Source organism: Antechinus flavipes, chromosome 1 (assembly GCF_016432865.1).
Source record: "Antechinus flavipes isolate AdamAnt ecotype Samford, QLD, Australia chromosome 1, AdamAnt_v2, whole genome shotgun sequence".
In the NCBI taxonomy this organism is placed as follows: domain Eukaryota; kingdom Metazoa; phylum Chordata; class Mammalia; order Dasyuromorphia; family Dasyuridae; genus Antechinus; species Antechinus flavipes.
The window spans coordinates 719,557,158-719,701,336 of NC_067398.1; the positions used below are offsets into that span (position 1 = coordinate 719,557,158).

The following is a 144,179-nucleotide window of genomic DNA, read 5'->3' on the forward strand; positions in this document are numbered from 1 at the left end:
ACATATAATTCCTAAGAATTTTATGATCATTAAGACTGTTAGAAAGACTACATAGACAAAAGACATGGTATTAATGTGCATCGATCAATATGGAGTTATCTAAAAAAATGGATGAGAAAGAGAGATACACTGAGAGAAAAGGAAAAATGGGGGAAAAATACCTTACATAAAAGAGGCACACAAGAATTTTTATAATAGAGATGGAAATTGGGGGGAGTGGGTAACTGTTGAATCTCACTCTCATAGGAATTGGTTCAAAGAAGGAAGAATGAGTAAATCCTCAAAAAAGAATACAAAGGTCTCTTGATGCGGGAAAGATTCCTTTCTAGATTCCCACCCTCTCCTAGTTAATAATGTAAATTGCCCTTTAACTCACAAATCCTGGTCCCTTTGAATTCCAATAGAAGATCTGACCTGTTCCCAGCCCCACCCAGATCTCAGCCAACTTTGGGGCTACACCCAAAAGCCCCTCGAGCTAAGTCTCCTATTATAAAAAGGCCACACTGGGAACCCCTCTTTGCAGAGATTCCAAACATGGCTACCATGTGAGGACCCTCTGTCCACTGGACCCTCTGTCCAGTGCCCTCCTTATCTCTACCTTCCCCTATACTTTAACTTTGCTTATCTAATAATAAACCTCTTTTATCAATCTAGCTCTCCGGGCCAATAAATGCTTTTATTGGGAACTCTACCGCTACTAGACCCCCTTGCACCGAATCTGTACCCCAAACCTGCCATTAGACCTTAACCCTAATTTCATTTAGGTACCCCAAAGCTAGACCTCAACACTCTTATGTTGTTAACATTAATACCAGATTTTAAACTAAAATTTTTAAAAAGTAATCCCCAAAACTAATTGATACAGTCCCCCCCAAAAAATTTGAAAGTTGATTGCAGAATAGATTAATTATGTAATACTTTGAAACATTTGAACATGGAAGCACAGTTGTTGGCAAACTTAAAAAACTAACAAAATCTGCTAAGAAAATTGGAAAGGAGTATGGCAATTAGGTTAAGACCAACTCCTCACTGTTACTATACAGTACACCACAATAAATTTCAAAATCTAGTTAAAAATTAGACTCATGGAAGGCGCTCCATAAATAATTGCCATGGAGGACTTTGAGATCTGAATCCTGTGAACTCCACTCCTTAGAATTCCCCTAGTCTTCACCTTTTCTTCCAGGGCTATCTGCCATATAATGCTTCAGGGCATACAAACATACTGTTTTAGGAATTGTTGATGTCCAAGGACCTTTATGAGGAGGAGCTGGGGGACCTGGACCTTTCTCAGAAGGAGCTGTCAGGGATGTGATGCTAGAGAACTTCAGGAACCTCTTCTACCTTGGTAGGGACAATTTCATCTGTGTCTCAGAATCTGCCAATTAGAAGTCTGTGCTTCCTTCCTTAGTCATGTCCTGGGCTGTGCAGAGTTTTCAACGGTTATTTTTGTGAAGTTGAGACCATATACTTTAACATATTTAACATGTATTGGACTACCTGGCATCTAGGGGAGGGGATGAGGAGGAAGGGAAAAGTTGGGACAGAAGACTTTGCAAGGGTCAATGCTGAAAAATTATCCATGTATATGTTTTGTAAATAAGCTATAATTTAAAAAAAGTTTAAAAACATAAAAAAAAAAAAATAGTGAGGGCAGGGCAGATTTGACAAGAGATAAGAGTGACAGTTCTCAGTCAGTGACCCTTAAGGCATTCTTCAAAGTGGTGGAGCTCTTTGAGAATTTTGGGAAAGTCTCCAACTAAGTCTCCTTTGAGGAGATTTCCCTTTTTCTGAGGAGATATTAGAAACAGGAGTTTGGGGCCAGACATCAGGAATACCAGGGTAGATCAGCTCCCTTAAATATTGTTTGTCTAGGGGATACAATTAGGGTCCATCTAACTTTTGACTACTTAGTCAGTTGGGGGGATGTTGGGAAGGAAGACCCTGTAAGGGGCAGGTCAATTCTCCAAGAGCCTCCCCAGCTGTGGATCACAGCATCTGAAGGAGTTGCAGGGCAGCCTTTGTTGACACAAGTGTTGCAGACTGGGAATGAGATAAATTGGAGGCAGAGAGAAGAGGAGAGAGGCGAGACAATGCAAGGGTATCTCAAAGAGATCAGAGAACAGTCTCCTTGTATCATTATCACTCTGCTCACAAGAAAAGATAACAATTTCAGGTACTGGTTGTCTGGATTTTGGAAACCACAAGAACAGCAAACAGGACCCCAAGTTCTACATCTAAGACTTGACCCCTTTCCCACCAAATACCAGTTCTACAATGAATACACCTTGTGAATAGCAAAAAAATAAAAAAAAAATTTTTTTAAAAGCCCCAAAACATCTATCCAAATCACAACAAATGAGAAATCAAAGAAGGGACACGTAGGAGTATGTCATCACTACAGAACAGAATGAAGGAGCTCTCCCATTGGGAGAGAGATCCTTCAGCTCAGGGTTCTATATATGACCAAGGGGAAACTTTCTGAAGTCTCTAGAGTAGCACTAGGGGATAGGGACATGATGGAAACTGAGAGCTCTTCTCATGCTTTATCAGAGTCTTTCCCCTTGGCCTCTTCTCTCTCAAAGTTGGAAACTGTTTGAAGACTCCCATAGTAGGACTGAGTGAGAATTGGAAGTTCTTGTCTTCCTCATGTGGAATTAGCTTTCATCCTCACCAATAAGGAGAATCCCATATTAGCAGGCTTTGGGATGGGGATTACTTTAGAAACTAATAATTCTGTATTCTTCAGGGTTCCATTGTCCCATCCTCTGGAGTATCTCAGTATGTCTGTTAGGTCACTTATCTTCAAAGAGAGAAGGGACATGGATTCAGTTGGGGTGTCTCTCTAAAGTCAGCACTTTCCCTTTTCCAATGAGCAGAGCTTCCAGCCTCCAAAGCAGATATAATTTATCAACTGGAGCAAGTAGAAGATCCTTGGGTGCCCAAAGGAGAGACCCCAGCAACCAGATGTCCAGCCGAGTGAGGGAAAGCCAGGTAGAGAAAGCTAGAGAAAGCCAGAAGATTATATGATTAATAATAGGAACAGGATGGGCTCGTTTTAACAATTTTAAAAAATAAGTTGTTTTAAGAGTTCACGTCACTATTACTTTTCTGATTTCTCCTGGTCTTTTTATAGCTTTCTCTATTGACTTTCAAATCAAGCTGCTATTTTTATTGCCACTTTTATCTTTCCACCTAAACAAAATCTTCAGACCCTCTAAATATGCTAACACCTTCCTTTCCTTTTTTTTTTTTTTTAATACATCCTTCTTATGGTTTGAAAATTCATACATTTTTATTTACCTTCCATATTTTTCCACAAGCCTTTTTTTCTCTTTACCCAAATCTCCAAAACCCAGACGATGCAACTTTCCTTTACTTGTTCAAATTATACATTCCAACCATATTCCACACTGTATTCATTCTACAGAATATTTCCATTGTATTTGATGAAGGGGGAAAATAATAGTTGATAGTTAGGTGGGCCCTAGAAAGCAGGGAGTGGCCCTATTGGGAGAAGGCCTGAATTTTACAGCTCAAGCAGAAGCAAGCAGGTGAAGCACTGATTATCTTGATCTATTGATCTTAATTGAGCCTTTTGTTTTTTAAGTAATAGCAATATTAAAATATAATTTTTAAATGTTTTCTTTTATATTGGATACTTTGCTTTCTGCTATGAACACATTTGTTGGTTATTTATAATTGATTCCATTCATTTTATTTCACAATTTCTTCTACTTTTTAATATATGAGTTTTCCTATTCTCCACAATTGGTATAAATAAAACATTTTGTTTTGTTTTCATTTCTTAGCTTGTCTTTTACTCTTTTCTATTTATCCTGTGATCTCTTAGAAATTTCCCATTTATATGCACTGTGAGATATATAGATAGAATCCCACTTATTACCACATTGCTATCCAATTTCCATAACAAATGTTACTGAATAAAAATAACTCCTTTGCCCAGTTTTAGGATCTTAGAATTATCTAACCCCGATCTATTCTAGTACTTTCTTTTTCATTCTAGATTATTTATTCTGTCCATAAAGACCTTATTTAATTGTTCAAGGAGGGATTCTATGTCTTGTGGGGATGTACCAGGTCAGCTTATAAAACTTCAGAGATTGCAAGCAGATATCATGGAGGTTTTTAGGAAGTTATGTTATAACAAGTTTTCTCTTCACTGACTCAGAGGGATAATTGAACTCCTAAGACTAAGAAATATTTATGGTATGAGTCTACATGCAAGGTAAGAGATAGTACAATCAAATCTCTGGTGTCCACCTGCATCTCTCAAAGATAACAGATTTCCTTGAGGCAACAAGAGAATGGTGATTAGCAGGAGAATTGAACTAAACTTATAGACCAAAAAATGTGGCATGAGCAATCATACAAAATAAAGCAGTAACAATAGGATCAATTACAGAATAAAATCAATATAAAATTATACAAAACAATTTCATTCTTCTTAAAGAACTAGGATTAAGAGGGATTAGGGAAATCTTCATATAGAAGGTAGATTTTTAGCTGGGACTTGTATATCCCTTAATTCAGGGAGATCAGGAGGTAGACTTGAGGAGGGAGAACATTCTAGACTTGAAACAGTCATCATCCATTGACATTTTGATTATTATTATATTAATCTATAAGCAAATTCCATGATATATTTACTGAATTGCATGAGAAAATTTGGCAGAAGAGAGGCAAACTAACCCCGCCCCCCATTCCCCTATCTCCTAGTCTAATGATTGTATTATAAAGAAAATCAAGTTAATCTTGCACAGTCTATAGTTTGTTTTTTTTTTTTTTTTTTGACTGAGGCAATTGGGGTTAAGTGACCTGCCCAGGGTCACGCAACTAGGAAGTGTTAAGTCTCCGAGATCAGATTTGAACTCAGGTCCTCCTGACTTCAGGGCTGGTGCTCTATCAACTGTACCAACTAGCTACCCCTGGAGAGTCTGGTCTTGAGGAGATCATGTTATCATCATGTCTCTTTTAGTAATGCTCTATATTTCCATTTTTGTCAACTTATACAAGAAAAATCAGGGGAAAAATCATGAGAAAGAAAAAGCAACTTAACAAACCATAAAAGATGAAAATACTATGCTTCAAGTCACATTCAGTCTCCATAGTTCTCTTTCTAGATGTGGATTTCATTTCCCACCCCAAGTCTAGTGGAATGGTTTTAGATCACTTGCATTGCTGTTATTATGCTTTTTTTTAGCCATGATGGTCACTTAGACTCAGAACAGACATTTCAGATACAATGAATGTCTCTAGCAACATGAGAAGAAACACTAAGATGGGACACAGTTGACTTCTCCTGGACTTGAGTTGAGATTTAGTACAAATTTCTTATTTGAAATTGTATGGACTCAGCTTTCTTGCCTACAAAATAAAGACGTCTGTATGGTCTTGTAGTCAAAATAAAGAAGTGTGGTTTGTATAGTCAACATTTTCTCTTCTGGAGGTAACATTCTGATTCTATGGAACTGTTTATCTGAATTAGAATAACTCTTAATTGTTCAAATATTTATTCAGAAAGTGACCTCCTCCTCCTTTCATACTTTGGGCCTAATACTCGCCTTGACAATGATGCAGGAGTTTACATCATTATTTTGGGAGATATTACATTATATAGCAAAAAAGAATCTGGACTTGGGCTCAAAAGACATAGTGTGTCACCTTGCAGTGACATGTGCACACATTAGCAGTCTCACTTCCAGTGAACTATTAAGTTACCTTCAACTTCAATTTCCTTTTTAGAGAATTTAATAACTGATTTGCCTACCTTACCAGCTCTTTGAAGTATGTGTTTGTTGGGCGTGTTCTTTGGAGCATTGTGAAAATCAACCTTTAAATTATAAATGATTCTACAAGTATACTCTTATCTAATCTATATTTTAAAGTTTGACAATGATTTTTCTTGAAATAGAGATAGTATTAAATATTAGAAGGCAAACCAACAGATATTAACATTTTAAAATTTCTTTCAGAAATTCTCCCAGTAGATCAGAAAGCAAGCAGTTGCCTCCAGAATTAGACCTTGCTATGGAAGTATTATCTCATGAAAGATTTACAAGAAATGATTGTTCTATTTCCAAATCAGGGGAAGCCTGGGAATGTGACATCTGTTTAAAGAGGCATCAAAACAAGGAGAAATATTGCAAATGTAATGAATATGGAAAGGCCTTCTATAGAAGCATAAGACTTACTGAACATCAAAAAATTTATACTGGTATGAAACTGTAATGAATGTGGGAAGGTCTTCTATCATAAGCTAGGACTTAATGGACATCAGAAAATTCATACTGGTGAGGAAACTTACGCATGTAAAGAAGATGGGAAGGCCTTTTGCTGGTAGACAAGACGTATTTGAAATCAGATAATTCATACTGGAGCAAGGAATGTGAGAAAATCTTCCCCCAGAGCACTGCTCTTACTCCACATCAGAGAGTTCATAAAGAGAGAAGCTTTATGAATGTAGACAGTGTAAGAAAGTCTTCTGACAGAACATACACCTTACCTGCCATCAGAACATTCACCCTGGAGAGAAGCCTTATGTATATGTACTAAATGTGGAAAATCCTTCAACTGCAATTCATCCCTTACTCCCCATTACAGAATTCATCTTGGTCACAAACCTTATCAATATAAGGAATGTGGGAAGGCCTTTTGCTGGTGGACATGACTTATTCAACATCAGAAAATTCATACTAAAGAGAAATCTTATGGATGTTATATATGTGGGAAGCCCTTCCATCAGAGGACAGGACTTTCTGCTCATCAGAGAATTCATATTGGTGAGAAGCTATATGAATGCAATGAATGTGGAAAGACATTTTGCTGGAGCACAGGGCTCATTCAACATGACAATTCATGGTGGGAAGATATCATATGACTATGGGAATATCTTATGTCAGATGATAGGATTTATTTGATGTGAGAATTTGTACTATTATAAACATATTCATGAAATAGATGTTTCAGATTTTGAGAGTATATCAGAAAGCAAGCAGTTGCCTCCAGAGTTGGACCTTGCTCTGGAAGTATTATCTCATGAAAGATTCACAAGAAATTATTGTTCTATTTCCAAATCAGGGGAAGCCTGGGAATGTGACATCTATCTAAAGAGGCAGCAAAACAAGGAGAAATATTACAAATGTAATGAATATGGAAAGGCCTTCTATAGAAGCCTTTCTTTCCTCAAGAACAAATGATCATCTGAATGTTGGAGGGGATGCGGGAAAACTGGGACACTGATGCATTGTTGGTGGAGTTGTGAACGAATCCAACCATTCTGGAGAGCAATCTGGAATTATGCCCCAAAAGTTATCAAACTCTGCATACCCTTTGATCCAGCAGTGTTTCTTCTAGGCTTATATCCCAAAGAGATACTAAAGAAGGGAAAGAAACCTGTATGTACCAAAATGTTTGTGGCAGCCCTGTTTGTAGTGGCTAGAAACTGGAAATTGAATGGATGCCCATCAATTGGAGAATGGCTGGTAAATTGTGGTATATGAACATTATGGAATATTATTGTTCTGTAAGAAATGACCAGCAGGATGAATACAGAGAGGCTTGGAGAGACTTGCATGAACTGATGCTAAGTGAAATGAGCAGAACCAGGAGATCGTTATATGTTGGAATCCTTACTAACTGCTAAGTAATTAGAGTTGATCTAATCTTACAAGAAGTTGTTTTGGCCAGAACCTGAAACAAGGTACTAAGTAGAACTAATCAAGACAAGGCTTGTGTTCCCACCTTTACTCAAGGGAGTCCACACCTTAAAGCTCTTTGGGCCAGAGAGCACTATGGGAGAAAACCCATAATCCCATTCTCTCAGAAGGTTCACATATAAGGCAAGACAGCCATTCCAGAATACATTTTTTCCTCTTGGCTGGCTGATCGCGCTAGACTCGAGAGAAACGACTCTGCTGCAGAGAACACTTTTGACGGATTTCAGTGGAGCTACGCCAGAAGCCCTCTCTCCGCGGCAAGTGTGGCTGGGCTCCCCAGAAGGAGATAAGAGAGATCTTCCATCTCTGTTGGAGGCATTATACATAATTTACATGAGCACATAGCAATATAACACAGGCTAGTAGTAATGTAACAACATAAATCGACCTGAAAATTTACAAATGTCCATAAGTCCTAGAAATAGTCCATAAGGAATCCATTGTCCATTAGTACATGTGCCAGGAATCTAATAATTCTTGTGAGCACAATCAGCAACAGAACCACCCCATATTTCTTGGGTCTTCTCCTTTGTTTCAAGGGTCTGCTCCATCTTTCTGCGATGGACAAGGTGAATGCGGCTCGTAGGCACCCATATTGATGGATTTATGTGTACCCCCTCAGAAACCCCCTATGTTTTAAAACAAAAGAAAGGGGGAGAAGAAATAAAAACAGATAATGGACCGGCATATACCTCCAAACATTTTGAACACTTTTGTGCACAGTATAAGATTCTACACACTACTGGCATACCCTTCAATCCTCAAGGTCAAGCAATAGTAGAAAGAAGAAACAGAGACATTAAGACACTCCTCCAAAAACAAAAGAAAGGGGGAGCCACGGGTAACCCTAGAGAACTTCTAAATTTAGTTCTCTATACCATTAATTTTTTAATCTTTGATAAAGATGCACTCATGAGGTTTGCAGAAGAATTATACTAGGACTGTGCAAGGATGCTCCTTTAGAGGAACTCATAAGACGCTGTGCCACAGTGGGCACAGGTGCCTTTTATAGCCAGGCTATGATGCAGACTTCCCAAAATCCAAACATGAGAAGACAGAATCCCTCTTGGCAAGGGACTTCCAGAGAGACTCGTAGATGCTTTCAGTGTGGAAAAGTAGGACATCTGAAAGCTCAATGTTGGTATAGAGATAGAATGGGAAGACAAGGTGGGAGAACAAGACCCCAAACCCCATGTCCAAAATGCAACAGAGGCTTCCATTGGGCCTCAGAATGCAGACAGATTCAGGGAAATGGGATGAGGGGCCCAGCCCCAGGGCCCAAGGCAAAAAACACTTGGGGCATGATGGCAGCCAATGGTGCACCCAGAGAGTGCCTAGAAGTCCAGTACCCAGACATGACCAATCAGCCAGAAAGCCATATGATGGGAGAAGGGGATTACACAGTCAACCAGCCAGGAAGCAACCTGATGGCAGAAGGGAATTACAATTGGGGAGAATAGAGCTGTATGCAGCTGGAACAACTGAGATACCCCCTGGAGAGGTTCCTCTCCAGCCTATGGATCCCTTACCTCCAGGCACAGTAGGCTTGACCATTTCACCTCCTTGTATGTACAAAACAGTGTCCATCCACACACTGATGTGGGAAACTGGGGAATGTGTAGATAATATCCCAGTCACTAATACAGGTAGACAATGTGTGACTTATCACCCAGGAGACGTAGTAGCATCAGGGTTACTCATACAGAATCCTAATAAGCAGCCTCGTGATAGTCACCCAGGTTCTGACTCCAGACCACAAAAACCAGAAATATACTGGACAGCAGCAATAATGGCTGACCGACCTATGCTCACGATCTATATAAATGGCCTACCATTGGAAGGATTGGTAGACACAGGTGCGGATCGTACAGTTATTAGAGGTGCCAGTTGGCCCAGTCACTGGCCAAAGATTAAAGCAGATACCTATATGTCTGGAGTAGGAGGATCAATAGCAGCTGAAGTTAGTGCTGCCCCTATGACATGGACTTTTGAAGGCAAAACAGGAGTTTTTACTCCTTTTATAGTTGAAAAAATCCCCATCAATCTGTGGGGAAGAGACGTTTTACAACAATTGGGGTTAAAAATGAGTACTTCGGTTTTTTAAGCAGGGCTGCTGTTGAAGACCTGCCAACACTTTCACCTATTCCTATCCAATGGAAAACTGATACACCAGTGTGGATAGAACAGTGGCCCTTAATTAGCGATAAAATTCAGGCCTTATTAGATATAGTACAGGAGCAGCTTGAACAAGGGCATTTACAACCTTCTCTAAGTCCTTGGAATTCACCAGTGTTCGTTGTAAAAAAGAAATCGGGAAAATGGAGGATGCTCACTGATTTAAGAAAAGTGAACGAACAGATGGAAACTATGGGAACTCTTCAGCCTGGACTTCCATCTCCTACTCAGCTTCCTAGAGAATGGCCTCTTTGGGTTATAGACATCAAGGATTGTTTCTATTCCATTCCTCTGGATAAGGAGGATATGAAGAGATTTGCCTTTTCGGTGCCTAGTGTCAATTTAGCTGAGCCTTATAAAAGATATGAATGGACAGTTTTGCCACAGGGTATGAAGAACAGCCCCACGTTGGGCGCCAAAGTTATACATTTCAACAACGATATTGTATGAGTATGTATTCTGATGGAAGTGGATTTCTTTGACAAAGAGATCTAACTCCGTTTCAATTGATAAATGATGGACAGAAGCAGCTACACCCAAAGAAAGAACACTGGGAAATGAATGTGAACTATCTGCATTTTTGTTTTTCTTCCCGGGTTATTTTTACCTTCTGAATCCAATTCTCCTTGTGCAACAAGAGAACTGTTCGTTTCTTGCAAACATATATTGTATCTAGGATATACTGCAACATATTTAACATATATAGGACTGCTTGCCATCTGAGGGAGGGAGTGGAGGGAGGGAGGGGAAAAATCGGAACAGAAACAAGTGCAAGGGATAATGTTGTAAAAAAATTACCCTGGCATGGATTCTGTCAATAAAAAATTATTAAAAAAAAAAAAGAACAAATCATCATCATCAAAGAATTCATGATGGAAAGAAACTTTTTTGGATATAGAGTCTTATCAAATAATGTACTCAGAAAGATTTCAACATTCAACTGAAAGGAAAGCCAATAGACAAAGAAGTCTGAAATTTCTCATATTGGTTTTTCTTTCTTCTTTAAAATACAAATATAAAATTACTTATTAACCACTGTTTTTTAGTGTGCATAATAAATAATATAGAGTTGTATCACATCCTAGGGCCTACAATACTTTGTTTTTACTTAACTTCTCTGGGATATGTTAAAAAGGCTGGTTCTATATGTTCAAGTGATAAGTTGGGATAAGAAAAAAACATGCTTGTGAGTATCATAGAAGCTAGAAAGCATTGGTGAGTTTGACTACTCATTATCTAGGCCCATAGGTAGGAAAACAGAATGCCTCCAAATGCCTGCCTTTATCCCAAAAATATTAAGGGGATATCAGATAGGGACATTACTGCATGATAGGGAGCAGACCTGTTAGTCACTCCTGCTCTCACTTTCTGAAACAGGAATGTTATTTTTTTCTCTTTGATGAATCATAGCTGAAATAGTTTCTATAAGTTGAGTAAACATTAAAACACACAAATGCTAGTATCATTTTACATGTTTCTAATCTAAGATTTAATTTTTTCTTTCTCTTACTTTTTCCTTTTTTCTTTCTTTTTTTCTTCCTCTCTATCTCATTTCCTTCCTCCTTCTCTCCCTGTTTCCTTCTCTTCCTCCTTCCTTCTCTCCCCTTCTTTCTCTTTTTTTCTCCCTCTCTCCCTGTTTCCTTCTCTTCCTCCTTCCTTCTCTCCTCTTCTTTCTCTTTTTTTCTCCCTCTCTCCTGTCCTCCCCTTTTCCTTTTTTCCTTCTTTTTTTCCCCATGAGAGTGGCTCTTTCCTATAATTGGAAGTGCAGCAATCACTTATGTGTTTGATGTCACTCCTGATTAGTACAGGAGTATTGATTTACCTTGTTTCCAATCGATGCTATTTGTCCTTCGTTAGATAAGCCTCCTGGGCCCCTGTGGTTCACAATATTAGCACTAGAACTCACACAGATGTCTGATTGGCTTAGCCTAGTGCAGCTCAGGACTCTGACATTCAAATGATTCACCCACCACTCTCAGCTTCCCCAACAGCATTGATTCCAGCCAAATGTCCTCATGCTTGGTGGGTTAAATAAACATTTTCAAAGTAGGGCAAAATCGGTAAGATTGGTTTTTTTCAAGCAAATAAGGTTACCCTGTGATATCTTAATGCTAGGAAAACTGAGGCAAGACAGAGATTGGTTTTTAATCTTTTAATGTGGAGAGTTTAGACTAGCCAACTGAATGGAACTCATGTTCAAAATCATCCGGCCCTGAGGAACTGAGGCAGGGAACTTATATAGGGTTTTTAGCTAGAGTTGCAGCCAGGATCCAGAAGCTGAGAAATCTAACATTTTCAACTGTTGTCTGTACTTCAGAGAGGAGTTAACCTGGTATTTACAGCCTTGGATTGTGGATCAGTTCCTGTCAGACAAAGGAATGGAACCATTCTTGGATAGATAGGGACTTTAGCTTAGGTTTTTAGGCAGGAGGTGAGATAATGTAATTCTATCCCTAGTAGTTTTGGACAACGATGAAGTCAGAGTGGTGAGCACCTGGATCTTTGTTTTTCTTTTCTATCCATTGTATCCATTGTGTCACAATGGTATGTGAAGGGGAGTCAGAATCTCAATTCTCCCAGTAGAAATGGCAAGGAAGGGGTGGTGGTGGTGGCCATAACAGTTTTATTCAGGGTATAACAATAACTACAAGCAAAAAGAATAAATTTTCACCCCCCAAATCTGTCTTGTCTATGATGTAATAGAACAGTGTTCCTCTTATCTTTCAGGGGATGGACCTGGATTAGAAAATCCCTGGCTTTGAGAAAACTACCAAGTTCCCATAGGAAACTCCCATCTCCAATTGATCTGGGAATCATTTTTAAACTGGGAAACAACCACCAACTTTATTGATTTGGAAATTAGCCCCTAATCATTTCCCAACCCCAAACCATAGAAGGCTAAATTAAAAACCAAGACTCTGTACTCCAAGTTTTGCTATCTTCCTAATCAGGAAGCAGCCCACTGAGAGAAAGAGTTTCTCAGTGAAATAAACCCATTTCTGCCAAAAACTTCTCTTGGAGAGACTGGGACTATGAACTCTTTCACAAAATCTGCAATACCAGCCGGGGGACCCCTATCGCTGTTAGGGTATCTCACCTCTCAACATTATGGTCCATGTACCTTTGGGAAGAAAACATTTTAAAGTCCTTTTTTGGAGAAATTTTGAGCTGTTTTAATATCTGGCATCTCTATGGAGCTACTTTTTGGGTCTACAGGAAAAATGCCCACTATTACCTCAATGGCAGCAGAGTTGTGCATTCATCACTACCTAGAACACTTTAGCAAGGTTGCAAAAAATTCATATCTGGAAAGTTCAGGACAGCAAAGCTGGGCTAACGTTGGTTTCAAATAAGTGTCAAAATTCTATATGGACACAAATTTTACTTGGGGACAAATAACCACAGGCAAACGTGAATTCAGTATAGCTGAGGTTTTACAGTTATGACTGGAGTAAATTAGAGTTTTTAATATTTTATTAATTGGAGAACATAATTGACTGGACAGGACTCTTGTCTCAAATTATCCAGTCAGACAGAGATTAGATATACTGGGACCAAGGGATCCATGTTGGTCCCAGGGCTGGAGGAGACTGTCATCTCAAAGAATCCAGCATCCAGCGATGAATGGGAGAATCTCAAACCCTTAAATACCTTTTAGAAACAAAGAAGAGGGAAAGGGCGTGAAAACTTCTGTCAGGATAGGGGAGGCGTAAATCCTAAAAACCAGAGACAGGACATCTGAATACACAGAAATAAAGATGTCAGTGAGGTATCTTGGAATATTTTAGAGGGATATTGTAAATTCTTGAGGACAGAAAAGAGTCAGGAGGTCTATTCTCTTGTTTATCTTGCTTGCATTAACAATTTATAACCCCGGAGCAAATGGTCCCCAGTCTTAATGGACCAGAGGGGGAGTTTTACAGCTTACAGGGGGACTGAGACAGAACAGTTAAGGAAACCGAGACAAGGGACACTAGTGCAGGGAAACTGAATCAGGACAGTTAAAGAGAACTGTGGCATAATATATAAACACTTTTCTCTAACATGGAGAAAGTTAATTCCATTGTATCCCTGGCAGAAATATTGTAATGCCAGAGAAACTGAGGCAAGATAGAAATTAGAGAGTTTTAAATATTTTATTTGAAAGGGAGAGATTGTGCTGGGGGCATGTTTCCCCCAGGGCTGATGTCCAAAGCATCCAGCTAATGTGTGCTTCCCATGAAGTATATATACATATGGCGCCAAGCTACCAGGTGGAGTCAAGCTCTGAGAGTGGGAATGAACATCAATCCGGTTCTGACAAGGTGGGGGGAGCCATTGGACATTCTGATAAGTTGGGATCAAGAAGAACAATGACATGATGAGGGGAGGCACAGAACATTCCGATAAGTAGCGAAGGGCTGGGGTCATGATGTCTAAGATAGAAGGTCTTTCTTCGTATCTGGATCATGATTAGGAGGGGAGATGTTGCAAACAGGCAGAACAATTCAGGGAAATTGAAGTAAAACAATTAGGGAAATTGAGGTAGAATAATCAAAGGAAACTGTTGCCCAACAATATTATTTACCAGAAGCCCGGCCACATAGGCAAAGCTAATTTTTTCTCTAAAAGTCAAGGAAACAACTTGAAACTTGATTGGCCCATGGGAAAAAGATTTGAATCATTACTACATTTCTCCTGCCCAAAGGAGTCTGTATGTCCTTGATCGGGGATATGCTGGGTCAGCTCAATCGAGCTCTTGTTTTTTCAGTGTCAATACTTATTGTCTGCAAACAAATCAGAGCTTGATTTGTTTTATTGATCGTCTAGACAGAGGAAGCAATGGAGAAGATGTTAACAATGCAGAGTAAGCCTAAAATTGTATGCAGATTTCCCCCCCAAAGAGCCACATAAGCATTTGTTCAAGTTTAACATGTTAATCATTAACCAATTCACTCTGGTCCCCATCTATTGTATTCTGTCTTCTTTAATTTATCTCTATCAACTGACTCCATCCCTGATCGCTACATTCAGGCTCTTGTAGAAGCTGCTGGATCAAAGGTGTGCACCATCTTATGGCCCTTTGGGCATCGTTCCAAATTGCAAGAGAAGAAGGGAAAAAAGATTGGGAAGGAAAATAACAGGAATTGATGAGAATTGAATATGAGGGGGGAGAGGGAGGCTCAAGGATGAGCCCAGAGTGTGAGCCTAGAAGACTGGGGCTGGGGGCTGGGTAGAGATGTCTGAAAGATGAAGTTGAGGGTTGGGGTAGATCGCTCTGTTATGGACATGCTGAGTCTGAAAAACCTACAGAACATCAGTCATTTGATCACAATTGGAGATCTCCATCTGGGAGTCATCAGCACAGAGATGGCAACTGACTCCATGGAAGCTGATCCAGTGAGAGGGTACTGAGGGAGTAGAAGAGGGGCCCTGGGAGACCCCCACAGTAAACAGGCCCAAGGTGGAGAAGGATCCAGGGTTCTTAGGGGAGCCCAGGGTGAGAACATCCTCTCCTTTAAGGAGCTTCCGTGTGGCTCCTGAAACGGGGGAGGGGGGTGGAACTGTCCCATAACATCAGGAAGGAGGTGGCCAGGGTCCCTGAGCTTCGTCCAAGCCTGAGGCATCCCTTCACACCCCTTGGATGAAAAGACCTATGTTTAACAGCATGCCCCAGGGCACATCATGCCGGGGACTCCCAAAGGATCCAGCCTCCTGGGAGCATCATAAATCCTTATTGACTGGGCTTGTTTGGGGAATAAGCCCAGTCCTGGAGGTCATCCAGAACTCTCTCTCCCAGTGCTCAAGGCTCCTTGAGATCCGAGTTTTTGGAGATCTCTGCCCATAGAGAAGCAGGAACTGCCTTCCGCAATCTCTGGGATTCTGTACCTCCCAGCAAGGACAGTGCCCTCATCATCTCAGCCCAGAACCGCGGCCCAGCAAGACCTTAGGCCAGATAATTGGTGCATCCAGCCCTACCCTATGCCTTCCAGTCCCTACAATCTGCATTGTGGTCATAACAACCAGTTAAGTCTAGATGGTCTGAATCAGGAAGACCTGAGTTAGAATCCAGCTTCAGACACTTAGCAGCTGTGTGATGCTGGGCCAGTCACTTCACTTCTGTCTGCCTCAGTTTTCCCCTCCTGTAAAGTGGGGATAGCAATGTCATTATATCACCAGCCTTCTTGTGAGTGACAAATGAAATAAATGAGAAAACTCCTTGTCAACCAGAGCACTACATAAATGGGAGCTATGGATTCTGCTGGAGGCAGACGGACAAGTGGGACCCTGCCTTCCAGAAAGGTGCAGCATTGGGAAGATTTGATTTTTTAACTTTATAAGTTCATTTTGGAAAATTGCATGTGCTGTGCCCACTGGCTTTTTGGTTCCTACTTGAAATCACAAGTTAACTGGTGCACTTCTGGGTTTGTTTTGCTTATTAAAGATGGCTATCTTTAGAGGATTCTTTTCAGAGCTGCTGTCAAATCCGCATAGAAAGAAACCACATCTGCATGTTAAATAGGCGTGGGGAGAGAGAGCAAGCATTTGTTATTATTTTAAAATTGTTTTCAATAGTATTTTTCCAAAATACACAAAGATAGCTTTTAGCATTTATTTTTGTAAGATTTTGTGTTCCAAATTTTTCTCCCTCCCTTAATTCTCACCTCCCCAAGACAGCAAGCAATCTGATTCAGGTTAAATATGTGCAATTCTTTTAATCATTTTAATCTTTAAATATGTGCACATATTTGTCATATTGTATAACAAAAATCAGACTAAAAGGGGAAAAAACACAAGAAAGAAAAACAAACAAAGTGAAAATACTATGTTATGATTCACATTCAGTCTCCATAGTTTGCTTTCTGGATGCAGATGGCATTTTCCATCCCAAGTCCATTGGAATTGCTTTGAATCACCTCATTGCCGAAAAGAGCCAAATCCATCACAATTGATCATCACACAATCTTGCTGTTGCTGTGAATAATGTCTCTCCGGGCCTTTCTGAAGTCAATCTGTTAGTCATTTCTTACAGAACAATAATATTTCCTATAATTTATATACCATAATTTATTCAGCCATTCTCCAGCTGATGGGCATCCCCTTAGTTTCCAGTTTCTTGCCACAAACATTTTTACACACATAGATACTTTTCCCTCTTTTATGATCTCTGGCCTAGTAGAGACACTGCTGAGTCAAAGGGTATGCACAGTTTGGTAGCCCTTTGGGCACAGTTCCAAATTGCTCTCCAGAAGGATTAGATCAAATCACAACTCCACCAACAATGCATCAGTGTCCCAGTTTTCCCACATCCCCTCCAATATTCATCATTATCTTTTCCTGTCATTTTAGCCAATCTGACAGGTGTGTAGTGGTACCTCAGAGCTGTTTTAATTTCTCTAATCAATAGCTCATTTCATGTGACTTGAATAACTTTAATTTCATCATCTGAAAATTATTTATTCACATCCTTTGGAGGTCTTCAAATTTTAAAGATTTTCTTAAAAATCCAGTGAACCTGTGAAGACTATTTTCCATGAAAAACATTCATTTTCCTTTTAAAGTATCCCAAAGCTAAGTCAATCTTGCCCTGAAGCAAACCATCTTACTTCTCAGTTTGCAGCAGCCTACTGAAATTAATTTCCCCTGTTGGATTGGAAAGATATGGGTGGGAAGTAGACCAACCTTAGACTGTGTAAACCCTTACGACACACACACTTAGACTTCAGAAGCCAGATTTCAGGTATTTGTCAAATACTGCCCAATTTTGAAAGACAACTTTTGTCTCAGATATAAATGTTTGTCAGCAGTTTTAAAAATCTCACCTACTATTTGTGGAATTGAGCTACTCAATTGTGGAATTGAGTCTGTAACTTAGATTCAATTTATTATGGTTGAAGTACTTCTTAAGAGTCACTAGAGGGCTGTGTTCCCTCAATGAAGCCCCCAAACTGATGAGCTTTAGAAACACATTAGCAGGGCCATTTGTAGGAAATGAAGGTAATATTTTCTTAGAAAAGGAATGTCTTGAAAAATTGTTCCATTGAATTTAGTCATGGAAGAGAGGCGATTAGGTCTGAAAGGTTATGGCATAATACGTATCTTGCTGGATTTTGCCAAGCCATGGTCTGAATAAGGATCCAGAAGGCCTGGCTGTCTGCTCTGCGAGGTGTTTGGGGTTCCATTGGCCTTTAGATTTACAGGAAAGGACCCTTGATTCTTCTGAGATTCTTTTACTTGCATCGTGCCTTCCAGTCTCCTATTTGAAACCCATATGGAATACAAAAGCAGAATTAATTCCCAAAGTGTTGTGAGTGACTGGTCCTTCCCTTTTGGATAAGGTTGGAAAAGATGGGATTGGAACAAACTGATCTCTGGATGATTTTTTTTTTTAAAGAAAGAATAAAGGACTTTTAAATTTGCCTTTACTGAACTAGTAGATCATGCTATTTTAGGGGGAAGAGCAGGCTCCCATGAACTTCCTCTTTATGGTTTGCTCCCTTAGCGTGACTAGGATTTGCTCCAGACATGAAGTGGAAATTTAACATTAAGAGGAAGTTATGGCGCCAGTGGCCAAATATTAGTGGAAAGAGAATGATTTCATTTTGTCTCGATTTCGACTAATTGAAGGGATCGTTCAGAAGCGATTCCCGGGGAGGGAGTTCTCTTTTCCTCATTTCTCTCACCACCAACAGCCTTTGCAAAACATACCAGGGAGAAAAATGTTCAGGAAGAAGGCTCCTAACAGGCAGAGATTGGGGAAAGGACACATTAGTAATTGTGGCTTTTCAGTGAGAGATTCAGGGCAAACAGCTAACTGCTGAGGGAGCAGAAATAGCTCGAGTTCTAAAATACCCCAGGACATAGATACTTCTGAAATACCTCGGTGGGCTTGGCTGGTTTCACTGGATGGGGTCAAACTGAAAAATATATATGAAGGAGAAAATGTAACAGCTTGGAAAAGCACCAAGCTTTCCTCTTAATTAGAGTGTGGAGGGTGAAATCATAACTGGTACAAAACTGCTTTTTCTGTTTTCCAAATGAATACCTGCATTGTCTGGGTTTGGCTGTGTGAGTTTCTCCCTATCTAGTAAGTTACGTAAGTCTCCACTCTGTCTTTTACAGACTTTGTTGGGTGGTTGCCTAGAGCGCCAGACCTGGCGACAGGAAGATCCCAGAGTTCTGGTCTGACATTTATCAGCTATGTTATCTTAGGCAGTTCACTTAACCTCAGTTTCCTCAGCTGTAAAATGGGGGTAATAGCAGTACCTACTTCCTAGGATTGTCATGAAAATCAGAGGAGATCATATTTGTAAAATAAGCCTATAAATGCTGAATATGTCTATAATACTGGCAGCTGAAAATATTGTGTGTGGCTGGTTAATGTCTAAACATGATTACATTTTTAAACATCCATTTAGCAAAACTCAGTATTTTACTACGGTATTTATTAAAGATGGAGTTAATACAAAAAAGGGGGGGGGGAAGCAAATACAAAGCTGTCATTGGACCTAAGAATTGGTGAATGGCTGCTCTGCAAATCCTAGTCATGCTAGTCTTGTGTGAGGAATTGCAGGGAAGCCAGAGCCACTCATCAGAGAATGTGGTGATAGAGGGAGTAGGGACAGAATAAGAAGATTCAAAAGATGGGAAACTTCAAGGCTGGAGAGCTACGGATGGGAGAAGACCCTCATCTATGACTTCTGGAGACTGGTCGTGAGTCAGGCTGAATGGTCTGGATCCCAAGAGAACAGGAATGGACCCCTTTGGGGTTAGGACTAATGGAGGAGTGCCTCTGACCACACACAGGTACTTGGGGTAGGTCAGCACCCAGGGAATGCCTTCTGCAGAATCACTTCTGCCCTTCTTTACCTTCTTGAAGCTTTGGCCCCTTAATTACCTTCCTAGTTCTCCTCCTGCCTGTCTGACTGCTCCTTCTCAGTCTCCTTTGCTGGATCTTCCCCCCCATCACGCCCACTTAGCATGGGAAGCTCTGTTTTAGGCTCTCTTTTCTCTAACCAGACTATTTTATTTGGGAAACTCATTGGCTCCCATGGATTCTGCTATAATCTCTGCCAATGATTCTCAGATCCACTCACCCAGCCCTGACCTCTTGACTCAATAGATTCAAATGTCTATTGGACATCTTGACCAGGATATGATGCAGATAGCTTAAACACAAGATGTCCAAAATGGAAATAATTTTTGCTCACTGCCCTATCTCCCAAACTCTTCTCTCTCCCTACCTTTGTTAACCAGCCTAGGAGCCATCTTTAACTCTTCACTTTCTCTCATCCCCTATAATCAATCACTTGTTTAATCCTATTGCCCCGACTTTCCCATACTCTCAAATGGCTGCCCTTCTCTTCCCTGACACTGATAGCAGCCCTCACGCCTCATACCTGCTGTCTGGCATCCCCGACTTGGGTCTTTCCACTCTGATCCATTTTCCCCTCAGTTGCCACAGTGATCTCCGGAAAGCATAGGTGCAATCATATAATAAACTCAGTAAAGTCAGTGAATTCCTATTACCCCAAGATCAAATTCCCTCAAAAGCTCATCCCTTCCTAGTTTTTGATTTTTACTACTGATGCGGGAAAGATTCCTTTCTAGATTCCCACCCTCTCCTAGTTAATAATGTAAATTGCCCTTTAACTCACAAATCCTGGTCCCTTTGAATTCCAATAGAAGATCTGACCTGTTCCCAGCCCCACCTGGATATGAGTCGACTTTGGGGCTACACCTGAAAGCCCCTCGAGCTAAGTCTCCTATTATAAAAAGGCCACGCTAGGAACCCCTCTTGGCAGAGATTCCAAATATGGCTACCATGTGAGGACCCTCTGTCCAGTGCCCTCCTTATCTCTACCTTCGCCTATACTTTAACTTTGCTTATCTAATAATAAACCTCTTTTATCAATCTAGCTCTCTGGGCCAATAAATGCTTTTATTGGGAACTCGTGCTACTACTAGACCCCCTTGCGCCGAATCTGTATCCCAAACCTGCCACTAGACCTTAACCCTAATTTCATTTAGGTATCCCAAAGCTAGATCTCAACACTATCCTCCATATATTTTGCCATCTCTCTGATGGTCCTTGACTGCTCCATCTGCTAACCCTGAGCATTTTCAATGGCTGTCCCACCTTGCCTGGAGTTCTTTCCTCACCTTTACTTCCTGGCTTCCAGGGCTTCCTCCAAGTGTCAGCTAAGTTCCATCTTCTCTAGGGGTCCTTCTTAGTCCCCCTTAACTGGGGGGCCTTCCCTCTGTGGCTTATCTTTACTTTATCTGTTCCTGGTTATTTGCATTCTGTCTCTCTCATTAGATTGTGAACTCCTTAAGAGCAAGGGATGGTTTTTTGTTTTTTGTTTTTTTTGTTTTTGGCCTTTGAATCCTCAGCTTTAAGAATAGTGCTTGGAACATAGTAGGATTAATTAATTAATTATTACCTTAATTAATGATTACCAATTTGCATTGACTCCTATCTGGATGCCCTTCCACCATGGAGGAACCTCCCTGCTGAAGCTCCACTTTTCTGATTAGTGACTCCCTAGGGGCAGCTCTCTTTTCCCACAGGGTGATTTGGATAACAGGTTGAAGTACAAAATGAAAATATGACGGGACCATAAGAAATGACAACTGAGAAAAAGTCGAGGAAGACTTGGACATTAATTTTTTGCTGAGGCAATTGGGATTAAGTGACTTGCCCAGGGTCACACAGACAGATAGTGTTAAGTGTCTGAGGTCAGATTTGAACTCGGGTCCTCCTGACTTTGGAGCTGGTGCTCTAACCACTGCTCCCCCTAGCTGCCCCGTGCTTAGTTATTTATGAGCCATCTCACCATTAAAGTGGATGCTCTTTGAGGATAGAGAGTATTTTTTTCATCCATTCTCTGTGTCCCCAGCCCTTAGCATAGCCCAGAACATGGTAAGCTCACAGCAATCAGTCTTCCTTGTTCTGATTGTTTCCCGTTGTCTCCCATAAATAAGCGAATAAATAAACAAACAAATAAATGAACAAACAAACAAATAAATAAGCACATAGACCACATGTGTGCAGAGGAGACCACAGGACATCTAAAAGGGAAAGGCCCAGCTATGACTGGAGGCAAATGGATTGGGAAGGACAAACCAAGAAGCTGCTAGAATACACGGAAAACTGAATCGAGCGGCTGGCACAGGCCATTGTACATCAGGATTCTAAAACTGTAGTCTCGTGTTAGATTTTCCCAGACTCACATTATACACTCACTCACACACACTCTCCATTACCTTCTTCAGTCTTGTTTAGAGAGGGGTAGTGATGGGGATATTTCAATGGGAGAGGCAGCTCTGAGCCCAGAGATCCAATTCCAAATTGCAAATTTTCCTTTAACACTAAAAACTATAACATTAAAAATAAAAATTCCGTGTTCTCCAATGATGAGATAAAAAGAGACAGAGACAGAGGGAAGAAAAGAGGCAGAGAGAGAGACGAGATAGAAAGAGACACAGAGATAGAGAGAAAGATGGAGACAGAGACACCAAGAGAGACCTGGTATACTTGTACACAAATTCATAAACTTAGTAGTTGTAGTAGTGCTAGGGAGCTGTATTCCCAGAAACCCCACCAGAATATTTCTCAGCTTGGAAATCTTCATTAAAAAGATTATTCCTGACTAAAGCAGTTGGCAGTGACTAATGGTACCCGGCCAGAATTAACAATTTTGAGATATAATATGCTTTGAATCTTTCAGCTAAAAGCTCTTTTTACCTCTTTTCCTTTGGCTAATCAGGCCCAGAAAAAGAATCCCTACGCAGATGACAGGATCACAGAGCAACTGAGGCTGGAAACACATTCTATTCTGCATAAACAGTCTGATTTTGGCAAAATGTTTTAGTAGGCCTTAATGTTCCCTTCCCAGACTTTCATTTCTTTCCATTTAGGCCACAAAGAACCAGGAGATGGCAGTAACGAAAAGCTTTGAGAAACATCAGACAGAGGGAGGGCTGACCCAGAGCCCCCAAAGGGGGCCTTAGTGAGGACAAAAGCTCCTCAGTCCAGCTGCTGTGGGTCCGGGGCCATGGTCAGAGCCCAGATGAGGTACATTTCTGACACATCTGGCTCCGGCTTCTTCAGCGGCTTTTACTCAGATTGGTGGAACCTAAAAAGCTGCCAAAAAGCAGACCAGACCACAGTCACCCAAGCCAAGAGATCTGACTTGTTTAAACAAGGGGAAATAGAGCTAGATTGTTCTTGAACACTGCTTCAATTCCATTCGGCCTGCTTCATATTTTTAATAGATTTAAAGGTGGAATGGCTTAAGGAAGAGAGGGATATACAACATTCAGTGGTTTCTAAATTTACATTTCCCCACTGTGATATCTAATTGGCTCACAGAGAAATTAAGCCACATCCTCTACTTTTATTCACTATCTTCAGAAACTTGTTTGCTTATTTATCGGGGGAGAGGGAGTTGTCGACAGAAAGAGGTTTATTTAGGAGTGTCACTGACTATTGCATTTGTTACGTACAGGACTTGGTAATTCACATTTTTGAAAGTGGCGTTTTGGGCTGATGGCATGTCACTTTGCAGAAATGGACATTTTTAGGAGGAGTTTTAATGCAATGAGGTTGAACTACTGCCTGTAGAAAATCTAGGTGCAAAGTTAATTATCATCATCTTGCAAAGGAGGCTGGAAAAGCTTACTAGACACTTAGAGGAAATACCCTGGAAATCCCTGGAGGAAATACTCCCTCACTGGGAGGACAGAAGGACTGAGTGCCAAAAGAAGGAGAGAAATCCTTTTCTTGGGTTTTTGCTTTTGCTTCAGCATCAAGTTCAAGTCAGCAAACCCTGATTAAGTGTTTCTTTTTAATAAAAATAATAACTGGAAATGACAGAGTGCTTTGAGATTTGCAAAGAGCTTCTCATGTGTTATTTCATTTGTTCTCTTGAATCACAAGATTCAAGTTTCTCATCTCAGTTCTGGGGAGAAAAAAGGGGAAAGGATCTAGTTCTTGCCCTACAGCAGTTAACATTCTACTTATGGGTCATTTTTACAGAACTCCCCTTTGTTTCTCTTACGGAGTATTTCTTATTTCTCTCGGTGGTTTTGTTTTGTCTTTTTCATTTCTATAGAGTTTTAAAGAGGTTTTTTTTCTTGAGTTCTCCTGCTCCAAAGATTCCTTTTAGAGCTTCTGCTGCTTTTACTAGGGGAACTTGGAGGAGATGGCTTCCTCGAGTCCCTGTACTCCACCCAATCTTCTGCCTTGTGCTCAAAAATTATTCTGTACTTATTGACACTTTCCAAATTTCCATTCCAACTACTCCACAGGTATCTTTATATACATATTTATATTCGTACTCCCTTAGAATGGAAGCTCCTCAAGGCCAGGGACTATTGTTTTTTCTATTCTTTGTATCCCTAGGCTCCTAGGACAATATTATTAAGTTCTTCATTATGTTAAGTTCTATGAGAGCAGGGGCCATTTAATTTTTATTTGTACCCTCAGTGCCACAAGCACAAGGTCTGGAGAAAGGGTGGACACTTGATTGGATAAAGAACAAGTGCTACAAGGAGATGCATTCTATATGTGTTATCCATTTATCAGATATGTGTCAGCTGAATGGTTTGGGAGCTTCAGAGTTGGTGAATTTAAGCTCTGTGAAGGAAAAGACTGTGTCTCCTTTGGAATCTCTGGGCCCTCAGTCTCCAACATTGCCTTCCCTGAATAGGTGCCTCATAAATGCTTTCTGAACTTGGATTTCAGTGCCCGAATCCCTCATGGATTAAGCCTCCTCCCTTCAGGAAGCATTTTATTACGTGTAGCACACTGGGTGGTGCTGGAATACAAAGATTTAATAGTGACAGTCTCTGTGCTGGGGAGTTTCTAGTTTAGTAAACTGATCAAGGTGAACTGCCAACACCAGGAATCCAGAGGGATGCTGATGCAGCATTAGTGTAGGAGAGCTGGATTAGGAGAAGGCAGTTCACATCAAGTTCAACAATCCTCAGGAAAAGTACTGGGTACCTAACCCCAGCTGCTCACAGTCACACTTGCAGCTCTTTGGGTGAGTACAGATATGCTTGGTATTTCAGCTAGCAGTGACATTCAAAGATGCAACCTGGAAAGAGTAAACACCTGGAACCAGGTCAAGAGGACTTAAATGAATGTGATGTCTGAGAGCTGTTACAGGTACCAGGTTTTTCTGGGTAATGGCATTCCCCCTCATGATTCAGAATGGTCTCGTTTACTGTTAATGACTTTGGGGCCAAGCCATAGACAATATCACATAAGATTTAGCAGCCAACACTAAAAAGAAATGGAGCCTTGGAATATGATATAGCAGAAAGCAAATATTATAAAATTATGGGAAAAATACTTAACAAAACAATATAATCCTACAGAGAAAAAAATGAATATTTAACGAATGAAGAATTTTCAGGCATTATTGATGAAAAGACCAGAACTGAGTAGAAAATTTGACAATCAGAGAGCTCAACAGAAACATTAAAAGGTAAATATGAAGAAAAAAACACAAGGGATTAAACAGGATTAAACTTTTTTATTCTTATTTGAGGAAATAATCCACTTAACTCCTCAGAACTTTCTCTTAGTATTACAAAAGTTCTTTGAGAAAGTGTAATTAGACAGCAATCCATGGATGATGTCAAAAGAAGAACAAAAGAATGGGAAAGAGGAATGCATTGGGAGAGGAGGGAAGGGAGAGGAAGAACAGGGAAAATTATCTCACATGTATTCAAGGAAAAGTTTATACAGTGCAGGAAGCAATGGAGAAAAGCAGGCAACACAAACTCCACTTTTATCTGAACTGGTTCAAAGAAGGAAAAATACACACACACACAACCAGGTACAGAAATTCATCTTAACCAAGAGGATAGTGGGAAGAAAGGAATTAAAAAGAAAAGAAAGAGGAAGGTATAAGAAGAAAGGTCTATATAAGGGAGGCAGTGTTAAGGAGCAAAACAGATTCATAAAAAGAAGACAGGAAAAAGATAAACATTAAGAGCATAGAAGAATAGAAAGAAGAGAAATACATACGTAGTAATCATCATCATGAATGTGAGTCAGTTGGATTCACCTATAAAATGTAAAAGAATAGCAGAATGGATTAGAAACCAGAATCTAACAATACATTGTTACAAAAAGCACATTTAAAACAGAAAGATACACACAAAGTTAAAATAAGGGGAAAGAGAAGAATCTATTGTGCTGTCAAAAAAAGAAGAAAGAAAAGGCAAAAAATGACAGGGAGAGCAATCATGATTTCAGACAAAACAAAAGCAAAAATAGATTTAATTAATAGAAATAAGTAGGGAAATTACATTTTGCTAAAAAGTATCATAGACAATGATTAAGTATAAATGTTTTTCTTTCTTTCTTTCTTTCTTTCTTCTTCTTCTTCTTCTTCTTTTCTTCTTCTTTTCTTCTTCTTTTCTTCTTCTTCTTCTTCTTCTTCTTCTTTTCTTCTTCTTCTTCTTCTTCTTCTTCCTTCTTCCTTCTTCTTCTTCCTTCTTCTTCTTCTTCTTTTTTTTGCTGTGGCAATTGGAGCTAACTGATTTGCCTAGGGTCACACAGGTAAGACGTATTAAGTGTCTGAGGTCAAATTTGAACTCAGGTCCTCCGGACTTCAGGGCTGGTATTCTATCCACTGCACCACCTAGTTGCCCCAGTATCTAAGTTCTTAAAGAAAAAAATTAAATGAGTTATAGGAGGAAATAGAGAGTAAAACTGTAAGAGTGGGGGAACCTCCATTTACCCCTCTCAGATTTATATAAATCTAACCATAAAATGAACAAGAAAGAAGTTAAAACAGACGAAAAGAATTTTAGAAAAGTTAAAATCGGGGCAGCTAAGCAGCAGTGGATAGAGCACCAGCCCAGAAGTCAGAAGAACCTGAGTTCAAATCTGATCTCTTAACACTTCCTAGTTGTATGACCCTGGACAAAATATTAAAAAGTTTAACCAAAAAGTTAAAATATAATAGATCTCTGAAATATATTAAATAGGAATTGGATACCTCATCATAGGTGTTGTGCATGGCACTCTCATAAAAAATTGACCATATATTAGGGTAAAAACTTCACAAACAAATGCAGAAAAGTAGAAATATTAAATGCATCTTTTTTGACCGCAGTACAATAAAAATTAAATTTAATAAGTGGCCATTGAAAAACTATTGGAAATTAAATTACTTAATCCTTAAGAGTGAGTGAATCAAAGAACAAATCATAAAAATTGACAATCATGAGATAACAAACAAAAATTTTTGGAATTCAGTGAAAACAGTGGGGGGAAGTTTATATCAATAAAAGAAAAAAAGAACAGATGAATGAATTGGACTTGCCATTAAGAAAGGCCTTAGGAAAAAATATTAAAAAAAAAAAAAAAACAGCATTAAACACCAAAGTTGAAATCTTGAAAATCAAAGGAGATTAGCAAAACTAAAAATAAAATAAACCCCACTGAATTAATAAAATGAGTTGTTTTTTAAACTAATAAAATAGATAGGACATTGATTAATTTGATTTTTAAAAAGAATGAAGAAAACCAAATTACCAGTATCAAAAAATGAGAAAGGTGAATTCACAATTAATGAAACCAAAATAAAAGTAGGAGCTACTTTTGCCCAATAATGTTATCAATGAAACTATCTAAATGAAATCAGTGAAAATTTACAATCATATAAATTGCCCAGATAAGCAGAATAGATTATGTTGTTCTTCAGTTGTTCAGTTGGGTCTGACTCTTCCTAAACTCATGGACCAGAACACACCAAGCCTTGTATCCTCCACTATTTCTCAAAGTCTGTCCAAGTTCATGTTTATTATTTCCATGATACTGTCTATCCCTATTTTCTTTTTGCCTTCAATTTTACAAATTTTACAGTCTTACAAGGTCTCTTCCAATGAACACCATCTTCTCACTATGTGGCCAGAGAATTTAAGTTTAGCTTGAGTATTTGACCTTCCAGTGAATAGCCTTAATTGATTTTATATGATCTCCTTGCTTTCCAGAGGACTCTCAAAAAGTTTTCTCTCGCACAATTCAAAAGTGTTGATTTTGTGGCACTCTGCTCTTTGTAAAAAACAAAACAAAAAAAACAAAAAAAACAAAAAAAAACCATGGAAAGATCATTTATTTATGTTTATTTATTAAATCTTTTTATTTACAAAACATATGCATGGGTAATTTTTCAACATTGATCCTTGCAAAACTTTTTGTTTCAAATTTTCCCCTCCCTCTCCTCACTCACCCCTTCCCTTATTTGGCAGGTAGTCCAATAGATGTTAAATATGTTAAAATATGTTAAATTCAATATATGTATACATATTTATACAGTTATCTTGCTGCACAAAAAATAAATCAGATCAAGAAGGAAAAAAACTGAGAAAGAAAACAAAATTCAAGTGAACAACAACAGAGAGAGTGAGAATGCTATGTTGTGATCCACACTCAGTTCCCACGATCTCTCTCTGAGTGTAGATGGCTCTCTTCATCACTAAACAAGTGGCACTGGTTTGAATCATCTCATTGTTGAAGAGAGCCACATCCATCAGAATTGATCATCATGTAGTCTTATTATTGAACTGTATAACGATCTCCTAATTCTGCTCACTTCACTCAGCATCAGTTCCTGTAAGTCTCTCCAGGCCTCTCTGAAATCATCCTGTTGGTTGTTTTTACAGAACAATAATATTCCATAATATTCACATACGATAACTCACTTAGCCATTCCCCAAATGATGGGCAGCCACTCAGTTTCCAGTTTCTTGCCACTACAAAAAGGTCTGCCACAAACATAAAATAGATTATTTAAATAACCTTATCTCAGAAGAAGAAATTGAGCAAGCCAGAAAGGAAGTTCCTAAGAAGAAGAAAAAACAAACCTCCAGGACCAAATGGATTCACAAGCAAATTCTACCAAACATTTAAAGAATAATTCCAATATTACACAAATGGTTTGGTAAAAAATAGGTAAAGAAGGAGTCCTACTAACTTCCTTCTGTGACATAAATATGGTCTTGATATCTAAGCCAGGGAGAGTCAAAACAGAGAAAGATAACTATAGATCAATTTTCCTAATTAATATTGATATAATTAAAAAATATATTAGCAAGAGGATTACAGCAATGTATTGCAAAGATCAAATGTTATGACCAGACTAGATTTATACCAGGAATGCAGGGCTGGTTTACTATTAGGAAAATTATCATAATTGACCATATTAATAACAAGTCATGATTATTTCAATGTTAGCAGAAAAAAAGCTTTTTATAAAATACAATTCCTCCTTCTAATTAAAAATGTTAGAAAATTAAAAGCAAATATGTAATGAGGATGAACTAGAAGCTTTTCCAATAAGAACAAGAGTGACACAAAATGTCCATTATCAGCATTGTAATTCAATATTATACTAGAAATGTTAATTAAATATAGGACAAGAAAAAGATATTTAAAGATAGCATAGAGAAAACACGACTATCACCTTCTGTGGATGGCAGGAGATTGGATATGGGGGATGAATTGAAAATGAAACCTAGGTTAAGAGCCTGAAGGATTGGGAAGATGGTGATACTTTTGACAATAACAGAAAAGTATGAAAGGAGGGAAGAATATATTAAGACTAAACATTCAGTTTGAGATGTCTGAAGTGCAGATGGAAATATGAGACTGGAGGTCAGTAGAGAGGTTAGAGGTAGATAAGGAAATCTGAGAATCATCACCATCAAGATGATGATTCAATCCACGGGTACAAAAGAAATCACTAAGAGATGTAGTATAGGAGAAAAGAGGAGGTCCAGGACAGAATTTCATGGAATACCTCTTCAATACCCAAAAGACTGACATCCTCTCAATTTCCAGTTCTTGATTGGAAAAAAAAAAAGCCGTGATGAGTAATTTTGTACATACAGGACTTCTTCCTCTTTCTTTGATCTCTTTGGAGGTATAATCTCCACGCAGCATTATTACTGGGTCATAGAATAACACAGGTTAGTGATTTTGGGGACACAGTTCCAAATTGCTTTCCAGAATGGTTTATCAACTCACAGCTCTACCAGTGTATCAACAGTTGTTTCCCAACAAACTCTCCAACATTTTCCAATTCTTATCAATTTTGACCATTTGATGGATATGAGGTAGAACCTCAGAACTGCTTTAATTTGCATTTCTCTATTAATGATTTTGAGCATTTAAAAAATATAATTACAGAAAACTTGGATTTCTTCCCATGAGCTCTCCTTGTTCATATAATTTTGACAATATTACAATTGGCAAGTGGCTTGAACTTATACATTTAAATCAGTTATAATAAGACGTTAAGACCAGAGACTTGCCAAAAATGTTTTCCCTCCAAATAAGTTTCTCTTCTTGTCTTAGCCACATTGGATTTGCTTCGCAAAAACTTTGTTTTTATTTAATCAATATTTGTCCTTTTACTTCTCTTATGTACTCTATCTTTTGCTTTGTCATCAGTTCTTCCTCTTTCCATAGCACTGAAAGGTAATTTCTTCTTCATTCCTCTAATTTGCTTTTATGACTTGACTTTTTATATCCAGGCCATCAATCCATTTGGAATTTCTCTTGGAGTACGGTGTGAAGGGCTGGTCTAAATCTAATTCTTGCCAGAGTATTTTTTTTAGTTTTTCCAGCATTTCTTACTTGGAGTTCTTACTCCAATGGTAATTGGATCCCAATGGGATCTTTGGGTTTATCAAACACTAGGATACTAGATCACCATTGATATGTTAAATACCTAATCTGCTTTATTCTATTTTTTAACCAGTACCAAACCCTTTAAATGATTATTATTTTGTAGAATAGCTAGTATTCTGGTACTACAAGGCCCTCTTCCCACTTCTTCATTATTTCTGGTATGATTTTTTATATCTTTTGTTCCTCCAGATGAATTTTGCAATTTTTTTTCTAGTTGTATAATGTAATCATTTGGTAGCTAGAGGCTTGCATCCTGTCACTTCAGCTTCATGACAGAACAACATAAGGTAGTCACAGGCCATTGAACAATGAACAAAAGGAGTTTTACTTAGCTTTAAGATAATCAAGGCTATAACAGGAGTTCTGTCTCCCTTGTCACCATATGGAAAGTCCTTTGGTCAGCAGGGCAAGGTATGATGACTCCTGTGATCTTTGGACATCTACCAAATTCAAAGGGCACAACCCCATGTTGGTCGGATTTTTTATACCTTCTGACCAGGAAGTTATAGTCAGAAGTCAGTAGAAAGCTGCATCAAAAACACAACTTGAGCCTTATCTCTTTTTCAGGACAATCCAGTATTGGTTTTATGACTTTTCAAAGGAAATATAACCTATTCCATGTTACATAGGAGAGAGGGAAACCCTGGCAGATATTGGTCTAATAATTGTAAGAAATAAATTAATTTAGGGAGTATTGCTAATTTTTTTTTTTTTTTTTAACATATTGGCTCAGTATACCCATAAGCAAGTAGCTAAGCAGTGCTGAGCCTAAGTCGGGAGATCTAAATTCGAATCTGGCCTCAGATACTTACTAGTTGTGTGATCCTGTGCAAGTTTCTTAACATTGTTTGCCTCAGTTTCTTCAAATGTAAAATGTGCTGGAGAAGGCAATGGCATGCCCCTCCAAGAAAACCCCAAATGGAGTCATAAGAGTCGGAAGTGACTGAAATAATGACTGAAGAACTACCCTTAAGTAATATTAATATTTCTTCAATTGTTTAGATCTAGCTTATTTTTGTAAGGAGCGTTTTATACTTGTATTCATATACTTTCTATGTGGTTTTAGCAAATATACTCTCAAACATTTTATACATTCCACAACTATTTTAAATGGAATTTTTTTTCTTTTATTTTTCTATCTTTTTTTTGTTGTCAAATATTAATTTATTGCAATAGTCTCCTTTGTAGTTTTTAAATTGTTGGCCATTCCACAGAAACACTATTGATGTCATATGACATCATGAGAATGGCTGCCATCAGTTGTGACACTGCCGGGTGGCTACTGGTGTAGATGAACTCAGGTTCAAGATGACCAAAAGAAGTCGCACCTTCAAAACCATGAGCTAGGAGCCAAAAGCCCACATATATACATATATATACCCATGTGGTTTCATTTATGATTTCTTGAAATAGAACTGGAAAACGAGGCTGTGATAAAGCCCATTCATTGGGATTCAAATGGGACTATGGTTAAAACCGAAATCATACTGGCTCTCAAGGATTAGTCAATAAGTTCCAGTCCAAACCTCACTTGGTCATTGTTTAGGTTTTGATGGCTCAGTATAAATAGCAGGATGTAGGGTTTATTTTTTCATGAGGAGGCTAATTAGGGTATTTTTGGCATCATTTCTTAGCAAGTCTTAAATCAATGAATGGGTGTTGACTCAGACAAACTGAGATCCGGGAAAGACCTTAGCTTAACACTGCCTTTGGGGTCATTTCTGACCTATGTCTTTCCACTAGAATCAAATGACCCTGTGAGAGAGACTGAAGACTGTGTCATTTAAATCTAATTTCACTTTCAAATCAAGACATCACCCTTCTGTTGTCATCAGTTTTCTTTGAGAATGAAAGACAAAGATTGGCTAAGATGACAGGAAAAAATAATGATGAATGTTGGAGGGGATGCGGGAAAACTGGGACACTAATGCATTGTTGGTAGAGTTGTGAACGAATCCAACCATTCTGGAGAGCAATCTGGAATTATGCCCCAAAAATTATCAAATTGTGCATATCCTTTGATCCAGCAGTGTTTCTATTGGGCTTATATCCCAAAGAAATACTAAAGAAGGGAAAGGGACCTGTATGTGCCAAAATGTTTGTAGCAGCCCTATTTGTAGTGGCTAGAAACTGGAAAATAAATGGATGCCCATCAATTGGAGAATGGCTGGGTAAATTGTGGTATATGAATGTTAGGGAATATTATTGTTCTGTAAGAAATGACCAGCAGGATGAATACAGAGAGGACTGGCGAGACTTACATGAACTGATGCTAAGTGAAATGAGCAGAACCAGGAGATCATTATATACTTCGACAATGATAATGTATGAGGACATATTTTGATGGAAGTGGATTTCTTTGATAAAGAGACCTAACTGAGTTTCAATTGATAAATGACGGACAAAAGCAGCTACACCCAAAGAAAGAACACTGGGAAACGAATGTGAACTATCTGCATTTTTGTTTTTCTTCCCGGGTTATTTATACCTTCTGAATCCAATTCTCCCTATGCAACAAGAGAACTGTTCGGTTCTGCAAACATATATTGTATCTAGGATATACTGCAACATATCCAACATATAAAGGACTGCTTGCCATCTAGGGGAGGGGGTGGAGGGAGGGAGGGGAAAAAAAAATCGGAAAAGAAACGAGTGCAAGGGATAATGTTGTCAATATAAAGTAATCATTAAATAAAAATTAAAAAAAAAGAGAATGAAAGACAAACAACAATCAGTAATAAAATAAAAATAAAAATGAAGATTAATTTTGTATGCTGCAATTTTTATAAAGTTACTAATATAATTAACTTTTAAATGGTATTGTAGGATTCTTTGCCTATGCCTATTCTCTCAATTTTTCTTGTTTTCTTGTTGTTGTTGGGGTTTTGTTTTGTTTTGCAATAATTACCATCATTAGCACTATGTGAAATAGTAATGGTGACATTAGATTTTCTTGCTTTATTTATCTTATTGGAAAGGACTCTAATTCATCCTCAACACATATAATGCAGGCTCTTGATTTTAGACATGTATTATTTACGACATTCTAACCTCTGTTGCTTTAGTGAAAATGTGTAATCTTTGTGATGCTATTATAGTTTCTTTAGTAATATTTTATTTCAATTTTTTGCATCAATGTTCATCAAGCATCCTGATTTATAGCTTTCTTTTAACTTGCTTTGCTTTAGGCATCAAGACCATATTTGTATCATTAAGAAGAAATAGTAGGTTTCTTCTTCTTCTTCTTTTTTTTTTTTTTTAACAATTTTCATAATATTTAAATTAATTGCTCTTTGAAGATTTCCTAGCATTCATCTGGTCCTCAAGAGTTTTCTCTTTAAAAGTTTATTTATCGTTTGTTCAATTTTTTTTTCTCCTGAGAGTTTGTTATTTTTGTTTCATATTTTTAAAATATTAAACCATTTCATCTAAATTGTCAGTTTTATTGGCATATGGTTTTTAAGTAATGAATTTATCAAGAGTAACTCTTGATATATATACTGAAATATATTACAGAAAGAACTTCAAACAATATCATCCAGTGGATTACACTAGATACCTGTATTGACTGCTAATATCTCTAGACATTAAGCCATGTAGATTTGCAACTTTTACTAAAGATAAAAGAAAATATTAAAAAGGGGGAAAAAAAGAGCAGGGTCAAATCCAAAAGAAAAGAAAGGAAAGAGGAGCCAGGGCTCTCCTGCTCAAAATCATGTCATCAGAAACCATAAAGCTCTGTGGGGACTCCATGCTTATGTCACAAAGGAATCCTAGAGTGCTGCAGTGGTCATTCTAAATCCTAACATGGAATAATTTCTAGTTTTCACTGCCCATTTTCTCTTGCTTCAGGACAATGTTTACTAAAATGAAAATCTTCCTTCCAAAATCTTCTCGTACTTATTCCCACTCACCTCATACTTTTCCATAGTCTATATCATCCTCTGTCCTCCTAGCCTATTTCATTGCATCCTCTGAAATACTTGGTCTATTTTGAACAGATTCCCCTTTATCGTAGATCTTGTAACTATACATTTTCTATCTCCTAGCACTAATAGAAACCTAGCTCTCCCCAAAAGAAAATGTTATCCTCATTTACCATCTCTAGTATTAACTGCTTCTTTTCTTATATGAAGCATTGGAAAGGAGGAATAGACATTCTCCATAATTCCACTCCCCAAACATCCATTTCCCTCCAACACTTAGCAATTGCTCTTTGAGGATGATTATCACCATGTTTTATCAACTGGTGCAAATCATTGCTTCAGTCTAACAATTTTCTGGTCATTCTTTCTCAAGGAATTAAGGCTTCCTCTCCACCTTAACTATTGCCATTATACTTGGGGTCTCATTACACAAATGTCTTCCTGGACATCTTGGTTCATCAACCTTCCATCATCTTTATTTTTTACTCTCCCTGAGCCATACATAGGCTCCCCAAACTCATTTCTGACCAAAGCCTTCTCTCTTTCAATATCTTCTCATCCTTTCTAAAGCCTCCCATCACTCCAGTTCCTCTTTTCCATAATCATGACCTCTTTCCTATTATCCCTTAGCAAATTCTGATTAATTTCACCCTCATATTGTGCCACAAATGTACCTCTGGAGTCATCCTTCTCTAATCATAGATAATTAACTAATCACAAATTGTCCAATTGCAACTTGGATTTCCATGTCTAAATGTCCATGACCTGCCAAGTACTTACATTCTGTAATCATGGCTATTCTAAACAGTCACACCTCCTCCTCAGCAGAGGTCCTCAATTTTTTGTAGAGAAAACAAAGATCCTCAGTAATCAGCTGCCTTCTATTCCCTTCTATTCTCTTCTATTCTCTTCTTCTTTGCTTCAGTTTTACAGGGAGAAGTAGCCCATGTCCTTGACACTTGTACTCTTCATTCTCTTCCATCTGATCATCTCATGAGCTTGACTTCTCATCTTCAGGCCCTCCTCGTTCATTGGCTCACTGCTCGACATGTGCCTGTGTTCAAGTTTTCACTTAATTCTGCCGACTTCTCAATCTATTGCCCTTTCCCCTCTATACAAACTCCAGGAAAGGGCTGTATATAGTTAATATTTTATTTACTCATTTGCTCACTGGATGGACCAGAAGGCACCAGTTGTAAACTACAATGTTGTCAAGGCAAGTGGGGATGGGGAAATACCCTAAGAGGAGAAGGGAGCATATTTGTAGGTAGTTGGTAAAGACCCAGGAGTAGGAAGACTGAAGGTGCACAGGAGGGGATAAATGCTGGGGTTACATACCAGACAAGGCGGGATGAGATAGGGTTAAAGGGAGAGAATTTAGCCTGAGCAGGGAATAGGGATATCTATTAAAAGGAAAGAATGCATAAGGTTACATTTGTTTTAAAAATTATTTTCAGAAAGCATAAATTTTTTGTTCTTTCCATTTTTTTAGCTCAACAGGAAAAAAAGGGAGGAAAGGAGGAAGGGAAGAAGGAAGAAGGAAGGACAGAGGAAATGATGAAAGGAAGAAAAAAGCAAGAAAGAAAGAAGGGAAAAAGGAATTAGGGAAGAAAAGAGAAGAAAGAAAAAAATAAAGAAGGGAAGTCAGTCCTTGGAACATTCAATGAAACAAATCCTCATACTGGTCATATCCCAAAATATCTCATTTTATAGTGTGAGTCCATCACCTCTCTGGATTCTGAGAAGTTTGGAGAAGTGGTAATAAGATTGCCACAATGTTAAGTCACCTGCTGTATGCAAGGGAATTAGGGGAAGGAGAAGCTTCGTTCTCTCCTCCTACTCTTAGCTATTCCTGCAAGTGTGCAGGGCAGGCAGGAACTATATATAATTCGTGGGACTGTGGGGGCTGCTTCGTCAGCAGTTTGTTTCAGGACAGAGATTAAAATGTTCAAGTCTGCAGTTAAGAATGGCCTCCAACAAAACTACATCACAAAGTAGAGAAGCAAAGACAAGTTTGCAGTGGAGAAAATACTGGACAAAAAACAGTGAGTGATGGAGAAACTGAATTTTTTTTTAATTCAAAAGATTCATGAATGTAAACCGTGTTTGATATTAACAATGCCAGAGAAAATTCGGATTGTCCAGAATTAACAGAAAGATTTCTTAATTCTCAAGAACCTGATAAGAAAAATATGGGACCAAAACAAACTCTTTATATTACAATGAGTCAGTTGACAAGACAAAATAAAAAGACAGCCCACAAACCAGGACAGTGCTTAATCTGCTGGTCCCGAGGAAATCGCTCACAACCTGGGAGAGGTGATGATCCTAAAAGAACAAAGCTTCTGACCAGGTGCTCCCACAGGGAGGCGACTGCTGAGGTCGTCATTTGTGAAGAACGGTTTGACCTGGCTCTAATGTCCGGTGCAGCACAATAATTATGCACCACAATAAAAAAAAATTTAAAAAAAATTATGCACCAGTACTTGTGCAGCAGCAGAGCTAGCTGGACATGGAATTAAGCCGCATCCTCCTCAGTTCAAATGGGGCCTTGGACATTTATTGGTGGTTTGATCCTGGGCAAGTCACTTCACTCTGTTTGTCTTAGTTCCTCGTCTGTAAAATGGGCTGAAGAAAATGGTGAACCATTCATTTCTTTGCCAAGAAAACCCCAAATGGGGTCCCAAAGAGTTATGACTATAATATGTATTTATAGATATCCATACACACACATGGCAACTGGATGGCTCCACAGATCGTGCTGGGAACTCCAACCTGGCCACAGCCACTTATTAGCTGTGTGACCCCGGGCTTAACCTCTGTTTGCCTCAGTCCAGGATAGAAGGAAATGGCAAACTATTCCCAAATCTTTTTTCCCCAAGAAAACCCCATGTCCCAGTGTCAGACACAATTACGTGATTAAACACTCCCCCCCACACACCCCCAACTCAAATTCATTCCCTGAGTAGGTGTGAAAAACCATCCACGTCTGAGTTTGAGAGATTGTTGTAAGTAGTCAATAAATATTTATTACTTATCAATGTGCTGGGCTCTTTGTCAAATTTCTTTTGCATCCAGGGCCCTGATGTTTACTTTGAAAAATATAATCTCTCTGCACTTACTTCATTTGTCACAGAGGAAGGCATCTCTAACTATGGAATATTAATTTCTATTTTACAGATGGACTTTTATAAAACCTTATTTTCCATATTCTAGGGGCAAGTGAATGATACAGCAGATACAGCACTGGGCCTGGAGTCAGAAAGACTTGAATCCAAATCCCACTTTAGACATTTAGTAGGTGTGTAGTCTTGGATAGGTTACCATTTAACTTGTCTTCCTCGGTTTCTTCATTTATAAAATGGGGATAATAATATCACTTACTTTCCAGAGTTGTTATGAAGATCAAATATTTGTAAAGCACTTAGCACAATGAGATGCTTAATAAAGGCTTGTTTCCTTCCTTCTACTATTTTAAATTTTAAAATTACATATTTAATTCATGTCTTTATCGTTACCTGAATTTTGTGTTCGTATAAAATTTTGATACTCGCTTGAAATGGAAAAAAAAAAAGTTGCTTTTTAAAATAAATTTATCTAAAGGTTCCTGTGGGGAGTCTAACTCAGTTCTGGAAAATCTAGGAACCAGTTCTTCCTAAGCCTCAGTAAACCTGTAGTCCTAAAGCTAGCAGACTAACTGCTTTTGGAAAGAAAATGAATTTTTAGGCATGTTAAAACCCTACTGGAGTATTAATAGTAACAACAAACAGAGAATTTCAGAATCTAGCTTGGCTCTATTAAGATGATGATGAGCACCTTCCCTGTGGATCCTAAAGATGGTCCCAAAATCACTCGAGATGTGAAAACAGTTAAAAATTCCTCCAAAAGAGACTAACTCCTACCCTAGATATTTTTCTTCTCCAAAGCTACATTAATTACAATCCCAGATAGATCTGAGGTGGGGGTGAGGGGAATGCTTTGATAGTTTTTGTTTTCAATTTTTTTTTTTTTGGCTGAGGCAACTGGGGTTAAGCGACTTCCCCAGGGTCACACAGCTAGGAAGTGTTATATGTCTGAGGCTGGATCTGAACTCAGGTCCTCTCGACTTCAGGGTTGGTGCTCTATCTACTGCACCACCTAGCTGCCCTTTGTTTTCAATTTCTAAAAATTATCATAAACTTGACAAACATTAAACTAAGATGAATATTTCCTCATACAAAGAATAGAAAAAGAGTATTGCACATGTTGTCATAAATCTCTCTATTGCAGTTTTTAAAAAAGTTCATGATTAAACACAAGGTAGTGACATTTCATGGCTCTATGTCCTCCCCTGAATTTCCTTCTATTTTTAGTGCATTCTTAAGGGTTTCAATTGTGATCTTTACTTTCTTGTCTTTGGGCACTTTCCTATTCCTCAACTTCCCTCCAACATAAGCCGCTCCTTTTAATAAAGAGTCAGGAAAATAGATCCATTCATCGACCAGCTGAAACGTATGTCTCATTCTGCATATCATGACTTATCAGTCTGTGTTCCGGAGTCATCACTGCTTACTTAGCATAGCTCTTTCCCTCTTACAATGCTATAGTCACTATATAAACTCTTCTCTTGATTCTGCTTATTTTACTCTTCATTAGTCCATACAAATCTCTCCTGATTTCTCCAACTCCATCCTTTTTGTCATCCTTGCAAATGCAATTAATATTCCGTTACATTCATATACCAAAATTTGTTTAGCCATTCCACAGATAGGGGCATTTAGTGTTTCCAGTCCTTTTGTTATATCAACAAGAAAGGATGCTACATTTATTTCTGGATATATGGGTCCTTTCGCTCTTTCTGTGATCTTAGTGCTTGCTTAGCAAGGTGCTTTACTGACATGCTCTTTGGGGACATAAATGTCTCTTTCTTGTTAGGTCAAAGGTTATGCAAGCTTAGAAATATGGGTAAATGCTGCTGGAAGTTGCTTGGAGATGTGTTTAAAGGTCTACATAATGCTTTAAAAATAAAGCTACTTTGGCCTTGATTTTCAAAGAGAAAGCTTTTGAGTAACTTGGCTCCACAGGAGTTTTGTAGTTATCAGAAATCTTGCAATACAACTATACATTGATTACTTTGTCACAAATATCAGGGAAAGAAGGTCTAGATTTTATATTTAGATCTTCTTTGAGTTCCCTTTTAGTTTAAATTCAAATTTTCTTCACTGAAGAGTATGGTCCAGTTCAACTCCTGATACGTACAACATCCTAAGAATCTGCATCCGCAAAGCTTCCTTCCAGTATGAATCCTTTGCTGTTGAACAAACTACTGGCTTTTGAGAAAGGCCTTCCCAGAAAGTTTACACACACAAGATGTGTCCTCGACGTCCTTAGCACGAATTCTTAGAAAGCAACAACTAGGTCCTACCTTTTGGCAGAAGGTACTGATACCTTAAATTCCCTATGTTTTCTCTCGAGCATGAATTTTTTGATGTCCAGTAAGTCCTGACCTCCGGTAGAAGGCCTTCCCACACTCCTCACATTCAAAAGGCTTCTCTCCAGTATGAATTCTCTGATGTCGCGTGAGCTTGGTGCTCCAGCGGAAAGCCTTCCCACACTCCTTACATTCATAAGGTCTGTCGTCAGCATGAATTCTATAATGGGAAACGAGGTACGACTTGCAGCTGAAAAATTTGCCACATTTAGAGCATCCAAAAGGTTTTTCGCCAGTGTGGATCCTTTCGTGTCGAGTAAGGTGTGTGATCTGGTGGAAGGCTTTCCTGCATTCCTTGCATTCATAAGGCTTCTCTCCAGTGTGAATCCTCTGATGTCGAAGAAGGTCGGACTTGTGGTGGAAAGCTTTCTCACATTCAGTACACTGATGAGGTCTGTCGCCAGAGTGGATTTTGTAATGGGAAGTGAGGGTTGACTTGCAGGTGAAGGACTTCCCACATATAGTACATATAAAAGTATTTTCTCTACTGTGAATTTCCTCACGGGAAGTCAGGTATACATGTTGTTGGAAGGCCTTCCCATAGGCTTTCTGTTCATGAGGCTTCCCTCCAGGATGAATTTTCTGATGTTCAGCGAGTCCTGATCTCTGATGAAAAGCCTTCTCACATTCCTCACATTCAAAAGGTCCATCACCGACATGAAGTTTATAACGGGAAGTCAGGGCTGACTTGCTGCTGAAGGATCTCCCACATTTAGAACAGGCAAAAGATTTCCCTCGAGTGTGAATTTTCAGATGGCCGGTAAGATGTACATTTTGTCGGAAAGTCTTCCCACATACTTTACACTCATAAGGCTTTTCTCCTGTGTGAATTCTCTGATGTTCAACAAGGCCTGACCTCTGATGGAAGCCCTTCCCACAAATGTTACATTCATAAGGTCTGTCGCCCATATGAACTCGGTAATGGGAAGTAAGGTTTGACTTGCGGCTGAAGAATTTCCCACACTGAGAACACGCATAAGGCTTTTCTCCAGTATGAACTCTTTGATGGTCATTAAGTCCTGATCTATGAAGAAAGGTTTTCCCACACTGCTTACAGTCATAAGTCTCTCTGATGGGAATCTTCTGAGGCTCAGTAAGTCTCATATGCCCATTTTCCTCATTGCTCCACTGCCTCTCTAGCCAGACATCATGTTCCAAGTCTTCTCCCGGTGGGCAGACACAAGGACCACCTGTTAGAAATTTCTCATGAGATACTTCCATAGAAAGGTCCAGTTCTGGAAATGACCTAGTTTTAAAATCTGAAAGAAATTTTAAAAATATGAATATTCCCTGATCCCAATACAGAATATTTAACTCTATCTCCCCATTTTCTCCATTCAGAAAAATCACAATCAAACTTAAAAAATGTGGGACAGATGATATTGTAGTTTTCACTTTGTTTCTTAACATAACCTGGTAACAATAGATATGTCAGTCATTCAGTTTTCAAAGGAGAAAACTCAGGTTCAAAGTAACTTAATGCTTTCCTTAAGGACACATATGGAGAGGGTTCCAAGTGTCCAAATCAGGGCCTGAACCAAGGTCTTTGGACTCCAAGTCCAATTTTGCATTTCTTCATGATGGAACCAAGACAACAGAGTAAACTTGTATCATGCTGTCAAGGACCAGCTAATGTAATCCACAAAAAATCCACTTTCAATATAAAACACAAATAAGCCGAACACCGAAGGCTGTCCTGAATCAGGTCAGCAGCCATATAGAGGCAGAGAGAATAGCTCTAGGAGAAAGAACAGTAATGATCAAGTTCAACCTTCTCATGCTGTAGGTGAGAAAACTGAGCCCAAAAGAGGTTAGATGACTTCCAAGATTGAATATTGGAGGATTCAGCAATTAAATCTTGGCCCTGCCCTTTGTTATTTGTATGATCCTAGGCAAGTCACTTAATTATCCTGGATCTGTTTCCTTATCTGTAAATGAAAGAATAAAACCATAAAGCTCCTTTGTTCTGGAATCCATGACATACATTCCAGAGCACCAAAAAAAGAAACTGATGAGATGGACTGAAAAGCCCCTGGCAGTGATTTCTGGGAAATTATGGAGAACAGAGCAAGGACAAATCTGCTCATTTTTAACCAACACTTCCCCCGCCACCCCCTTCCCCAAAAAAGGATGGAATCTGCATCCTATAAGTTAATGAGCTTGACTGTTTCTTACAAAGTTTCTAGAACTAGTTGTTAAATGAGGGCTTGGGGGAAAAAAGGCAGAGCTAAGTAACAGCAACCCTAGTACTACGAACATAGGGAGCCATGATTGGACTCCATCACATGGGACTCTACCCCACCCTAACCTTCCTTTCCTTTCTGCTATGGTAACTAGGCTCAAAGATCAGGTGAAAGCCTTAGATCAAGTTAACTCAGATTTGGATAAAGTCTCCCAAGACGACTGAGGAAGACAAGATCCCTGGAGAATCCATTTTTAGATATCAGATATTACCAACCAAATCAAAGTTTCTTAAGAAAAATGACATAACAAGTTTCTTAATCAAAATTAATAAAAATGTATATGGAAGAACAAAAGGAAGCAGACAGATGAGAAAAGAAGAAAGGACTTATATGTGAAACTCAAATAACTCCACAAAGCAATTTTTACCAAATTTATCTTGTATTTGATAAGAGATGGGAAGACATCAATGAGCAGAAAAGATCATCTGAATCAGAATGTAAGACACAGGGTTTGACAATCCAAGATCATGCCACGTTGGGCAAGAAAATCATTAGCCAATAAAATCCGTTATAAAATTATATAGTCATGTTACAATCAATTAGATATACCCACAGCTCACATTGTATAATGTGGGAAATAGCCAATAAACAACTGGGTCAATAAACAAATTATGAGAATAGAAAGTACAGGATAAAAATTTTAAACAAAAATTACATATGTTGTATAGTTATTAAGGGAATTCTCATACATTCACTGATTTTTACAGAATTAAAGGTGTTTTTTCCCCATAACCCCATAAGGGGGAAAAAAAATCAAGAACCCAGAAAAGGAAAAGGTACATATTCCAAGAGAAAGAAAAATTTATAATAATTATTTCTGCTAAAAACCAGGCATTCAATATCTATAAGAAAGTGACATAATTTTAAATTCTACCTGCAAAAAGAATTAATGGTCAAAATGGTCAATAGCACCTAAAAAATCTGTCCAAACTCTCTAATAATAAAAAAAGAAAAATATATATTTAAAGTTAGCATAAGTCAGGAAAACCTAAGTTCAAATTTGGCTTCAGACACTTAATACTTCCTAGCTGTGTGACCCTGGGCAAGTCACTTAACCCCAATTGCCACAACAAAAATTAAAATAATAAATAAATTTAGCCGAGACACCACTTCCTAACTATTACTTTATCAATGAGTGTGTTGTCTTTTTTTAAAGAACAACATTTTATTGGTGGAACTTGGAAGAAATGGATATGCTCAACTCCCTCTCCCCTTGCCTTCCCTATTACTGTAGAGGGTGACGCCCCTGTACATCCTGGCTTCCTCTGCATCCCTCATTCCACACCTGTTGCCACCAGCCCGCCCATTTCACTTTGGGGGCTTCTCCCCAGTAAGACCTTCTCGCTTCTCGGACATTGCTCCCACCCTGGCAGACTTTTAAACACTTCGCACGTGGTCTATTAAACTAGCTTGTTTGTCTCCCTTTGGCCTCTCCCTGCTCCAATCCATCCTCCAATCAGCCACGAGATTTTCCTAAAGTTCAGATCTTTCCGTGTCATTCTCCTACTCAACGAACTCTAGGGAATCCCTCTTGCCTCCAGAAGCCTCCCTTTCCAGTCTGCTTACACCTTCCTCCCCAAGCACTCTTTTTGATCCAGGGACATCTGCCTCCTAACTGTTCCATGAACAAGACTCTCCATTTCTCATTCTCTCTGGCCATCCCTCATGCCTAGAATGCTCCCTCTTCCCTGCTCTGACCACTGACCTCCCCGGCTTCCTTTAAGTCCCAACTAAAACCCCACTTTCTATAGGAAAGAATGAGTGAGTGCCAGTTTTTGCACAGTATCAGGGCAACCTTTCAGGCAGCACGACAGAAGTGTGTTTGTCCCTTTCATGCAGTGATCCTTTATATATAAATTATATCATAAAGCTATTACAGAAAAAAACCCAACTTTTACTACAAAAATACTCACAGCAGCTTTGTTTGAAATGGCAAATGGCTGAAAACCACCCAAGCTCTCTGAGGTTTGATTGGTTAAACACGTAACAGCTCATGCAAGATTTATTAGTCACTTCTGTCATTTAAGAGCAAAAGGAATAAGGGAATACCTGTTGGGACAGGAGGAAAGCAGACTCTGAGGGTGTACTCTGTCTACAACTAGGGAAAGCCCGGGCTTCCTCTAGTTACATAACCCTAGGAAATACCCAAAAGAAAGAGCTCCAATGTGGAAGATAAAAGCTGAACCATGAAGAGGGGCCGGCGTCCCAGAGGCAGAGGTGAGGAGGAAGAGCATCTGGGCAAGGGGGGCAGCCAAAGAAAAGGCTTGGAATGGCAGATGGGATACCTGCCACAGGGAACAGGAGAGAGGCTTCAGAGCAGGGCTTCCAATGCCCTGGGATTGGGTATTTTACCCTTGAGCAAAGAGTGAGATATGGCCGGAAGTAGCGGGAGGGGCTCTGCGTGGGGAGATCAGGCCCTCCATCGCAGCCCCTCTCTAGACTCTGCTCCATGTGTCTGGGGGAGCCCTGCACAGAACCCCCTGCCTGACTTTCCCTCACTCACCTGGACAGCTGGCGGTTGGGATCTCTCCCTCAGGCACCCAAGGATCTTCCATTTGCTCCAGCTGGTAAATCACCTCTGGACTGGAGGCTGCAAGTCCTGCTCAAGGAAATGGGGAAAGCGGTGACCTCAGAGACAACCCAACTAGAATCCGCGAACCTCTCTCTGGGGACAGACAGACACCAGAGGGAGCCCAGGAGGCAGGACAAGGCCCTGAAGGATGCAGAACTGCATTCCTAGGAAGGGGAATTTGGGCTGAGAAAAAACATATTCATGTGATCCAGGAGATGGGGAGGTTTGGCAGCTGCTCTGGGACTCGGGGGGAATCTCTGACCTGAGCAAACAATGGAGCCCAGTCTCTGGGAATCCCCTCACTGGGGCATGAAGCTTCTACAATGCCCTTACCAGAGCTGGACATGGAGGCATCCCTCCTTCTGGAGGGAAGGGGAGCAAGGGATAGTTTGAAGAATTGGGAAATACAGGATGAAACAAGCCTATCTACACCATTGGGTGCCAGCATGGCGGGTCCCAGGAGTGAGGGGCCACCAGGACCCTTCTCTGGGGCGGACCCACCGAGGCAGGTTCCATTTTCTGTGCCAGTCGGTATTAGGGCCGGGCCTGTGAGAGGCAGCTGCCCTGCCAGTGCAGTAAGAGGGCAAAAGTACCCACAACCACCCCCACCACGTGGAGCAGAAGAACACCCTGAGAGCTCAGGGAGCCCCTTACCCAGGCACACCAGGTTCCGGTAGTTCTCCAGCATTACGTCCCGGTACAGCTCCTTCTGGGAAGGGCGCAGCTGCCCCCATTCCTCCAGGGTGAAGTCCACGGCCACGTCTCTGAACGTCACGGAAGCCTAAAAGAGCAGAGACCCTTGTAGGGACCACCTGAGAACTGCGTGGCCCTGGCCCTGGGAGGAAAGGGGAAGATCAGAGGGCTGTCGAGTATTCAGAGGGAGCTTACTGTATGACCCAGTGCAAGCCAGATTCTGCTTCTTGTCACCAGGGAGATCAGGGTCACTTTGGAGAGAGCAGTTTTGTTGGAACAGAAGCCAAATTGTAAGCAGTGAAAAAGAGATTGCGAGAGAAAATGGAAAAATCTGTTGTTGACACTTTTTGAGAACTACCTAAAAGGGCAGAAGTTATTTAGAACTATGGGATGAAAGGATCAAGTAAGGAGTTTTTTTCAGGATGAAGGAATAGAGGCACGTTTGTAGGGAGGGAGCCATCAGAGATGCAGAGATTGAAAAGGAGGGAAAGTGGGAATGACAGAGAAAGGGGGCCGTCTGTTGGAGGATGTGATGTAGAGTTTGGTCTTGGTCACGTCATCTTGTGAGACAGGGGTGAAGGAGAAGAAGATGGCAGAGTGCCGGGAGATGAGGAAGAGGAAGGTCACAGTGAATATCCGCAATTTCATCTATAAAATGAAGTTCTCAAGGTTCAAGCTGAATGGGTAGGAGAAGGAAGGAGTCATGGGAGGAATGAGGAGGGAAGAGAAGTTTTGGAAGACCCACTGTAGGGAAGGAAAGGGAAGTTGATAAAGAGGTAGACTAACAGTGATGAGGATCCGGTTTGAGATTGTAGAACACCAATTTGCAGTGACCCATTCGGAAGTTTTCTCCACCTTCACTTAGCAGCAAGTGCATAGATGGGAAGCCAGCGAATGGTGGCAGTGATCCAAGGCTGAGGCTTAGCCTGGCATAATAGCAATAATCTCATCCAAGGTAATGCTAACAATGAGATATGAAAATTTCTGAGTTATAGCCAAAGCAGAAGTTAGGGTAATATCGAGAACTTCGATCAATGTCCTGATGATGAGGGGAGCCTGAAACTGAAGGGGGGACCCCGAAACTCTCTGAAACTCCTTCAAAGAGAAAGTCTCCCAGAATCCTGGCCTCTGTAAAAGACCCCGACCGAGGGAAACAGGACAAACAGCTTCATTCTGTTATCCTGAGACATGAGTGATAACACTCCTTATTCATTAAGCTCTTCATTGAGAAAATTAATCAATTCCAAGATTCCCTATTCTGATTCCAGCTCAAACAGCCCCCGCCCCCATCAAGAGCTTCTAGCCCAGGCTTCTATTATAAAATGAGCCAACTTGGGGCTCAGTCCTTGTGGAGGACCTAATAGGCCATGTCAAGGAACCTCTCTTTTCCTGGCATGGCAGCAACCCTCTGCCTGCTGAAATGATATTCTCTTTCAGCATTACCCTTTCTTCTTCCCCTATTTCCCTAACAAGACTTTATATCTCTCTGTCGGGATTTCTCTGCTAGAAACTTTACTTCTCTGCCAGGACCTTGCCACCAAGAAATTCAGTGTTTCTATTCACTCATAGCAAAGGCTGACTTCCCAATGCCAATAATACATTTCTTTTACCAGCCTAGCTTTTTGGGTTCATAAATTCCTTTACAAAGGACCTCCGTGCTGCCAGAAGGAGTTCCCACAACTCCCTGCCCTGCGTTAAATCCCAGGGGAGCCAAATCTCTTCGTTTGGTTCCCTGAACGCCGAACCTGCCACTAACCTCATCATTTGGTTCCCTGACCCCCAGGAACACTGACTTCTTCATTTGGTTGCCTGACCCCCAGGAACACTGACTTCTTCATTTGGTTGCCTGACCTCTTCACTGACAAACCACAATTTCAGAGAGCTCAGAATGAATCATGGTATCTACTTTCCTAGACAGAAAGGTGATCGACTCAGGGTGTTAATTGAGAAATGTTTTTTGGCCAATGTGGGAATTTGTTTATCTTCAATGTAAGAAACAAAGGCTTACCAAGAAATCCACAGACTCTGTGGTGAAGTCAGGAAAGATTTTATTTTATGTTCTTATAAAAGTGGGAGTTTTAAGCTTAAAGGCATATCCCTTTTTATCCTATCTTGCATTTCCCTCCCGTTTCCCCACTGGCTCAGTATCACAGGGTTTACAGCCTATCTGGAGCATCTAATTTCTCTTTTAGGATCCCCTCCTCTGTTTACATCTCCCATTCCTCACAATTCTGGGGTGCAGGCCTTTATTTTCTTTTACCCCTATTTGAGGGTAATGATGTGTCATAACCCAGGGCCTGCTCAAAACTGCATGTCTGATTGAAGGATGTGGAGCAATAAAAAACTATAGTTCAGTGGTTTTCAAACTTTTGTTTTCAGTATCTTTATCCTATTAAAAACGATTGAGGATCTCGCCAAAGCGTTTTTGTTTATCTGGATTATATTTATAGACATTTACCATACTGGAAATAAAAACTCCTTTTGAATTTGTAGACCCTTTGTTTCAGAGATCCCCAGGATTCAGTCTAGACCATACTTTGAGAATCACTGCTTTAGTTAATGTGTGGAATGGAGAGATAAGGTGAAGAACTTCCAGGAATGTTTAAGTTCTTTTTCTGTTTTTACTATTCATTATTTCTATGTTTCTGTGACCTGCATAAATATGCTGTATATTAGCCAATACTGACTTACCCTGAAATGATGACATTTATCGCTATTCAGTGTTATCAATATTTAGACGATTAGTTGAATGCTGTTAGTTTAGTTATCTGAATTTTGAAGGTCTGTTGGCACCCATGCCTAACTTTCAATTAAGGGGAGAGGGCACCTATTTCTTAATGCTCCCCAACTTTTGATGTAACCCTCTGTGACAGAACCTGTAAAAACTGAATCTCTTTACTAATTCTTTAGCCTTCTCTCCCTCCTCGCGGTGGAATTGCTCATTCTCATGAGAATTTATTAATAAACAACACCTTTTCTGCTTTTTGCTTCGAGAAGTCTCGGATAGTCATTTTTGGATCGGGGTTCTCTCCCTCACAGTTAAGGAACGTGGAACAAAACTCATCTGTTGCTCTTTATCAAGTTCCTTAAAAACTCCCATCAAGACTTTTCAGAAAATCTTTTTCCTTGTCTCCTTCCCGACGCCTTATCTTTTCCTCCCTTTAAATGGACAGCCCAGTAGCTGATTAGCCCGCGGGCTCAGCCCCCGATGTAGTGGATGGGACTCTCCGCACTCTTTCTCGATAGGACTCCTGCCGGCGCAGGCAGAGACTCTCCGGGGCCGGGGACCGTCCTGGCTCCGAGGATCCTGCCCAGCCTCTGTCCCAGCCCGCACACCCCTGGCGGGCTGGGTAATGTCACCGGAAAAGCACAGATCAGCCCATTGCAAGCGCTTAAGAAATGCTTGTTTCCTCACCATCTCTACGCTGATGATCCTACAAACTCTTCACAACATCAGATCAGGGCGAGAAGCAGCCACCGCGTTACCACTAGCACCGCTGAATTGCGCTCCAAGAACCGACGTCCGACATCCAGCTGGGCGCAATGGACACGTGTGGACGCTGCTTCTGCTGGGCATGCGCACATGCCTCGCAAGGCCCCGGCACTACATTTCCCAGAAATCCTAAAAGACAAACGAGGAAAGAGGTCCCTGCGTGACATCTCTTTCCGCTCTCTTCAGGCTCTGGTACCGGAAATGAGTCATTTCCAAACTCGTTCCAATCGCAGCTGCACTGGCTTCCTTCAAGCCTCCGCTCAGCGTGAGCTCTGGGCCGGGGGAGACCCCGCCGGAGAACAGAGCGAGCGAGGTAGGGCCGTGCAGGCGGCGGGGCTGCCGGGAGGGGGCGGGGCCTCGAGCGCCATGTTTCCCCGTCCCTTTATTTCCTCGTTGGGGAAGAGCTGGTGGAGGCACGCGTGCGCACTGATCCTTAGTCGCTCCTAAAGGAGCTTAGCGGGTGGCCTCGCCTTCTCCCGTAGCTGACTCTCTCATTGGACAACTGTTATGCATTGGGCGGGCAGAGTGATTTTGAGCCAATCAGAAACGCCTCCGTTCCTTCTCCCGCGAGTTCCTTGGGTGAGAGGGCCTTGTTTGTGCCTAGAGGATGCTCTGCAGCATCCCGGGCCCATGTTCAGCCTCCTTCCGCAGCCGACGCCGGGGCAGCCTGGTCTCCCCCTAGAGGGGGGCGGAAGGTTTTCTCTTCTTCCCCTCCCCCACCAGCCTGCTGTCTGGGGTCTTTCCTGCCACTGTGGTCCGTCTGTTGGTCCGTCCCTGCCCTCGTCCAGCCCTCCACTCCTATCCCTTCCCTCCCTACTCCCTCGGGCCTCACACGGCTCCAAAATCCGTGATTCTTCCCCAAAAGGACCCTTGCAGGCCTGCAGGTTGGACCAAATAATCCACACGTGTTTGCTAAGCACCTACTCTGCACCAGGTCCTGCTTTGGGCTCTGGGGATTCTCTTAGACAGGAACATGTGCACAGCATAAATGCTAATAGACGCGAACCTGGGACTTGTGGTGCAGGGTTGGCAAAGCGCCCTGCAAAGGCTGTCTCACGTGATCCCCTGAACCACCCGGTCTAGGAGGGGCTGTTATTGCCTCCTTTTTGGAGACGAGAAAGCCGGGCCAGAAGTGACCCCCGGGTCCCCAGCAGGTGAGCGTCTGAGGTAGAGAAGAGGAGTTTTCTGTATCCATACGAAAGGAGAGCATCCATTGCTGGATTGTGGAGGGGCTTGCCCGCGGCTGTACCCCGGTCTCAGCGCCCAAATATTAGCTAACTTCGAGAGAGAGAGGGGGGATTTTGGAATAGATTGTATGACGTGGGAGTCCCTGACTCAGGACACCCAGCATGGCTGCCCTCAGCGGAGACGGTGCTGGTTTCTGTGAGCAAAGCAGAATTGAAGTAGCTCGGAAGAAAGGCGAGATGTGCAGAGTTAGAGAAGCCCCCGGATGTTCATGGGGACTGTGTCCGAGCATCCTGTGGCTGAGCTCTCCCAGCTGGTATTGGTCTGTCGGCCACTGTCCACACTCTCACTGGGTCCTAACAGAGTCATGTCACTTTGATGCTCTTCCGGAACCAGGGACATCCACCAGCTTCTCTTTACTCCCAGTCCGTCATCACTCCCGCTCCCCCCTGCATCTCAGACTCCTCAGTCTGCCTCCTTGGCCCTCCTGTTGCTGCTTTCCCCGTCTCTCTCTTCTTTTTCCAAGTCATTCCCTTTACCCCATTTTCCCTCCATTCTCCCCTTTCCTTTGGATATCTAAAACAGAACTCATCCTCTTTCTCCTCCCCATTTCCCAGGAGATACCGATTCTGTTGAGAGAACTACCATTTTCCTGGGGAAACACGTTCAAGTTCATCTCCATCTTCCTCTTCTTCATCTCCCCAGAGCTGATGAGCTCTGGCCACTTGTACCTTCATGGCACCTTTCACGGCTTCTTTCTTTCTGCTCACTCAGCAACCTAAGAGGGAGATTAGAACATTTCAAAATCCACCTTGAAAATCTTCTGTCACTGCAGGACCTGGCATTGGAGTCTCTCTATGATTACGCTCCCACTGCTTCCCTTCATCCAGGGCACCCAGGTGGTCTGCCAGGCCTTGAGTCAGAAAAACCCGAGTTCAAACCCAGCCTCAGACATTTACTAGCTGTGTGGCCCTAGGCAAGTCACTTTACCCTGTTTACCTCAGTTTCCTCATCTGTAGAGTGAGCCAGAGAAGGAAAGGGTGGACCACTCCAGTACCTCTGCCAAGAAACAAGCCACAAAGAACTGAATAATTGAACCACAATGGTCCCTTCATCTACTCGTTTATTCATGAAATTGGATGACAACTTTCCCTGAACTTGGCATTCCATCTGCTTTCCCTTGGTATCCTGTATATAGTCATTCTTTTCCCTCTAAGTGTCCTTGCATTGTGTGAAACATATGCCCTTCTTTTACTCAAGAAACTTCAGTAGCTTCCCCTTACCGTTAGATCAAATAGGAAGTCTTCATTTAAAGATCTTCCACAACTTGGTCCCTTCCTATGTCTTGTCTTTCCAATTTTCTTGCACTTTATTCCTCTCCACCTACTCTGATCTGGCTATTCCAGCTTTCTTGTGGCTCCTTCCACAGGACCCTCCATTTCTCCTCCTTGGGTCTTTCTAATGCCAATTCCTCATTCTTGAAATGTTTTCCTTCCTCAATTCAGCCTCCTGGCTTCCTTTAAGATTTGCCTCAACTCCTACTTTCTGCAAGAGACTTTTATGGGGATTTCCAATTGTTGATGCATCTTTCTTGCAGTTATTCAGTCTGTAAACATTGAGTGTCTCCTATGTCAGACCTATGCTAAGTTCTAGGAATATAAAAGAAAAAAAAGGCAAAAGACAATCCCTGCCCTTAAACAGCTCACAATGTAATGGGGGAGACATGCAAACAAATATAGGCCAAGCAAGCTGTCCGCAGGCTAAGGAGGAAGTGGTTAACAGTGGGAAGGCACTAGAATTGAGAGAGTTGGCAAAACTGGGTTCATTTTTGTACATAATGAGTTTAAGATGTCTCCTGGACATCCTCTCTAAGCTACACTGCCTGTATTTCTCTGACACATGCTGGATTCTTGCTGTAGATTGTAAACTCCTTCACAGAACTTCAGAACTGGAAGGGGCCTGAGCAACCCATCTCCAAGTAAGCCTCCCCCTCACCCCATCCCTACTAGTGGTCGCCAGTCCCTTCATTTAAGACCTGCGGGCCCTCGGCACCACAGCCCTCTCTGCAGGTAGGAAGTGAGGCGATTTCTTCTGAATCTGGCCCAGGTTTGCTCTTTGGTGCCCTCTTCCCTCCTCCCCACCCTCCTCCCGGTTCCTGTTATTTCTAGCCTCTTAAAGACAGGTCTGGTTTACTTTGGCCCCTCCAGGCTTGGGCACATGCTAAACCTTGGCTAAATCCTGGGACTGTCCCGTGAATTCCATGGCATCCCCACCCTACGGAGGGGCAGGAGCCGTGTTCTGAGAGCCGTTGGCGGGGGAACATCCCCCTCACGATTCCTTTCTCTTCCCCAGCTGGCTCTGCCTTTTGAGGTCTCCGTCTGGCCCCAGCAGTGGAGACCACCTCGGAGAAAGAAATGGTCACCAGCCTCCTGACATCCAGAGACACCACGGTGAGTGAGAGCCTGGTCTTTTCTGAAATGTGGATGCAGTTTCCCGCTTCTTCTAACTGGAAACGTGGCCGTCGGAGAGGTCGAGCGTGGAGGGCTCTGAGATGATCTGGCTCATCCCTTTGAGAGGGGAAAGTGCCAGGGCCAAGGACACTCAGCTGGCGCTTCTGAGCCAGGACCTAGATTCTGGTTCAGTGCAATGGTCCTGGCCCAGTGAGACCAAGATGGCACGAGTGCTTCGCCAGCCCCAAACGGGATGCATGTGAGTCTTACTATTAGACATAAAAGTGGTCTAAAGCTTAGGGCTTGGCAAAGCTCTATTTAGCGCCTTCTCTCCTATCCAACTAGAGCACTGTGTTCAGTCCAGTCAGCCAACAAGCATAAATGAAATGCCTGCTGTATACCAGGCCCTGGAGATACAAATCTAAAACCGTACATGTACAGAGAATTCAGGCTGCTTTCCTGTGTTAGAGGAACTGGCAAAAGGCCTCTGAGAATTAATTCTGAGAACAAATCAAAGGAGAGGTTCATCCCTTTTCATTGGTCTTGCCATGAGAAATATATACCAGAAGCAGTTCTGTGTACCAGGTTCTTTAGCAGACAACTTAAAAGAACTGAAGCCTGCACCTCTATTTACAGCCATAGAATACGGCCACAGAGTACTGGGTGGGAGCTGCACGGGACTGGGGACCAGTTTGCATTTTTGGTTCATGGGTTCCCATGGCCAAAGAAGTCATCGTTGCCAGGCCAGGCTGCAGGAGCTGAGCTGTTCTTTACTGACCTCGATCTGTTCTCAGACTCACTTCTCAGAGGTCTTTGGCAGGACTATCCCAGACTCGTTCTGGCATGGTAAAATCTGAGAGATCTTGGGTCCTGCTGGTGTAGGAACCTAAAGTCACTTTCACACCACAGGGAGACAGAGAAGTGTCTTGGCAAGGTCGAAGTTAGCAGTTGGCAAGAACAAATTAAAGTTAGTTTCATGTGACATGGATTTTTAAAAATTTTAATTGATATCTGTCATTTTTATGTCATCTAAATTTTTCTTTGTGTTCTCCCAGAAAGCCATTCTGTACAACATATAAATTTTGGGGAGAGAAAGAGCAAAAGAAAAAATCAGCAAAATTTATCAATACATAAAAAAACAAAAAAAAAATCCCCTCTGCAAAGATATGGAGTTCAGTGTTTTTAGGTTTTTTCAAATTTCATTCTGTTTTGTTGATGTTTACTTTTCCATTTATTTAAAACAAACAAGTCCCCCACCTCCCACCCCCCAAAAAGCAAAAATCTCCTTGTTGTGATGAATTTACAGGAGAATTTCTTTCAAACTTTTAAAGCACAATTACTAATAACAATATATGTTATTTTTTAAAATTGAGAAAGAGTGCACTCTACCAGACTCCTTTTATGAGGCAAATAGAATAATAATACCTGGACCAAGGAAGGATAATGGAAAGAAAGAGATCTGTAGATTAATATTAATAACAATAATTCTGAAATCATTCTCTATCAAACAGAATATAGCATTTCATACAAGGAATTCATTATAACTAATTTGGATTATAGGCATGTAAGTAAGGTTTAGCATTAGAATAACTCTGATAAACATAATCTTATTAAAAACAAAAAACACCCTAAACCACATCATCTAGATGCTAAAAAAGTTGTTGATAAAGTAGATTCATTTGGTATAGAAAGATTTTTTTAATATCATCCAGAAATGGAAACATCATATAGAAGGGTGATTCACTAGAAATTTTTCAAGTAAATATGTCCATTTTTCCTGCTATTACTTGATACAGTTCTAGAAATGCTACTAATAGATAATAGCTTAAGAGAAAGGAGCAGCTAGGTGGTGCAGTAGATAGAGTACCAGCCCTGCAGTCAGCAGAACCTGAGTTCAAATCTGGCCAAAGACATTTTACAATTTCTAGCTGTGTGACCCCGGGCAAGTCATTTAATCCCAATTGCCTCAGCAAAGAAAAAAAAAAGATAAGAAAAATAAATTACAGGTATAAATATAGCCAAAAAGAATCTAAACCTCATCCTGTCTACTGATTATATAGTTTGCTTAGGAAATCCTAGGTAATCAGCAAAGAAACTGTATCAGAACCTTTAACTATAAAAATGTTTTCCCTGTTTATTGCTTCCCTTCTAATCTTGTCTGCATTAGTTTTGTTTGTACAAAAACTTTTTAACTCAATATAATAAAAATGATCTATTTTGTGATCAGTAATGATCTCTAGTTCTTCTTTGGTCACAAATTCCTTCCACTTCCATAGATTTGAGAGGTAGACTATCCTATGTTCTTCTAATATATTTATAATATCACTCTTTATGTCTAGATCATGAATCCAATCAGCAAAGAAACTAATTGAGAAAATGGCTTCAGCAAAATTGCAGGCTACAAAATAAACACACAAAATCAACAGCATTTCTGCAGAGTGATAGCAAAATATATCAGTAGAAATAAAAGTCTCAAGTTCAGTTGATTAAATTGCAAGCAATACTTCAAAATAATGAAGAAAAAAATAGGTGGAAGAATATTTAGTGCTCATGGCTAGGTCATGTCAGTATAATAAAAGGGACAATTTTGAATTGCCAAAGTGAATTTACAGTTTAATGCTATACCCGTCAAACTACTCATGGGTCACTTTATAGAAAATGATAACATAGCAAAATTTATTTGATAGAACAAAGATCAAAAATGATTGGTTGATAAATATGGATTAAATAAATCTCAAAGGAAAAGAAGATACTGAATAATAATGGTAGGTACAGAGCCTGAACGTGGCAGTGGAGAGCAAGGAGTATCCAAACTTGCACATCTTGACCATGAGTGATAAAAAATTAGTAGAAGGGCAGCCAGTTTTGGCAAGACTGCAAGACTAATGTCACTTCTCCCCTTCTACGGGAAGTGGGAGACTGGCAGTAGACACCCCCTGTGTGATAGTGTGGTGCTATACTTAAATCCAGAAAGCCCTGAATTCAAATCCTGCCTTATGTTCTAAGTTTCCTACCACGACCAGTGAATACTGGAAAGGGGAGCTGAGGAAGCTGTCATATGTTTGTCTTGCTCCCTTCAGACCTCCCCGAGAACCTTATAACAAGGAATAAATAACAACAGCAACAAGTTTAACACAACTAAGCGACCTAGCCGCCGTGTCTCACGTCATATACATCGTCCTCTGCCTCTGCAAAGAAAGGAAGGCGGCGTCCTCTCATTTCTTGGCTCTGGGGCCAACTTTGGTCATTTCAGCTTCAAAGCATCAAGTTTTTTTTTTTTTTTTTCTCGCCCTTTTTGTTTGCATCTTTGTATGTTATACCGATTATGTGTAGTAAATGCCGTGTTATTGGTTCGGTCTGCTTTAGTTTCCCTAAGACTTTCCAGATTCTGTGGTATCTTCATGATCTTTGTGTGATGTTTTATCACATTCATGCACCGCTGTGACTAAACAGTCCCTCCCCAATTGATGGGCATCCCCTTGTTTCCAGTCCTTGGTCACTCCCAAAAGGTCTAGTATGAATATCTTAGTAGAGAGGGCCCTTTCTTTTTATTCCTGATCTATCCCTGAGACGTCCTTTCTTGTTCTCAGGTGTTCGTTAACTTCTTTAATGATCTTTTATTACACAGGAATATAATAATTTTATTTTGCCAACATCAGATTCTTGGCTTATGATTTGTAGAATCAATTCATTTCCTTTTTGGACATTTTGGCAGCGTTCGCACTTGCCTTCCTAATAACTGGCCCGGTGGGCAGCTAGGTGGCTCAGCAGACAGAGCCCTGGGCACAGAGGCAGAAGAGCCAGGTTCAGATCCGGCCTTCGATACTTAACTAGCTGTGTGAATTTGGGTGAGTCATTGAAGCTCTGTTTCCTTTAATCCACTGGGGAACAGAAATGGCAAAACAGTGCCATGCCTTGCCAAGGACCGGACAGCAACAGAAATCCCACGAATTTCTCAGGTATCCTTGTGGTCCTGTGCTATTCGCTTACATTCGCGCAGCGTGAATGTTCGGCCATTTCCCAGTCAGGGGCTGGCCGTGACAAGGATCACCGTGTCTTTGGGGAGATCTTCGGGGCATTTTCTTAGCCTTGGTCTTGGTCTTGCGTCTCCATCCGGGGGTCTCTTTTGTAGCCTTCAGGCTGGCCCGGAGGGGCTGCTCTCATGAATTCTGACACAGGGTTCTTGGTGGGTTTGGTGGCACAAAGCTGGGCTGTCATTGTTTTATTCCCAGAACAGGCTTGGGTTTAGTGACCCGGGCAGGCCCCATCCATCCCTGCCTTGGATTGTGTGGAAGCCCGGAGCCTCACTCCCTGCTCCCCCCAGTCCCCTCCGGGGGTTCATCTAGGGAGGCTCATTGGTGGATTTGGTGTTTCAGAAATCACTGACGTTGAGAGATGTGGCCGTGGACTTCACCCGGGAGGAGTGGGGGAGCCTGCGCCCCTCCCAGAAGGAGCTGTACCGGGACGTGATGCTGGAGAACTACCGGAACCTGGTGTGCCTGGGTAAGGACGGGCCCCGGAACTCGGAGCTGGAGCGGCTCCTGAGTGCTGAGCAGCCGTCACCAGGGGATGAATGATCCTTGGGTGGCCCATCGTCCAGACACTTCTGTGCCTTCTCACTTAAGGGCCTGGGTCTATACCCTCGGGGCTGGCAGTACAACTGCAATAATAACCAGTGGTTCTATAAAATAGCACCATCTTTGGTCCTCACTACAGCCCTGTGAGGGCGGGGCTATCACTAACCATGTTACAATTAAGGAAACTGTGGCAGGAGTTAAATGGCCCACTCAGGGTCTCACAGCCAGAAGGATGTGAGGCAGAACTTGAGTTTGGGTCTCCTGGCCCTTCCCATGGCCTCTGAGGCTCTTCTTGCCTTGCTCTGGGCACGATGGACCAGTTAGACTCCTCTCCACGCCCCAGAGCGGACTTCGGGGGTCCACGGCAGCTCCCTCTGGACTTCTTTGGGATCCCCGCGTTTTCCCAAGAGAGAAGGGATTAAGACTGAACCCTTGCACTCCTGAAAGTGTGTCCGTGGGCAGGTGTGCACGTGTGCCTGCATGTGTGTGTGTTTATGAGAGAAAAGAGAGTTTGCACGCCCATGTGTGTACCTGGAAGTGGAAGGGCCCTTGGGGAGGACGGAGGCACAGAAGCACTGGACAGAGCTCTGTGCTCACAAAAGGGCTGGTCTGAGACTTCCCCCCTCAGGCTGGGACCATGGCCAGGCTTCCGGGTGGGCTCTCACCTCCCCGTGCCCCAGACAGGACTCATGGTCTTTCCCATGATGGTGCCGCCATTCCCCAGCACGGAAGCTGGTCCTGTCCTTTCCTCCAACCTCGCATGTGCACACAGACCCCCAAGCTTGTTTCAAGGCCGCCATTCCCTCCCTCCTCCTCTGCCAGACTGGGCCCCTCTCCCCGTCATCCCTGTTCTTTCCCTTCTCTTCAGTCTCCCCCCTCTACTGGCTCATTCCCTTCTGCCTAAAAAAGCCCTTGTTTGATCCTTCCATCACTTAAATCCAATCCACTCCATTAAGACCTACCGTCCTGAGCCAGTGGTCCTCTGGGAGAAGGGATGACCGCCCACAACCACCACAAACCAGTCTGATCGGGAGACTCCTTGCATGAAACAAAGGTGCCTCTGGAGAAGGAGAACAGAGGAGCTGGAAACAAGGCAGATGGCCTCCCCTCCCTCTTCCTTCCCTCTTTGGAAATGGCAACAGCTGGGCAAACTGAGTGAGGATCAAGATGACCGATGGGCCAGCCCCCACACCCATGGGCGCTGCTGAGCTCGGGGAAGGGCGGTCAGGCCAGAAAGGCCTCTCCTAGACACTGGCATCCCAACTGGCAAGGCTACTGCCAAGTGCCCCTTTAAACCATGTTCTAGAAAAGATATGGATGGGCTGCCTGCCGGCTGGGCAGTACCCATGGTTCTCACCCTGCCGAGGTCTCCCCCTTCCAAGGGAAAGAGGCCCACAGCTGGGTGGGCAAGTGGAGCTGGCCTCCCAGACAGGGGGGCTGAGCTTGGGGTGTGTGTGTGCGTGTGTGTGTGTGTGTGTGTGTGTGTGTGTATAGTGTGTGTGTGTGTGTGTGTGTGTGTGTGTGTGGTCTGTGTGCACAAGCTCACAAAGCAACCTGATCCCCGTGCAGGTGCCAACCTTCTTTATAAAACAGTATGCCTAGTTTGGTATGTTTATTATCTGTAATCTGTCATTTTTTAAAATAATATTTTATTTTTCCAAGTGCATGCAAAGATGATTTTCATCATTCACCTTTGCAAAATTTTGCATTCCTAATCTTCCTTCCTCTCCTCTTTCCCTCGACAGCAAGCAATCCGATATAGTTCAACATGTACAGTTCTTCTAAACGTATTTCCATATTCACCATGCTGTGTAAGAAAAATCAGATTAAAAGAAAAACACACACAAAAAAACAAGCAAACAAACAACAACAGAAGTGAAAATACTATGTTGTGATCCACATTTCGTTCCCATAGTCTTCTCTGGATGCAGGTGACTCTCTCCATTTTGAGTCTATTGGAATTGACCTGGATCATCACATTGTTGAAAAGAGCCACGGCCATCACAGCTGATCATCATATAATCTTGTTGTTACATATACATTGTTCTCTTGGTTTTACTCACTTCCCTCAGTATCACTTCCTGTCAGTCTCTCCAGGCCTCTCTGAAATCATCCTCCTGGTCATTTCTTATAGAACAATAATATTTTATAACATTCACATACCATAATTTATTCAGCCATTCCCCACTTGATGGGCATCTACTCATTTTCCAGTTCCTTGCCACCACAAAAAGGGCTGCCACAAACATTTTTGTATGTGTGGGAATGTTTTTTAAACATCTAATTGCTTCTGTTCCCTTTTTTTCTTCTCATGATTTGGGTACCATGATTCTCATGGTACTTTATTGCACCAGTAAATATGGTTTATAGAATATACAATGATGGCATTTAAAATATTTAAAAATTTAATAGAAGGAATGTGTGACCAAAGAAAACTGAAGATCATTATTGAACACAAAATAGATCATTTTAATTATATTAAGTTAAAAAGGTTTTGTACAAACAAAGCTACTGCAGACAAGATTAGAAGGGAAGAAATAAACTGGGAAAACATTTTTACGTTCAAAGGTTCTGATAAAGGCCTCATTTCCAAAATATATAGAGAATTGACTCTAATTTATAAGAAATCAAGCCATTTTCCAACTGATAAATGGTCAAAGGATATGAACAGACAATTTTCAGATGGCAAAATTGAAACTATTTCTTGTCACATGAGAAGATGCTCGAAATCACTATTGATCAGAGAGATGCAAATTAAGACCACTCTGAGGTACCACCTCACACCTCTCAGATTGGCTAAGATGACAGGAAAAGGTAGTAACAAATGTTGGAGGGGGTGTGGGAGAATTGAACACTAATACATGGTTGTTGGAGTCGTGAACACATCCAACCATTCTGGAGAGCATTTTGGAACTATGCTCAAAAAGTTATCAAACTGTACATAACCTTTAACCCAGCAATGTTTCTACTGGGCCTGTAATCCAAAGAGTTCTTAAGAAGGGAAAGGGACCCGTATGTGCAAGAAGGTTTGTGGCAGCCTTCTGACGGCAGATCACTAGGATGATTTCAGAGAGGCCTGGAGAGACTGACATGAGCTTAGATGCTAATTTGTTGTAGTTTGCTTGAATTTTATTGTCTTTCTCATTTTTTTCCTTTATGATCTGAGTTTTCTTGTGCAGCACGATCATTGTATAAATACATATGCTGATATTGGATTTAACATATTTTTACCATGTTTAACTTATATTGGATTACCTGCCACCCAGGGAGGGAGTTGAGGTAAGGGGGGAGGGGGGAATTGGAAGGCAAAGTTTTTCAAAGGTCAATACTGAAAAATTATTCTTGCATATATTTTGAAAATAAAAAACTTCAATAAAAAAAGAATTGTGAAAAAACTAATAAAGACTGAATGTTGACAGAGCTTTCTCACCCCATCCTTTCCCCTTCCCAACGAGCAGGGCTTGCAGTTTCCAAAGAAGACGTGATCTCCCAGTTGGAACGAGGAGAACCCCCTTGGGTGCCTGAGGGAGACGCCCTGAGCGACCCCTGCCCAGGTGAGTGGCTGAGAACCAGGCGGAGAAGTTCTTACACGCAGCCGCCCCACGTGTCCTGGGGGCAGGGCTTTTGGACCCCTTTTATAGGGGGTCGGCCTCCTCAAGGACAGCGGGGCCTTCAGCAGGGAGAGCCGAGGCTGCTTGTCCCCAGAGAGGGAGAGCTGATGCAGGAGCGCTCAGGGACCTCAGAGGCCAGCCCTCCGTGAGCCAGCTGAGGAGCAAAGGGGGCCGCTGAGGGATGGAGGCGGGATCGGAACCCGGGGTCTGTCAGTCATTCAGGGCACACCCTGGACGGCCAGCCTCTGTTAATGACGCCGTAGGTCCCCCGGCTGTCCCGTTGGGACACCCTTCCCTTCTCCTGCTCCCCACGGCCGAGGAAGCAGTGCCCTCAGCAGGGATGGCGGCCCCCCTGCAGCCCGCCCGCTGTGACTCAAGCGTTCTGGGTTCCTCCTCCCCCAGTCGGGCTCCTTAAAGCCTCCTTATAATGAAAGGGCTCCGGGCCTTAGGAGGGCTTCAGGAGTCACGGCCTCTGACCCCTCAGCGGTGATCTCCGCTCCTGGAGTCAGCCAGCCAACACAAGGGTCTGGGCCCATGCTGAGGACCGAGACCCACAGGAAAAAGGGATCCTCTCTCCCTTGTGGAGCCGGCGCGGCGTAGGAGAGAGCGTCCAGGGGCCGGGACTCAGCAGGCTCCAAGTTCGGGTCTGGCCCCAGGCTCTCAGCAGCTACGCTCTTGCACATGCACACTCACAAATACACACATAAACACACACAGCCCTGGGCTGAGACTCCGGAAGCTCAGAGTTCAGGTCTGGCCCCAGGCTCTCACCAGCAGCATGACTGAGCAAGTTGCGTAACCTCACTGTGCCTCAGTTCCCTCCTCTGTGAAATGGGAATAATGATAGTGCCTTCCTCCCGGGGCCATTCTATGGACTGAATGAGATGATATTGGTGAGGTGCTTTGCAAACTTTGAGGTTTCCTCTAAATGCTAATTATTGTAAACAACCATCAAAAAGGCAGTTTGGGAGAGGGCACGAAGTTTGAACTGGGAGTCAAGAGGTAGCGATTGTGGAGGAAGGGGATTCCAGGCTCTGGGGAGCCCGCCATCATCCCTTCTGCCAGAGATGGGGAAGGGGATGTGGTGGGGAGGGGCTTCTGGGCCAAAGAGCCTGGAAGGGCAGGTCCGAGGTGATCGGGAGCCCCTGGAGCTTGTCGAGCAGACAACTATACTTGGTCAGCCTGATGGCGTGGAGTAAGCGGAGGCTTGAGGAAGGAAGCCCAGAAAATAAGGGAAACATTTAAATATGAAAATCCAAGACATGTAGAGAGGAGGCTGATAGTATCAGGCCAGGCCAGACATGGTAAAAGCCTGCTCGGAGGTGCTGCCGCGGTGCTGGGTGCACGTCAGCCATTCTCACTGATTCCTCTTCCTCGGTCCCCCCAGAAGCTCTTTGAGACCTTCTTGGACCCCCTCAACCCCCTCTGCTCTCCTTGTCCCCTTTCTCACTGAAGGCTCCCTTCTTACTTTGCTGAGAAAACTGAGCTCATTCCTCCTGAGCTCTTCTCTTCTCCTCAAAACCCTCCCCACTCTCTCTTCCCCCCCTCCCCCACAGGCCTGGCCCAACCCAGGGGCCTCCTCCAGCTCTCACTGCTCCGGCAGACTGAACCGGCCATTCCCGCTCTGGCTTTGGTCTTCCCTGTGTCTCCTGCCTCCTTCCCTTCAGTCTCCCCTCCCTCCTTGTCCCTTACTCCTCCTGTTATCGCCTCTTGTCTCTCCTCCCTGGCCCAGACAAACCCTGAGGAAGAGCCATTTTCCTCCTCTGCTTCTCCTGCTTCCAATTCACTCCCTCCTTTGCAGTCTGACCTCGTCATTGGCCAAAGCACAGGTTTCCAAACGTCGCTTTGCGGGGAAGATTTCTAAGATGAGAGAAATGAGAGAGTGCAGATTTGAACCCGGGCCTTCCTGACCCCTGGCTCAGCCCTTTACCCTCTGTGCTATTGAGCTGCCTAAGACAGGAGTGAGTTTTCCCCAAGAGTGGCTGCCTAAGGTGAGAGAAATGGTCTTGTTTGTAGACAGCAAAGAATTAGCCAGTAGATGGAGAGATGGTTCTGATTACAACAGGTTATAAAAGTGAGTGAGAGGAAGGGAGGGGGAAAGGAAGGAAGGGAAGAAGTGAGGAAGGAAGGAAGGATTGGAGGGAGGGAGGGAGGGGGAGAGAAAAAAGAAAGGGAGGGAGGAAGGAAGGAAGAAAGGAAGAGAAGAAAGGAGGATGGGAGAAGGAATGAAAAAAAAGGAAAGGAAGAAAGGCACGGAGGAAGGAAGAGAGGAAAAGAAGGAAAAAAGGAAGGTGGGAAAGAAGGGGATGGAGGAAAAACCATTTATTAAGTAGCAATAATGTGCACCAGGATACAGTATCATCTCACTGCTATCTCCATTTTACGGTTGAGGAAATGTTAAGTGATTTGTCCAGCATCAAACAGCCAAAAGAATCTGAGTGCAGATTTGAACCCGGGCCTTCCTGACCCCTGGCTCAGCCCTTTGCCCTCTGTGCTATTGAGCTGCCTAAGACAGGAGTGAGTTTTCTCCAAGAGTTTGGCTGCGTAAAAGGCACATCGTTACGGTGGCATTGTAAAATAAGTGAGGATTTTTTAAGCACAGGGAGGCCTGGGTGTGTTTATAGGTCCTGGCGACAATGGGAAATGATCCCGTGGATAGGAAATGTTTCTGTTTAAAGGGGTGGGGAGTGTACCCTGTGCGAGTCCTCTGCTGTGAGTCATCGGGGGCTGGGATTGAGGGTTGAAATAGAGAGGGAGGCCTTGAAGAGAAGGGCCTCCTCTTTAGGCACTAAAGTAGGGGAGACCATGGAGTTCCCTGGGAACGGCCTTGCAATGGGGGAGGCTTGAGGAGAAGAAAAAGCTTTGGAGTACCAGCCCTAGAAAGTGGGTCATGGAACCGATTAAGGAAGACCAAGATTGCCTCGAGAAAGTGACAGCTGAGAATGGGGCTGGCCTCAAGAAGCAGCCACTTGGCTTCCCTCAGCACCTGTGGAGGGAGGAGGAGGCAGTTGGCTGGAGCACTCCTGGATTGAGTCTAACCAGGGGGTAGTGCTCACAGGGCAAGGTGAAGGGATGCAGGAAGACTCCCCTGAGTACTCCCTCAGGTTTAAGTGCTGGGGGTGTAACCAAAAGAGTGAGGGGCTCACTTCTCATGGGAGAGAGCCTCTGGGAGTGGCACAGGGGGCAGGTGGAAAGGCCCAGGATCCCCACGTGGCTAGTAACAGCTCTTTAGGCGGTCTCCCAGCCAGTCCTGCTCATCCTGCTCCCGCTTCCTCTTATGTGGCTGGCTGGTCTCTTCTTCCTGGATTCTTTCACTTTGCCTTCTTCTGTGACAAGAGCTTCGGGATTTCTTCATATTCTCTTGACGTATCCTGTGAAACATGTCACAGAGTTCCATGTCACCAAGGAGCCACAGTTTCTGTATTGTACATTTAGATTGCTTCTGGTTTTTCTCAGTGACAGTAACACTGCTGTGAAATTCTTTGTATAGATGACTCTTTTTTGTTGATTTGTATTTGATGTGGCCAAAAAATCCCAGATGGTTTTGTCATTTTCCGTCATCACCAGATTGCTCTCCAAAAGACACCGGGAGCAAGCCTTCTAGCCGGTCTGTCTCCTCACGTCCCTCATAGCTTGATTGCTCTTAATAACTTTTGTCACTTTAAAGGGAGTGGGGAGGCCTTAGAGGTGTTTTAATTGGCATTTCTTTGATGATGACTGAATCTGAGCAGTTTTTCAAATCATTAAAAATGTTTCCTTTTTTGAAAGTTTTTTGCGGTGGGATTTTGAAAATCTTTGTTACAAAGGCAGCTTCCCTAGGGAGAGAGATGAAGAGGGTTATATTCAGAAATGAATTGTCACATCAGTAAAGCTCTTTTTTTTTTTTAATAGCTTTTTATTTCTATGCATGGGTAATTTTGTAGCATTGACAATTGCCAAACCTTTTGTTCCAATTTTTCCCCTCCTTCCTCCCACCCCTTCCCCCCGATGGCAGGTTGACCAATACATGTTAAACATGTTAAAGTAAAAGTCAAATACAATATAAGCATACATGTCCAAACAGTTATTTTGCTGTACAAAAAGAGTCATATTTTGAAATAGTATACTATTAGCCTGTGAAGGAAATAAAAAATGCAGGCGGACAAAAATAGAGGGATTGGGAATTCTATGTAATGGTTCTTAGTCATCTCCTAATGTTCTTTCGCTGGGTGTAGCTGGTTCAGTTCATCACTGCTCCATTGGAACTGATTTGGTTCATCTCATTGCTGGATATGGCCACGTCCATTAGAATTGATCATCCTACAGTATTATTGTTGAAGTATATGATGATCTCCTGGTCCTGCTCATTTCACTCAGCATCAGTTCATGCAAAGCTCTCCAGGCCTTTCTGATCAGTAAAGCTCTTAAAAGAAAAATTTGTTCCTGCTTATTGTGAACTTGGATTTAAAGCTTTTTCTCAAATATTTAACCATTCCATATACATCCTGCCACTAAATATTGCTGGCTGTGTGACAAAGAGCAAGAGGTTCCCCCACTCTGAGCCTGAGACTAGAAGGTAGCCACACATTGGGCATTTCATTTAGAGAGGGATTCCCCATCCCAGTGAAATGTCTGGTCCTGGATTCATTTTGTCTGCCAATACAAATGTGTGCATTCATAGTTTCCTCTAGTCTGTCATTTTTCTTTTTCTTTTATGTGTGTCTGTGAGTGTGAATGTGTGTGTGGTAGTGGTCTGTAATTTGTTTTACATAATTTGTAATCCAGTCTATTTTGTCCCCAATACTTTCTGTAATAAATTTAACAAATTAACATAACATAAACAACCTGTTAGTTTCCATGGTCTCAGCTGATCCTTTTCTATCATGTATTTTTTTTTTTTTAGCATATATAATTTGTAGAATCACCTTTTTATTTTATATCTTCTACTTATGATTGCTTCACTCTATATTACTTCATGTAATCTTCCCTCATTTTTTTTTTTTTTTTGTCCTTAAGTGATAATTGGGAAGCCCTGTGAATTGTACATATATCAGAAGGTGTATGTACATATATGAATGAGAAGAATATGTACATAGCTGACCACAAGGCAGTTACTGGACATTGACCTTATGCCATCCTTTTGTTATTAAAAATAAAAATATTGTCAGTGTGATATGTGTGCCTGCAGTATTGCAGCTGAGGAGACTGAACTCGAGAATTCTGAGCTGGAGGATTAAGCATCAGCATTAAGTCAGGTACCAACATAGTGAGCCTACGGCCTTCCTATCTGCCAGAAAGATGGCGCCCAGTCGCAGCTCCTCAGCTGTGTTTCTGCAAAGTTACCATCATTAAATTTTATTGTTTCTTTAAAAAAAAAAAAAAAAAAAACCTATCTTGGCTAATTTAAAGAGGGGCAAGTGGTATCAGTTGTTGCCATCTGCATTTCTCTGATTATTAAGAAGTTTGAAGAGTTTTTACATGAGCTTTTCTACAATTTGTGATTATTTTTCTGAGAATTAACTTTACATTCTTAGGACATTTATCATTTATCTTTTGGGCAGCTATAAATCCCAAAATTATGCCAGTTTCTTTTAGATGTTTAGTTTCAGTTTTTTAATGAAAAACAGTTAGCAGAAAGATTTTGTTTCCTGATTCCTTTTCCTCTGGGATGCATCACTTGCTCTTTTATTTTATTTAAAAAATTTTTCTTTTCAGTTCCAAATTATTTCCCTTCTCCCAGCCCTTCTTCAACCCACCAAAAAGACAATCTGAAAACTTATTATGCCTGCAAAGTCATACAAAACATATCTCCATTTTAGTCACGTCACAAAGAAAAGCAAGAAAAATAAAGTGAAAAAAATCTGATTCAATCTGCATTCAGAGTTCATGAGTTCTGTCTCTGGAGGTGAATAGACTTTTTTTTAATCATGAATCCTTTGAAATTGTCTTGGGTCACTTCATTGAACAGAGCAACTGAATGTTTCACAGTTGATCATCATTACAGTATTGCCATTACTATGTTCTTTTGGTTTTGCTCATTTCACTTTGTATCATTTAAGTCCAGGTTTTTTTGAAACCAACCTGGTCTTCATTTCTTATAGCACAATAATATTCCTTTGCAATCATAGACCATTTCCCAAAATGTGGTCATGGGATTGCATTAGGTGTTTTTAACTTTTTTTTATTTTTTACAATTACTCTTGTTTGTGATGCCTTCCGTTTTTACATCCAGGCATCTCCTCACCACATTGAACACTTCCCAATACAACAATAGTTATACAGCAAAAATTCTAATATATTGAATCATATATGACAGTGGGCATACATGCTGGCTGTCCCAGAAGCCCCCGACCCTTTTGCCATGAAAGAGGAGTCATGTTTGACCATTTGATTTTTGGAGCCTTCATTGTTTTCTTAGAGTCCATTTTTAGATTAGCAATCTACTTTGTTGTCATCAGAAATATATCATTCTATGTGTTCCTCTCAGTATTTGTTCATAAGGATTTTCCCAGGTTTCCTGAATTCTTCATATTTTTGCTCCCTTGCAATACTCCATTATATCCTGATGTGTCACCAGAAAGAAAAATTCTAAGACATAGTTACTAGGCAACAGATTTTTTTTTTTTGCTTGCAGTGCTTGGGAGACACCCAGAAAGAGAAATCTCCAAGTATAAACACAACTTATTTTTCTTACAGAGTTTCTTTCATACAGAAAAGCAACAAAATCCAAGGAAGTATTCCCTTTTTCTGGTTGTCCACATTAATGAGATAGAGGAATGAGTGGGTATGCAGAAAAACCCATAGTTAAGAAATATCTACATTAATAGGCTAGAAAACAATACATGGACAACTAACGCCTAATTTATCAATAATATAAATGATGCGGACAAGTAAAACAGGATATAGGTAATATGTGGTGCAGACAATTAAAAGCAGGATATAGGTGATATATGACGCAATTAGAACAATTTATCAAAGATATGTAGGATAGGCAATTAACTGTAGACAGAAACATCTGTCCAAACAGGATATAGGATATAGGATATAGGGAGTTTTTCACAAGTAAGCATTATTATGGTTTCTGCTTTCTTAGCAAATGATAGCAGTTGTTTTCTTGAATTTATGTTGGTTTGAAATTAGTTAAACTCTGTTCTAATTCATATACCAATTTTTTCTTCCACTCACCAATGAATGCATCAGTTTTTATTGTGCAACTTTTGCCTCTTATAATTAATTTCTTCTACTTATTGTTCTCCACAATTGCAATATGCTATTTTGTTTGTTATAATTCAGTTCTTTAAAAAATTTTGATCATTGATTGCTTAGGAATTTATTTTAAAGCTTAAAATTTGAATCTACTGCTATTAATCCTGACATTATGATGTAGTTTCCCTCAAAATTTTATTGAATAATTTCTCTAGTCTGAGATATATATAAGATCATACTTGTAAAAGAGTATATTTTATGCATTTCATTTTTATCTAGATTATCTATTCTATTTCATATGTGTACATCTATGTGTCCAATAAAACATATATATATACACATCACATATATTGTTTTATTGTATAGAGTAAGTAAGATCTGGTAAATGTTGGTCTGTTTTTTTCTTTTTTACCCTGTGGTTCTACTTGATATTTTTGTTTTTTCCATATAAATTTTGTTATATCAGAAATGGGTAAACTAATTATTTTATCTATTTTTTATTGTTTTCTGTTATCTTTTTATTTATTATATTATTTTATCTATACTTTTATTTATTTATTTATTATATCTTTTTTATTTGCTTCAGGAAAAAGCAAATTCCAATTTTCATTGGCATATTAAAACTAAAAAATTAATTTGGGTAATTTTTCCATTTTTATTCCACTGACATGTTACAAAAATAGAGATAAACAATATGTGTACTATTCTCCAATTCTAGCAATCTAGATATAGTTACATTTATAAAGTGAAATAAATTCATAGAGGGATGTGTTCCCTGTGTCTTTTCCTAAATGGACACCAAGCACCACTTCAAAAATAGTTTCTGGAACATATATTAACTGATTTGCCTACTACCTGGTAATATCTTTTTATCCGTGCATAAATTGGATATAAGTGAGGCAGGACCACACAAAATCATCCGCCTCATTCTCCCTTCTAAAGCCGCCACCGTCCAGTGGCAGGACAGAATCAGGACAATTGGTGATAACTCGAGATGCAGGGGGTGACCTTGGTGTCTTTGATGTCTAACCAAGCCCTAAGCCTGGTTCACCTACCTTTATGGCCGTTGGAACAAATTGTTGTCATTCACCCATTCCAGCAGGGGAAGTCTTTCCATGCTTGGGGTAGACACTCTCCTATCTCACTGCAGGGTTTGAGAACCTTTGATTGTCCTCAACCTGGCCGCTATACATGCTATAGCTTCTGGGAGCCACAGGTCAGAGTTAATAAGATTGCTTTGAGTATCAGTGTGAATCTCTTGAATAATCTACAAATGAATACATAAACTCAAGATGGGCTTAATATTTGTTCTATATTTTAAAGTTTGACAATCTTTTTTTTTTTGAAGGAGAGGTAGAAAATTTACATTAATTTACAATGCAGGGAAATAGGTATTTACATTTTTTAAAAATTTATTTCAGATTGGGAGACTGTGCTTTATACCAAGAGATCATCTCCCAAACTGGGCATTCCTTTGGGAGAATCAACCCAGGAAAGATTTATAACACCTTGTGTCTTGAAAATGGGAGAAGCCTGGAAATGTGATACCAAATTAAGGAGGAAACAGAGGAGTGAAGAAAAACCGTATGAATGTAATGAATGTGGGAAAGCCTTTCGCCAGAGCATTGAACTTACTCGACATGAGATTATTCATACTGAAGAGAAGCCTTATGAATGTAATGAGTGTGGGAAGACCTTTCATCGGAGTACAGGCCTTACTGAGCATCAGAACATTCATACTGGAGAGAAGCCATATGAATGTAACGAATGCGGGAAGGCATTTCGCCGGAGTACAGAACTTATCCGACATCAGAGAATCCACACAGGAGAGAAACCATATGAATGTAATGAATGTGGGAAGGCCTTTCATCGGAAGACAGGACTTACTGAACATCAGAATATTCATACTGGGGAGAAACCTTATAAATGTAAGGAATGTGGGAAGGCCTTTCGCTGGAGGCCAGGTCTTACTCGTCATCAGACAATTCATTCTGGAGAGAAACCTCATAAATGTAATGAATGTGGGAAGGCTTTCCATAGTAAGTCATCGCTTACTGAACATCAAAAAATCCATACTGGAGAGAAACCTTATGAATGTAATGAATGTGGGAAGGCCTTTCGCTGGTGGACAGGACTTATTCGGCATCAGACAATTCATTATCGAGAAAAGTCTTTTGAATGTAATGATTGTGGGAATGCATTCCAGGAGCCCACAGCTTAATCAACATCAGAAAGTTCATACTGAGGAGAAGCCTTATAAATGTAGTGAATGTGGGACAATCAGCTTTCTCAACATCAGACATTTCACACTGGGGAAAAAACCTTCTGAATGTGATGAATGAGGAAAGGCCTCCTGCTGGAGCTCACAGCTTCCTCAACATTAGATGAATTATGTGGACGAGAAAATATGAATGTAATAAATATGAAAAGGCATTCTGGCAGAAAACAGTCCTAATTTTAAAGCAGAGTTAATCCTGAACAGATAGTTGTAGAATGTAAGGAACATGGACCACAAAGAAACGTTATGAATATAATGAATGTGGAAGTCCTTTTATCCCAGGATAAGATTTACTGTATGTAAGAAAATTCATTTTAGAAACCTTGTTATCTATCCTCAGTTGGCCTTCACTGAAATAAGGAATCCCATTATTTTTCCTTCCCCATAGAAACTCTTCCAAACTTTTTTCTCTTAAGTCTTCTATATATCTCAGCCCTGACACTCAGCTGAGAATCTCATTTCTTATTTTACTGAGAAAGTTGAGGGTATTCAATGTATTCTCTTTATCTCAAACATCTTGACACTTCCTGCTTTTCCTCAGTTTCTTCTCCTTGCCTTTCTCCTTGGCAGTGGCAAGAATGCCTTAAATATGCAATTGATTCAATCCCTCTTGTCTTCAGCAGAATGAAAAGGCAATGATTCCTCCAGTCCATCTTCAATCTATTATAGATTTCTTCTTACTGTTTTCAAAGATGCCTAAGTCTATAAAAAACTTTCCTCATCCAAATTTAGGGGGAAAAACTATATCTACTCTCTCTACTTCCTTTTCTTTCATTCACCCCCAAACCCTTTGTTGTATGATGTCTGACCACCTTATTCAACTGAAACCATTGCCTTCATAGTTACCAGTGATATCTAATGGCTACATCTAATGGTCCTTTCTCCGATTTCATGCTTCTTGATTTGTCTGCTGAATTTGATGCTCTTAACCACCCTGTTCTCCTGCATACATCCCCTTCTCTGGGATTTCATAACACAACTTTTTAAATTTTTCTTGTATGACTACCTTTTGGTATTCTTTGCTGATTCATCATCCATAGCATGCTCTCTAAGTGTGTTCTCTAAGCCTCTCTCTAAGGCTTAAGTCTTCTGGTCTCTCTCTCCATCCTATTGGTAACATAATGGGCCCCCATGAGTTTAATCATCATCTCTGTTCAGATAACCCACAGACCTCCATCTCCTGCCCTGGAGCTCTAAGTTTGAATCACCAAGTGGACATTTCATGAGACATCACAGACTGAACCTGTCTAAAAGACAACTTATTCTCTTTCTCCTTAAGGCTATCCCTCTTAAATCTTTTCTCTGTTTCTGTTATTCTTCTCATCACATATTGTGGCAAGACTGAAACCTAGGTTTTCCTAACTCCCAGTCCAATTACCCCAGTAAACTATGCTGCCTCTCATGAATGTGTTTCTTATAAAGGATTCTGATCAGCCGGGTTCATGTTCTAGCTCTACTACTTGCGACCTATGATCATAGATAGGGTTACAACTGGAAAGGACTCTCTCTGAGCTGAGTTTCCTCATCTCTGAAATGAGGGGATTGGACTAGACCAGTGGTTCTCAAATGTTTGTTCTCAGTATCTTTATAAAGTATCATATATATTGTAGTATAAAGATACTACTAAAAAGGATTGTGAATCTGTGCAAAGAGTTTTTGTTTATGTAGTTATATTTATAGATATTGGCCATATTAGAAATAAAAATTAATGCTGAATTTATAGACCCTCTGAAGGGGTTTCAGAGACCCCCAGGACTCTTTGGTTCACACTTTGACAACCACTGGACTGGATGATCTATAAGCTTCCAGTTTTAAATCTTTTGAACACGTTCAGAATTCTATCTATCCCCAGAAGATTTATTAGTTAGGCCTTTTTTGTGTGCCTTCATATTTCCATATTTTTTCAGCTGTGTAACCTCAGTGTATCTTTAGCTCCTCACTTTTGTTCATCCCACATATCCAGTTGGTTGCCAAATTTTGCCATTTCCACCTCTGCAGTAACTGTCACTCTGATCTCTTCTTTCTTCCCACTGATGACCTCAATTTAGACACCAGCACCTCTTCTTTTATTATAGTGTCTCCATGTTGGTCACCCTGGCTCAAGCGTCTTCCCACTCCAGTCTCTACACTACATTGTTCCCAAAATGATATCCCACAAGTACAGATCTGAACATAGAACTCTTGGGCCTCTAGGATAAAAGATAAAATCCTGTTTAGCTTTTGAAGCCTTCATATTCATTCCCCAAATTACCTTTTTCAGACTCATCAGATAGTGTTCTCCCTCCCACACTTTGCCATCTAGACAAACTGTTCCTCACATATAATACTCCATCTCCTGTCTCTGTGCTTTTGTCCTGGGTAACCTGCATGCTTGGAATGGACTCGTTCCCCAGCTCTGCCTCAGATAATCCCACAAGATTGGCTCAAGTCCCACTGACATGAAATGTTCCCTGATTCCCCTCGTGGCTAGTGCCCTCCTACCTCAAATGGGCTTGTATTTATATCCCATTTATTGTTATTTTTATTCTTCATAAATTATATACTTACTGAATGTCTTACTCAATAGCGTGTGAACTCCTTAAGAGCAGGAATGGTCTCATTTTTTGTCTTTGTAGTTACACTGTCTAGAACAATACCTGGAACATGTTAGATACTCAACTGCTTCATTTTGAAGAAGGCCAGTGACGTCACTAGGGAATCTCTTAACTTGCAAGTGAATTTGATTTAGGTGAAGGAGACTTGCATAGAGTCATCAGCCTCTCCCTCCAGAACCATCGAAGGCCAGACAAAAGTCAAAATGAATGGGATATGGCGGATGGCCTTGGCGTCTTCAATGCCTGACCAATCTCTAAGCGCTCCACAGTCCTTTTTGTGGCTGCTGGAACAAATTGTTCTCATCCGCCCATTCTGCAGAATAAAGTCTTGGAGTACCTATCTCTTTAACTTATTGACGGGTTTGAGGCCTGTTCCTTAGCCTCAACCTGGCGTGGCCTGTCTGCTGAGATGACTTGGCCAGGTGTGGCCACTGTGCGTGCTACAGTTTCTTGGAGCCACAGGTGAGAGTTAAGTGACAAGTGGACACTGCAGGTGGATGAGTAGCCCTGAAAAGGGCTCAGCAAGCCCTCCCATCAGTTGCTGGTTCTTCGTGAATATCCCATTCACCATTTCATGCTTTTTGGCTAACATCAAGTGTTGTATCTATTCTTATCAGTTTAATATGGGATGCACTATCTATCTGAGGACGATGTAAGATACTCAATAAAAGCTTGTTGATTGATAGATTATGGATTTTTGATTGATTGATGAACTCACTTCAGAAGACTCTTTGACGCTCCTCTGCTTTTTGGTAGAGCTGTGTGTCAGAGTATTTCCTGCCTCATACTCAAAGTCTAGTCCCCTCCATTTATGAATGGAGCTGGGGAACATTTCTGTTACCTTAAGTAGAGAAAAATACTCTGGGTTACACACAACCTCGACCAGATTAAACTCAGGCTAAGTCCTCTGTGCAGAGTCTCTGCCCCAGATGGGACCTCACTTTGACAAAAGTCCCTTTGGAGCAGATTCCAAGTGCTGGCCACCACATCATTGGTGTTAGGGACATCTCCAAGGCAAAGGGGAGTATGTATAGCAGCTTAAACAAGTAATCTATATAAACAAGAAAGGCTGCTGGAGCCAGAGTATAAAGGAACAGAAATTCTTGTTTTATCCCACAAGCAAAGGGGAAGCACAGGAACTTCTTAAGCAGAAGAGTAACATGGTCAGAATTGTGCTTTAGGAGCATTGGGCTGCAGTTGTGTGGAAAATAGACTGGAGAGAGGAGAAGCCGGGAGACAAGTTAGGGGGTTATTGCAGCAGCTTTTAAAACCCTGGCTTCAAATAATACTAGAAGTGGTGATCTCTCAGACTAGAGTGTAACTATGGGAATGGAGAGAAGGGAGACTCCGTAAGAAACAAGGGTGACCCTGAATTTGTATGTATGGGAGATGGCAATAATAATGTTATCAATATAAAGAGGAAAGGTTAGAAGAAGGATGGGTTCTGCAGGAAAGCTCTGGAATATACTCTATTTGAGATCAGACAATTTATAAATACTTATTAAAGTGCCTACTGTGTCCCAAGCTAACCCCTGGAGAGATAAAGCCCGGCGAAAGACAGCTCCTGCCTTCAAGAAGCTTGTTTTTAGGGTATCAGACTGTCTTTAAGAGGGGTGGGGGTGACAATTTGAGTAAATCATTCCCATGCCCAGACAGAAGCAGGAAGTTAGGACATGTGACGGGTCTTCAGAATGACAGAGAGGCTGGGTTTGAGAGGCTTGTGGGGGAGAAGTTTTGGAGCAGGACTATGGTGGGTTCCCCCCTCCGAGATGATGCTCGGAAGGTGGGAGCTCATCAGAAAACCGGCCCTGAAAGGAGTCTGCCTCCAAGGTGGGGTTCCACTTCTAGGGTCTGGGGGCTCCGCGGCCATTACTCTTTCTAGCCTACCAAGCTCCTTCACAAGTCAAGGAGAGCCCCGAGAGATGGAATCCCGGGAGGTTGCCTGGAGGAAGTGGCCCTTGAGCCTCCCCAGAAAGAAGAGCAAGACCACGAGAGGAGGAAGGGCTGAGAGTGAATTTCCGGCAGGGGTGAGAGGGGGCTGGGAGAACCAGCTGGAAACGCCAAGCTGGAGGTGGGGATATTGGGGGTGGGGTGGGGGAAGGGGTACCTAAGGGATTCCCACAGTGAAATGGGATGGGTTACACAGGGTTTTTTGACTATTGTAGAGAGGTTCTACGGCACATGCGCACAAGGTGTCTCTGACCCCCGAACTACAACCCCCAGAACCCCTTGCGGGCGACGAAAAACAAGGCCTTTTGTGGTCAAATGACTTCCTGTACCGGAAGTGCTCGCCCCAGCGAAAATCTTTCATTCTGAGGCTGCTGCTCGTGACCTCCATGGCCTGGCGCGCGCTCGGGGCCAGACCACGGGGGACACCGGGGCGGGGACGAGCGAGGTAGGTCTGGCGGCGGGGTCGGGGGCCTCTTGTACTCGGCCTCCCTTCAGCACGCCGAGTTCGAGTTCTGACCCCAGGGATGCCCCCGGGACTGGCCCAGCCTCACCGGGTCACGTGGAAAAGCCCCAGTCACGTGACGTGGACTTTGTGCGCCCCACCTAGGCTCCGGAAGCCCCGATAACTCTGGCGCCCGTTCTTGTAGTGTTAGTGATGCTAATGACAGTTATGATAGGGAACATACAGACATCTTTAATGACGTAATCTAATACTATAATCACGTATTACGTGCCTGTGTTCCAGGCCCTGTGCTCTGCAATAATAATTACAGATGCTGTAATTGCTATTTTTAGTTTATAACAACAGAACATTATTAAGCTCCTGCTGTGTGCCAGGCATTGGCCCCAGAGCTTTACAATCATCATCGTTTTTTATCACAATTATTGCATATAACAACTATAGGTCTTTGTAATATATGGTTGTTAGAAACACACAAGTGACACTGAAAAATAGATACCGGGAAATAACATAACAATAAGAAAGAAGAATCTCAAGGAATAGATAATGTTTCCTCTAGGGGAAGAGGGAGCCCCAAACATAAAAGTGAGAAAAGCTTTGTGCTTGTTAGCTCGGTGCGGCCCCTGCCTCCAGAGAACGGATGGTCCGGCTCCTTCCCTTTCTGAGGGCCCACTGTAGGTTTCTCCCTAAAGGTGTATAAGCATATCCCCCCTCCCTCCTCATATGGCCCGCCCTCCAAAATGGTGGAAAACGCCTTCTTCGGGGCGTGGTGTCCAAGTAGCCTGTCAAGCACTGACCCCAACTGGTTTGGGCTGGTTTGGCGATTGTCTTCAGTTTGTGGTTTTCTCAAAACCACGAGGCCCTTTCTGATTGGCCGAGTCCTTCTGCGCCTTCCTGGCTCCCCATTCCTTGTTGAGACTTCTGAGAGACTGAAACTTAACCTTCCTTAACCTCTCACGGTCTGAAAACCTGTTGGTCAGTGGGTGCCCCCCAAGCTACACCACCTGGGGGTTTGCAGCACTGGAAACTCGGCTTTTCAGTATGTCTCACGGAGGTAAAATGTATCAAGCACCTCCTGTGTCAGGAACTTTGCAGGCATTAATGTCGTTTTCACAATTATGTGAAATGTGATGATTGTTGGACTACATATTACGTGGCGTTGTTATTACATAATAATTTTATAGAAAATATTTATTAAGCACCAGCTATGTTCCAGGCATTGTGCTAAATGCTTTATATTAATAATAATAAGCGTTAATAAGACTAATAATAATACATATTGTGTGTCAGATTCTTTGCTAAACACTTTTCAATATTTAATAATAATATCTAATAGTTACATAATACCTACTCTGTACCAGGCACTAAGTGCTTTGCAAATATTAATTCATTTGGTCCTTATAATGACTGTGGGAAGTAGGTGCTGTTAATTATCCCCATTTTACAGTTAAGCAAACTGAGGCAGAGATAAAGTGACTGGGCCAGGGTCACCCAGCTAGTAAGTGTGATTGAATTTGAACTCAGGTCCTCCTGATTCTGTCTGATGTGCTATCCCCGCACCACCTGGCCATTGGTTTGATCCTGACTTCAGATTCTGGACAAGTCCGTTCATCTCTTCCTGCCTCAGTTTCTTCATGTGTAAAATGGGAGTAATAACTGCCCCTACTTCCCGGGGTTGCACTGAGGCAGAAAGGAGACCTACAGGACGCATTCACCACCCCTCTCCCCTGGGGGGCGTGGTCTCTGAGCTGGGTTCTTGTTTCTGATGCTGAAGCATCCTCCTCCTCCTCCTCCCCATCCCTGTCCCCCACAGCCCATGAGAGTCAGCCAGAGAGGAGGAGCGCCTGCTGCCTTGTGAACCTCCATTCTTAGGGAGGCCGGTCAGTGCCGGCCCCCTGGCCCCCAGCCCCCATGGCTTCTTGGCCCTTTCTTTGCCTGTGTTGCGGCCCTCCTGCCCCCTTGCTGGACTCTAGAGGAGCCCCGACCCAGGCCGTGTTGGATCAGCAGCATCAGCAGAGCTGCCCCTTTGACCGCTGCTGCCCAAGAACCTGCTCTGGCACATTTCTGGGAGGAGCATTTGAGGCCCCCATTCTGCTTCCACCCTCCTTCCGAGACTTCTCAGGACTCCAGCTTGGGCAGCCTGTGACCTTCACTGGGCCCATCTCCTGCTGCCTCGGTGCCCGCACTCCCTGCCCGCCTCCGCCTCTCTGAGTCCTTGCCCCAGAAGTCGCCCCCTCGGAGGCAGCCTTTTGTCCTTGTTTCTCAACCCCATTTGGGGGTTTTCTTGACAGATTTTGGGGGCGATTTACCATTTTCTTTGCCAGCTCATTTTACAGAGGAGAGAACTGAGGCTGACGAGGCCCAGGATCACGCAGCTTGTAAAGGAGCCTCCCTGCCTCCAGGCCCGGTGCCCTGTGCACTGTGGGCCCCGGATGTCTGTCCGGCTTTAACTGAGAACTGCCCTGTACTGACTGATGTGCCCCTGGGCTGAGGTCCAGGACTCGCATATCGATGTCCTCACATCCCCAGGCTCCGGCCTGTACCTTGTCCAGGGTCAGCCTTTGATAGTGGGTGAGGTCAGTGCTGGGGAGGAGTCCGAGGACCTCGTGGACACTCGGCCATGGGAGGTGTCTGGGAGCTGGGGGCAAAGCCAGTCCCTCTCATGGTTCCCGTTTCCTCCCCAGCTCTGCTTGTGGATGCGCCTCCTTCCCTGAGAGGTGGGGACACTGAGGAAGAGAAATGGCCCCTGTCCTTTTGGGGTCCCCCGGGGCCCCCCAGGTGAGTGGAGGCTCCTCATTTCTGAGGCGCTCTCAGACTGGGTGTGTTCTTGGGTAGCCGAAGAAATGGGTTCTGGGGCCCTGAGCTGAGGCAGAGGAGGAGACAGGCTCTGAGAAGGGAGAGCAGCCTGAGGGGGCAGCAGAGCCAGAGTCGGCAGGCAGGACCCGAGGCGGAGGCGCCCAGGTGAGTGCTCCCTCTGCTGGGGGCCAGTGCTCCCTTCTCCCTTTGTCAGGGAGCACCTCCAGGGTTCACTCTGCATACAGTTGCATAAGAAGCAAGATTAACAGCAAGCGCTTCTCTTACACTGAGGTCTGCAGAATCAGTCACAAAAACTGGCGAATCAGGGCCTGGGCTTCAGAGAGAAGTGCCCTGGGACACAGGGGAAGGGGATGTTGGGGCACAGGGGAAGGGGATATTGGGGCACAGGAGGAGGGGCTTTGGGCCCCACTTCCAGTCTGGAAAGGTGGGTCACTATTCCCTGTTAGTCACACACTTCCTGAGTCCTGAAGTCATCAGCTGTCATCAGTGAACATTTATTAGGTGCCTGCTGTGTGCCGAGCACTGGGACGAAACAAGGCAGTCCCTGCCTTCAGGGAGCTCCCCAATAAGTAGACAAGCGAGAGAGAATCAGGGTGAGTTAGAGGAAGACACAAGCACCTCCGGGAGCAAAAAAGTTTCTTGCAGGATAGGGAGGGGGATTGTAGCTGGGACCTGCAAGATGTCAAGGAGAGTGAGAGAGGAATGAGAACAAAGAAAAGGAAGAAATGTCTGGTTAGTGGTGAGGATTGTGGCCTGGTGCCTGGGGTTGGGGCCACGTTCTAATGACGAGCTGTCTGTTGGATGGGGACCGAATCATAACCCAGAGAGGCTCTTGGGCGGGGCTGGAAGGCAGCCCCCCGCTGGGGAGAACTGCTGGGTTGGGGGGGTGGAGAGCTTCTTGGTGAATCAGCTTTACAGTTTGACATGGAAAAGGAAGGTGGGGGCTAAAGGCCTCTTCTGGACACCATCATGATCAGGAATATCGTCCCCCGGCCTTCCTGGGTGCTTTGGAGAAAAGTTCTCAGTTACTAGAAAGCTGCAGGATCCAGGTGAGGAGGTTCACATTCAGAACCGAGTTCACCCTAGCACACAGTAGGTGGTCAGTAAGAGTTTGTCTGGGAGCGCACTGACGGCTGGGCGTTCTGGGACTCTGCGGTCTTCAGGTATGGCTGCTTTTCCTCTCAGGCCATTATAGGTCCTAGAACCCACACACACATTTGTTATTTCAGGAACTGGTGACCTTTAAGGATGTGACTGTGGACTTTACCTTCGAGGAGTGGGGGCACTTGCGCCCCTCCCAAAAGAAACTGTACCGGGATGTGACGCTGGAGAACTACCGGAACCTGATCTGGCTAGGTGAGGACGGTATCTCCAGGACTCACGCCGCCTCCAGGGCCTGGCTTCCTCAGTCAGCACCGTTGGGGGCCTGGCTGAGTCTTCTGTCGTCATTGTTTGGCCCGTGGCAAAGGTCTGCTGCTCTTTTCATGGTCGTACAGATGCCAGTTTCGTCTCTAGAAGCTGGCAGCTTGAATGTGTTGCCCCTCAGGTTGCGTTTCCACTTTCTCAGGTCCCTCTGGTCAGAGGTTCTCCCCGAAAGCGTCCAGTAGAGGAGCTGCCCATGAGGCTCATTTGTTTCTGAGCCCACTGTGGATTTTTGACCTAATTCTCCATGTTTGTCAGGGGTCCTTGGGAACCCTTTTGAGCAGGTCCATTTATTTCCCCACAAGAGAGAAGGGACAAGGGTTGAGTTCTGAACCTGAGATCTTCCATTTCTCTTGGACAGGACTTGAATTTTCCAAACCGCATGTGATCTATCAGTTGGAGCATGGGGAAGCCCCTTGGCAGCTGAAGGGAGACATCCCTGGGATTCCCCATCCAGGTGAGCCAGCAAGGACTCCGCCCAAATGTCATTCTGAGCAGTACTAGAGCAGGTCAGGCCAGAACTGGTGCCAGATCAGGTCAGGCCAGAATCAGTGCCAGAGTGGGTCAGGCCAAAACTAGTGCCAGAGTGGGTCAGGTCGGAATTGGTGCCAGATCGAGTTAGGCCAGAACTGGTGCCAGAGCAAGTGAGGGCAGAACTAGTGCTAGAGGTCGCTAAGTTCTTTTCTTAAATGACATGATTTTTGTAATGTACTTGGCACAGTGCCTGGCACGTAATAGGTGCTTGATAAGTGTCCGTTCCTGTCTCTTCCCTTCCCAGATTCTTTGGCCTGTGCAGAAGATCCAGGCTGCCTGCCGTAGGTTCTTTCTATGGCCACTTCTTTCACTTTCTTGGCCTCCTTCAGCCCCAGAGCATGAAAGGGGGGCACGGGGCCAGACAGGCTCGGGTGACGTTGGTCAGCCTCCCCAAATACTCTGCTGCATTCCCTTGTCATGGGTGACTTGCCCTCATTGCCTATTTGGAGGGGCCTTCTTCCTTAGAGAGTTGAAACTAAGTGATGGGATGAGCCAGGATTAGGAGGGGGTCACTACCATGACCATACCTCCTTAGTGCCCAGGGGAGCTCTTCACATGTGAAGAGTTCATTGTTTGGAAGTACAGCTTCTTGGAGTCTCCCAAACTCACAGGCTAAAAGATCAGTGGGAGTTTTGTATTGGAAAGTTGCTGAAAGTAGGGTGCCCATCTCCTCCAGTCGAGGGTAATTGTAGCTTTTGCCAAAGTTGTTCCTGGCATTTATTGGTCTCCAAGGAGAGCATGTGGGTCATCCTAAGATAATGCCCTTCCTTCCCCTCCTCCCACCCCCCCCCCACACACACACCTCTCAGTGTCACCTGCTGTGTGCTATCTTTGGGCTGGGGCTAACCAATGGTTTCTCATACAGACAGTAGGCACCAGAGGGTCTCCAATATGGGCCTTTGTGAAGAACTTGCTTCAGGCCAGGCCCAGTGGGAGGCAAAGGATCAGCTCTCAAGGAGCATACAGGGTTGCTTCAAAGACAGTCAGGAGGGTAGGTGAGCCAAAAAGTCCGCGAGTGCAGGGTCTTGGCCAGTCAGAGCAAATGAAGAACAGGCGCATTATGGACTTTCAGGATACTTGTTTGGGCTTGGAGAAGGTGGTTGGAGGACATTAACAATTTTGCTCCTTTATAATCAGAATGTAAATATAATTTTATTCCAATTTTCCTAGTATGTGTTTTCTCGTTTCTCTTTTGATTTTTTTTATCATTTGGAAAATTTCCATTTTATATGTATCTAGTTTATCCTCATACATGATGTCTAACTTTTAAATTTAATGTTACTGAATAATTATTTCCTTATGATGTGAAGTTATCAAACATTCTATTTTATAATTTTCATTCTCATGAATTCTTTTAATCTACAAGTTAATTTGGGTGATATTGTCATTCTAGTTGTAATCATTTTAGAATTTTCCAAAATCTAGGCAAACTCTGATGACATTCCCATAAAGGCATAACCATGTTAGAGAGTTTAGTCCAGCTTACCTTGTTCTTGAAGAAGTCAGATTACCACTTTTTTCTGATATATTCCTTTTTATAAAGTGTGATAGTTGAATGATTGGCCAGCCTCACAAGATTCTTCAGGGGGTAGATGAAAAAGCAATTGGTAAAGTAGAAATGGTTATCCAACTAGAAGTACTATTCTTATTTGTATATGTTTTGAGTTATTTTGTTTATGAGCAGAATAGAACATAGGACCAAGTATATTTCCCAGGTACCAAGAATACTTGCTTGTTGTCTTTCTTTCAGATTGGAAAATGGGCATTGAAACAAAGGAATCTCCCACAGAACTGGGCAGTTTTATGGAAGAATCATTCCAGGGTACAAGTGATAAAAGGGAGGGTCCCTGTTTTTCCATATTGGGTCAAAATTGGGAATACAGGGATAAGTGCAAGAGAAAGCGAGACAGAGAGGAGAAATACTATGTACCCAATGATGGTGGAAAGACCTTCCAGAACACCAGCCTTACTGCCTATCAGAGAATAGAGGCTATAGAAAAACCTAACATGCACAATGAAGATGAGAAGAGGTTATATCAGAACAAATCTATTACTCAAAACCAGAAAATTCTTATAGGGAAGAAATCTTATGTATGTAATGAATGTGACAAGGTCTTCTCCCAGAGGTCAGGACTTAGGGAACATCAGAAAATTCATACTGGAGAGAAAACTTGTGAATATATTAAAAGTGGAAAGACTTGTCTAAATAGCAAGCTTACTCAACATCAGAAAGTTCATCCTGGAGAAAAGCCTTATGAATGTATTATATGTGGGAAGGTCTTCCGTTGGAAGTCACATCTTACTCAACATCAGATAATTCATACTGGTGAAAAACCTTATGTTTGTAATGAATGTGGGAAGGCCTACCACAAGAGATCCGTGCTTACTCAACATCAGAGGACTCATACCGGAGAGAAACCTTATGAATGTCATAAATGTGGGAAGACGTTCCGATGGAGTACTCATCTTAGTCGACATCGAAGAATTCACACTGGAGAGAAACCTTATGTGTGTACGGAATGTGGGAAATCCTTCCGCCAGAGGACAGTGCTTACTGAACATCAGAGGACTCATACAGGAGAGAAGCCTTATGAATGTAATGAATGTGGAAAGTCTTTTCGATGGAGAACAGTGCTTGCTGAGCATCAGAAAATTCATACCGGAGAGAAGCCTTATGAATGTAATGAATGCGGGAAGTGCTTCCATTGGAACACAAATTTTACTCGTCATCAGAGAATTCACACTGGAGAGAAACTTACTGAATATGGGAAAGCCTTTCACCAGAAGTCAGCACTTACTGAACAGCAGAAGCCTCCTATTGGAGAAAAATTTTATGAATGTAACGAATGTGGAAAGACCTTTCAATGGAACACAAACCTTACACGACATCAAAGAATTCACACGGGAGAGAAACCTTATGAATGTAGTGATTGTGGAAAGGCCTTTCGATGGAGCACAGTGCTTATTGGACATCAGAGAATTCACACTGGAGAGAAACCTTATGAATGTAACAAATGTGGAAAGACCTTCCAGTGGAACACAAATCTTACTCGACATCAGAGGACTCATACAGGAGCGAAGCCTTATGAATGTAATGAATGTGGAAAGTCTTTTCGATGGAGAACGGTGCTTGCTGAGCATCAGAAAATTCATACCGGAGAGAAGCCTTATGAATGTAATGAATGTGGGAAGTGCTTCCATTGGAACACAAACTTTACTCGTCATCAGAGAATTCACACTGGAGAGAAACTTACTGACCAGCAAAAGCCTCCTACTGAAGAAAAACTTTATGAATGCAACGAATGTGGAAAGACCTTTCAATGGAAAACAAACCTTACTCGACATCAAAGGATCCATACAGGAGAGAAACCTTATGAATGTAGTGATTGTGGAAAGGCCTTTCGATGGAGCACAGTACTTATTGAACATCAGAGAATTCACACTGGAGAGAAACCTTATAAATGCAACAAATGTGGAAAGACCTTCCAGTGGAATACAAACTTTACTCGACATCAGAGGACTCATACATGAAAGAAACCTGATGGTTCTAGGAAGGTCTTTCACCAGAGAACCTAGCTCACTGAACATCAGAGAATTTGTGGTAGAGAGAAACTATGAATGCAATGAGTGTGAGAAGGCTTTCCATCAGAAGGCAGGATTTACTTGACACATGAGAACTCATACTAGGCAGAAACTTTAAGAATGAAATTAATGTGGAAAGGCGTTTCCTAGAAGCAGAGAATGTATTCGATATCAGACAATTCATACTTGAGATAAATCTTTTCATTGTCTTAGGTATAGAATTGCTTCCTGCCAGAAGATTGGAGTGAACAACATACAATTTATACTGGGGGGAATAAAAACAAATCCAAACCTCAATGCGGTGATTGTGGGATAGCTTTCTTCAAGAACAATAAACGTTCTCAATTTCAGAGAATTCATATTAGAAAGAAATCTGAACAATGCAGAGTATTATGAAGAAAATGTACATCGTAAAGGGTTTTAAAATATATACTCTAATTTTTAAATTTTAGTATTTAAATTTAAAAGAATTTTTATAAATCAAGTTAGTTTCAGATTTTCATATAGAATACTCCAAGCCTTTTCATCTTTCCTCAGGTTTCCAAGTAACTTCCTACCTCAGTATTCAAATTTATAGCTGATAACTTAGACTATTCATTGAGAACGTGGTAACATTCTGGCAATAACTGGTTCCCTAAAGTTTACTCCTCCAAAATTTGCAGAATCACCACCAGCACTTTGCTTTTCCTTACAAGGAGCAACAGACATATCCCTATTCATTGCTAAAGTTTAACCTATACCTGTGCCTTTGGTCTCATGTAATATGGCCCACTCTAGAACCCTATTCCATCATTCTAGATCATCAGAGTATTCATTCTCTGATGCATCTTCATTTTATTCCTCTCCATTAACTACTCACTGCATTCAAATATAGTCTTACCACCTCCACTCCAAATGTCTTCCTCTTACTTGCTAATCCCATTCATCTACCATCTTTTTTAAAAATCTGCCTTCATTAGCCCAAACTTGTTGGGGGGAAAAGTGCTTATGTTCATTTCTGGTTTCTTATCATCTACCATCTTCTCAAATGTAATCTGTCCCAACCCAACCACTCTCTTTGGACTTGATAGTCTGTTAAAATCTCTTCCAAACTCAAAATCTGTGATCCTATGAATTACCAAATTCCATTTTCTCCTTCCTTCCTTCTTTCCTTCTTTTCTTCCTTCCTTTCCTTCTTCCTTCCCTCCTTCCTTTCTTCCCTCCTTCCTTCTTTCCCTCCCTCCTTCCCTTCTTCCCACTGGGTAAGATCCTGGATCTCAGCGTCATAGCCACATTCTGTCCCTAACAAAGACAAAGTGTGGATTCTGACTGGAATAACACAAAGGTTTAAAATACACTTGATGTTTGTTCTCTCTAGACAAACTCAGCTCGGGAGTGAGCTGGTTCTTGCCATGGTTGGCCTTTAATGTCTGCAACTCAACGCTGAAGAAGCTGTCTCTAGAGCTGGGTCAACTAGGGATGAGTCTAACAGAAAGCCTGGTTCCCCATCTAGGCGCCTTAGCTAAACTAGAGACAAGCCTGCCTTCTGTTGTCCCATGTGGGGGTCTCTTCTCTTTGTCTCTCAGGTAGTGGCTCTGGGAGGAAGCCATACCCACTCTGGCCTGTGTGACGGCATGACTGTGCCATGGCTAGGCTTACTGACCATCCAGCAGGGTCAGGTGGGCTGCCCTTTGCTCCACGTCTGCCTCTCTTTTCCAGAGAGGGACAACTGGCACTTGTACCCAGGCACCCTCTTTCTTTGGATGCCACCCAGCCTCCTCAGAGCTGACTTTTTCCCTGGATGACTACAAACAGCACTATAACAAGGTGTTGAATCTTGTGAAATGTCATGGAGGCAAACTTTCCAACAGAGAAAAGGACTATAGTTAGAACAGGCATTTAAGTCTGTCATCAGTCTCCTGGCTCTGCCCTTTGACATGTTGGCCCATTTAATTACCCCTACTCTTTCCAGGTCTTTTCTCCCTTTCCTTCCCCACGGGTTACCGAACGAACTTTGGGAGGATCCTACTCACGAAAAGCTCTTGAACGCTGCTGGTTCTTCTTGTCCCTGTTTGGGCGCCTTATGTTGTGCTATAGGAGCCATCTGCTAGGGCTACAGGAGGTCTAACTCAGACCTGTGGAATGGATCTCTTCCTGTGAGAGGATGATGATGATACAAGGAGAATGAAAGGCAGTTGCTGTTCTCTGGTCAGATACTAGCTTACAAGGCCAGTATTTTTGGTTAAATTATTTGGACTCTCCACTTAGGTTTTAATATATAGTTTTCAAATAGGCCTGCAAGAGACATAAGGACAATAATTAGGAGGAAATAGAACATAGAGGCCAGTTGGCCAGTAATAATAAACGGCTGTTCTACAGGTTGTCCCCCGATTCAGATAAGTGTGAGTAGATTGATAGTGAGAATTCAGAATAGAGTTTGAGATACTGGTCGGAATATTATGCTTTGTTGGTTGCCTGTATGGAGTAGTGGGATAATTAGGAGAATTAGGATGGAAGCTAGTAGAGCAAGGACTCCGCCTAATTTGTTGGGAATTTCCCGGAAGAGTATGCAAATAGGAATTACCATTCTGGTTTGATGTGGGGAGGGGTGTTTAGTGGGTTGACTGGCGAGAAGTTGTCTGGGTCTCCGAGCAAGTCTGTTGAGAACAGGGCTAGCAAGAGGAGTACAAGGAGCAGTAAGATTAAGCCTAATGCCTCCTTGATGGTATAATATGGATGGAAGGGGATTTTGTCTGAGTCTGGGTTGATGCCTGAAGGGTTGTTGGAGCCAGTTTCATGAAGTTTTGAAAAGGAGGTGAACAATGGCTAGTGCTATAATTATGAAAGGGAGGATGAAGTGGAATGGGAAGAATTGGGTGAAAGTGACCTTATCTACTGCAAAACCCCCTCAGATTCACTCAGCCAGAGTGGTGCCGATGTAAGGGATGGCTGATAGGAGGTTAGTAATTACAGTAGTGCCTCAGAATGATATTTGGCCTCAGGGGAGTACATACCCCACAAATGTGGTTGCTATTACAGTCAGAAGTGGAATTACCCCAATGTTTCATGTTTCTTTGTAGAGGTAAGATCCGTAGTAGATTCCTCGGCCAACATGTAGGAAGAGACACATGAAAAATACTGAAGCTCCGTTAGCATGGAGGATGTGGATTAATCAGCCATGGTTGACGTTGCGGCAGATTGGGTGACAGAGGAGAAGGCAGGAAGGGTGTCTGAGGTGTAGTGTATTGGGAGGAATAGGCCTGTGAGGATTTGGATAATTATTGCCTAATTATCCAATAGAGAGCCAAAGTTTCATCAGGCAGAAATGTTAGAAGGTGCGGGGAGGTCAATGAATGAGTGGTTAATGATTTTTATAAGCGGGTGGGTTTTACGTAGATTGGTCATTAGTTTTTGTAGTTGAAATACAACAGTGTTTTTTCATGCCATAGGTTATGGTTAGAGTCCATACTAAAACTGCTATGGAAATGATGATAGTTTTTTTATTGTCCTTGTTATTAATTTTTGGGTTTGTTGCTTTTGCTTCTAAGCTTTCTCCTGTGTATGGGGGTTTAAGTCTTGTGATTAGTGGGGGTCTGGGTTGTGCTATTGTTGTGTGTTTAAATAGTACTTTTTTGGGGTTGATTGTATTTTTGATTTATTTGGGGGGAATACTGGTGGTATTTGGTTATACTGTGGCTGTGGCTACTGAGAAGTATCTGGAGAGTTGGGTGGACAATTTGGTGGCTTTTAGTATATTGTTATTAACTATTAATGGAAGTAGCTTGTTTTATGACATCTGGTGAGGTTGAGGTTGTTACAGCTTTTGAGTTGTTTGATTCATTGGGTAATTACTGTGTGGGTCAGGATTGAAATGGGGTGTCTTTGCTGTATGGTTGTGGGGGATGAGCAGTGGCCCCTCTCCTCTTCCCTCTGCCTCCAATTTATTTAATCCCCAGTCTGCAAGCAACACCTGTGTAAGCAAAGGCTGCTCCTCAACTCCTTCAAGTCTCACAGTCCACAGCTGTAGAGACTCTCATAGAATTGACTTTCCCCTTCACTCAGGCATGGTCCTTAACATGGGAGGGAATGGCAGGCACTTCCCTGGCTCACTTCCCTTCACTTTAGAATAGGGACAAGAGCTTCAGAACAGGGGACTTTGGACAGAGTGCCACTTCCTCTCTGGAAGAACCTGTCCCTCCACTCATTTCAGTTTCCTCCTCCATAAAAAAGGGGGTTTGAAGACTCAGGTACTCTTGACTCTGAGGCAGCTGGTGGTGCATGGAGAGATCGCTGGCTCTGCAATTGGGGGGACCTGACTCCAGCCTCAGACACTTATTAACTGTGTGACCTGGGGTAGCTTCACCACTGTTTTTCTGTTTCTTCATCTGTAAAGTGGAAATAATAGGTCAGGGATGTTGTGAGAATCAAGTAAGAGGCAAGCCTTATCAAGGGCTTGCAATTGTTTCGTTCTAATGTTTTGTTCTGATCTTTACACATTTTTACCTTCTTAAGACTTGTGGAATAGAACCAACCCACCCCCAGGACCACTTTTTCTTATTTCATTTCTCCAGTTTGCTTTGAAATCATTAATGTCCCATAGAGACTATTTTTTTTTTCTCCTTCCTATTGGGACCTATTGGAGTTAAGCTTCATTCTCAAAGAGGACCAATGTACCATCACTGTGATAGAGTTGAGTTCCAGTTTGTCTGACTGTGACTTATCAGACCAATCTGAGCGTGGGATACTCTGCCACAGGTCAGCCACATGTAGCCCATGTGAACGTTTGGGGAGGATTCTCTAATTTTGCGCATTTCACATTTCCTTTTGGGGTAATTCAATGCTCATAGAGCAAAGCACCTTCTCTGTTAACGGTATGGCATACCGTGCCATCCTAGGCCAGTGTCTTCCATGTCATACAGTCAATTCCAAAGTTCTTTAGAGAGACCTTGAGCATGTCCTTGTATCCCTTTCTCTGACACCTTATCAGCACTTGACCTGTGTGAGTTCTCCATAAAAATAAAAAAAAAGCTTTTTGGGAAGTATACATTTGGCATTTGAACATTGTGGCCAGCCCAGTGGAGTTGTGCTCTCTGCAGTAGAGTTGGAATATTGGCAGTTCAGTTTAGAAAAGAGCCTCAGGGTTCCTCATCCTGCCAGGGGATTTTCAGAATTTTCCTAAGACAATTCAAATGGAAGCCATTCAGTTTTCTGGCCTGGTGCTAGTAGAGACTGTCCAGGTTTCATAGGCAAACAATATTAAAGTCAGCACAATGGCTCTCTCTCCTGTCCCACACTTTCCTTCAGAGCCTCCCAAACACTGAGCTAGCTCTGGCAATGTGTGTATCAATCTCATTATCAAAGTGGACATCCTTGGAAAGTACACTGCCAAGGTGAGTGAACTTATCCACAGCATTCAAAACAGCACCATTTGTTTTAACCACATAGGGATGGTTGGTGCTGGCTGATGGAGGACCTATGTTTTCATGGTGTTGTTAGGTAAAATTAGCACAAGCATCAGAGAACTGATCCATACTTTGTTGGATCTCAGCTTTAGAGGCTGCACAATCATCTGCAAACAAAAAATCATGCACCAACACACTCTCCACTTTTCTAACCCCTTCCTCCCACCTAGAGGTAAGCATTACTTAAGTAGTTAAAAGGTTGCTCAGACACTCAGGGGATTACCAAATCCCATTGCTGCTTCTGGTGAGAAGACAACCCTATGGCTTGGGCTGCCTGTATATAGGATTGTGACTACAACTCCCAGTGCACCTGCACTTGCTTCTTTGTCACTTGCCCATTGCCACAGGACTTTAAAATAGGTAAAAATTGTAATGGTGATGTGGTTTTGTTTGTTAATTTATTTTTAATACACATGGCTTTGTAATCATATTGGGAAAGAAAAGTCAGAACAAAAGGGAAAAACCATGAGAGAAGAAAAAAAACAAAACTGAATTTTAAAATCAGCCAGAGTCAGGAATTCAGGTTAAGGGAAAATCTTCAATCTTTATTCTCTGTGGAGGGGAAGGAGGATTAGCAATGTGAGCAGCTAAGACAGGAACCCAGACAGTAGTCTCTCTCCACCTCTCTTCCTGCCCCTCTGCCTCCACCCACCAAAATCATCCCTACGTCATTTCCTATACAACACATCAGGACTTGCACAAAGAGTGGGCGGGGCCATTCTTTTTCCAAGCATATATATTAATAGAGTATGGTCCAATTACTATTTAGCCTCATGTGCTTGGGACCTCAGTGCCTCAACTCAAGCTTCAGCCTATTGCACAAAACAAAAAAGTAGTGAGCATAGCATGTGTTGATTTACATTCAGTCCTATAGTTCTTTTTCTGAATGCAGATTGACTTAGATGGTGATTGTGGTGTTTTTCTTCTTTAAAATATAATTGTTCTCTCTGGGTGAGAGCAGGTTTCTCAGGGAGGTTTTCTGGAGGCAGCCTTAGTATCAGTTGAAAGTAATAATCACCCAAAACGCAGCCAGGTGATAAAAGTTCAGATCTTTTATTGTCTCCAATATAGCCCGGTTAACTTAAAGGCCTATCTCTCTGCTTGGTTCTAAGAGCTCTTGCAGCTTTGTCTTTTGCTTCTGCCTCTGCCTCCAGCCAGCACTAAGGTAAAAGTTGTAATGAATCTTTCTTGCCTCTGAGAGAGGGTTTCTGGCTCTCCCAGAGTGCTCTGTGTCTGGCCCAGAGTGCTCCTCTCCAATCTAATTCAGCTGAACTCTCTTGACTGGGCTTATATATGACTCTTCTGAGAGAATGGGATTATGGGTTTTCTCCCAGAGTGCTCTCTAGCCCTAAGAGCTTCAAGGGAGGTGTGAATTCACAAAGTTACAAAGTTTACTTTGTGAATCCCCCATACTTGTGAACTCCAATGAGTACTTAAATACTTCTTGCTTATATGAGCTCTCTAAAGGTGTGAACACAAGCATATATCAATTAGTTCTTCTTAGTACCTTGTTTCAGGTTCTGGACCAAACCATCTCCTTGTAGGATTAGATCAATGATACTGAACCATGCTAAATTATATTGTCTCTATCAGCTCTAATGACTTAACAATTTGTAAAGATTCCAACAGTGATGTCTTTTGATTCCTGTATAAATTGGATTTAAGTGAGGCAAAGTTGCAGAGTCATCACTGTGCAGGATCAAGTCAGAGGGACAGTGATGGCCCACGATGCAGTGGATGATCTTGGTATCTTCAATGGTTAACCAAGCTCTAAGTGTCCCACACCACCTGCTTCACCTGCCTTAGTGGCCACTGGAACAAATTATTGTCATCTGCTGATTCTGATGTGAGTGAACACTATAATCACTCTGAAACGATGTTCCCATTTGATCTTGGAGTCTCAGACCCTCCTAGGAAGGCATATCTCCCCAGCCAAGTTAAGTGGCATCATCTGACTGGGCCATTTCTAGGGCAAGCTGGATCTCTATTCAAATCCAGACCTCCATTTCCCTAATATGACTTTGCCACTAAAGAAGTCAGTCTCTTAGCAAAACTGACTTCCTATCCAACAATAACCTTTTTTTTTTTTGCCACCTAAAACTCTTTGGATTAGTGAATTCTTTCATGAAGAACCTGTTTGACTAAAAGGGGATTTCCACAATTCTCTGAGCAGCCACTAACCTCATCAATTCCACCAAAAGTCTTCACATGCTTGGGGTAGACATCCCCTTTGGTCATCGTGGGTTTGAGACCCCTTGGTTACTCTCAACCTGGTGTAGTCTGTGTGCCAAAAAGGCGTCACAGCTATGCATGCTATAGCTTCTTGGAGCCACAGGTGAGAGTTAGGTGACTCAGGCAGACTTCAAAGGTGGAAAGCAGCCCTGTAAAGGGCCTGGCAGCCCTCATCCCAGAGGTGCTAGTCTTCTCTGAATATATATCTATATCCCTCCTCCATGGGTCTGAAGGAGAAAGTGAAGCTGGTAACTACAGCCCATTCTCACTTAAATCCAGTTCACTTGCATGTCATGGGATTTGTTACCTCCCTGATGTTTCTGTCCTCTTCAAGAATGAAGGACAACTTTAGATTGTCAGCATGACATCTTTGTATACAGTTCCTTTTAGTTACTCAAATAAATTTGCCTTTCTAGGTTTCTCTGGATTCTTGTCTTTGTGTTTGAAAATTACTGTTCAGTATTCTCCAACTGATAAATGATCAAAAGACATGAAGTATGCCCAAAGGGCTATAAAATCATGCATATCCTTTGACCAACAATGCCACTACTAGACATGCATCCCAAAAGAAATTTTTTAAAAAGACCCATGTATAAAAATATTTATAGCTGCTCTTTTCTCAGAGTAAAGAATTGGAAATTGAGGGAATGCCCATCAATTGGGGAATGGCTGAATAAATTGTGGGATGTGATTGTGATGGGATATTATTGTCCTGTGGGAAATGATGTGCAGGATGCTCTCAGAAAAATCTGGAAAGTCCTCCATGAACTCAAGCAAAATGATGTATTGTGTACAAAGTAATAGCAATGCTGTGGGATGATCAGTTGTGAATGCTTTCTCAACAATACTATGATCCAAGACTATCTGCTGAAGGATTGCTATCCATACCCAGAGAAGGAATTGATTGCTCCTGAATACAGAGTGAGGGTTTTTTTTTCCTGAGGCAATTGGGGTTAAATGATTTGCCCAGGATCACACAATTAGGAAATGTTAAGTGTTAAGGTCAAATTTGAACAGGTCATCCTGACTTCAGGGCTGGTGCTTCAGACAGCCATCTAGCTGGCCAAGGGCTTTTTTTTTTTTTTTAACTATATTTTTCTTGTTGGCTTTTTTTTTTTTTGGTGGGGGGGAAGATATATGTTTTCTTTCACAACATGACTTTTATGGAGATGATTTGCATATCTGCCTTCTCAATAGGGGAGAATGGAGAGGAAGGGAGAGAATCTGGAACTCAAGAGTTTAAAAAACAAATGTAAAAATGTGTTTAACTGGTGAAAATAAAAATATTAAATAATAAAGTTTAGGTAGAGTGCTACCAAAAAAATATTGCTCAGCTTTGATCTTTGTATCAGAAATACTTGGAAATCTTTCCATTAAAGGCCCCCACTTATTTTTTCCCCTAGAAGATTATGTTCATTCTTGAAGGCTAAGTTATTCTTGTTTGTAAACATATCTTTTTTTTTTTTTTTTTTCATTTTGTAGCCTAAGATCTCTAGTAGGAGTTGGTACCTTTTCTTTTTCCTAAGTGATCTTGCCTATAATCCCTAAGCATAACGGCTGTTTTCTGGATACCCACAGTGCTTTTACTTTGGTATAAGAGTTCTGGGTTTTGTTTACAATATTCCTGGGACTTTTCCTTTTGGGGTTCCTTTCAGGAAGTGATACATGGCTTCTTCCCAATTTTACTTTTACTTCCTAACTTTACCTTTCCCTCATGTTCTGATGGATCTGGGCAGTTTTTATTTAAGATTTCTTAAAACGATAGTATCATTTAATCATTTTCATTGACCACTCCTTGACTGGTTTTCCAGGTGAATTGTTTTTGATGGGGTTCTAGTGGCAATCAGAGTTATGGAACTCCCCTTTTGGTTGACAAGGTCCTTCATGAAAGAATTCATGAACCCAAAGAGTTTTAGGTGGCAAAAATGGAAGTTTATTGTTGGATAGGAAGCCAACATTGTTAGAAAGTCAAGAAGCAAGTCCTGTTAAGGAAAAGGGGTTAACACTGAAAAGAGAATGTCTCCACAGCAAACAGGGTCCTGGAAGTTACCCCAAAGAGGCAAATATACTCCTTTGGACATTCTGCAAAGAAGTGAGTTTGAAATTGCCCTTTATTTTTTTTATTATTGCTTTTTATTGACAAAACATATGCATGGGTAATTTTTCAACATTGATTCTTGCAAACACTTCTGTTCCAACTTTTCCCCTCTTTCCCTCCACCTCTTCCCCTAGATGGCAGGCAGTCCCACACATGTTAAATATGTCAAAGTATATGTTAAATACAACATATGTATATATATTTATACAGTTATCTTGTTGCACAAGAAAAATCGGATCTAGAAAGAAGGTAAAAATAACCTGGAAAGAAAAACAAAAATGCAAGCAAACAACAACAGAAAGAGTGCAATGCTTTGTTGTGGTCTATACTCATTTCCCAATGTTCTTTCACTGGGTGTAACTGGTTCTATTCATTACTGTACAACTGGAACTGATTTGGTTCATCTCATTGTTGAAGAGGGCCTCGCCCATCAGAAGTGATCATCATACAGTATCATTGTTGAGGTATATAATGATCTCCTGATTCTGCTCATTTCACTCAGCATCAGTTCATGTAAGTCTCTCCAGGCTCTCTCCATTCATCCTGCTGATTGTTTCTTATAGAACAATAATATTCCATAATATTCATATACCACAATTTATTCAGTCATTCTTTAATTAAGGGGCATACATTCAATTTCCAATTTCTAGCCACTACAAAGAGGACTGCCACAAACATCCTTCGCATATCACATGGATTTGCGATTCCAAAAGGAAATCAGTTTCTTTAAGATTTCTTTGTGATGTAAGCCCAATAGTAACCCTGATGGATCAAAGGATATGCACAGTTTGATACTTTTTGAGCACAGTTCCAAATCTCCACAATGATTGGATCTGTTCACAACTCCACCAATAATGCATCAATGTCCCAGTTTCCCCACATTCCCTCCAACATTCATTATCTTTTCCTGTCATTCCAATCAATCTGAGAGTCAGATAGTGATATCTGAGAGTTGTCTTAATGTGCATTTCTCTGATCAATAATGATTTGGAACCCCTTTTCATATGAGTAGAGATTGTTTAATTTCATCATCTGAAAATTGTCTGTTCATATCCTTTGGCCATTTATCAATTGGTGAATGGCTTGATGAAGTTGCCTTTTAAAAGAGAGCCCAAGTCCCCAGGTCTAGATGTTTATCAAAATCAGGCTCAGATCTCCAATTGGAATTTCCTGAAAAGGGTCTGGCGTCCCCATAAGATCAATGGGGTGATTTGCCTTGGAAAGGCCCAGTTGGATGATGCCACTTAACTAGTCTTGGAAGAGATGTTTCCCAAGAGGGCCCGAGACTCCAATCTCCCTTCCTTACAGATAAAAAGGGAACACAGTTTCAGAGGGTTAATTTTACAGATCAAAAGGGAACACAGTTTCAGAGGGTTAATTTTACAGATCAAAAGGGAGCACAGTTTCAGAGTCTTTATTACAGAGTTCACTCACATCATTTTCAGTGATTAATTTACACAATTTTTACAGAGTACACTTGCGTCACCTCAATATCATATAACTTACATTTTCTATTTTTTAAGTCTTTTGATTTTACTCTAATATTTTTTTGTTGCCTCATGAAGCCATTGGTTTCTACTTTGTCACTTTTGGTTTTCAGGGATTCTTTTTCTCAAAGTAAAGTTTACTGCTTTCTCTTCTACATTACTTCTCCTTTTTCTCTTTTGCTTTACTCTTTGTAAATATTCTTGATCTGTGGAATATCCATTTTTCCTATCTTTTTGAGGATCTTTAGATTTTTATACGTATGAAAGTTTCCTTTGTCTCTTCAACTTTAGTTCCTGAATTAGGCTTTATTCAAAGATCAGGTGCTACTTCCTGCTGTGCTCTTGGGTAGAATGGTGGATCCTGCTTCATCTCATCAAGGTACCTTGGATTTTTATACTGACTCTCACTTCCCAGGGTTATGAGCTTGACTACCATCTCCCAGATCTTTCAGATTCAAAATGCTGGATCTTTAAAATGTCTAAGGACAGATGACTTTGGAGACTCTGGGACTTAGATGTCCCAATATGACTACTGCTGCATCCACACTGTCCAATGTGAATCCTGGAAGCTACCAAGGGTTGGTCTCTGGGGCCTGTGTTTTCCTAGGGGAGCCAGTTGTTTCTGGACACAGAACCTTGCATGCTATGTGGGTCCTTTGCTCCCTATAGGCCACTGCAAGGCGTTGCCTCTGGCTTTTCTGGAAGGAGACCTTTTCCTATTGTCTGTGGAATTCTGGGTCAATTGTGCATCTCTAGTTTGCAACGAATCCTGGTAGTATCTCACTGATTGCATGATCATTTTTCAATCTAGTTACAAATGCCAGGGTTTAGCTGGGCAAGGTGTGGAAGAGCTGGGCCATCTCTCTCCCATTCTGACCATCTTGGTCAGATCTACGCAGGATTAGTCTAAACACTGACTCTTAGGATCCTCTGCCCCTTTCCTACAACTCTCTGCTATATATTCTCTGCAGAATTAGAAGGAGCTGCACTTGCCTGAGGGCCAGTTTGCATTGTGATTTGGTCTGGGGGTCTCCAGAGCAAAAATTTCATTCCCCAAATCCTAGATGGCTGCTGCTGAGCTTTCCCTTTCTTAGCTTGATCTATCCTCAGATATCAACTCAGTCTTTTGATGGAACCACATGAAGCTTTTTTAGTTGGATAGAACCTTCCAGAAATGGGGCATCCAAGAGCCCAGAGTCAACTCCATACCACAACGAAGCATCAGAATGGCATCTTGTGAAGGCCCATTTAGTGTATTAAGGCTGCCCCATGCATGTACATGGCGGGGGGGAAGGGGAGAGGGTCTTGGGATGGTTAGGAAGATGAGAAGAGTCACAACTCTAGTGTCTCTTCTCCTCACACCCTTCTCCAAAGGAGATTTTAATTTTTTTCCAGCAAGGGAAACTGAAGGTTGGGATAGATGTTTGGCCATTTTTTCCTGCTCAGAGAGAGAGAGAGTACTGGACTAGAATTACATCTGTCTGCTTCTTTAAATATTATTTGTCTGGGATACTAATACATTGTTGGTGGAGTTGTGAACTGATCCAATCATTCTGGAGAGAAATGGAACTATGCCCAAAGCTTGATCTTTGATCTAGCAATATCTCTACTGGGCTTTTATCCCAAAGAGATCTTAAAACAGGGAAAGGGACCCACATGTGCAAACGTGTTTGTGGCAGCCCTTTTGTAGTGGCAAGAAACTGGAAACTGAAGGGATGTCCATCAGTTGGGAAATGTCTGAACAAGTTGTGATATGGAAGTAATGGAATATTGTTGTTCTATAAAAAATGATGAACAAGCTAGTTTTAGAAAGATCAGGAGAGATTTACATGAACTAATGCTGAGTGAAACAAGAAGAACCAAGAATACATATAATATATACGTAATATATATATTATAGATATAGTAACAGCAAGATAGTGCGATGATCAGCTATGAAAGACTTGATTCTTTTCAATGGTTCAGTGATCCAAGGCAATTTCAATAAACTCTGGATAGGAAATGCCATCTGCATCCAGAGAGAGAACTATGGAGAATGAATGTAAATCAGCTATGTTCCTTTTTTTTCCTTTTTCTTTTGTTTTTTTTTTCTCTCTCTCAAAAGGGGTTTCCCCCTTTTGTTCTGATCTTTCTCTCCCAACATGATTCATAAAGAAATGTGTATTTTAAAAAATTTAATGAACATGTATAATTAGAAAAAAAGAAAACAGTAACAAAAAAGAAAATATTGATCTAGGGCCCAGCTTCTTAAACTATGGGTTGTGACCTCATATGGGATTGTGTAACTGATTGTGGGGGCCACGAATTTATGATTATTACCATAATCATAATAATTATGATTTATTATCAGTAATTGATTTGTATATATATTTTATATGCCTATATACCTGGGTTGCATAAAAATCTCTCTGGCAAAAAGGCTCTGGGAATGAAAAAGTTTAAGAAGCCCTACCTTAGACCAAGATCTAGGGCATATATATAGTTTTCAGATTCAAGCCAAACTTCTGATCACTCTTCCTTAATGGAAAAGGGAGGACCCCAAGTTTTATATCCAAGGCTTTACTGCCTTCCACGAAACATCAGTTCTGTGATGGACACACATAAAAATTTGCAAATATTCAAATCTATTGCAAAAAAAAATCAGAGAAAGTATACATATGATAGTGTGTACCATACAATACAGAGTGTCCTAGTTCTCGCCCACACAGTTTCCCTGAAATCTCTAGTGTAGTAAACTCAGGTTAGGGGTGTGATAGAGCTTGCCAGCGCCTCTCATGTTGACTTTTTTCCGGTCTTTTTTTTTTTAAGCTCAGATTAAAAGATGAAAGATGAAATCAATGAGACTGTTTAGAGTAAAATGACCAAAGGGATATCTTCTCTCTCTACTTCTCAGCAACCCTGCCCCACTCCTCATTCATCTCCACCAGTGAAGCCAGAATCCCATGCCAATGAACTTTAGAGCTCAGATGACTTATAACTATTGAAAAATGAAAGTTTAAAATGGATCAAAGTCTGACATGAATTGTTCTTTTTAGCATAAATTTTTTCCTATCACTTCTGAATATCAATAACTGCAGAACAACCTTTCCTAATCTCAGCAAGCCTGCCCTTGTCACAAAACTAAAAAAAAAAAATATTACCCAGCATACTATACCTGAAAGAACATGCAAAATCCCACACCCATAATTTCCCACCTCTGTAAGTTTTGCTATTGTTCTGTTTTATCGTTCTTCCCATCATTTTAGTCTCTGAGGATATTTTTTTCCTGGTTCTTCTCACTTAACTCTTCAGTTCATCTAAGTTTTTCCCATCTTTCTCTGAATTCTTCATATTCATCATTCCTTTTTCCCCAGTAATATCCCATTACATCCATGTCCCCAACTTGGTTAGCCGTTCCTCAATCCACAGAGACTAATTTTGTTTCCAGTTTTTTGCTACCTCATAAAATATTATATAAAACTTTTTATTTGTAACTCATGAAATATTGCTATTTATACTTTGCTTTGTGGGATATCTTCTTTCTGTTCCTGGTTCGAGGGTACAGGCCTTGACAATGTGTACAATGCCTAGTAATTGACTGACTTACTTTTTTAAAAAAATATTTTATTTTATTTTATTTAATAATAACTTTATATTGACAGAATCCATGCCAGGGTAATTTTTTTACAACATTATCCCTTGCACTCGCTTCTGTTCCGATTTGTCCCCTCCCTGCCTCCACCCCCTCCCCTAGATAGCAAGCAGTCCTATATATGTTAAATATGTCGCCATATATCCTAGATACAATAAATGTTTGCAGAACCGAACAGTTCTCTTGTTGCACAGGGAGAATTGGATTCAGAAGGTAAAAAATAACCCGGGAAGAAAAACAAAAATGCAAATAGTTCATATTCGTTTCCCAGTGTTCTTTCTTTGGGTGTAGCTACTTCTGTCCATCATTTATCAATTGAAACTCAGTTAGGTTTCTTTGTCAAAGAAATCCACTTCCATCAAAATATGTCCTCATACAATATCATTGTTGAAGTGTATAATGATCTCCTGGTTCTGCTCATTTCACTTAGCATCAGTTCATGTAAGTCTCGCCAGTCCTCTCTGTATTCATCCTGCTGGTCATTTCTTACAGAACAATAATATTCCATAACATTCATATACCACAATTTACCCAGCTGTTCTCCAATTGATGTGCATCCACTCAGTTTCCAGCTTCTAGCCACTACAAACAGGGTTGCCACAAACATTTTGGCACATACAGGTCCCTTTCCCTTCTTTAGTATCTCTTTGGGGTATAAGCCCAGTAGAAACACTGCTGGATCAAAGGGTATAACTTTTTGGGCATAATTCCAGATTGCTCTCCAGAATGGTTGGATTCGTTCACAATTCCACCAACAATGTATCAGTGTCCCAGTTTTCCCGCATCCCCTCCAACATTCATCATTATTTTTTCCTGTCATCTTAGCCAATCTGACAGGTGTGTAGTGGTATCTCAGAGTTGTCTTAATTTGCATTTCTCTGATCGATAGTGATTTGATTGACTGACTTTCTTAAGTGTATTAGTGGATTTTCTTATAGCTCACTTTAATGTACTCGGTTTCCATAGGAGGAGAACAGAACTCATTTCCATTATCTTTTACTGAGCAAAAAAAAAAGAAATCGAAAGAGAAATAGAAAAGTTTCAGACACTGGGGCAAAAACAAAACAAAACAAAACATCCCATTCCTTTTTTCTGTAGAAGCAAACTTTCCAAACTATTAAATTCTTGTCTCAGGAAAAATTGGAATGAATACTTCAGGAGAGTCTAATGCAGTGTTTCTAAAAAGAAAAAAATAAATAAACCACTCATGTTGACATCCAATGATGCTTCCATATTTTTCCATTTCTCTATGAAGAACAAGACAGAGTACTTCCTCAGGTAACCATGACAATAAGAACAGATCCAATAAAATAATTCTGAAATTATTGTTCAGTTGTTTCAGTTACATGCAACTCTTTATGGCCCCCTTTGGGGGTTTTCTTAGCAAAGATACTGGAATGGTTTGCCATTTCCTTGTCCATTTTACAGATGAGGAAATTGAGGCAAACAGTGTTACTTGATTTTCTCAGGGTCACACAGTAAGTGTCCCTGACTTCAGGCTTCTGTCTACGGCCCCCCTAATAGCCCTTCTGAAATTACAAGGATGTTCTGGAGGTGTTTTAGAATGTGAAATATTAATAACCACATGTAGGAACATTCTTGACACTTTATCACCGTGGCTTAATTCATTGCTCTGAAAATGTATAAAAATGTTAAGTCATGCTGTGTAGACTGAGAGAGGACCACCTGACCCCATTTCCCCTTGTTTAATAAGGAGTCTTCTGGCCTCCTGCCCTGGATTTGCTCTGGTGTTTGACAGCTGTGGAGATCTCATAGAGATCCAGTTTTACTAACCCTTCCTCCTCCCAGAACTGGCCAGAGGTACGTTTCAATGCCTCTGGAGCCCAACTACTCTGTCCTCCCCGGCCTCGGGGACCAGCACTGGCAGACCCCTTTGCAGGCTTCTGACTCAGGGAGCCTCCGGGTTCATCAGATTTCAATTGGCCTTGACTGTCACCTAGGCTGAAGTGCTTTGTTTTGGTTGTCTGAATGGGAAGCACCAGCAGCCAGCACCTCAGAAAATAGTGCTTGAAGCTAAGGGAAAAAAAGCTTTCCCTGAACCTCTAAAATACTATTTTAACCCTTCCACCTTAGGAGCACCCTCAAGTGGCTGCTGTTTTCACATGTGTTTTTGAATCCCAGGCATCTGGATGAAATTCGTACATCATGGGGTCTGAGGAGCCAAAGAATAAGAATAAAAAGGATTGTTTGTAAGCTGGAAATCTCAAAAGCCTTTTTAAAGGATTTAATTTTTATCTTTGCATTGGTAGGGGAAGCAAAGTGAACAGTGTCAGGCTTGCCTTCAGAAAGAATGGGTTCAAGTCTGTCCTCAGACCCTTCCTAGCTCTGTAACCCTGGGCAAGTCATTTCACCCTGTTTGCCACAGTTTCCTCATCTGTAACATGAACTGGAGAAGGAAATGGTCAACTGCTCTAGTATCTCTTCCAAAAAAATCTCAAATGAGTTGACAGAGAATCAGACACAACTGGACAACAACTGCATTCTTAATCCAGTCAATTAAGAATTCACAGAGAAGGGAGAAAGGATTGGAACTACTCTCTCATCTGTACACATATTACATATTTGCAGAAATTTATGGCAATGAGAGTTCCAGAAAGATAACTTTGTCATTCAGATATCATCTTTTAACGAGGAATTCCAAATTAAGATGGGAATGAATTTTAAGTTTTTATGTTAAAACACTGGTGGGATTTTTTTTGGTGGATTTAATAATAATCATAATAGTAATGATAACTAGTATTTATTTTTGCCAATTACTCTGTGCGAAGCACTATGCTCAGTGTTTTAGAAATGTGACTTAATTTGATCCTCACACAACTCTGAAAGGTTATACCCATTTTACAGATGATGAAACTGAAGATTCAAAGTTCAATAATTTGTCTACCATCCATAGCTAGTGAGTATCTGAGAGTGGATTTGAATTCAGGTCTCCTTGACGCCAGGCTCAGGGCTTTGTCTACTGTATCACCTAGCTGCATCTGCCTAGGATTATTAAAAGTAGAGATGCTGGGAAATTTTATTAAAAATATATCCAGATCTGCCTGTCTTCTTCCTTCTCTCTGACTCTTCATAACTCTGCTTTTTTCTATTCTTGTCTCTTTTTGTCTTTCTCTGCAGATCTCTCTTTCTTTGTCTTTATCTGTCTCTCTATCTCTGTTTCTCTGTACTATTTTAATGTTAAATGAAAATTTACAACTTGAAATTTGATCTCTGAGTTCAGAGCCACTTCTCACACTGAAATTTAATCTCTGCCTGCCTCAACCTGACATAAACTATAAGAATGCGTGTGTGTGGCTAATTAGGAAACCAGCTCACAGAGGAATTTACCATTGCCCCTTCCCTGTCTCCACCCAAAAAACACTGACTTACTTAGAAACTTTTTTTTTTTTTTCTTGTAGGCAGTATCAGGCTTATTTAAGGATGTCCTTGGATGTTGCATTTGTTTCATATACACATTACCTCAAATATTAAATTCACAATTCAGTTTAGAAATTAAGGTTACTATTAATGAAAATCAAGATTTTATACTATATCTTGTAACAGTTACTCTTAATGAAATTGTTACAAGATACAGTATAAAACCTTGACTTTCCCAGCTTTCTGCATAGTTAATATCTCCCAAAATTCATACTTTCTATATCAGTCTTCTCAGTCTACTTGGAAATAATCCCAACCAGTTCACATTCCATCTCTGAACAAGAGAAAGCAAAAAGATTTACATGACAGCTTTAATTCTCATATTAAGATATTTCACTTTCCAGTTGTTACTATGCATATATATAATATGAATATTGTATTTACATGTACATATGTGTCTTATATGTCTGTTCACAAGTTATCTTTGATGGGTTAGAGTGAATCTTTATATAATTTAAATTTTACACAAACTGGAGAACTTAAAAATGATTCATAAAAGGAAACGATTATGTATTTATTTTTAGATTTCAAATGTCTAAAATTATTCACACCTACAAAAACTGTGACTTATTAAAAGCCAGTCACATGGCAAGACATCAACAAATACCTTGGGTGATTGGCTTTTTGACCCTTCTCCCTTTTTTGTCTGCTTGAGTCCTAAATTCATTTTGATCTTATTTGTCTTATATGTTGTCTTTAAGCTTTTGCAGGCTTTTTGGGCTCAGATTCTAAACCTCTCTCTTCATTATCTTTTGAGCAAAGTAAGTTCACAATGTTCATGCAGCGATGAGAGATTCCTTTGTCTTGGACAAAAGGAGGGCCTGAGGAGGAGTAATGGAGAGCCCCCATTTTGGAGCAGCTGGGACAATTAGATAAGCCTGTTCTTGTGAAATCAGAAGTATGCTTAGGGGGCCAAACTTTCAGAATGTAAAGCATCAGTGTTGCAGAATTAGAATGCAGATTAGACATAGAAGGTGGAGAGTTGCCACATCCTGAACAAGTCCCCAGAATTGCTGAATCCATTTTCTATAGAAATGTAAATGTCTGTCATAGAGAATGGAACAGTGCTCAGAGCAATCGGACTCTGTTCCCCCTCTTTAAATAAGTAAAATGTTTTAGCTCATGCTGATTTTTCACATCTATTTTTTGACCATGGAAGATATGGGAGGATGGTGCAGGTCAATTTTTTGCTTTTTCCTGATTTTTTTTTTCCTGACAATTCTATCTGCTTGATTTTTGTGGCTTGTGTCCCTGAGAAAAGTCATTTTACACCTCATTTTTCAAGGTGTTTCTTGTTTCTATCAACACTTGTCAGCATTTCTATAGTTCCAGCTCTTGATAAATATTATCTCTTTTTATTCTCAACACAATCCTAGGAGGTAGGTGCTATAATTAGCCCCATTTTATAGATGAAGCCAAATATGAACCTGGGTTTTCCTGACTTCAATACCCAACACTCTGCTTCCTTATTTCTAGACTGCTACCACACTTGTGAATCAATCCTCTCCCCTTGCCCTATCAGGGTTGGAGGAGAAACTGGGAGCTTGACCAGAATCAAAGTGTTTGAGCATGTCCTGGGTTCTTGGGGTTGGAGGTTTGAAACATCCAACTCTGAGTTCCAACTATATATCCCTTTGGATTTCACCACTGATTGATAGATTGTCTTTGTTATTGTGGAATCAGTGATTTTTGCTGGGTTGACATTTGGCTTTTGTCACATTTTCTACCATGTCCTAGGCTGGGGTCTCCTGATTCCATGTCCTTGGGGAGATAAAACTGGGGCTCTCTCAAGTGGCTGGAGATGCTAAGATATCTCCCTAGATTTCTGCTTTAAAAAAAAAAAAAAAACCTTTCTCATGATGAACAGGCTGACTTCAGAAAAGCCTAGAAAGACTTACATGAACTGATGCTAAGTGAAATGAGCAGAACCAAGAGAACAATGTACACAATAACAATAAAATTGTGTGATGATCAACTGTAATGGACTTGGCTCTTTCCAAATGTGAGGTAATTTAAGTTAATTCCAATAAACTTGTGATGGTAAGTGCTATCCAAAATCCAGAGACAGAACTCTGAAAACTGAATGCAGATTAAAGCATACTATTTTCACCTTTTGTTGTTGTTGTTGGTTTTTTCCCTTTCTCATGATTCTTTTTCCCTTTTGATATGATTTTTTTGTATGCAGCATTACAAATATGGAAATGTTTAGAAGAATTGTACATGTCTAGTTCATATTGGATTACTTGCTGTCTTGGGGGGCAGGGGAAGAGAGGGAGAAATATTTGGAAGATGAAGTTTTGCAAAAGTGAATGTTGAAAATTAACTTTGCATCTATTTGGAAAAATAAAATGCTGTTAAAAAATCTTACCAGAGTTCTACATTCTTGCCAGAAATAAAAATGAAAAGGGAAAAAATCCTTCTTTTGGAAACCATCAGCTCTCTTCCTTTCCTTCCATGTAGGGACTGGGTTAATGAACCTAATTCAGACTTGGTCCCATACCTTTCCATTCCAAACACCTTCTTCTCAGATCTCCTCCAAAAGGAAAACAGTTGTCACTGATTTGAAGTTAACAGACTATGTCAAGATTGGAGGCTGGGGGAGATTTAGGGTGAGCTGGTGCAGCCCTCTCCTTCACAGGATGTTGCTTGGGTTTGGAAATGCAAAGCCACAGGCTGATCTCCACCCCCTGCCCCCACGTGTAATTGGACTAATGAGTGCTTCCAGGATCTCATCATGGGGTTGATTAGGAAAAGATTCTGGGACCCAAGGCAATCAGTAAAATGAGCTATCTTTATTCTTCAGGGTCTTAAGAGTAATTTAGTAGAGTACCTGCTCACCTCCCTTCCCACCTTGAGTGTCCTTGAATGTTTTTTGCTCTAGGAATTGCTAATACTAAAGGATGCAGCTGTGGACTTTACTTCGGAGGAATGGGGCCCCTGGGCCCTTCTCAGGAGCAGCTGTCCAAGGGCATGATGCTGAAGAACTACAGAAAACTGATCTGCCTAGATAAGGTTTGTTGCCGTGGCCTTCACAACCTGTTCCTTGGAAGGCTTCTTGGGCCTTTTTTTCTCCCTAAATGCTCACATCTTTCTCTGATTAATCATGAAGTTTGAAGAGTTTTTCAATTGATTTTTGAGATTTGTGAATATCCTTTGAACATTGTGGTCTGAGCTTTAGCTATTTTCTTATATATTTAACAATGCTTTAGATTCTATTTCTAAGCATTTTAAAGAAGAAAATTAACTAACATTTAAGTACCTTAAAGTTTAGAGAATCTTCATATATTATCTCAATCATTAATAATAATGTTAATGGTTACTAATAATTAAAAAATCCTTACTAGTGTTCCAATTCATTATTCATTATTTAAATTATTCAAAAATATATGCTGCCTTAAGCCCATCAAATTGACAAAAATAATTAAAAGCAACCAATCTCTGCTCTCAGGAGTGTTAAGAAAGGCACATTTATTCATTGTTATTAGACTTGTAAACTTTTTTTTGGAGAGCACTCTGCAGTGTGCTCTAAAAGTTACAAGTCATCATACCTTTTGACTCAATAATTCCATCGATCTGCTTCCAATACTTACTGGTTCCATGATTATGGGCAAGTCATTAATCTCTGAGTCCCAGTCCATTCTATAATACTGTCATTTACAGAGGTTATAATCTGCCTTGATGAAGAAAATGAAATCTCGTTTTTAAGTATTCACTTTATGAGTATTTGATTTCTTTTTATCAAATATATATCATTATTTTCCTATGTTGGATTTTCTTTTAATTAGTATTTTTATTTAATGTCATTAGGCAAGTCTATTTTGACCTTCATATTCACTTCAATTTAAAAGAAAAAAGTCCCTTCTCTTCCTCAACTGAGCATCTTTTAATTATGGTACCTGTTGGTTTCGACATGTTCATCTGCTCTTTCTCTTTTGTATATTTTTTAGAATTATGTTACTCATGGATTTAAGTCTGTAAGAATTTATTAGGCACCTACTATGTACTTACTACTGTGCTAGGCTCTGAGAAATTAAAAAACCCACCCCTGTCTTAGACCTCACCAGACAGTAAGCAAACAACTGTGTAAAAACAAGCTATTGACAGCCTCAATTAGGGGTAATCAACAGAAAGAAGCTTTAAGATAGAGAACATGTTTTTATATGGTTGTAGTCAGTATATCTCTTCTGATTTTTTTTTAACTCAATGTGATTTCATATAGTCTTTTAATGCTTGCTTTTGTTTTTAAAATGACAATTGATAAAGATTTCTATCTGGAAAGGACCTTAAGAATTAATCCCTTCATTTTTCCATGAGAATATCGAGAACTGTTACCTTGGCATGGGTTCTATCAATAAAAAGTTATTTAAAAAAAAAAAGAGAGAGAGAGAGAATATCGAGAACTAGACAAGTTAAATGACCTACCCAAGATTACAGAGGTAAATAATGAAGATGGGATTCAAACTCATGGCTTTTGAGTCTAAATCCATGCGGCCTACATATCTTGGTATTAGATACATTTGTGTATTAGAACATTAGTCATGACCTAGCATTTTATTATTCTCCAAATGGGACTCTAAATACTATGACAGGAGATCTGTACAGTTATCCTTTCTATACCACAACTTTCTCCATCATGGTTTCAATATATTGTGGGTTGGCATAAGAAATTTAGTGGGAATTTTGGGGGAGTTTTGCAGAAGCCACAGATGACATGCGAAAGCACACAATACTGAAAGAGCTTAGAAACTTAGAAATGCATAAAATGTGTATAATAGCAATCCAAATCTTGCAATAAAGTGCTGTAAACACCCTATAAAAGAAAAAGGGAAATTTCATATTTCTTTGGCATGAAAGGCCAAAAAATTTTATGTGGATTTTCCAGATCACAGGGGTGTCATACCCCTAACCCCCACGATGTGGAAAGGATAACTATTTCCTATAAATGATGGCTTTCTGATTCCTTCTTGATGTTTACACCACCAGGTTATAAGTTTCAGAACATTTTGTGGATTGCCACTGATTTTTCCAACGGATGGTGCTCATTCCCAGCTCTTCCCACAGCTGTATAACATGGCCTGTCTGCATAGTTCTACCAACAGATCTAAGGGGATCACTCATTTTCTCATCATATTGTTTAATTTAATGGTGCCTTTGACTTGTTTTCATTTGCATTTCTGTGGCGATTAGAGAATATAGATAGTTGTGGGTTTTGTTTTGTTGAGGCAATTGGGATTAAGTGACTTGCCCAGGGTCAAACAGTTAGGAAACATTAAGTATCTGAGGCTAGATTTGAACTCAGGTCCTCCTGACTTCAGGGCTGGTGCTTTATACAGTACACCACCTAGCTACCCCTAAATATGGGCAGTTTTAAAGAGGATTATCAAATATTCATTTCTTTTGAGAAATTTTTCTTCCATTCTTTGATTCAATTTTTGGCAGATAGATCTATGTTCATTTGTACTCAACTTGTGGTAAAGGAAGGGTGTGAGAAGTCAAGGGGCTGATTCTTGGTGGAAGTAGAGGGAACAGGGAAATGTGATTATTCTGATTGTATGCCAGCAAGTTATAGAAAACCACTGTTACTGTAGGGAAACTTTGCCTTGACCTCCTTGGACATATGTGCAGTAGTGAGATCTCTGAGTCAAGTAGAATGGACATTTTAATTATTTTTAAAGCATTATTCTAACTTGTTTTCCAGAAAGATGAGACCAATTCACACCTCTGTGAATAGTGAATTAGTATGCCCGTTTTTCTGAAACCCTTTCAACATTGACTATTCTCTCTCTCTCTCTCTCTCTCTCTCTCTCTCTCTCTCTCTCTCTCTTTCTCTCTCTTTGGCCAATTTTCTTGATATGAAGTAAAACCTTAGAGTTGCTCTAAGGTGCCTTTTTCCAATTATTAATGATTTGGTGCAGCCTTACATATAATTATTGAAATTTAGCAATTCTTCTTGTTGGAGGGGATGTGGGAAAACAGGGGCACTGATACATTGTTGGTGGAATTGTGAACACATCCAGCCATTCTGGAGAGCAATTTGGAACTATGCTCAAAAAGTTATCAAACTCTGCATACCCTTTGATCCAGCAGTGTTTCTACTGGGCTTATACCCCAAAGAGATACTAAAAAAGGGAAAGGGACCTGTATGTGCCAAAATGTTTGTGGCAGCCCTGTGTGTAGTGGCTAGAAGCTGGAAAATGAATGGATGCCCATCCATTGGAGAATGGTTGAGTAAATTGTGGCATATGAACGTTATGGAATATTATTGTTCTGTAAGAAATGACCAGCGGGATGAATACAGAGAGGACTGGCGAGACTTACATGAACTGATACTGAGTGAAATGAGCAGAACCAGGAGATCATTATATACCTCAACAACGATACTGTTTGAGGATGTATTCTGATGGGAGTGGATCTCTTCGATAAAGAGAGCTAATTCAGTTTCAATTGATCAAAGATGGACAGAAGCAGCTACACCCAAAGAAAGAACACTGGGAAATGAATATAAACTGCTTGCATTTTTGTTTTTCTTCCCAGGTTATTTCTACCTTCTGAATCCAAGTCTTCCTGTGCAACAAGAGAACTGTTCAGTTCTGCAAACATATATTGTATCTAGGATATATTGTAACCTATTTAACATATAAAGGACTGCTTGCCATCTGGGGGAGGGGGTAGAGGGAAGGAGGAGAAAAATCGGAACAGAAGTGAGTTCAACGGATAATGCTGTAAAAAATTACCCTGGCATGGGTTCTGTCGATAAAAAGTTAAAAAAAAAAAAAGAAATTTAGCAATTCTTCTTCAGAAGGTATCTGGTGCTAGATAAAAGGCAGAAAAAATATCAATAGAACTGAATAAACAATCCCGAGTGAGAATGAAAGGCATATTTATAATTAATATATTTATTAATTTAATTAGAATAACAGATGAATTACTGATAAATCAAAGATCACAAAACACCAAGCAAAGTAAACATTACAGAATAAAATTTGTTAGGAAAATCAAATTACAGTGAGACAATGAATGGAATTGGATTCCAATCTCATGCTATGGGAAAAACATAAAAAATACATATAAATACATAAATATACAAACTAGAGAAGTTCAAAAACATAAGAACTAAAAGAAATGGATTTGATTATATAAAATTCAGGAATTGTTACATGACAAATGCATCCAGAATGAAAAGAAGTTTCTGGGGAACCAAAAAAAACAACAAAAACCATTTACTGTAAACATTGCAGCTACAAATAAGACACTAAAAATCTAAAAATTGGTATAATCTTAAATTCTACATACATGATAAATCATCAAAGGACTCTGTGCACCATGGGGCCCCCTATCTTCTGTTACCGGGGATCACTGTATCCCTTGTGTCTAGCAGTGACTGACACGATAGGCATTTTAAAAAGGTCTGTAGGTTGATTGCTATGTATTCAGAGAATTATAAAAGACCAGGATTATTTCCAATTTTAAAAAACTGGAAGCACTCTAAGAGTACAGCAACAGATTGAACAAATCAATTGGGAATACCAGAATGCAACTGAGATGGATAATTATGAAGAACAGAAAGAACTCTGAAAGGAATTTTCAAAATAACCCAAACTAGAGCCAGTGTATGACTGAATCGGATCACGCAACAGGAAAATTTAAAAGAATCCTGACCTAGAATGACCGAGAGGTTATTTAAGTAAAAGTAAATGGATGAAAAGTTTACTCAACTGTATTCATTTCTAATATTAAGTTGAAAATAAATCACTAAAAATGAGAGAATGGACAAGAGAAGGGTCCCACAGTCATAGACAGGGTTGTGAAGGCCATCAAGTCCAACTCCCTTACTTGACAGATGAGGAAACTGAGGCTCAGAGAAGTGACTTGCCCAAGATCACTTTGGTATGAAGCAGCAGAGCCAAGATTCTCTCCCCTAACCCAAGTCACCTGTCTGACCCCATATCTAGCACTAGCTGGGTATGAGAACAAGATGTTAGAAAGAAGCCAGAGTTCATGGGGAGCTGGAGGGACAGCCAGAGAAGGAGGAAACTCAGGAGAGCTATTTGCACAGAGGAGCCAGCCCCCCTGGGCTCCTGGGCTCCTGGGCTCCTGATGATTTCTCCAATTGGTCTCCATTTGCTCACCTGTCAGAACATCCATTGGCTCTCTTTCCCTGGCATCCTGGGTTTTCTGCCTAGTTCCAGTTCTAGTTCAGTGCCAGCTGAGAGACAGATATGGTTTGGAAAAGGCAAGGTCTTTGTGATGGAAATGGAAAAATGCCAGGATCAGAATTCAGTGCTAATCCCCTCTTTCTTGGGGAAAAGTAGACATATCAGGAAGGCCCAGACAATTGCGGGAAGGACACTGCAAGGCTGTTTCCTAGAAAGTTTGGGGAAAGCACTCCGAGTGACATCTGAACTCAGACTGGGATTCCCTGGCTAACCTGCTAAAAGGTTGGGAACCTCACAAGGCTTCAGACATCTGCATAGGGAGGGACTTTAGGGGGGGATCTTTGGCTCAAGGTGGGCAGAAAATGGAGAGTAATACAACCCCAGAGGTTACACAATCCCAAAGCCACTTACACAATTAAGATCTTTCCCCAGGGACCGTGGCAAACTGCCCTGTCCTTTGGCCACAAGGGGACCAGAGGCCTCTGTTGCCTTCAGACCAAATCACAACAAGACACTCAAGGCATCCTAGCAGGTTTACAAAGAAACAGAGACCTTCAAGGAAGGGGTGAGGGTGGTAGGCTGCAATAGCCGTCCTCCCCAGGCAGCCTGCGTTCCTGTAGCTCTCCAGCATCACGTCCTAATTTCTTTTGAGAAAAGGCCAGGAGCCCCTGAGTCTTCCCAGGTGAAATCCATGACCAGGTTCCTGAATGTCCCAGATCCCTGAAACACCAAAACGCTGTGTACTCAAGGCTCCTCCTATGACAGGGACAGGAGGAAGAGCTCCCGGAAGCTTGGGAGCAATAACCCTCATGGTGTCTGGGCCAACTAAAAGTGTGTCCAACCATGCATGGCATATTGCATGACCAGTGAACCTGTACGATTCATTCTGTTTATAACCTGTTTGCACTTGGTTATTTACTTATTGTCTCCTTCAGTAGGAAGCTCCTCAAGGACAGGGATTATCTTTCACCTTTCTTTGTATCCCCAAAGCCTAGACCATAGTGTTATACCACAGTTCTCTCTTATTGTCCTGACTCAGTTTCCCTAATTATCCTCAGTTTCAGTTTCCTTAAATTGTCCCCCTAATTGTTCTGCTCAATCCTGCAAAACCATCCCTCCCTCTTAATCGGAATATTTGATAAGGATAAGAGCTTATATTTTAGAATACCAGAATGCCTCTCCCCATCCCAAGCTATTAAAATATCAGATACCGTCTTATCAAGATGCCTTTCTCCATCTCCGGGGTGCCTCCCCCCATTATATCATCCCCATCCCCAGTCCAGTCCAGTCAAGAGTCCCTCTCCTGCTCTCAGCACCCCGACTCTGCCCCTGCCTCGTTCTAGCCCCTGTGTCTAAGCCACATCCAGGGTCCACAGTGCCTGAAGTCAGACTTGAACCTAGGAAGGTGAGTCTTTCTACTCCTGACCTGGTGCTCGGCATACTATGGCATCTCCTAATTGCCCATTTTTGAGGAAAATAGTCCTAGACTTGAGTCAGGAGATCCCTAAATTAGGCTCCTGCACTTGCCAAATATTGATTTCTAATCAGAGAGGAGACTATCCTCGTTCTCCATTAATAGTCAAGTATTACCAGAAAAGCCTGGACTTACATGAACTGACACCGAGTGAAGTGAATAGAACCAAGAAAACACTGTAGACAGCAACAAGATTATGTGATGCTCAGTTCTGATGGCCCTGGCTCTTTTTAACAATGAGATGATTCAGGGCAATTCCAACAGACTTGGGTTGGAGAGAGCCATCTGCATCCGGAGAGAGGATTATGGGGATGAATGGGAATCACAACATAGTATTTTCATCTTTTTTGTTGTTGCTTTTTTTCCCTTTCTCATTTTTTTTCTTTTTGATCTGATTTTTCTTGTGAAGTGTGATAATTGTGAAAATATGTTTAGAAGACTTGCACGTGTTTAACCTATATTGAATTACTTGCTGTCTAAAGGAGGGGGAAGGTGGATAGAAAGGAAGAAACATTAAGACCAGTTTTGCAAGGGTGAATGTTGAATACTATTGTTGAGGTCTAGCTTTGGGGTACAGAAATTAGGGGTATGAAATTAGGGTTAAGGTCTAGTGGCAGGTTTAGGGTACAGATTCGGCGCAAGGGGGTCTAGTAGCGGCGCGAGTTCCCAATAAAAGCATTTATTGGCCGGGAGAGCTAGATTGATAAAAGAGGTTTATTATTGGATAAGCAAAGTTAAAGTATAGGAGAAGGTAGAGATAAAGAGGGCACTGGACAGAGGGTCCTCACACGGTAGCCATGTTTGGAATCTCTGCAAAGAGGGGTTCCCAGCGTGGCCTTTTTATAATAGGAGACTTAGCTGGAGGGGCTTTCGGGTGTAGCCCCAAAGTTGGCTCAGATCCGGGTGGGGCTGGGAACAGGTCAGATCTTCTATTGGAATTCAGAGGGACCAGGATTTGTGAGTTAAAGGGCCATTTACATTATTAACTAGGAGAGGTGGGAATCTAGAAAGGAAGCTTTCCCGCATCACTATCTTTGCATGTATTTTGGAAAATAAAAAACTATTATAAAATAATAAAGTATTACTTCTAGTACATAACTGACATTAAATTTTTTTAATTAACAGGCTTTTAATTTCTCTTCCTTGCAAAATGAGGGGTTAAAGTAGGAGCTCTTCACCTGCGTTCCATGGCCTCGGTTTTAACAAAGCCTTGATCACTGCCTTTCCACATAAAATATAGAGGAGGACAAAGGATTCCTGGCGATTTCAGGATGAAAGGCAGTTTCAACATGACAAAGGTTCTTCTGTGATGCTGAGCAAAGGCCGCTGGGCTTCACGGATGGCCAGAGGGTTCGGGACCAGGCAAAGAGAAAAGCCTCCGGATGTGCCCCCATGGGTGTAGCTCCGATATGAGGACGACCCCAACTTGGGGGGTTGTGGAATATGATAGACACGTGTCTTTTCTCTGAGGAGTTTTCCAAAGCGGCATTTCTGAGGAGAGGAAATGCCCACTTACCTGGGGAGCCGCGGCGCCACTCTCTGCCCTCCCCCCACCCCCGGGCGCCATCTCTTAGAGAAGAGAGCACTGCTCCCAGGGCCAAGAGTGCTGGGGAGAGAACTAGGAGGGTGGCTGACTCGGCCACCTGCCGGACCGGGGCCAGATCATCCTGCTATTCCTGCTCGCCCGAGGGCCGGTCAGCGGCATCTCCTAGACCGCTCCCAGGATAGATTTCAGCCACTACAGCGGGTGGGGCACCGCGCGGCGCCTGGGCTAACAGAAGCTCTTAGGGGAGAGAAGTCAATGCCGGGTACCTGGGGGTCCAGCAGAGGTCCCGATGCTCCAGGTATTCTTTTCTTTTCTTTCTTTTTTAACTGAGGCAATTGGGGTTAAGTGACTTGCTTAGAGTTATACAGCTAGGAAGTGTGTCTGAGTCTGGATTTGAACTCAGGTGCTCCTGACTTCAGAGCTAGTGCTCTATCCACTGCGCCACCTAGCTGCCCCTCCAGGTATTCTCAATGCCAACCCTCATCACTTTCTATTAATTTTGAATTTACTTGTTCTATTTGTGTCCACCACCCCTTAGAATGTAAGCCCCCCACCCCCACCCCGTGGGCCGGAGCTGTTTTGTTTCTCTGTCCCTGGAGCCTAGCATACAGTTGGCACTTAATAAATGCTTGTGAAATGACTCCAAGAGAGGTGACCTGGAGCCGGGCAGACCCGGATTTAAGCCCTGCCTCGGCACGTGGTCACTGGGAACCCAGCAGGGGGTGCCTTTTACTTCTGTTTTTTTCAGCTACAAGGTCGGGTATATCGTGGTTACTCGACAGATATTGGTTGATTGACGGTGCCAGGTGCCAGGCAAGGAAAACGCGGGCTTGGGATTCAAGAGAAGCTAAGGCAGAGAGGTTCCAGCTTCGTCCCCGCCCTCTCCAATGGCACGGCAGCTCTCGGAGAGGGCGTGGCGACTAGGGGGCGTGGCGTAGCCCAGGCCTGCTTTCTTTCCCCTCGGCACAGCAGCATGGCGCCCGACGCTCGGTGCTCTCCTTGGCTCCGCCGCTCGCCCGGCCCTACCTTGTGGTCCGCCCTCTGGCTGACGTCTCTTCAGCCAGGATCCGCCACCCAATCAAACTGGGGCCTGAGCGGAAACAAGAAACCCACGATGGCGGACAAAAACGTCTAACTTCCGGTGCGAGGACTCGGACCGGAAGTCAGGCGGGGATAATGTTTGGTTTTCCTCCCGTTATGAACAAGGGCTGCTGGGAAATATAGTTTGGAAGCCAGTGGCGGTTTTTACGCATGCTCTGGAAAGCCCCCTCTAGATCTCTTGTGTCTTGGAGCTAGAATTCCTGGTCTTCTGCTTCCCCCAGGCAGTTCCCTGGGATTCCCCCGCGAGGTCCATGGCCACGGCTCTGTAGTGGTCAAAGTCAGTCACTTGTCTGCTAATAGAGTCAGAAAAGTCCCCCAGCTCGACACAGTGTCGCCCTCCTTTCTGGCTCCTGGTTTCCGTCAAATCTCAGCGCCGGGAAGCCTTTCCTGGTCCTTTAATTCTCGGCCTTCCCTTGGAGGGATGGGGTGGAGGACATTTAAAAATGAAGCTGATTAAACGAAAAAAATGGAAGCTAAAATTCACTAAAATCAACATGTCCGGAGGAACTAAAGCTTCCCAGGTGTGGAGTCAAAAGCATTTATTAAACGCCTACTGGCTTCCAGGCTCTTTGCTAGTCGGCACAGGCGAGACTCCACTGAACTCTTGTGTACTTCAGAGACAGGACACCATCACACACTATCAAGTATTTAAGCACCTACTGTGTACCAGGCACGTGTCTGAGGATACAGGAGAAAGATCTTGTTCTACTGTTCTTCCTGAAAAACAAACAGTCCTAACTTAGCCTTCCCTTTCTCGTGGCGATTCCATGGTTACAATAACTAGACCTAGGATAGGCCTAGTAAGAAAAATATTCAGTAGAAAAGGCAAGAACTCAAAGAAATGTGCTCCTTCGCCTTGGATGACATACTCTCTGTGAACAGCTGTTCTCTGTCCTCCCCTTCCGAACCCTTCTCTCACCTCCTCTCCTCTCCTCTCCTCCCCAAGTTAGGATAACGAGTTCTAGCTTCACTTGTATCACAGGGCTGGCACCCACTTGTCCTCTCTGCTGTTGGGAGGCTGAGGCAATTCTGAGCTGCAGGGGGTTCAGCCAGCTGGGTACCCAAACTAAGGTTGACACTAAGAAGCTGTGCCTCCTTATGAGAATGATCTGACCAGGTTGGAAATGAAGCCCAGGTCCAGGTTAAAGGGAAGAGAGGAAAGGAAGGAAGAAGGGAAGAAAGAAAGGAAAACAGAAAGGAAGGAGAGGAGGAAGAAAGGAATGGAAGAAAGAATAAAAAGGAGAGAAAGGAGAAGTCAAAAGAAGGGCAATGTCATTATGAATTGCTTCTATTTGCATGTTGATTTTGCTACACATTGCTTTCCTTAACCTATTTTATGCCCCAGTCAAATGAAATGGTTTTTGTAGCCAGTGATGTTCCATCATCCATGTATGCCTTTGTGTTCCCTCTGCCTGCAATGGACTCCCTTCTCCCCTCCATCTCTTGTCCCTATTTCTCTCTTGATTCCTCCAATGTCTTTCCCACTTGTGTCCATATTGTTTCCCCCAGTAGAATAAAAGTCCCTTATAGTCACTGGCTCTTCCTTTTTCTCTTCACATCTTTAGTGTTGAGCTCTTTGCCTGGCACTCAGTAGGCCCAAGTACATGCTTAATAAATGTTTGATAAATAAATGAACAATATATGTTGGACAATCAAGGTAGAAGAGACAGGAGGCAGCAGATACTAGGCAGGTCAAACTTCCATCAGGGTGATCAACACCCTGACCACCATAATCCCTCACATCCTGAAGGGGACAGCTCAGGACCATGAGCCAGAGAGCCTTGGGGACTGCAAAGTTTCTAGCCCAGTGCCCTCAAGATCATTCTGGGAAGCAGCCCCTATGATAAAGCTTGACCCTTCTCCTTTAGGTGCTGCAGTTATAGCTAATGAAGAAAACAACCAAACAAAAAAAATCTTGCCACCAAAGTCTTTGTGATTGTCAGGTTTCAACACAAGAAACTGATATGCTTTTTACTAATTAAAATAACATTTAAAAAATGGCCTGGCCACCTGCTTTGCTGCTACTCCCTAAGGATCATGGGATTTTCCCCTTTTACTTGCTGTTGAAATTTTTAAGATGTGTTGTATTTCTTGAGCAGGAGCTAGCTAAATTTTCCTTTTTAAATTTTCTTTGTTTTACTTATTTTTAACACACAATGCTTTATGAATCATATTGGGAGAGAAAAATCAGAAGAAAAGGTAAAAACCATGAGATTAAAAACAGAAAAAAGAAGTGAACATAGCATATGCTGATTTACATTCAGGCTACTTTTTCTGCATGGAGATAGAATTTTCTGTACAAAGTCTATTGGGATTGCTTTGGATCACTGAATCACTGACAAGAACTGAGTCTTTCACAATTGATTATTGCACATTCTTGCTATTATTGTGTACAGTGTGTTCCTGGTTCTTCTACCTGTTTCACTCAGCACTGTGGCTAATTTTCTATTCGTGTTCCCAACACTTAGAACAATGCTTTTGTACATCAGAAATGTATAATAAACACTTTTTTCATATGTTATTGACATATTTGTTCATCTAATTTGACTCTGGCAAGCAACAGTATTTGGTCCAATACATTTGTAATTGGAACTGTAATGACCGCGTATTTAAAATCAGCCGGAGTCAGGAATTCAGGTTAAGGGGAAAATCTTCAATATTTATTGAAGTGAAGAGGTGAATAAAGATTGCGATAGCAAATATGGGCAGTTGCGACAGGAAGCCAGCTAACAGAGAGAGATGTGAGCTGAGCAAACTATGGCAATGGCATTCCCAAAAGTCTCTTCTCCCCTTCCTTTTCCATTCCCCTGCCTCTACCCACCAAAATCGTCATTTCCTATACAACACATCAGGACTTGCACAAAGAGTGGGTGGGGGCCATTCTTTCTCCAAACATATATATTAATAGAGTATGGTCCAATTACTATTTAGCCTCATGTGCTTGGGATCTCAGTGCATCAACTCAAGCCTCAGCCCATTACAGGAACACACAGAAGTTGAATATTGTGTTGCAATTTCTGGCAATCTCACATCTTCTCTATGCTGATCAGAGGAATGCTCTTTGGGTGTCTTGAGGAATGCACCTTGGGTGAAAGGTTCCTACCTTAATAGGTACTTGCTAATGCAAGATCTGAGTCAAATGAACTAATTTTCTAACTGACTTAAATCTGGACTGAGATTTATTCCTTCATACTTCCAAGGAAGTATCTCATAGTACTCCTCTGTCTCCCCATCTCCTCCCACCAAGGTCTTTTCAATATGGACACTTCTCTCCCAAGAAAGAAGGGAGTAGCATTGAATTCTGAGCTGGCTTTCTAGATGAGACACATATGTTCTATATCATTTGTTTGCTTTTTCAAGGGTGGGGAAGAGGGAAAAAGAATTTGGAATTAAATTTTTTTCAAATGAATGGTAAAATCTTTTGTTTATAATTGGGAAATATTTAATGAAACACACACATATAGTTGTATGTGTCTCTCTGTATACACACACACACACACACATATATAAATATCTATATATTACATGCTAGTATCTCATAACATTAATTTGGGGAAGTTTATTTCTTTATTCCCTATGATTAGATTATTTCTAGTTTCTGCAATTACATATAAGTTGTCATTTTACTATTGTTGTACTCCTGAAATGACTCATTTCAAATGACGCAGCTATGACCAATTTATATGGGTGGCTCTTTTTGGGTGGCCATTGTGGTACACAAAGGATAATAGATTCAGTTAGGGAAGACATCATCTAGGAGAAGTTCACATAATAGCCACTTGTCCAACTTGCCAAACTTTTAATCAAGATGCTTTTCAGACTATAGGCTTTGGTTGGCCAGCCTTTAGCTTATACCTTTTTTTGCGCATTTGCAGATAGATTATACTAATATGCCCAAGTCATTATAAGCATGGTTTTGTCCTCCTTAACCAAGGTTGGAGCACTCCCTAATTTTAAAGCCACAGCTGCCTTTGTTGCTAAAATTCTTACCAAAGAAATTGACTACATAGACTCTGATAGAGGTTCTCACTTCACCAATTCTGTTCTCTCTCCAGTATAGTCTAATCTTTGTATCACCCCTGAGTTTCACATCCCACACCATTCTCAAAGTTCTGGCCAAGTTGATGTATAAATAAGGAACTTAAGACCATGGTTTATAAATTATGCTTGGAAACCGATTTGAAATGGCCTAAAATTCTCCCTTTGACTTTGTTCTGCCCATGTGGCGACCAAGACAGAAATGACATACTTCCCATTGTGAAATTCTTTGTGGTCACTCTTCCCTCTTGACTCAATATCCCATACAAGAAAATTTCCCATTTGGCTAGAATTCTAAGCCTAGTTGTGACATTCTGTCAACACAATTAGCTGCTTATATCACTCTTACTTGGAATTTACATTAAGTTGGGGAAGCATTTTTTTTTTTTTTTAACTATAGTTATGTCCCTCCTTTCTAGGACAAATTTCTTTAAATGTGGCAGGTAGTGAGTAAACTAAATCTTTATAATCTTTATCTCATAGGCTAGAATATATCCAAACTACTATAAGAAGATATAGATATATAAGATTTAAACTATTCATCCAGAAATAATAATCATTTCCTCATCCTAAATATTAAATGAATATTTAAGCTTGTTTTCTGCCTGTCATATATACAATAAGATCCTTGAAATGTCTCAGAGTGTTATGGGAATAATTAGACAATGTTTCAGCAGTTTGTGGGAGCAAGGTAAAAAACTCTTTTAGTGAAGATAATTCAGAAATCTTTTTTGTTAAAGACTTTTAATACAATTAGTTATCTTAGAGGAGAGTAACTTATGGTCTATCTTGTGACATCCAATGTTACTTAGGCTTCTTATTCTTTTGTTGCAATTGGGGAAAGTTAAGCATCTCTGAGGCAAATTTAGTTGTGTTAAATTTAGGCAAAGAAACCACCTACTTATAAATAGTGCTAGTACATACACACTTATATATGGGATTAGATGCCTAGCAGCACAGACAGCTATGGTGTATAATTAATTAGAAGTGAATAGCTGGGGTAAAGATTTGTTGAAAAATAACAAGGCCAGATGAACATAAGGAAACTATCTGGAGGAACCTCTGCAATATACTTCTAGGAAAATCTACTTCCAGAGCTACCCTTAGTTGAGAGACACTCCATAAGAAGTCATTTCTAGTGACCACATGAAGACCCAAGATATCTGATATCTGAAGCTCAACCAAATATTAAACAGCCATGAGGAGTGGGTTACTAGGATACAAAGTCACTTGATCATTGCATGGACCATTTACAAAAAGGATTGCCCCCAACAGATTGTGTTACCCTGTGCCTCAGTAGGAGACTGTCTCCTCTGATATTTTGTGTTGTCCAGAGAGAATCACCTTCTCTGAATCCTCAAGCCTTGGCAAGTCATAAAAGGCCCTAGTATTTTTTAGATAGAAGTGAAACTCCATTCAATTTACTCAGTTCATTGTGATTTAATGGGTTTCAGTGATTGTGTTAGTGAATAACAGAACAGAGTTTGAATTGGTTATATTAATTAACGCTGTTAGGATAAGAGTTTTATGATTTATTATCCACTATGTATTGATGACTAATATACTGGGTTATTAGGTTTGTTAGATTCATCCTGTATTAATTAGGCATATTATAAAGATTTATTAACTCCTTCCCCTACTTCTAAGTGCATTCTATTTGAAATAAAGTTTATAAGCCTCAGCAATAGGTTCTCACCCCTTGAATCATTCCCACCACTTCTAAGTAATCTTCCAAAACCACACCTTCCTTGGTCCCCTAGGAAACTCTTGACACCAGTGTTTGATCTCCCCAATGAATACCCCTGTTGAGATGGCCTACAGTTGACCTGCAGTGGATGGCCTGTAATTGATGATCTGTGAAAGACCTGACCATTTGGTTGTGATTGATGGATGTTGCTGTTCCCCAATTGTAGGGGCCCCTCTGCTTCTGAAGATTAGCCGATCTTCAATTTTTCTGCTTCTGAAAGACTTCCCAAGGGCTAGGGAAACTCTCAAAGGACTCTCCAAGATCTATAAAAGTCTCAGCTCTTTAGATCAGGGTCCTTGAGCAAAATTAGGACCCCCAACTATCCCTAATGAATTGATAAGTGCTCAGAAATCTGGCTCCATTGCATTTTGTTGCACATTGGATTTTAGGGGGCCCAAAGAAGCTCCCAGTACCCACCCCTGCTGTTTGAACAGCTAGGATCCATGAGTACCTGAGATGACTCCATCTCATCCCTTTAGGTAAGGGAGACTATTAGGGAAATGAGAATAGGATAATAGTCAGTAAAATAAAAGAAGAGTTATCATAATGAACAAGGCCTCCTAGTTCTGTGCCTGCAGCTCCTGCCCCTACTACCATAACTGGGAGACAGTCAGTGGGAAAAAAACTATAACTGATCCTGGCCCTCTTTGCTGAGAACAGTAATGGTCAAATCTCTGCCCCACAACTTTTTCTATTTCTGTATTGGCCATAAGTCCCCAAACAAGACTAGTCTGATATTTATTGTGTGCCTATGTGTCCTTGGGAGATTAAAAATAAGTTGACTGAGGTAATAGGCAACAATTACTTCAGGGTACACATAAGGCCAGGGAAATAGATAATTTTTTGAAATTGCTGAGATTACCAGCTTGAGGGCTTGAGATGAACAAAAAACAAACAAACAAACAAAAAAAACAAACCCGGTTTTACTGACACTCCAAAACAGGGAAAATATCAAATGGAAAAGGACCATTCTGTGTTCCTCTGGAGACAAAATGTTGGAAGAACGTTGGGTCAGAAATACAAAATAGTGAAGCTGTGATTTTTGTCCAGCAATTTTGGGAATTAGGAACTATGCTCCTAAAGTTACTAAACTATTGCCTTTCAGTATTAGCTTGCTTTTCAAATGATCTGTGTTAATTCATCCAAGCACATGTTCCCCTCCCCCCTTACTTTTCATTTTTGTCTCCTTCAAGTCATGAATACCTGGCATGGAATAGTTGGTTGATACATATTGAATTGGATTGAAAATTAGAGTAACAGTGACATGAATGATGGTTTGGAGATGGGAGTAGAGGAAAAAAGAATTGTCAAGTGATTACTGGTGTAATCAATTGATTTTCCAATAATGAGGGTCTCAGGGAGCCACTGAGACAGAAATAGTGATGTCAGATGTCCTTTAGACAATGGATATGATATTATCTGGAATTAGGAGAACAAGGGTCAGATGCATTTATTGAATTATAACTTTGTTGTCCATAAATCTCTAAAAACTAGTTTCCTATCAGATAGAGGAAGATTCCTATGACTGGCATTTTAGGTGTTCCCTAACATGGTGTCAATAATGAAGTTACTAACAGTGCAACTAAGCAAGAGTGTGATAATAGAGACTAAGATAAAATGAGATAGTACTGCTCTTTAGAGGTGATAAGTGAGAGACAACAAAAGGCAAAAATAGCAGTAAGGTTTTAGAAAAGGGGACCACCATTTATGATGGGGCCACTCATAGAAATGATGAAATTGAGTGTCTTTTCAGCAATTGTTAATGTTGACCTAGTATGGTGGTTACAAAGTCTTATCTATGCAAAAATGTTATTTGTTTTTCCTCAACATGGGTACTGGATTTAGGGAGCAATGTAGAAGAAATCTTGAACTATCTAAGCATATACCCAGTTCACTTAGCTCTAGCTAGCAGCTATGTGGAATAAACAATGCAAAACATATGCAAAAATTCCCTTCTGGAAATACAGGACTTCATATTCAGTAAAGTACCCCTCCCTCTTTCAATCACCATGATGGTGATTCAGGAATTACCCATGTCCCCCTATATCACTCAAACAGTGGTCCAAGACGTTGTACACATGGATGTGGATAGACAGACAGACAGACAGATAGATAGATGGATCTACCCTTCCCCCCACCCCCATCATGTGTGTGTATATATACACACTTGCTGAGTTCTGTTCACCTATCACCCAACTTTCACTTGTGGCTCCAAGAAGCTGTATGTATCATGCCCAGCAGCTACCTCAGCAGATGGGCTATAGAGCACTTAGAGCTTAGTCAGGCATTAAAAACATGAAGATCATCTGCTGTATTCTGGGCCATCTCCAGTCATCTAACTTTTGTCCTGCCACCTGGATTTTTGATGACTCAGGAAGAGAGAGTGAGGCTGATGAGTTCATATAACCCACTTAAATTTTATTGAAGATATCACCTGTGATGATACTGGTCATCTTTGAAACACTAGTGAAGTCTTTTGGTCTCCTACATGACACATGTTTTTCTGCGTGGAGATATCTAATGAGTCTGGCCTGAAAATTCACCTCCAGGACTCCCATTCTTGTCACCTTCCATTTTTTCAGATATAAAATACTTCTGATAATAATATGGCTAAATTTACATTCAGGGTTATATCTAGTCATCCTGCTCTATATCTGGCCATTGGACCCAGATGACTGTGGAGGGAAAAATGAAGAAGATGATCTTAACCAGCCCTTCTTTGGTTAAATCCAATTCACTTTCGAGTCATGGTATCATCACTTTCCTGATGTTACAATCTTTGAGAATGAAGGACAAACAACATCAATAAAGATGATGATGTATTTTCCTTTTGGAAAACTAATGAAAAAGCACTCCCTTTTTTGGTATGGGGACAGAATGTTGGCTTTGTCATCAGAAGCAATTTTCTTAATTGCTTTTTTGTTAAAAGGGAGGATTTAATTTATATAAAGATACATTGGGAAATGATTTAGGATGGAAAAAAAGCATCGTTCAAATGCAACATATAATTGAATTTGGCAAAGTTTTTGTTCAAACTATGAATGAGGTAAGAAATGAGTGGGAAGAATATTGAAAAACAGAAATCTGTGCAAATTGATGCAGGAAAGCAGAGCCAAGAAAACAACTGACACAGTAACTATAACAATGTTAAAAAAGAATGTTGTGAAATTCTCAGGAACAAGACTAGCCAAAAGGAGATATGAGAATACAGAGAGCTGAGATCCACAGGTGTTATACATTGTATATATTTTCAGATTTTTTGATGTGTTAATTATGCTGATTTCTTCCTCTCCTTTTTTTTTTTTTATAGTTTTTTAAAACAGCACTTATTATGTGGGATTATTTTCTGGGAGGGGGTATATTGGGAAAAATTATGGTGATGTAAAAATATAAAAAAATTTAACATTTTAAAAATAAAAATAATTTTGAAAGCTTTTTATTTTTAAAACATATGCATAGATAATTTTTCAACACTGACCCTGGGATAGCCTTGTGTTCCAAATTTCCCTTCCTTCCCCCCATTCCCTCACTTAGATGGCAAGCAATCTAATAGGTAGACATATTTATACAGTTATATTACTGCATAAGAAAATAAGATCAAAAAGGAAAGAAAATGAGTAAGAAAACAAAATGCAAGCAAATAATAACAAAAAGAATGAGAATGTCATATTGTAATTCACATAGTTCCCACAGTCCTCTCTCTGGGTGCATATGGCTCTCTTCATCACAAGATCATTGGAACTGGCATCAGTCATCTCATTGTTGGAAATAATGATGTCCATCAGAGTTGATCATTGTATAATATTTTTAAAATAACTTTTTATTGACAGACCTCATGCCAAGGTAATTTTTTACAGCATTATCCCTTGCACTCACTTCTGTTCCGATTTTTCCCCTCCCTCCTCCACTCCCTCCCCCAGATGGCAAGCAGTCCTTTACATGTTAAATGGGTTACATTATATCCTAGATACAATACATGTGTGCAGAACCGAACAGTTCTCTTGTTGCACAGGGAGAATTAGATTCAGAAGGTAGAAATAACCCGGGAAGAAAAACCAAAATGCAAGTAGTTTATATTCATTTCCCTATGTTCTTTCTTTGGGTGTAGCTGTTTCTGTCCATCCTTGATCAATTGAAACTGAATTAGCGCTCTTTATCGAAGAGATCCACTTCCATCAGAATACATCCTCAAACAATATCGTTGTTGAGGTATATAATGATCTCCTGGTTCTGCTCATTTCACTTAGCATCAGTTCATGTAAGTCTCACCAGTCCTCTCTGTATTCATCCCGCTGGTCATTTCTTACAGAACAATAATATTCCATAACATTCATATACTACAATTTACTCAACCATTCTCCAATTGATGGGCATCCATTCATTTTCCAGCTTCTAGCCACTACAAACAGGGCTGCCACAAACATTTTGGCACATACAGGTCCCTTTCCTTTCTTTAGTATCTCTTTGGGGTATAAGCCCAGTAGAAACACTGCTGGATTAAAGGGGATGCACAGTTTGATAGCTTGTTTTTTTTTTTTTTAAATTTAATTTTATTTAATAATAACTTTGTATTGACAGAATCCATGCCAGGATAATTTTTACACAACATTTGATAACTTGTTGAGCATAGTTCCAAATCACTCTCCAGAATGGCTGGATGTGTTCACAATTCCACCCATAATGTATCAGTGTCCCTGTTTTCCCACATCCTCTCCAATATTCCGCATTGTCTTTCCCTGTCATTCTAGCCAATCTGACAGGTTATGTAGTGGTCTCTCAGAGTTGTCTTAATTTGCATTTCTCTGATTAATAATGATTTGGAGCATATTTTCATATGTCTATAAATGGTTTTAATTTCTTCATCTGAGAATTGTCTGTTCATATCCTTTGACCATTTATCAATTGGAGAATGGCTTGATTTCTTATAGAGTCAGTTCTCTATATATTTTGGAAATGAGGCCTTTATCAGAACCTTTGACTGTAAAAATGTTTTCCCAGTTTATTGTTTCCCTTATAATCTTGTCTGCATTTGTTTTGTTTGTACAAAAACTTTTCAATTTGATATAATCAAAATTTTCTATTTTGTAGTCAATAATGATCTCTAGTTCTTCTTTGGTCATAAATTCCTCCTTCTTCCACAGGTCTGAGAGGTAAACTATCCTATGCTCTTCCAATTTATTTATAATCTCATTCTTTATGCCTAGGTCATGAACCCATTTTGACCTTATCTTGGTGTACAGTGTTAAGTGTGGGTCAATGCCTAGTTTCTGCCATACTGATTTCCAATTTTCCCAGCAATTTTTGTCAAATACTGCGTTCTTATCCCAAAAACTGGGGTCTTTGGGTTTGTCAAACACTAGATTATTAAAGTTATTGGCAATTTTGTCCTTTGAACCTAACCTATTCTATTGATCAACTAGTCTATTTCTTAGCCAATACCAGATGGTTTTAGTAACTGCTGCTTTATAATTTTAGATCTGGTACAGCTAGGCCACCTTCATTTGATTTTTTTTTTCATTAATTCCCTTGAAATTCTTGACCTTTTGTTTTTCCATATGAACTTTGTTGTTATTTTTTCTAGGTCATCAAAATAGTTTTTTGGGAGTCGATCATTGTATAATATTGCTGTTGCCGTGTACAATGATTTCCTGGCTCTGCTCACTTCACTCAGCATCAGTTCATGTAAGTCTCTCCAAGCCTCTCTGAAATCAACCGGCTGATCATTTCTTATAGAACAATCATATTCTCTAACAATCACATACCATAATTTATTTAGCCATTCTCCAACTGATGGGCATCCAATCAGTTTCCAGTTTCTTGCCACTATGAAAAAGAGCTGCCCTAAACGTTTTTGCACATGTGGGTCCTTTTCCCTCCTTTCAGATCTCTTTGGAATATAAGCCCAGTAGAAACACTGCTATTTCAAAGGGTATGTTATTTGATAACTTTTTGAACTTAATTCCAAATTGCTTAACCGTTAAATGTAAAAGTTTTCTCAATTTATTGTTTCTCTTTTAATCTTGTCTGCATTAGTTTTGTTTGTACAAAAACTTTTTAACTTAATATAATCAAAATGATCTATTTGGTGTTCAGTAATGAGTTCCAGTTTTCCTTAGGTCACAAATTCCTTTCTTCTCCACAGATCTGAGAGGTAAACTATTCTATGTTCTTCCAGCTTGCTTATAACATTACTCTTTATGTCCAAATCATGAACCCATTTCATATATGGGTATCTTGGTGCATGGTGTTATGTGTGAAACAATACCTAGTTTGTCATACTAGTCCAATTTTCCCAGCAGTTTTGGTCAAATACTGAGTTCTTATCCCAAAAGCTGGGGTCTGGGTTTGTCAAACACGAGATTGCTATAGTCATTGACTATTTTGTCCTGTGAATCTAACCTATTCCACTTATCGACTGCTTTGTTTCTTAGCCAGTACCAAATGGTTTTGATGACTGCTGCTTTATGATATAGCTTTAGGTCTGGCACAGCTAGGCTACCTTCAGTGACTTTTTTTCCCATTAATTCCCTTGAAATTCTTGTCCTTTTGTTCTTCCAGATGAACTTTGTTATTATTTTTTCTAGATCTGTAAAATAATTTCTTGGAAGTTTGATTGGTATGGCACTAGATAAGTAAAAATACATTTTAAAACAAACAAAACATTATAGATGAAGACATCTAAGTCCAAATGCTCCTTCCTGGCCTCTGCCACTATTTTCCCAATCTATTCTTAAATAATGTATTTGGCAAAAGTGGTGGAGATTCTCACAGGTAAAACTTAGAATGAAAGAGAGCCAAATAAAAAACCTAAGGGGAACATCTAGTTTAAAGTGTTGAGAAAAGTACAAGGAGACAGAAGAACAGTTAAAAATGTAGAGCCAAGAATTTGTGGCATTGTTAAAGTCAAGTAATATACAACAGTGTCAAATATTTCAGAGAGTTAAAAGTGGGTAAGAACTATAAATGTGCTATTATAGTTGGCAATGGGATCACTGATGATTTTTAAGGAAGCTTTCTTTCTCTTCCTTTCTTCCTTCCTTCCTTCTTTCCTTCCTTTTTTTGCTGAGGCAATTAGGGTTAAGTGACTTGCCTAGGGCCACATAGCTAGGACATGTTCTGTCTGAAGTCTTATTCGAATTCAGGCCCTCCACACTAGGGCCAGTGTTCTAGCCATCTAGCTGCCTCAAGGAAGCCGTTTCAATAGGATGGTTGAAAGAGAACACATTATAAGGCAAAGAGAAAATGGCATATGGTAAAATATTTGAGACACTGAATACAGTTGTTGCTGTTGTTTTTTTAAAGTTTTAAAAGTGGCAGAAGAGATGGGATCATAGTTAGAAATGGGATTGTGGGTATTTTAAAAAATACTGTGAGATATTAACAAAGGAGATTGAAAAAGGCAAACAGCTCAACACCCACAAGTGTTAAGCCTGCTTGAGTGTCAAGACTATTAGGATCTTTAAATCCCAACAAAACTGAACCTCATAAAATAGTTTTGCTTGAGAAAGGATATTTAATAGCTTCCATCAACATTTCATATACTACATGAGAGTTTTTAGCTTGGTATTGAACATGCAAATTATACAAAATAATTGACTATCTTGCAAAAATACTACAACTGGTAGACCTAGTGTGGTATCCTTAGAGTTATCAAATTCCAATTCTCCAAAAGAACAAGCTTTGGAGCCACTATTTAACAACAGGAATAAGAGAAAGGGGCAGTAGAAATCAAACTTCCTTTATAAAAGGGGGAAAAATAAGGGTAGAGGCAATATGTTTATATTGGCAAAAGCAGGGGTGGCAAAACAGCTGGGATTTATCAGATGTTAACTACGAAATTACCCAGGAAAGACCCGGGAATAGTGAGTAACAGGAGCCTGGAATATGTCACTAAGCAGTTAGTAAGAAGTCAATGGGGGAAAAAAGGTGCATAAAACAGGGCACTATTGTGGAATAAAGTCTATAGAAGGAGAAAGGGGAAGAAATCAATAGCATAGCAGAGAATTTAGTCATAGCAAAGAATAAAAGCATCAAGGAAAGACCCAAGAATATGAAGCTAGAGAATCTAGGATTAAATCTTGATTCTGCCATTAATTGCGTGACTTTGACACGTTAAACTTCACTGGATCTCTGTTTCAAAAACTTTAAAATGAGAGGAGCTTGAACTAAACAAACTCATGAGATCCCTTCTAGTTAGAGACCTACAATGCTTTGTACTAGAAAAAAGAGCAGATGAAGACTGAATAATTTAAAGCAGAGGTGTCAAGCACATGGCTTACATTTGGGACTAAACAAAATTAAAATGTAATTGGGAACAGATAAATGCCCAAAGGACATGACCAAAAAGTTTTTGAAAGCAGAACTGAAAAGTATTCATAACCACATGAAAGAATGTTTCAAAGAAAGAAGAGAAATGAACAACAAAACAATTCTGAAATTTTTACCTCACACCCTGCAAATTTGCAAAAATGACAAAGAATAGCAACTGTGTTGGAAAGGTTGTGAGAAGGTAGGCACACCAACACATTGTTAGTGCAGCTGTGAAATGGTATAACCATTCTGAAAAGCAATTTGGAATTTTGCAAATAAAATGATTAAAATGTCCGTGTCCTTTGAACCCGAGACTCTATTACTGGGTCTAAATCCCATGGAATTCATCAATAAGAAAAAAGTCCCCCCATATATATCAAAATATTTATAGCAGCACTCTTTTGTGTGTAATAGCCAAGAACTGGAAACAAATAAAAAAGATATCCCTTGATTGGGGAAAGACTAACCAGACTGTGATGTATCAATATAATGGAATATTACTGGGTTGTCAGAAATTATGTGTATGATAAATGTGGAAAAGCATAGGATGAGCTATATGAACTGAAAAGGACCAAAATGACATCATTATGTTGGAATAAAGTATTGTGACCATGGCTGATCAGACCTATATGGCTCTACCATAGGTCAGTCACAAAAATTCATGAACATTCAGAGTGGAGATATCTTTAAATCTTCATTTTGTTTCTCTCCAGTTATTATAATTCTGCTTTGCAATAATACTTTCTCTGATGAGAGGACACTATGCTGTATGATTCCTTGATAAAGTTTCCCATGTTACACAATCAATTCCAAAGTTCTTCAGAAAGATCTTGAGAATATCTTTGTATCACTTCTTCTGACCTCCATGTGAGTGCTTGACTAGTATAAATTCTCCATAGTACAATCTTCTAGGCAAATATACATTTGACATTCAAACAACATGGCCAGCATGTTAATTGTGTACTCTTGAGGGAAAATTTAAATATTTGGAAACTTAGCTCAAGAAGGGACCTCAGTGTCCAGTACTTTATCTTTCCAGGTGATCTTCAGAACCTTCCTAATTGAAATGGAAACAATTCAGTTTCCTGGCATGGCACTGGCATACTGTCCAGGTTTCAAAGGCACACAGCAATGAGAGCGCCACAACAGCTTCAGTTTAGTAGTCAGTCTAACTTCTTTTCTTTTACATATTCCTTCAGAGCCTCCCAAACTCTGAATTAGCTCTGGCAATGTATGCATTAACCTTATCATCATATGTACATCCCTGGAAAGCATACTGCTATGGTAAGTGAGCTTATTTACAGCTTTCAAAATTTCTCCATTTGCTGTTCCATATATGGATAGTGTGGTGTTGGCTGGTGGACCACCTGTGTTTTCTTTGTGTTCATTGTTAGACAATTAGCACAAGCAGCAGAGAATTGATCCATACTTTGTTGAATCTCAACCTCAGAGTCTGCATTCATCTGCAAACAAAAAATGATGAACCAACTCTTTCTCCACTTTAGCCTCGGCTTGTAACCTTTTCAAGTAAAATAATTCATAGACAGTGCAATAGTTGACGCTGATGTCATGTTCACCATCACTGAAGGCATCTAATAACATTGCTGAAAATATCATGCTAACAAGCTTGGGAATGAGCACATATTCCTGCTTCACTCCATTGGTGACTGGGGAAGTGAGAGCACATCGTCCATTATCCAGAACTGGGCAACCATGCTATTATAATACTATGTACAGTATTGATTAACTTCTCCAGGCAACCAAATTTTGCCAAAATTTTGTACAAGCCCTCATGACTGACAGTGTCAAAGGCTTTGGTTAGAGCAATGAAAGTTGTGTACAGACCTCTGTCTGCTCCTGGGATTTCTCAGGCAGCAAGTATCATAGTAACTCTTACTTAGCAGTTATTGAAGCCACGCTGGCTCTCCTATGGACTTCCACCTTTCAGGTGAAGGATCAATATATTAAAGAGGACTCTGAAAAGAACCTTACAGGCAACGATTAAAAGAAAAACCCCTGTGATTGTCATAGGACAACCTATTTTCTTTTAAGATATGAACAAAGGGGTCTTCTTTGAATTACTGAGGATAACTTCCTCTTGCCATATAATCTGGAAAATTTTAGTCAGGTTTTTTATGAATGGAGGATCCTGTCTTATAAACAGCAACTGGAATAGAACTGATATAAAGTTAGTAGAGCCAAGAAAACAACACATACTGACTAAAATGTAAATGAAAAGAATGACAACATACCAAAAATAAAATCAAAAGTAAATGTGAAAAAATTATAAAGCTCAAGTGGGACTCGGATGAAAAGCTAAGAGAAGACACCTATGACCTACCTTTTCATTGTAACTCTCACTTTTGCTGACTTTTTCTCCCTTTCTAAAAAATCTGTAGTATTTGTCTATGGCATAATTCTGAACGAGGGAAGAGAAAACGATACATGGAATATTATTGTGATATAATAAACAGAATATATCAATAAAATTTATTTTTTAAAAATATAATTGGGAAATGTTTAACAAAATAAAGATACAATGAAAAATAGAAAATATTAATTTGTGGTTTTGTAGATCAATAAGTAGCTCATACGGATATGTTTCTATTTGACACCACTGATTTTGAGGAATGGAATAGAGCATTAGTGAGAGTGCCAAAATTTTCTTAAAGAATAGCACAAGTCATTTGCTTTAAGTACAGAATATGTTCAGGAAGTATTTGGAGATTTGAAGACAGGAAAAGCTCTTTAGAAAATTTAAGATTTAATGACCAATTCTGATGGACTTACTCAGCAATGAGATGAACCAAATCAGTTCCATTGGAGCAGTAATGAACTGAACCAGCTACGCCCAGCGAAAGAACTATGGGAGATGACTAAGAACCATTACATTGAATTCCCAATCCCTATATTTTTTGCTCACCTGCATTTTTGATTTCCTTCACAGGCTAATTGTACAATATTTCAGAATCCGATTCTTTTTGTACAGCAAAATAACAGTTTGGTCATGTATATTTATCGTGTATCTAATTTATACTTTAATATATTTAACATCTACTGGTCATCCTGCCATCTGGGGGAGGGGGTAGGGGAAAGGAGGGGAAAAATTGGATTAAGAGGTTTGGCAATGTCAATGCTGTAAAGTTACCCATACATATAACCTGTAAATAAAAGGCTATTAAAATAAAATAAAAGAAAAAGAAAATTTAAGATTTATCTTTAATGTTTTAGTCTGAAATCTAAAAATTTTAGGTATGTGTTGTGGCTAAAATCATTTTGGATGGCCATGATTTTCATAGCATTTACAGTTATAAGGGTTCTTTCCAATATTGTCTAATATAAGCAAAGTCCTATCATCTAGTAAGAGGCATTCCCCCAATAACTATTCAAACATTTATCTACAAAATGAATTCTGGGATACAAATTATGAAGAATGTTTCAATGAGTTCTCCCTCACATGCATTTCATTTATAATTTCTCTCCAGTATGTATGTTGTAACAGAATTAAGTGATGATGTAACAACTGGATTCCACACATTTAGTATATTCATAAGATTTCTCTCCAATATTAATTTTCTGCTATTTAATATGTGGGATTTCCTATATATTAATTTAATTAATAAGGTTTTTCTCTAGTATGAACTCTGATATTGAATAATTCATATCCTCTTTTAGAAGTTCTCCCCATTCATTAGGTAAACAAAGTGTCTCTCAAGTATGAATGCTTTGATTTGAGTAAGACAACTCATTAATAATAGCTTTTTTTGTCCAGTAAAATTCTTCTCATATAGAATAACTTCTTTCCCATATTCAACACACTCATAAAGTCTGTCTCCAGTATGAATTTTCCAATGTTTAATAAGATCTATGCTCTGGGAGAAAATCTTCCTACATTCATTACATTGATAAGATTTCTATCCAATAAAAGGTCTGCATTCCAACAGAAGGCCTTCATACATTAATGCATTCATCAAATTTGCCTCCAGTATAAATTTTCTGATGTTGAATAATGCCTATGCTTAAGCTGAAAGCTTTCCCACATTTATCATTCATAAAAATGTTCTCTAGCATTTTCTTTTGATCCCATACAACAAATTTCTTCTCAGTCTCCTTTGCTGGATCCTTCTCCGGATCACAGTCTCTAACTTTGGGTGTCCCTCAAAATTCTGTCTTAAGCCCTCTTCTCGCTCTACACTAGTTCAGTTGATAATCCCATTAGTTCCATTGATTTAATTACTGTTTCTATGCTGATGATTCTCGAATCTACCCATCCTGTCCTCACATCTCTGGGGATCTCCAATTTCGTATTTCCAACTGCCTTTCATAGGCATGTCCAGTACATATCTTAAACTCAATATGTCCCAAAGTAAGCTCATTATCTTTTTCCCTAATCGATTCTTCCATGCTTACTTTCCCTTTGGTCAAGAAAGAACCCAAACATCTTCCCAGTCCTTCAGGTTCAGAATCATTCTGGACTCTTCACTATCTCTCATCCCCACCCCATCCAATCTGTAACCAAGGTCTGTCAATTTTAACCTCCCAACATCTTTTGAGAATGTGCCATTCTCTCTTTGACCTCACCTTGGTGCGGGTCCTGATTACCTGGCAATAGCTGCTGGGAGGAGGCAGGGGAGCCTGCCTCAGTGTCTCTCCACATCCTCCATTCAGCCACTACAGTGATTTTCCTAAAATTCAGGTCTGACCATGTCACCTCTTGCTCAATAAACTTCAATGCCTCCTTGTTGCTTTCAGAGTCAAAACCAAAATGTTCTGCATAGCATTAACTTGGGGCCCTCCTACCATTCCAGACTTTTTACACCTTACTCCCTAACACATGTTCCTCAATTCAATGACACCAGCCTTCTGGCTGTTCCATGAACAAGACCCTCCATCTCTTAGCTCTGGACACAAAAATGAAAAATAAGACCGCCTCTGTTCTGGAGGTGCTCAACATTCTAATGGGAGTCAGAAAGACAACACGGAGGTTTTTAACTTCAAGTGGGATGGAAATTCCCCAAGGTCCTTAGGGTACAGTTGGAAAGGATAATGCCTTTTCTTTAATGTCACTTCCACTGATGAAATCATGAATCAATTTCTAATGCTGATCCATTTTCTGGATCTTCAAGAGTAGAGGCTACAGAATCCCCAGAATCAGTTGCCAGGCTTCATCTCCTTATGGGTTTCTAGGAAAAAGGCCGGGAGGGGTGGGCTGAAAGGCAAGTGCTGCGATTGAGTCCGTGCGTTTTTGGTGCGGATAGCAATACCCTTCTTCCTGAGAAACGGGCTTATTGGAGTCGAGCAAAGGGGTCATCTCTGGCTTCCTCCATCCGGGTCTGAAGGGAGGAGATGGCAGTGGTTCACCTTATCTGGCATTCTCCTTCACGAAGCTGTTGCCTCAACCACCTGGCTGGCCGACCCAGGGTGACGGCGTGTGGAGGAGGGTAGCTGTTCCATCAACCACCAGAATGGCTCCCCCACGGGACAGCGGGCCTCACTGCGGCTCCACTCTGGCAGTCTCTGGGCAGTTGGCAGTCGAGGTGTTCATCCTCTGAAGACTGGTCAGAAATGTCATTTCCAAAGATAACTGGCCGGCTGCCAAGAGTCCGGAGGCCGTTTCTTCTTCCTGCCCATGACGGCAGGCAGAGCTGGGGTCCAAAAGCGGAGACGAGGGTTCAAAATCCACTGCAGAGAGAGAGGAGGGTGTCCGTCTAGTGAAGATACAGACCCCGTGGTGGTGTTCCCTTGGCGCCGTACTCGCGGCGACCTAAGATCTGAGTTCAAATTTCGCCGAGCTGTCACCCAACCTATGTTCCTCACTTTCCTCATCTCTAAAACGGGGATAACGTTCCGTATCTCCCAGGACTGTCGCGGAGCCCGAAAGAGATATTTGAAAAGCGTTTGTAAGTGCTCTTACGACGCGGATTTGTTTTCATCCCACGGTCAGAACTGAAACATTTCCTGCTTTCAGGGGGCTTCAATATACTCTGGTGGGTGACTCTGACTTGGATTCCCACTTTTTTTTCGTTTCTGAAGTCGCCCATGTATCAGTGCCTGGAACCCAGGGAGACTACGCGGCCGCCAAGAACAGAAGTACCGGATATAGAAAAGATAACTTCCCGTGTTAAAGGCTAGGGCATAGGAAGTTATGGGGTGAAGTTTCTTTTTCAGACTGTAGCAAGGGTTTCTGGGAAACGTAGTTTTAAAGACAAGGGCAGCTTGTACGCTTGCCCAGTAAAATCCTCGATTAATTTCCTAATTTGGGGATAATCCTGGATCACGTCACTTCCTTCCTTCATAATTTATTTCCATCCTACAGATGCCACCAGGAAAAAGGGAAATAGGCTCGTCGTGGGACCTCTTCCCCCTTGCTTCTGTAGATTCCATCTTTGAATTCTGAAATGTCTTCTGAGTATTGGCGCGTCCACTGGCGACAATTGGGACCATCGTGAAACGATGGAGAGGAAGTATTTAGAGATCCCCGAGCCTAATAACCTAAACCCCTCTGGCCACCTACCGGTCATTCAATCAGCAAGCTTTTTGCTGGGGATTCAAAGATAAAGTGAACTTTAAACTCTAAACTCTGGCGCTTGGAATCTGGCCAGAAGAAGCAACACGTGCATGGGGATGCAGCAGGGACAGCTGGGACTAGGACCTGCCTTGCAAATAACCGGTTTAGAGAGAAGACGTGGGAAAAGCTAGCGCGCTCATCTGAACTCAGCGTACCACTTGGTTGCTTGTGAGTACTTCCTTCCTTCCTTCCTTCCTTCCTTCCTTCCTTCCTTCCTTCCGTCCTCTGAGGCAAATGGAGTTCCTTCCTCAATTATCATTTAAATTTAGTTCTGTCATTTAAAAACCACCACAATGTTCTCCAGTATCCTCTCCTCTTCCAAAGAGTAATTATATATAGCAAATGCTATTTTTAAAGATAAAAATATCAATTATTTAATGAAATTAAGTCACCTTCTTCCCTATTAATGATTATTTATATTTAAAGGAAACCTTAGATGGCCAATTATATATAATTTATTGACAATGGAATTGAGAAACACCAAATATATATATATATAATTATAGGAAATATTTTGATTATAATATTGTCAGTAGAATCACTTTAAACTTTCAAATAGATTGTTGTGAGGCTCAAATGAGATAATATTTGTGCAGCGATTAACACAGTGCCAATCACATGTTTACCCTGCTTCTTGCCTTCATATATCAGTAATGATTCCTTTTCAATTATCTGGAAAAGCATTCTCAAATCATTGAACTCATTCTAGATAATGACCAAAGTATCTTAATATTTCTCATAATTTAGGGGTACTGATAATCCTTCTAAACTCTTAGTTCTTTCTCTTTTTTCTGTCTTCGATAACAGGGAAGTCTTTTCAATAAACACTGTATTGCTAATCCTCACAGATTCTTGGTAAAGTTCTCTTTATTTAGTTGCTATATACAAGATTATGTGATGATCAGCTGTGATAGACTTGGCTCCTCTCAGCATTTCTGTGGTTTGAGACAATTTCAACAGAAATGCCAACAGAAAAGAACTATGGAGACTGAATGTGGATTGAAGCATCCTTTGTTTGCTTTTTTCTTTCTTGTGTTTTTTTCTCTTTTTGGTCTGATTTTTCTTGCACAACATGACAAATATGATAATATGTTTAAAAGGGTTTTGCATGTTTAACCCATATCAGATTGCTTGCTATCTTGGGGAGGGGTAAAGGAAGAAAAAATTGAAATACAATATATTATGAAAATAAATGTTAAAAAACTATCTTAATGTGCATTTAGAAAAATAAAGTACTATTAAGAAAAAAAAAGTTGCTGTCCTAATTAAAATAGTTTTAATGGGGAAAAGTTTTTTCTCACTTCCTTCCTGTATTCTTCACAGAGTCTTTATAGGTATATATGCTTCAGTGTAACTATGAAATTTTCCTAACTCTAAAGGAAAGTGTTCAAACACAAGTTTTTTATAGATTTCCATAGATCACAGAAAAAGTATCTTTTTCTCCCTCACTCCATATATATGTGCTTTAAATCAAGCCATTAAAAAATAATCATTTCCACTGTCAGCCTAAATTAGTCTTCCTCTCCCAGCCAAAATTCTGAGTTTTAAAGGAAGAGCTTTAAAAAGTAGGAACTTAAAAAATGCTTGTTGACTGATAATATCTGTAGTTTTTGTGATATAGATATACAAACAAGGTGACATTTCTTCCTACAGCCAAAAAGGTTTTAGTCCCCTGAAAACAAATGAAATGCGTATCAAATTTATGGCAGTCTTTCACTAACATTACAACACATAATGCACATGTGTTGTTCAGTCATTTCCGTCCTGTCTGATTCTTCATGACTCCATTTGGGGTTTTCTTGGCAAAAATAACAGAGTAGTTTGCCATTTTCTTAGGCAGCTCATTTTACAGAAGGGGAAATGGAAGCTAAGAGTGACTGGCCCAGGTTATGCATAAATGTTAATGTAAAGTACCACTTCACAGACAGTTCTCAATATAGAGAAATAATGAAGTGCTAGCCCTAGTTAATGGGCAATTAAGTTGTGCACTGGATAGAATGTGGACTTGAAGTCAAGAAGAATTACCTTCATGAGTTTAAATCTGTCCTCTGAAACTTACTAGCTGTATGATGCTGGGCAAGTCACTTCACCCTGTTTGCCTCAGTTTTCTCATCTGTAGAATGAGCTGGAGAAGGAAATGGTGAACCACTGTGGTATCTTTGCTGAGAAAATAACACGGAACAGGACAGGACATTTGGGGAATATACTTGCCTGATACCTCTATTTCTGGGGGAAGCCTCGGACTCTTTCTACCACTTCAAACTAGTTTCAGACACTGCCCAGAACTAATGATCCAGATTCATATGGTTTTGAAATGGCTGCTTAGAAGGTTTACAAAATATGACAAATATCAACAGCAATAGGATTTTCTGTCATTTGGCTCCAGTCTCTAGCCAGGAGTGAGCCCTGGCAAATTAGCAAAAGGTCTGAACTTCTGTCCTTTTATCTCTGCCATAGATTATTTGTTCACTTCCCCTTTCCTTTCTGTGTTCCCATTGACAAGTAATGAAAAACATAACCAGGAACAGTTTGGATCTATCCTTTGTTTAGATTGCTTTTATACTAATTAAAAGCACTATTTCCCCTCAGACACTGATGGACACAACCCAGGACACTAATATCAAGAGCCTTGGGAGCAGTCCTCCTTCCAACCCAGTGCCTCAGTCATCACTTTAGGAAGTTAGCCCTGGGAGACACAGCCCAGCAAATGCTGCTGCAGGGGCGGCAGCCACAGTCCTTGACAACCCACTGGTTTCAGCTTGATTGATCTGCACTTGTGGTGGAGAGAGTCAGGTTTTGCTGTTTCTTTGATTCTGCGGGAGGGCTCAGCCTAGTAAATTCTGAAATATGTCATAGAGTCAAAAGATGTTCCTCTCTGCCTTCATTTGGACCATATTTTCCCCCAACAGTCTTGCTTATTTCATCACTTATTTTATTTCTGTCCATTATTCCCCATATGCTGCAGCTCCTCTCATTTTGGAATCCAAAGTCTTCATGTCCTTGAGAAGACTTTTCAGTTTGCAGAGACAGAGTCCATTTCACTTCTAATCTTCCATCTCACTCAGTCTCAAGACTGGCAGAGCTTGTTCTAGGATTTCTGCCCTTCCGAAAACAGAAAAGGCAGCTTGGTTACCATATCGGTCTGCTCCCCACCATGTTCTCTCTTCTTCATTCAGGCCAATGGAGCAGCTCCAGCCTTTCTAGATCTTGATTCAAGTCTAGGTATACCCATTGTACCATGATCATTTATTTTTACTGGCACTCTCTTAGACATGGTTAACCAAGGTTTCTTAGGGTGTCCTTGCCCTAAGTTTGGATATGGAAAAGCCTGAGGAAACTGCTTTTGGGAAAGCTGAAATGATGAGAAATGGAAGCTCTTTGGGGATAACTGAGCATGTGTTTGCATCTTGTAACTGGTTCTGGTCTGCTAGGAGCCTTAGGGATAGCAACCAGAGCCTGAACTTTCCCCCCTTCACTTCTCTCTCTTGTTTTGACTCTTTTGCTGAGGACATCTAGTAAGAGACAATGCTTTAGGGGAAAAACCCTTAACCATTCCCATGGAGGCTCCACAAAATAGAGCTTGGTTCTTTGCCTTTGCATGAATTCTATTTAGTTTTAGGCAAAGGGATCGGAAACTATCATTTTATAAGTTTTGAAAGCTCAGGAGAGTGAGCCTTTGGGAGTCTAGGCTTCCTAGAAGCTCACTTTTGAAGCCGTCTCAGTATTGATGACTTGAGGAATAAAAATCTACCTCTGGGACACAGCCCAATGGTAACCCTGGGGCATTCAGGGAGGACTCTTCTATTCTTGTCTTGGTGTGTCAGATTGGACAATGGTTAGAACATCGAATCTGGAGTCAGGAACACCTGAATTCCAGATCAACCTTAGGCACTTACTATTTGTGTCCCCTTGAACAGCTCATTTAACTTCTGCTTAAATCTCCTTATCTAGAAAATTGGTATAATAATACACCTGTTTCCCAGGGTTGTTGTGAGGATCAAATGAGATATTTGCAAAGTGCTTTGAACATTGCCCGACATATAGTAGGTACTATATAAATGCTAGCTCTTATTATTCATATTTCTTTTTTAGTTTGTGATGAGTAATTTTATAATAACTTAGGAAACAAAGTTCTTTAAGCTATATGATTTATTAGCAAATGCAGAATAAAATGGATCCAGGGCCTCTCAGCAGACACAAAGACCCTGCATACAGATTTTACACAGATAATTATTCATTAAAAGTAAACAAAGAAACAGGATGTAAACAGGATGTAAATCTTGAGTAACCCCATTCCTTATTGGAGGAAAGATTTGGGAGTTTTTGAGATGGGAGGAGGAAAGTGAAGAAGTGTAATTTCTTGAAATTAAGTTTTACATGAAAATAAAACTAAAATTTCAAAATGGAGATTGTTCACAAAATTGGGTCATCACAATTCTAACAAAGTCCATACTTGCTTGTTGTCATTTTGTAACATTCTCTTTTGATTGTTTTGTGGTGATTCTTTTTTCATTAGCATTATTGAAGTCATTGTTTTTATTATTTTCTTGGTTCTGCTTACTTAACTTTGTATCAGTTCTTTGTACTTGTCACATTGCTATTTTTATACAATACAAATCATATTGTATAGCATTCATGTACTATACTTTACTTATCCACTTCTCAATTGATAGGCATCTGCTTTGTTTCTAGTATTTTGACACCATAAATGAAGCAAAATATTTTGATCTATGTGGGGACTTGTTTCGTAACAGTGAGACAATTAGTCGGGTCAATGAATAGGATTCTGGATCTGAGTTCAAATCCATCCTCAGACGCCTACTAGCTGTGTGAACATGGGAAAATCACCTAATCTCTGCCTCAGTTTCCTCATTTGCAAAATGGGGATAATAATAGTCCCTATCTCAGAGTTGTCGTGAAAATCAAATAAGATATTAATTGTATAGTGTTTTGTACATAATAGGCATTGATTAAATGCTATGGCAATGATTATGTCAGTACCTTCTTGGGAAAAAAAATCTAGTAATGGAATCTCTGTTTCAAAGGGCACAAACATTTACTAATTTTATTTGCACAGTTCCAATTTGCTTTCCAAAATGGCTGTGCACCAGCAATGCACTAGTGGGGTCCACAAGTGTGCAGGAGTCTGTTTGAACCAACTCAAGAAAACTGATTGTTTAAATTTGCATTGGGAACAGTTATACCTTGGAAATGGGCAAATGCTACAAACCAGGACTTAATTTAGTGTTTTGTTGATTGTCTAGAGCTAAGAAAGTGATGGAGAAAATGTTCAGAATGCAGATGAATCTGAAAAGTGTGTTGTTAAAACATTTAGGAGCACACCTAACTTCCCAAAGCCCTTCCAGCCATGATTATTCCACTCTTTGTCATCTGTCCATTGGAGATTTGAGATGAGACTTCAGGATTGATTTCTCCTATATTAGAAATGAACATGTATAAGTTTGCAAGTCTCCTTTTGAGACCTGGTTGTTCGTGTCTTTGGAGTATTTATCTCTCTGGTCTTATACAGAGTCTCCCCAAAGTCTTTGTATGGCCTTAAGCTCTAATAACATTGATAACTTAGATGTTAATTTAATCATTGATTATGTATATGTACATATAGTTAATTTAATAATTGATAAGTGTTAATAATAATCAATCAGTATTTAATAACTTGAAATCAAGCTTCAGTGGATTAAAAGTGCACTCAAACTTTCGCGACATGTGGCATTTCAGACCCAGATAAGGGCAGGGAAGACAAGGCTGGGAGAGCACGTGGAGCCCCCAGGCTCTCCTCGGACTGAGTCAGTGTTAGGGCTGCACCTCCCACGTGGCGCCCTTCTAGGTCCCGTGGGGCTCTCCGGAGCATGCGCACCAGCTGCTCGTGGCCTCCCGACTACATTTCCCGGAAGGCCGTGCTCGCCTGAGGGGCCAGGGGGCCGTCCCCACGTGGGTTTCCGATCTCTGAGCAACCGCGTCACCGGAAATCATGCACGCCCCCCGCTCCCGCGCCACCTCAGCGAGGCGCGGCTGCCAAGTGGCAGAGGCCAGAGTGAAAGCGGCCAGTGCAGACCTCTCCGGAGCCGACGGAGACGCCCGAGCCCCGAGCCCCGAGCCCCGAGCCCGGCCGTGCACGCCCCCGTCCCGCCCGGTCCAGAGACCAACGTGGTGAGTGAGCACTACCCTCCAGGCTACCCCGGGAGCCCAGCGCGGGCTGAACCCGAAGCGTGGAGCCCACCCCCGGACCCTGACCCGGGGTCCCGGACCCTGACCCGGGGTCTCCGGCCCTGGGCTCCCTCCCCCGAGCGTTCCCCACCCCCGGACCCCTTCAGTCTCCTGGATCTCCCCTCTCCTCCCGGCATCCTTCGAGCTCCCTCCCTCTAGAGCCCGTCTCGCCCACTCTCCCCGACCCCGTCAACGTCCAGGACTCCCCGACCTTGGGTCTCCTTCGTAGCTCCCCCTCTTCCCCCCCCCAATTACCTCAATGCCCTGGATCTTCTCGGGATCCTCTGAGTCTCTTCCCTCTAGAAGCCCCTTTCTCTGACCCTCAATCCCTCAAGCTCCTGGACCTCGAGGGGCCCTTTCCTTTGACCCCCTTCAATCTCCCCAACTTCAGAAGTCCCCTCCCTTCACAGGCTCCCTCCTCGGACTCCCTCCTCCGACCTCCCTTTCAATCTCCCAAACCTCCCCAAGAGCCCTCTCCGGGACACGCCTCGAACTCCTCCTTGGACCTCTCCCGTCGCCCCTTCCTCTGACCCTTCTTTTAATCTCCCAGACCTTCCCAGGAACCGACTCTTCCGAGGAATGAGTCCCTCATTCTCCTGGACCTTTCCCCCGGACCCCTTCCCTCTTTTCACCGAGCCCTTCTACTCCCAGGAGCCCCTTAGCCCTTGACTGCTTGGAGCCGCATCTCTAAAACATCGGCCCCTTCCCTCAGCCTCCTTCCTCAGACGCCCTTTTCCAAATCTTTCCCTTTCTCTGGCCCTTTTGATGCTCCTCAGTCTTCTCTCCCAACTTTCCAGACCTCCTCCCCCAAGCTCCTCTTTCCCCCCCACCTCCCCTCAGCTTCCAAATGCTTTTCGGGATCCCCCGAGTGCCCTCCCTGAAGGACTCGGGCTAGAAGCGACCCCTCCTCCCCCCCATGATTTCCCAGCCCCCCGGGTCTCTGTTCCTTTGGCCCCTCCCAGCGCAACCCCTCCTTTCTAGGAAAAGCCCGAGGAACCCAAGTTCTCCCATCTAGATTGGGGGGTAATAAGAGGGGGGCGGTTTCTAGAACCTGAGCCTGGGAGCTGGGAAGCCGAGCAAGTCTCTCCACAGTTAACCCTTCCATGTCTCCTCTTTCCCCATTGGGTTTGGAGGGTTGGAGGAATTTGGGGGGAGTTTTGTAGAAGCCGCCAATGACTTGCAAAGGCCAGAAGAGTACCCCGAAAATGTCTAGAAACACAACAGTGCATAAAACATATGTATGCTGTTGTATAAGAGCAACATACGTTGACTTTTAATGCTATAATAATTCCGACTTCTCTGGTATGAAGGGAGGGCCAAAATGTTTTGCATAGATTTCCAGATTTGGGGATGGGAGGACCAGGGCGGGTATGATATAGAAGAGGTAATTGTGTTTCCTTTACTTCTCCAGCCTGCCTGCCGCTGCCTCCGCTTTCTTACTTTAAGTGGTGGGAGCTTAGTGGTATAAGCAATGGCCTCTGAACTCTTAACAGCCAGGGTCCACCAGGTGAGTGTGAGTTCTGTCTTTGAATATCCTATCTGAAGGAATGGGGGCTCTTAGAAGTGGACTGGACTCATTGAGGTGGAAAGGAGCTGAGCAGTCTTGAAGTATTTCTTAAGAAAATTTTCTCGAATAAGCAGATTCTGCCTTTAGTTTCCCCAGGAAGAATTCGCAATTAAGCTTCGCACGTGGCATGGGAAGCCAGTCAGTCGGCTGAGCTCAGATAAAAGGGAGCTCTCTTGCTTGCCCTTGCCCTTCCCTAAGTAACATAATGGCACTCTCTGTGACTTCTCCGAGGGTAGCTGTGAATCTTGCTACAGTGGAGTCCCTTCCCTAATTCTGTCCTAGAGGGAGCACTTCTCTTCCTTTCTAGCTAGATTGTCTTGGAATTGGGGTATCGCCAATGATAGTGGGGGCCGCTGGGTAGCTCAGTGGATAGAACTCTGGTTCAGTCAGGAAGACCTGGCCTCAAACATTGGCTAGTGATCGTGACCAAATCACTCCCCCACCACTTGCCAATCTCATTTCTCAGCTGTAGAATGGGGACACTTTGGAGAAGAAAGGCAAACCTCTCTAAGGTCTTTGCTGACAAAGTCCATGGCAAGCATGAGAACTAGGATTCTCTTTATACAAATCTTCACCTCATGCTTTACAAGCTCATGCCTTACAAGAAAGAAGGCAAGGCTCTCACCCAAACTATGATAAAGAAGGAGAAGAGTCGCTCCAAGTATCTAATGTAAAGTGGGGGTATGGGATGGGTCGGCACTTAGAAATGAAGTTTCTTTAAATCTTAAATTGTTTTTTTTGAGAAAGTACTCATGACAGCCACGTGCGACCAGCTGTGTCAGGATATAAAGACAAAGCTTTGAACACTGATTGAACCATAGTCTAGAACTCTCAGTGACCTTGCTTCTCTTCTCTGGCTCACGTTTAGAATGGTCTTTGGGTAGCCATAAATCTATCTGGTGTTTCAGGAGATGCTGACATTCAGAGATGTGGCTGTGGGCTTCACCCAGGAGGAGTGGGGGCACTTGCACCCATATCAGAAGGCTCTCTACCGGGATGTGATGCTGGAGAATTATCAGAACCTGGTTTTCCTGGGTAAGGACAGATGCAGTGCTTTACTTGTCCCAGCAACTGGAGGCATGGATTCTAGAACTCCAGAGTATGGAGGCCCCAGGTTCAGCATAGAGGGGGCTTCTCCTGATGGAGGATAGCAGCAACAGGCATGGGTGTAGTGGGATAGAAAAGCAAAAATTGCTTTTTTTCTTGAGCCAACCATTGCATGTTGTGGGCTTAGTGGCTCATTTGCTCTCATTGATCAGTCGACTGGATCGGGGACTAATTCTCTGTTTGAGCCCCAAATCTGGTCTGTGACCTTATTCCTTCTACTTCTAGGAACAGATCACAGAGCATCTCTGAGCAATCCTTTCTCCACCTCTGGGGAGTCCCAGCATGCCTGCTTTTCCCCCAAACAATGAAGGGACTAGGATTGGCTCCCAAACTGACTTTGAACCCAGCATTTTTCCATT

General features: G+C 41.2%; 4 protein-coding genes across 5 annotated transcripts; 2 read left to right on the plus strand and 2 right to left on the minus strand.

The window, feature by feature from the left end:
• Window positions 1-36,588: 36,588 nt before the first annotated feature.
• LOC127548809 (zinc finger protein 345-like) lies at window positions 36,589-41,112 on the minus strand. Its single transcript, XM_051976413.1, has one exon. It carries the CDS (start codon window positions 41,110-41,112, stop codon window positions 39,976-39,978), a length of 1,137 nt encoding a protein of 378 aa, XP_051832373.1. The 3' UTR covers window positions 36,589-39,975.
• A 3,259-nt stretch (window positions 41,113-44,371) lies between these two features.
• Window positions 44,372-49,074, minus strand: LOC127548816 (zinc finger protein 90-like). The gene is made up of 4 exons (XM_051976424.1): window positions 48,932-49,074; window positions 45,478-45,604; window positions 44,755-44,850; window positions 44,372-44,385 (listed from the first exon to the last, which is right to left on the minus strand). The coding sequence occupies exons 1-4, from the start codon at window positions 48,932-48,934 to the stop codon at window positions 44,372-44,374; spliced, it is 240 nt and encodes a 79-aa protein (XP_051832384.1). The 5' UTR covers window positions 48,935-49,074.
• Window positions 49,075-49,193: 119 nt separating this feature from the next.
• On the plus strand, window positions 49,194-73,574 carry LOC127545763 (zinc finger protein 30 homolog). Its single transcript, XM_051973247.1, has 5 exons — window positions 49,194-49,322; window positions 52,547-52,644; window positions 57,021-57,147; window positions 60,680-60,775; window positions 69,439-73,574. The coding sequence occupies exons 2-5, from the start codon at window positions 52,609-52,611 to the stop codon at window positions 70,236-70,238; spliced, it is 1,059 nt and encodes a 352-aa protein (XP_051829207.1). The 5' UTR covers window positions 49,194-49,322; window positions 52,547-52,608; the 3' UTR covers window positions 70,239-73,574.
• A 1,600-nt stretch (window positions 73,575-75,174) lies between these two features.
• On the plus strand, window positions 75,175-110,104 carry LOC127545761 (zinc finger protein 883-like). 2 transcript variants are annotated; one of them, XM_051973246.1, is made up of 6 exons: window positions 75,175-75,284; window positions 77,984-78,077; window positions 79,346-79,472; window positions 79,900-79,995; window positions 104,863-104,993; window positions 108,516-110,104. In XM_051973246.1, exons 2-6 carry the CDS (start codon window positions 78,039-78,041, stop codon window positions 108,531-108,533), a joined length of 411 nt encoding a protein of 136 aa, XP_051829206.1. In that variant the 5' UTR covers window positions 75,175-75,284; window positions 77,984-78,038; the 3' UTR covers window positions 108,534-110,104. The 2 variants fall into 2 exon arrangements, with proteins under 2 accessions (XP_051829206.1, XP_051829205.1); XM_051973245.1 differs by lacking the exons at window positions 104,863-104,993; window positions 108,516-110,104 and adding an exon at window positions 81,823-83,951.
• The last annotated feature ends 34,075 nt before the right edge of the window (window positions 110,105-144,179 follow it).

Coding starts and splice junctions, on each gene's coding strand:
- LOC127548809 (XM_051976413.1), bottom strand. CDS start 41,112: ATGAGACTTACTGAGCCTCAGAAGATTCCCATCAGAGAGACTTATGAC.
- LOC127548816 (XM_051976424.1), bottom strand. Junction 44,851..45,477: donor CCGGAACCTGGTGTGCCTGG/GTAAGGGGCTCC, acceptor TTCCTTGAGCAG/GACTTGCAGCCTCCAGTCCA.
- LOC127545763 (XM_051973247.1), top strand. CDS start 52,609: ATGGTCACCAGCCTCCTGACATCCAGAGACACCACG. Junction 57,148..60,679: donor CCGGAACCTGGTGTGCCTGG/GTAAGGACGGGC, acceptor CCCAACGAGCAG/GGCTTGCAGTTTCCAAAGAA. Junction 60,776..69,438: donor CCTGAGCGACCCCTGCCCAG/GTGAGTGGCTGA, acceptor AATTTATTTCAG/ATTGGGAGACTGTGCTTTAT.
- LOC127545761 (XM_051973245.1), top strand. CDS start 78,039: ATGGCCCCTGTCCTTTTGGGGTCCCCCGGGGCCCCCCAG. Junction 78,078..79,345: donor GGTCCCCCGGGGCCCCCCAG/GTGAGTGGAGGC, acceptor TTGTTATTTCAG/GAACTGGTGACCTTTAAGGA. Junction 79,473..79,899: donor CCGGAACCTGATCTGGCTAG/GTGAGGACGGTA, acceptor TCTCTTGGACAG/GACTTGAATTTTCCAAACCG.